The sequence below is a fragment of the Glycine max genome, chromosome 9 (genome assembly GCF_000004515.6).
Source record: "Glycine max cultivar Williams 82 chromosome 9, Glycine_max_v4.0, whole genome shotgun sequence".
In the NCBI taxonomy this organism is placed as follows: domain Eukaryota; kingdom Viridiplantae; phylum Streptophyta; class Magnoliopsida; order Fabales; family Fabaceae; genus Glycine; species Glycine max.
The window spans coordinates 13,730,908-13,875,086 of NC_038245.2; the positions used below are offsets into that span (position 1 = coordinate 13,730,908).

The following is a 144,179-nucleotide window of genomic DNA, read 5'->3' on the forward strand; positions in this document are numbered from 1 at the left end:
GCTACTGTTTGTGTATGATATGCATGGGGAACCGGGCACCATTTCAATATTACTTTGCCTGACCTTTTTAGTGTGAAATTTAGTTTTAGTTTAGATGAACAAGACATTGATGTTTAAAATACTTTGATGTGGATCTCTAGATTATGAGTGTCAACTGATCATGCTAGATAACAGATAGTTTGGAAGATAGAATATGGCCATTTGCTTATACAATTTTTTTTTATATGTTAAAGTAAATTATACTGATATATCTCTTAAGGTTATTAAATATTGCATTGACCTACTACTTTCAAGCCATACATAGCCCCAAATTTTTAATTTTGATGAAACATGTGCCACTCTTGAAACCCTTCAGAGAAGGTGAAAATCTAAGGAACATTTTTATGTTTTGATACCACAGAGGAAGTGACATTTGGAATCCTTAAGGGAGATCTATGTAATTTATTATTCGCATTATCTTTACATGTATAAGGGGAGAAAAGTGAATCCAATGGTTTCAATTTCCAGGTATTGGATCCTTTGAGACAAATGATCAATGGTGTTCCTTTGGAGGATGCTTGCCATCTTACTCAACGATATAGTCGGATGAGACAAGAAGCAGAGGCACAGGTAAGTCAAAGTTTAGAATGGATTAGCAGTTCTGCTCTTGGATCAATGGAAATTGTAAGTCAATCCTTGAGGTAAAAATCACAATTAAGCTTAATTATTAAGTGCTGCTTTTATTTTGCCTTTCTAATTTGATAATTATTATTATTACTATTAAAACTCTGATGAATGAATTAAAATTAACTATGATAATTATAAAGTTTTAACTTTATAAATGTGAGGAGAAATTTTTTAATTTAGCCAAGTATGTTAATTAAAAGGCCTTTCATAAAATTGTTTTAATTCCTCAATTTATATATTGTTTAATGATTGTTTGATATTTATAATTATAAGCAAATATGTTTTTTAAGTACATCCATGCAGTTGAGACAATTAATTATGATTTAGAAACATCGAAGAGATTAAAATGTTGGATAAATAACACACTAATCTCATGAAACAAACACACACATACATAACTGCTCTATCTATTAATTTTAAATATTACTTCTAACTTTAAAGAGATGAAATATGAATATTATGTTTTAAAATATATTATTAAGATTTAAGTACTGGGACTATACTCAAAATCAATAGGAGATGAATTTGGATACTCGCGACCTCAGTAGAAGATGAATTCGTATGCCAATTAATCTACAAGCTTAATGATCCATGCTAATTCATCTTAATCAAATGAGTTCACTTTCATTCTCTTCCATTCTTTCATGTCTCTTTTCATTGTACCAAATAGAAGCTCAAATACTTCATTAAAAAAGAATAGAACCTTAAAAGAGAAATCTAGATAATAATAAAAAAGAGAAATCTAGATGAGCAAGGTAACTGAAAAAGTAACTTGTCGCTTCCCAATGGCCGCCTAATGATCAAAAGGGAATAATTCCTTTTAGAATTTATCAAATGGGAGCAAATTTTGAATTAATATCCAAATAGCATTAAGTTGTAGGTTTTTTTTACAACTTTTGGTTATGAAGTCACAAAAAATTCGATTGTTTTTTTTTATTGAAGTCGTAAAACTTGAACAAACTTTAATTTTTAATTTTTTAATTTTTTATATGAAGTCGTTCTATTTTTTTAATTATTTATTTGAAATCGTAAAATGTTTAAAGACCTCAAAGTTGTGCTATTTTTTTAAAAAAATAAATTAATTTTGAACAAGTATAAATTATTTTTAATTTATACTTGATTTTATTTAACATTTTCTATTTTTTATATTATTTTATTTTATATATTTTTGCTATTAATGTTAAGGATTATCATTTGTTTTGTAAATTAGAAAAAATAATATAAACAAAAGAATTAAATTTAAATACAAAATTAAAACTACTACACATATTTATGTAAGAAAAATATTAACAGTGAAATGATGTCTCATAATGAATTCTTCTAGATATGTATCGTGGTTTTTGATCTTGTATCAATGTATTTAATTTGTATTTTTCATTTTATATAAATTTATTATGTTATTTTTATTTTAATAATTAATTTTATTACTAAATTATTATTTTTGTTAATATTAAAATAATTTTATCAAATAAATTAACTAAAAATATTGTATGAAATTATTAGTTTACTTAATGATAAATGTAAAAACTAATTAAAAATATTTAAAAGAATTTAATAGAACAACTTTGAAGTCATAAAAAATTTTAAAAATTTATATAAAAAATTAAAGTCATTTAGTTTTTACCACTTTACTAAAAAAAATAAAAAAATCAATCTTTTACGATTTAATAACCAAAAGTGATAAAAAAAATCCTAACAATTATTCCTATTTAAATATTATTCAAAATTTATCCGTATTTGATAATTTTTTTTTAAAAAAAATGACCCCTTTTTAGTCTTTATGCCCTTCCCAATAATCTATGGCATAAAGGGTTCTTTGTTGTGCTTTGCTCTCGGACTTTTACCGTTGAGGAGTTTTTTTTAGATTTGTACGCATGGAGTAGTTTTCAAATTATTTTAAAAAAGAAATTAAGTAGTAACAAGTTTTATGACTTAATAAGAAATTATAACATTACTTATTATGTTTTTTTTTTTACTTTTTTTTAATTAAAGTCGTAAGTTTTTTTTTTCTTTCAACGACTTTAAAGTCGTTTTTGTTTTTTTTTTACATGTAAAATTTGTATTTACTTCTATTTTTATTTTTGTTTTGTTTTCAATTTTTTTTTAAAATGTAAATAATTTTATTTATTTAATTATTAAATAAATATTTTTAATTTTACTTGCTGTTAGTTTTATTTAATCTCTTGTATATATTTTTTATATGATTTTATTTAGTATGTGATATATTTTTTAAATACTTTTTTATTTATAATATTTTATATATTTTTTAATATTGTTTTATTTAATATATTTTATATATTTAAAATTTATATAATTTTTAATAGTGTTATTCAATTTGATTTGTTTTGTAAATGAAATAAAAAACTATCATAATGATATTTAATATTTATTTTTAATATTTGTTTTATTTTAAATACTTAAATTTTAAAAAAATAAAATATTAAAATAAATATTAAAATATTTTGTTATTAATATTAACTTACAATTTATGAAATAATATTAATTATTTTGTATAAAAGAATTTATTATTAACAACATTTAATAATTTAGTAATAAAAGTAGTTGTTAAATTAAAAATACTATAATATATTAATATAAAATAAACAATACAACTTAAAGAGAAACATAAAAAGTAAAAACTATATTAACCGTTTACTTTGTATGGATAGTTATTGTCATTATGTTAAATATACAAGATATTACAATGTACAAAATTATATAAATTTTAGATAAAACATTATTCAAAAATTATATAAAATATTTAAAATAAAATGTATTGAAAAAATATATAATATATTAGATAAAACCATATAAAAAATAAATACAAGATATTAAATAAAACTAATAATAAGTAAAATTTAAAATATTTATTTAATAATTAAATAAATAAAATTATTTACAATTTTTTAAAAAACTGAAAATATATTTATATATATATATATTATTTACAATTTTTTAAAAAACTGAAAATATATATATATATGATTTTGAAGTTGTAAATAAAAAATAAAATTGAAATTGTAAAATTTTTTATAACAGTTAAAAAAAATATATTAAACCTGGTACAACTTACCTTTTTTGGAAATAATTTAAAAATTACTCTAGTACAAAAATAAAATAAAAAATAAAAAAACCTTAATGGTAAAACTCCCGCTTTGCTCTACCTACAATTCTTGGATTTTGCTTACTGCTAATCTCGCGCCAATCCCTACGACGCACCTAACATTACCTATTGCCACCCTATTTGCCCTAAACACGACCACCTTGTGCGACCCCTTCCTTATTTTATTATATTATTATTGTTATTATATTTTGTGCAGTACGAAAACAAAGTTAGGATAGTTAGGATTTAGGACTGATTCATTTCTCCTCAAAAGTCCGCATCTTTTTAATTCTAATTTCCCATCAAACAATAAAACCGGTTTTTTGTCACTATTTTTAAAGATATCTTTGCCTATCTCCAAGAGAAAAGAATACCAAGACAACACGTCGGCAGACCGTGTCCTCTCTTGGAACCATATCCTAACACCAAACATTAGTTTAAAAAATGCAACAAATAGCATTATTCTATTGGCATAATAATCAAACAAATAAACCAACAAAAAACAGTCTAATTAGTAATAATATAATTGTATTTCACAAGAATGCGAATTCTGTTGATATAAGAATCTTATTAATAAATATCCTTTAAATATTTCTACAAAACGCTTAATAAACCTTAAAACATATTCAGATAAGTAATAAATTAGACATTCAAGTCATCTAAACATTTCAAAATAATAATAATAATAATAATAATAATAATAATAATAATAATAATAATAATAATAATGTCATTATTAGCTGCTTCGAACATCATTGATCTAGCCTTGTCTTATTACACAAAAATCTCCAATAAGGTGGCACCACAAATCCCTCCACGTTATCACCAATCCCACCCTCCCTCCCTCGATCTTCGTGTCAACACTTCACAAAGTCTTCTCTTATAGAAAAAGAAAAAAGTAATTTTCCTAATCCCTTCCCTTCTTCCTTCACTTCACTATCTCCTCTTCTCCTTTCCTTGGTTTCATCCTTTTATTACTGTCGTAGTGGAAATCTATCACCCTGTGGATCAATTAATTGACGCGAGTTTATGAAATCCAATTAAATGTTCTGAGAACAAACGAAGAACATAAGATAACAGACAGAAAGCGCTTATAAATGGCTTTCCACGAGCATCTACCGCACGAAATCACGTTCCAGCCGTTCGCGGAGGAGCAGCAGCAGCAGCAGTTAGGTCAGAGCCGGGACATGCAGCGGCTCCTGCCACTCTCGGGCGGGGCGCCGACGTGGTTGAACAACAGCAACGCCGCCACGCTCCGCCAGCAGAATTTCCTCCACCTGCAGCCGGAATCCGCCGCGACGGCGGCGCAGCAAAACGACGACGTTCGTGCTATGGATCGGAACCGGACCGAGAGCAACTCTGAAGCGGACGATTTGGCGGAATACAAAGCAGATATTTTAGGTCACCCTCTCTACGACCAGCTCCTATCGGCGCACGTCTCGTGCTTGAGAATCGCCACGCCCGTTGACCAGCTTCCAAGGATCGACGCGCAGCTTCAGCAGTCGCAGCGCGTCGTCGACAAGTACTCCGGCCTCGGAAATGGAAACGGCGTCGTCGATGACAAAGAGCTCGATCAATTCATGGTTTGCACTTGCTTCCTCTCTCACAATCTTCTTATTACGATCATGGTTTTATAAATTGCGTTGTGCAACTGTGATTGCGTGTGGCTGCAACCGAAAGGTATTTTGAATCACTGCAACCGTATCGTGACTGCAATTGCGTGAGACTGCATCGGAAAGATATTTTAAATCACTGTAACCGCATCGCAATTGCAATTACGATTGTATCATTGTATCAATAACATTTTTGAAAGATATTTTTCAATCACTGCAATCGCATGTGACTTAATTATGATATTATCGGTCACATTTTTTTCTTATAATTATTAGTAATATAAAGATTTTTTTCACTAATCACAGCTGCGATCGAAAACGCAATTTAAAACCATGATTATGTTCATTATTTTGTTCAAGTTACAACTTTATCATACATCCTATTATTCTATATCATAATATCAATTATCAACTATATTTATAAACCCTACTCTGATAATTAATGTTTTCTGTTCCAGTACTTTAATTCACTTTGCAAAGGAGTTACATGATTTGATTTAAGGGCCTGCTTGTTTCCTTTCGGTTGTCGTTTTTTTTTTATCTTCTTCTAAACTTTGAAATGTTAATTAAGCTGCTTTTCGTTTGTGTGAATTTCTTATGCTTTGACAAATGTCATTTCATCTACCTCTTTGTGCCTTTGATAAAGAATTATATTAATAATTAATATTGTAATACTATTTTAATCTACCCCTTCTGTTGTATCACATTAATCATGCTATGTTTATTTATTTTTTTCTGATTTCACCTTATCTCTTTATTTATTGTATAATTTTGTATGATTAAATGCTCTTTCTTAAATGGCAAAGGTCAATTCTTTTGTGTCTCAATTTTATTTTTTATAATTTTTCTCTTTTTTCGGCAAAGCCCAGACGACCTTCCTTTCCCGATTTTCCGGAATCTGTTGCATACATTTTGAAAAACAATAAAAGGAAGGGTACTGTTTGTCGATTACGGTATAACAGTTATACAATTGTTGGTTCCAGTGCAAAATTCACGAATTGGACAAAAAAACAAGAGAGAGAGGGAGAGGGAGAGGGTGGGAAAAAAGTAACATTTCTTTTAATTACATGTTGGAGGTTGGTACGGCTTGTGAGTAAATGAATCCATTTGTTCTGGTGTAATGTAGTAATAATGCCATTCAAGGGTGCGTGAATGTGTTACCTTTAATTCAAGGAGTGTTTTTATGAATGAACTGGATGGGTTTAACGGAACACATTAGTCTCCTACAACATGATAAACTCAAGTTTAAAAAGGGGGGTTTGGTTTAATGGGTAAGTTATGATAAACTTTTGATTTTCACAAATAAAAAAAAATTAAATTCCTGTTATGTGAAGTGTTTACATTTAATATTTAACGGTATTTTAAATAAGATTGTCTTTAAATTATGAAAATAAGGAAAACAGAAAAATAAAAAAATTGTGCATTTATGTTTTATCTTCTAGAATATATCTTAATACATATGTCTCACTTGTTCATTCTTTTTAGGATGAAAACTTAATGTGGTGGTTAAGAGTTCTTGAATTCTTGTAGAATACTATGTTGATCATCATTCTCACATACCAACTTGAAGGAGCTCTCGCTTTCTTGCTTTCTTTCCCCCTCGTATACGTTACTTGTTTGGCCAACTACAATAATAATGAATTCATGGGACCTAACTCGCTATTATAGTTGTCCTCCATTGGATAGCAGTTGACGTATCTATTTATTGATTAACGCATAAACCAATCCAGGTTTATTCATTTTCAGCGCTCAATATTCAAACTTGATAATCACTTCAGATAGTAAGAGAGGCTAAGATGATGAAGAGTTTAATATTAAAAAGTTTTCAATAATTTATTAGTGGCCGTGCATTGACCGAGTATCATGACCCACCTTATTAGTTATTAGTACTAATTAACTAGCTTGTTACTAAGTCAATGCAAAAAAAAAAAAAAAATAGATAAAAGAATTATTTGTTGAAGTTTAGCACCTCATGGTTTATCTGTTCAATCATATAACTCCAGTTCCCTTCTTCTGAATGTTGGTTTGGATATTCTTAAAAGGACGGCTAGCAAGGCAATATTTGATCAAATAATTAAAATCCATTGAAAACTATAAAATTAAGAAAACTCATTAAATGAGAGGTGAATTCACTAAAATTGTGTTTTTATTGTTAGAATTTCTCTAATTTTCATGAATTCCCATGATTGAATTTAGTTTTCAGGACAATGGGCTCAATTATTTCACATGATGCTCCTTAATTTACAAGTTTTGCTCTTATTTTCGTTGTAGACGCATTATGTTATACTGCTCTGTGCTTTCAAAGAACAATTGCAACAACATGTCCGTGTTCATGCCATGGAAGCTGTTATGGCTTGTTGGGAGTTGGAACAATCTCTACAAAGCTTGACTGGTAAGTTTCAACTATCACATAAATCTTTGCTTCAAATCCTCCATGTTATATATTGTATTTTATAATTTATTACCCTTATAATTAGTTAATGTTGGGAATATTCAATAAATCATATACAATATCAAATAAGCACCAAAACACATTACGTCAGATTATCAAGAGGTTTTAAGGAATACCTGGATTCATAGAGCTTGATTAACACACAGCGGAATCTGACAGTGGTCACGAACAATTGGTTTAATGACCTTCCTCAACCAAATCACCTTCTCCCTTATGGGACATTCGTTTTCTCTTCAGATAGGGAGAGGAGAAACTGTTTGTTGATTTGGTATATTGGAGACCATAACCATGTCTTATGTTTTAAACCTATTAGGGTTCCTATTATCCCCTAATGGGCCAAACTGATTTCCGTTCATTAAGCCCATATCAATTTTTCTGGCAGTCTAATGGGCTCACTTAAATAGATCACTTTATATTGAACTCATTTAAATGTAAATAACTAATATAAATGTTATAATATAATATGTTGCCCATATTAATTAATTAGGAATTATAAAATTCCTAACAATCTCCCACTCGGGCTTCATATTAACCTTAGACATTTATATCACAAAATTCTTTAGGCGCGTAACCCTATATTATTTACTTTTAGACTCTTTTTATACAATATGGTCCATCTCATATAGTAACAGGAAATCACTGCAGTTTTCATTACAATTTAACTTGACTAAGCCTCAATGATCACCACCGTTACTCATACTCGATGACATAGATCAAATATGGATAAGCGACATGGAAATTACATACAATGTGATCTTAATCATGTCTATTTCCAACTAGTCCAAACTTTATTCTTTATAGAGATCAATCCAAAAAATGCAATACAAATATTGCACACAAACTTATAATGAAATAATAAACTTCAACTTTATTTTTGCCGAAAATCCAAATAATAAAATGTTTGCAAACCGTAAGATATATAACATAAGTAAGACTCCCACTAAACTAAGGTATTATCAGGAATTACACCCACATGAGCGGTGTGCTCGTGAAAAAAAAAACTTTAGTGTCATACCTTTAGTAAGTGGATCAGCTAGCATGGGATGAGTTTCTATATATTCTATGCAAATCTATATTTTCTGGATTCTTTATTTAACAACCAAATACTTTATGTCAACAAACTTTTATTTGGTTGAATCCTTAATAAGACTGCTAAGATATTGTCTCAATAAACACCTGATGACTACTTGATGTTGGCGACAACAGGCAAACCGATTACAATAATTTAGCCATCATAAATTCTAGTATGATGCCTCATAGCAAAATATTAACTCCACCAACATGGTCAAATGTGAATCCTTATGTGAAGTGATTGCTATTAAAACATTCTGAAATAATCGAAGTCAGAATATACAATGATCTCTAAACTTCTAGACTTTCGATATGAAAACACGTAGTTTCTTATTCTCTTCAATTAATGCATAATGCGCTTTACTATTTCTAGTGTTACATACAAATATTACTCATATATCACCTTAGGATTCCCACAAAATAATTTCAAACTCTAAATTTTACATATGCAGATTTGAGATTCGCATAATATGAGTAATTTAAACCATAGTAGTAACAACAACAACAATAAAAGAAGAGAACAACAAACATGCAATGCACAAACAATCTTTATGGTAAATTTCAAGACCCAAACAAGATATCTAGCGCACCATTAATCCTCAATCTTTGGATTGAAAAAGACTAACTGCAAGTGGTACTCTCAATGCATTGATCAAACATTGGTGATAAGTCCCGTCAAACAAAGGTTGTCTTTGGACACTCTATTGCTCACATGGAAAACTTATATGATGATTATTCCGGTCAAATAATGATTGTCTTTGAACATTTCATTATTCACATGAAAAATCACACTATTTATAATCACCACATGTTTACCATTGTAAGCATGTAATTATTCTGTCAAATTGTGTCTTCCTTTGGGCCGAGCACAATTCACATGAATAATTTCATGCAACATCTGTGTAAATTCAATCAAATAAATTTACGCAACAGAGGTTACTTTGGCAACATGTTGTTTCAATCAATTTAACCAAAAATACAAGATAATTTAATACAATAAATGGGAGATCTTAAAATTATACAAATTTTCTTAAAATTACATAATTTATCCAAAAGAATCCTTTAAAGATACTAGAGAAAATGTTTCTTTATAGTCAATGTATTCCTTCTTAGTAAAGCCTTTAGCAACTAGACAAGCCTTATATCTCTCGATATTACCCTTTGAATCCTTCTTGATTTTAAATATCCATTTACAACCAATAGGTTTCACACATTCAGGCAATTCGACTAGATTCCAAAATTCATTGTCATTCATAGACTTCATCTCATCCTTCATGGCATCAATCCAATTTTGAGAGTTAGAACTATGCATAGCTTGACAGAAGTTGATTGGATCATCCTCTGTTAAACCAACACCATCCTTATGTTCTTGGAGAAATATAATATAATAATTTGAGATTGCATTTCTCCTCTCTCTAATGGATCTCCTTAATGACACTTCTTGAGGTTGTTGAGGTTGCCCTAAAGGTATTTGAGGGGGAACCTCATTGTTATCTTGTTTCGAAACAATGTCAATAGTTTGAACATTGTCTTCTATTACTGGAGTTGTGTCTTGAACAGTAATAGGTATGGGGACTTGATCACTGTAAATAACAGGTTCTTCCTCAAAGACAACATTCTTTATGTTCTCTTACTTCCCAAACTCAACTTCCTCAAGAAATTTTACATTTCCCGTCTCGAAAAGAGATCTTAAGGTGGGATTATAAAATTTATAGCCTCGAGAGCGTTCAACATAACCAACAAAATAGCAGCTAATTATTCTTGAGTCCAACTTTCTTTCTTATGACCTATAAGGTCGTGCCTCAACTGGACAACCACAAATGTACAAATGTTTAATGCTTGACCTTTCCAAGAAGTTGTAGGAAAAGGACCACAAATGTCTGTATGCACTAGTTTCAAGACGCCTTTAGCCCTTTTGGCACCTAATTTCCTTATGTTTGTTCGTTTTCCCTTTATGCATTCAATACAGACCTCAAAGTCTGATAAATCCAAAGGGTCAAGAATTTCATCCAACATAAGTCTCTGAATTCTTTGTTTAGAGATATGGCCCAAACGCTTATGCCATAAGGTGGCTGAATTTTCATTCAATTTTTTTATTATTTTGTACCATGTGAACTTATTTGCAGTATTTCATTATAGGAACTAACAACATCAAGAATGTAAAGATTATTAATTAAAGAACCAGAACCAACCATATTTGAATTTTGGTAGAGACTAACTTTATTATTTCCAAATGAACAAGAAAATCCAAATTTGTCCAAACTAGAAATAGAAATCAAATTCCGTCTAAAAGACGGTACAACAAAAGTCTCAAACAAATCCAAATAAAATCCAGTTTTTAAATGTAATCTAAAAGTTCCAATAGCTTCCACTGCAACCTTCTTGCCATCACCCACAAAGATGAATCTTTCATCATCACTTGGTGGTCGGCTCCACAGGCAACCTTGCATAGTCATACTTATGTGAGTAGTAGCACCAGAATCTACCCATCAAGTATCTTTAGGTACAAAAGCCAAATTAACTTCTGAACAAACTAGAGTAAGAAATTTACCTTCCTTCACACGCCATGCGGTCTACTTATGACACTCTTTCTTCATGTGTCCCGACTTCTTGCAGAAGTAACAGGTAAATTCCTCATCCTTATTTTGTTTCTTTTGCTGAGAAGTCCCTTCCACAGCACCCTCAGTCTTCTTCCTTTTCTTATTCTGAAAGGTCGAAGTCAAGTGAGCACTTTCAGTCCTATCTCTTTGCAGCCTATCCTCCTCTTGCACACAGTGAGATATAAGCTCATTGAGGGACCATTTGTCCTTCTGAGTGTTATAGCTCACTTTGAATTGTCCAAAGTGTGTCGGAAGTGAGATCAAAACCAAGTACACGAGCAGGTCTTCACCAAGCTCTAACTTAAGTGACTTGAGTTTTGATGCAAGATTGGACATCTCCATAATGTACTCCCTTATGTTCCCTTTGCCTTTATACTTCATGGAGATGAGTTTAGCCAAAAGGTTACTCGTCTCCGCCTTTTCATTTTTTTTGCAAAGTATTGTTCAATTTCCTCAAGGAATTTCTTTGAACATTGACCCTCAGAAATAGAGCCCTGGAACGTCTCTGGAATATAGCGCTTCATGATCATAAGACACATTCGGTTTGACCGATCCCACTTCTCAATTTTTACCTCATTAGAGGTTTCCGGAGTGGAAATGGGTCATTCTGTCCTCAATGCCAATTCCAAATCCATACAGCCAAGAACAATTTCTACGGCGTCCTTCCAGACCTTAAAATTTGTCCCATTCAACATTGGGATAGAATTTACTTGGACAACATTTGCAGCACTGGTAATATTAACTAAAGAGAGAACAAAAAATAATAACATGTTCACAAATAATCAAAGTCATATAAAGTAAATATATAACAAGACATGCAAATATTACCCATAACAGATCCATCACAAGATACCTAGCACAACATTAATTCTAGTCTTTGGACAGAGAAATTAATTTGTAATTGGTACTCTCAATGCAATGATCAAATATTGACAATTAGTTCTAACAAATAATAGCCTTTCTTTGGACCGACTATTATTCTCATGAAAAAAAAACTTAGTAATTATCACATATTTTATCATCGCAGGTATGTTATTATTTGGCCAAATTATGTCTTCCTTTGGGCCGAGCACAATTCGCATAAATAATTCCATACTAACATCCATGCAATTTAACTAAATTAATTTACGCAATAGAGGTTATTTTAGCAACATAATGGTTCAATCAATTTAATTAAAATTACAGGACACGCAAATAAATGGAAAAGATCTGTAATGGTTAAATTTGCACAAATTTGCACCCAATTGTGATAGCAGTAAATGTTTGAAAAACTACATCATGGTAAACTAATTACGCACCCGAAACAAACATATCACAATACTATCACAAATTTATACCAACCACATGAATAACATAAATTATCAGCTTATCACCGTTTCATAAAAAAAAAATAGTTGGCCAAAAAAAAATTATTCATATAAGACAAAAGACTATTGTCTTATTACTGATTCATATAAACAAAAAATATATATTTATGAAATTGTGTCACATACTAAATGCCAACACCAGAAACGTAGAACCTTTATCCCAAATAGAATAATATGCCAGCAAATGCAACACAAACAAAAAATTGTACAACCCATTAAATCAAATGCAGAGACCTTTTATTAATTCTAAAGAGGAGAAAAACTTAATGGCCATAACACATAAATTTAGGGGTTTTACAATTTTATTGATCAAAATGGTTTCTCCCCAGAATAAAATTAGGGTTCATATAACTAAAAAAGGATCTAGATATAATACATATCAAACAAAACTTTAAATCCCAATAATCTAACAATAATGATGGCTCTGATACCACTTGTTGGGAATATTCAATAAACCATATACAATACCAAAATGAGCACCAAAACACATTACGTCAGATTATCAAGAGGTTTTAAGGAATACCTGGATCCATAGAGCTTGATTAACATGCAGCGGAATCTGACAGTGGTCACGAACAATTGGTTTAATGACCTTCCTCAACCAAATCACCTTCTTCCTTATGGGACCTTCGTTTTCTCTTTAGATGGGGAGAGGAGAAACTGTTTGTTGATTTGGTATATTGGGGATCATAACCATGCCTTATGTTTTAATATTAGGGTTCTCATTATCCCCTAATGGGCCAAACTGATTTCCGTTCATTAAGCCCATATCAATTTTTCTGGCGGTCTAATGGGCTCACTTAAATATATCACTTTATATTGAACTCATTTAAATGTAAATAACTAATATAAATGTTATAATATAATATGCTACCCATATTAATTAATCAGGAATTATAAAATTCTTAACCGTTAATAAAAAAGTTAAGGAGAGGAAATAAAAGTATAATTTGGAGGCTACATAAACCCCGGAGTGGTAACCTTTCCCTCTTTTAAGAACTTAATTTCATCCAAGGGGACGAGATCAGAGATGGGTATATTTTCACTATGAAGACAAAAACATAATGTTACTTGATGCAAAAAAGTTAATTGAGTGAATAAATTAAATCCGAAAAAGAAAGAAAGAAGTCCAGTGAACAAAAATCAAAAGAAAAAAAAAGTCTCATCATATTACAAGAAAAGATAACTATAAATTTTAAAATAATAAATGTTGCTCAAGCTTTTAAGAAAGTTTTAACTGAATCAATAATTATATGGAACTAGTTAAAGTAATGGTTTTAATCATGTTTCAATAGGTATTAGTTAAGTATTATTATTTTAATTTTAATATAATAGGCAATATTAAGTGAAATATATGCATGTTTGAACCTATTTCTGGTTCCAACTAATGTTTAATTAATACTTTGGTAATAAAATGTTTAATACTATTATGACTTATTTTTATAAAAAAGACTGAAAATAATATTATTTTAAAAAATTAATTATTTGTTACTGCGTCACCCAATATTGATTAAACTTATTAAACAAATTCAACGTACTTTATTATATCGTAGGAAATGAGATGTGCTAAAAAGAAAAAAAATATCAAACAATATTCTTCTGATGCTTAACAATATGTAATGTATCTTTCAACATGCTGTCTATGGCTATTGATTAAATTGTTGGAAATGAGGGATGTGAAGTTCTTCAAAAGGACTCAAATTGCGAATCCAAAATATGTTGTTTTTGGGTTTTTTAATAAATAAAAAAAGAAGAAAAAACGTCTCTTTCCAACAAGCTGCTCTGAATTTATGGCTCGTTTGCTCATGTCTAGTTATATTCGATTTGAACCCATTTACTCGATTTTATACCTGTTTTTTGATTTGTAGGCTCGGGTTTCAAGAATTAATAAATCATTCTTATGTTCGATTTCCTGTTGGACTGGTCTGACCAGTTAGTGCAGTCCGATCTTAACAACCCGGTTTTTGGACTAATAATTCTTCACCCTAAAAATATATTACTACTACATTACTTTTACAGTTTTTCACCTTTTATTTGTTTAACGAGAAAAAATATTATGTTTAACGAGAAAAAATATTAAAATGTATATTTTTATGGAGAAGAACATGCATAGCAATGCCTAGCTATATAAGCATTTAACAGGCTTGTTAAACACCATGAAGCGAGAGCTAACAACACCATTCACACCACGAGACAGAATTGGCTCTAATATCATGTTAAAATTTGATCAGACATCTAAAATGTTCCTTTAAAATCCAGTTCATAAAGGAATGACCTACCCAGTTATATAAGCACTTAACAGGCTCGTTAACCATTGGATGTGAGACTCGCAACACGCATCAATCACAAATTACTGTTTAAATCATTTTAAATAATTATTTTAAAAGTTAACAAAATTATTATACATTATTATATACTGTGTAAAATATTTTAAACTAGTATAATCATTTTTCTGTTGAATGAAACCATAGAATTCATTATCTTTCTATCATTATTTGGTAAAGGCTAGGTCATTATGTGCATGCATACAAAATAGAGATTCAAATTAAAATGAAGCTAATTAAATATATGGTGCAATATGAACAGGTGTATCTCCCGGCGAAGGAACGGGTGCAACAATGTCCGACAATGAAGAAGATCAGGCAGAGAGTAATGCAAACTTATACGAAGGAGGCATGGATGGAGCTGATAGTCTCAGCTTTGGTCCTCTTGTTCCCACTGAGACTGAAAGATCTTTGATGGAGCGTGTGAGGCAGGAGCTGAAGCACGAGTTAAAACAGGTAGTTAATTAAAAATATACAAACCTAGTATACGTGACATATTTTTGCAAAAGTTTATTGTATGGTGTGAAATTACGCAGTTTGACTAATTTTTATATGATAGTTATTATTATTTTCTTTTGTAAATTAGAAAATATGATTAGGTGTTATGTAGAAATCGGTTGAAATCATATAATCCTAAAACATTAATTTAATAATTTCTCTATTTTTTTAAGGTAACTTTATTGGCCAAAACTCGTGTGCGTCCTCTCCAAGAGAGAGGCACCGTGCACACCTACTATTTATAAGGTGTTGCATGGCAAGAAAGTAATTGAGACCGTTATATATATTTAAATTTTAATCCATGTCTGATATATTTTTCCATTTTTCCTTTTATTTTTTTTCTTCTGTTTTTTCCTTCTCACTTTCCTTGTTTATCCTTCCTTTTCTCTGTCCCGTTTCTCTTTCACCACTCACCAGCTTCCACCGCACTGGCACACTGCGTCAATGACCCCCAAACCGCGTCGACCCACCGCACGACGTCTATGATGTCTGTAGCATTGTCGCCGAAGGTGCAAACCATTTGTTCATCCTCTCTATCTTCCTCCTTGTAGTTGCAGCATCGGAGCTGGTTGTTTGAGATAGTTATGATTTGTTCTAGATCTGAGCAATGGGTTGTGGTTCGCGATTTTTTCCAAATCTGAAAAAAGGTGTACCCATCATTGCCATGGAAGGGAGAATCGTTGCACTTTGATGTTGTCGTCATTGTCTTCATTCAATGTCGCTAGTGGTTGCAGTGGTGTCACCGTCGTTAGCTCATGTGGCAGTGGTGCGGTGTAGTTGACTGCGATGGTTGTCGTAGTCATGATGTGGTGGTTCATTGATGTCGTGCGGTGGGTCAACGCGGCTTGGTGGGTCGTCATCACAGTGTTGCGCTGGTGCGGTGGTTCCTCCATGCGGGGATGCTAGTGTGTAGAAAGAGAAAGGGAAAAGGATACAGAAGGTACCAAAGGAAGAAAAGAAAGAAAAGCAAAAAAAGAAAAAGGAAAAAGTAAAAAAAAATCAGCCATTGATTAAAATTTTAAGAAATCTAACGATCCTAATTACTTACGCACCGTGCCTCTCTCTATGAGAGGATGCACACAAAACTTGGCCAACTTTATTAGGCGAGTTGTTATATCTCTTCTGACTACCATAGTCTGAATCGATATTTACATAACACGTTTAGATTTTGTGGTTAGAAGAAATAAATGATGAATTTAATTATGAGTTTAATTGTTATATATTGTCAAGTGTAAAAAAAATTATATTATCAATCAAATTATATGTGTGATTTTTAAGATAGTTAGGATAAGATTTAATTTTTTAAAAAATATGATATTTTGTGATTGATTGATGATATAAAATAATCTCTATATTATCAATATATACTAATTAAATTCTTTAATTATATGTCATGATTAAGAGAAACTATGATTACAACTTAATATATAGTTTTAAATTTTTGTTGAGCAGCAATGGGTGACTATCTTACTAGTTGGATTTCTTTACATAATTTCTTGCTCTTGACCAGGGTTACAAGGACAAGATTGTGGATATAAGAGAGGAAATTCTACGAAAGAGAAGAGCCGGGAAGCTACCCGGCGACACAACTTCCCTTTTAAAAGCTTGGTGGCAGTCACATTCTAAATGGCCATATCCAACAGTAAGTTCAGACATTAGCACCTACGATTGCTTTTGTACTTGATGCCACCAAGCTTTGTTCAAATATTAAAAGAAATGTATACAACTTAATTATCATCATGCATATGCGTATTTTAAAAAAGTAGGTGAGAGTATATTGAAAAACTTACATTACTCTATTTGTGTCAAGTCATATGTGGACCATCAATGCTTTCAACTTTATAATTTAAATTTTAGTGCCAATGATGATGAGGAGATAACTGTTATTCAAGTCATATAAACTGAGTGGAACAGAATAAGATTATTGTCCCAAGGTATCCTAACTAAGGAATAAGGATTGACCTACATAATATATGTTGATGTTGCTTCGCATTTGTCTCTTCGATGATTGCTCATACTTTTAGTTCCACTCGTGAATGTTCTTTAGGAAGAGGACAAGGCAAGGTTGGTGCAGGAAACAGGCTTGCAATTAAAGCAGATAAATAACTGGTTCATAAATCAAAGAAAAAGGAATTGGCATACTAATCCTTCGTCTTCTAGTGGCTCCAAAAGCAAACGCAAGAGGTGGGTTTCTAGTTTCTTAGTATATTTTTGGATTAAAGTTAGAAGAGATCAAAGGTACTTTTACTTTCAAATCAATAAAAATTTTCTTCTCATTTTATGTGTTTGAACATGTATTTTTGTATTAGAATTGCAAAAAATACATTTGTAATTTTAAACCCAACATACCCTTAGTCACCTCTATTATTTCCAAATTATGCTTTACAATTGAAACTATTTTAGATGCTGAATGTTACTTTTGGGTGTAGTAGTGGTGCAGGGGAATCAAGTAACCAGAGCTTCATGTGAATGAACACCTGATTTGAACTGAGAAAAACAAATTATATATCTCTATTCTTCATTTTATGCAACAATGATGAGATTCATATATGACCAGAGCTTACAGGGAAAAACATGAAACTGAAATGGTGGAATATGGATGAATAGTAATTTGTGATACCAACATTTACTTGGGGGATTAATTACTTGGTTCAATTACAGAAAAAATCTAGTATTGTTGTATATGAGGCTGCTGAGCTGATACCTGATATAGTTGCAGGCACTATCTATTTGGTTCAATGGGTATCTATGAATGCATGCTGATACGTATATTTGTAATGTATTACTATTATATTATTATTACACTTCAAAGTTTTTTGATAAAAAAAGCAACATAGAGTCCTTCAATTGGGTGCAAATTAACGATCAGTTTTTTTTGTTACACACATAAGTTCCCTATATCTGATATGTGTGGCGATACAGCTCTTGTACTTAATTATAATCCAGTATATTGTTTTTATGATGGTTTGGTTTCATTGAGTTCAATGGGTGGTCGCTCTAGTAATTTTACAAATAAACTTCATATTTAAATGTTGTTAGATAACTTTTTTGAGAAAATAAAAAAAGAATTTTATATTGTCATAAATTAAAATATATGATAAATTTTTTATTTATTATATTAAAAGTTTATATTAACATCGATTATTATTGATTATTATTTTTAATTAGTTAATAATGTAAAAATATTTTTACACTGACATGATTATTGAATTTAAGTTTTTTTTAGTTAATTTAATGATTATGTATTATTAGTCTAAAAAATATTTAGATTGTGAATCAATAAAAATGACTATTATATAACTTTTAAGTAGTTATTTTAAAAGATAATAAATTTTTCATATATAATAGTTGAATAGTTTATGATTTGATGAAAGTATAAAATTACTTGTAATTTTTTTTTTAAACGTTATGTGTAAAACAAATTTCTCTAAACCTGACCAATAGTTTTTGTGTAAAAATAAATTGAAAAATAAACTTGATATTCAAATATAATTGGTTTTGGAAAATTATAAATTTTATTTGAAGAAAAAGATAAAAATATCAGAACAATATTATCTCTTTGTGTATTATGCTTTGTACAGGCAAGTATATAAATACAGTCCTAAAGTAATTATAGTAACTGTACGTAAGAATAATTCTAAGGATCTTAATTACTTCTAAGTAATTGTAGTAACTAAACATAAGAATAATTATAGGATCCTAATTATAAGATAAAAAGTAAATTATGAAACTTTACAAATTATCTCCTTGACTCACACCAATACTTCCCCTCAAGTTGGTGCATAAATATCTCATGAGTCTAACTTGTCTTGTGAGTTATGAAATGCTCCTGCATATACATGTGTCAATACGTCAATTAGTTGTTCCTCGGAGCTTACAAAAGATATATCTACTAACTTAGCTTCCAACTTCTTCTTTATGAAATGTTTGTCCACTTCGACATGTATTGTTCGATCATGTTGAATATGATGATTCACTATTTCTTGTGTAGCTTGATTTCACAATAAAGTATCATTGGACCTTTTGGTTTGAATCCAATCTGTGAGAAGAATTCGAAGCTGCAATAACTCACAAATACCATGTGTCATCCCTCTATACTCCACTTTTGTTGTTGACCAAGCCACTACATTTTGCTTCTTACTTTTCTATGTTACAAGAAAGCTTGCTACAAATGTAAAGTAGTCTGATCTAGAATGCCTATCTGTGATGTTACCAACCCAATATGCATAAGTATATCCCTTGACTTTCATGTGCTCGTGCTTCTTAAACATCAACCTTTTCCCAAGAGCTCCTTTCAATTAACTTAGTATTTGCATCACAACAACCATATGGTCTTTACTCGAAACATGCATAAATTGACTAACCATACTCACATCATAAGCAATTCTAGGACTAGTGAGAGACAAATAAATAAATCTTCCCACTTACCTTCTCCCTGGTGTTCTCCGACTTGAACATTGGCGCCCATTGTGGGATCTTCGGGAAAACTCCTTTTTACGACCACCACATACTAACTAAGAACTCAAAACCACTAGACTAAAGAGTCTACTTGCTTCTTCTTCTTATCCAACCCATTGACCATTTGTTGTGAGTAACCACCATGGTAACTACGAGGAATGGAAACAGGTATGAAGGAAGGGCTTACCACTTTAATGGCAGCGCAACCACGAGCACAACAAATGACAACCCACTCTTTTGACAACTACTCAAAGTCGTAGAAGACTTGCAGAAAAAAGAATATGGCTCAACAAAAACTAAATAAGGAAACTTAGCAAACACACACCAAGGCAGAGACACGACAAAGGAGGTGAAAGAGAGGCATCTAACCACCATGACAGAGGCTCATGAGAGGGAGGAAGCTTTAAGACTGTAACTGGAAGAGCTTCATGATAACTTGGGAAAGGACGAGCTGAGCCGACACGTGTAGCATCCCTGATTTTTTACTTCTCAACGGCTCTTACACTACGACACTTCATACGATGACACTTCATTTAACATCCTTGTTGGTCAGAACACTCCACTGGTTAGAACCCTCTATAGGTAACCCTTTCGAGACCTCGATAATCTATTTCTCCTGCTTCTAGGAACAATGACTATCCCCCACAAACCAACACAAGAATTTTCAGCGTGTTTTATCCCCACTCATATGCTTCCTAGGAAACTTCCTAGAAGGTCATCCATCCCATAACTACTCTAAGTCAAACACGCTTAACTGTAGAGTTCTTATGTAATAGGCTATCGAAAAATAGATGCATCTTGTTGGTATATGTAATACTAATTAATTCCTTTAAGCCATCCTTAGTTTTACAGTCTCATACCTGCATAGCCTCTGGATCCCTCTCATTCTAGTGTGATTCGATCAGGGTGTTACATGCCCACCAGCTTCCGCCTGGTTCATCCTCAAACCACATCGTACTGAGAGAGGTTTACTTTAATACCATTTGTAACATCCCTGACTTTCGACTTCTCGGCGGCTCTCACACTATGTCACTTCATTCGATGACACTTTACTTAATATCCTTGTTGGTCAGAACCCTCATAGGTAGCCCTTTTTGAGACCTCAACAATCTGCTTCTCCTACTTCCAGGAACAATGACTATCCCCACAAACCAATACGAGATTTTTCAGTGTGTTCTATCCTCACTCACGTGCTTCCTAGGAAACTTCCTAGAAGGTCACCTATCCCATACCTACTCCAAGCCAATCACGATTAATTGTAGAATTCTTATGTAATAGGCTACCGAAAAGTAGATGCATCTTATTGGTATAGGTAATACCAATTAATTCTTTTAATTCATCTATAGTTGTACAATCTCATACCTGCACAGCCTCTGAATCCCTTTCATTCTGGTGTGATTCGATCGGGGTGTTACAACACACCATCTGCTTTGACCAACCCTTCTTAGAGGAAATCAACCAAGTGGTGGTTCCACCTTCAACCCCCCCCCCCCCCACACGCACACTGTTGTAACAATAGTTTATGGCAAACCGAAAAAATTACTGGCTAAGTCGCGGACAATGCCGCTTTCTTTAAGACGTTTCGTGTCACTGCCAAAAAATTGTGCAAACAGACTATCAACCACGAAGTCCCCAGGATGAAACAACCCAAATCATTGTATAAGATTCCCACTGCACTGAGGGAACCTTTTCTAGAATTACACCCTCTTGTATGACTTGAAAAGTCACTCTAAAGCCAACCGAAAAATATGACTTGAAAAGTCACTATTATAGCCAACCGAAAATATGACTTAAAAAGTCACTCTTATAGCCAATCGAAAAATATGACTTAAAAAGACACTCTTATAGCCAACCGAAAAATATGACTTAAAAAGTCACTCTTATAACCAACCAAAAATATGACTTTAAAAAGCCACTATTATAGCTAACCGAAATTTTAGAGCGACAGAAAGAAAGAGGGAGAAATTTGCCGGAAATGCATTGGCTGAAATATGGGAGGGAGAAAGAAAAGTTGAGGATATGCTTCTCAACTGGGGCAAGGAAAAATGAAGAAATGAGCTCTCTATATATAGGGAGTGAAACACTATTCAAGTGTTTATCCTGAGCGATGCGGGACTTGAAGTCTTTTTTTTTCTTTCTTTTTTTCAAACTTTCATCCTTTGTTCTAACAATCCCCCACTTGAAATTTGAAAAGAAGATTTTCGAGGATTTCATAAAATTGTGCATAAACAAAGGTGTCATACAACTTGAACCTTTGCATAGTGAGTAAGATTCAGATTTTACTAGAGTGACTCGAAGTCTTGAACTCTATCTCCGACATCAAACCACACACAACCTTTTCATAGGTGTATTCTATAAAGCCTGTGTGTTAAAGGCCATGCATGTCTATCCCGGTATAGTGAACGCTCTAGAAATTTTTGCCCAAAATTTCATATGAAGCGGCCCCCACTTCAACATTCACATAGGTGAGTCTATCAAGAGTACTCCTGTAGCCTAGGTACTCCACTCAACATAGAGTATAGATCTCATTAAGAATTACGAATTTTTTTTCATAACTCATCCTCTTGTTACTTCAGGAATCATGCTGCTTTCACTTATAACGACATGTTCATCTCATATCACTTCATAACTTGTTATTACCCATTGAACCTAGTTCTTGGGATCTCCAGTCATTTAGGTTGGGTTACCATCATGAATGATTATCGCAGTAAGGGCAATAGTCCCATTCTTTTAGAAGTGTTATGGACTTTCTCTCTAGCTAATCCTTTCGTCAAAGGATCTGCTAAATTATCATCAGTGCGTACGTGATCCACTCTAACAACTCCTGTTGAGAGTAATTCTCTAACAGTGCTATGCTTACGACGTATCTGTCGTTTCTTACCATTGTAATAACGGTTCTCAATTTTTGCAATAGCCGCGGTACTATCGCAATAGATCAACACAGCTGGTATCGGTCTTTCCCATAACGGAATCTCTGCAAGTAAGCTTCTCAGCCAACTTGCTTCCTCACTAGTAGTTGCTAGTGCTATCATCTCAGATTCCATAGTGGACTGAGCTAAGATAGTCTGTTTCTTTGACTTCCAAGAAACAGCCCCACCAGCTATGCTAAATATATAGTCGCTGGTTGCTTTGGAATCATCTGAAAAAGTGTTCCAATCTGCATCGCTGTATCCTTCAAGTACAGCGGGAAACCTTTTATAATGTAATCCAAGGTTTATGGTTCTTTTAAGGTACCTCATTACCCTTTTAATAGCGTGCCAATGCTCCATACTAGGTCTGCTGGTAAACCTGCATAATAATCCCACAACATAGGCTATGCCGGGTCTAGTACAATCAGTGGCATACCTAAGGCTGTCAATGATACTTGCGTACTCAGTTTGTTGTATACCTTCACCAGTGTTCTTAAAAAGTTTTACACTTGAATCATATGGTGTACTAGCAGGTTTACAGTCAAAGTAATCATATTTCTTTAAGATCTTCTCAATGTAGTGAGATTGATCCAGAGAAATTCCCTCTTTTGACCTAGTAATCTTAATACCTAGGATTACACTTGCTTCTCCGAGGTCTTTCATATCGAAGTTGTTACACAACAATGATTTCGCATCGTTCACTACATGAATATTTAAACCAAATATGAGAAGGTCATCGACATATACACATATTATAGTGCAAATATTATTTACAGATTTGTAGTAAATGCATTTGTCACTTTCATTCACCTTAAACCCATTCAAGACTATTAAGTTATCAAACTTTTCATGCCACTGCTTAGGTGCTTGTTTTAGACCATACAAAGATTTATCTAACTTGCAGACTTTATCTTCTTGTCCATGAATCACAAACCCTTCAGGTTGCTCCATATAGATTTCCTCTTCGAATCCACCATTTAAAAAAGCAGTTTTAACATCCATTTGGTGTACCACTAGACTGTGAATAGCAACAAGAGATATTAGCACCCGAATAGATGTTATTCTAGTAACTGGTGAAAAGGTGTCAAAGAAATCCACATTCTCTCTTTGTCTAAAACCCTTGGCTACAAGGCGAGCCTTGTATTTATCCACAATACCATCAGGTTTTAGTTTCTTTTTTAAGATCCATTTACAACCAATTGGTTTGCAACCAGGAGGCAAGTCTACTAAATGTCAGGTCTTGTTAGATTCTAAAGAATCCATCTCATCATTAATGGCTTCTTGCCACAAGTCAGCATCCAAAGAAGACAAAGCTTCTTGGAGGTTTGATGGATCCTCCTCTAATGTATAAGCCATATAATCGGGCCCATAATCTTTAGCAATTCTTGCTCTCTTACCTCTTCGAGGCTCTATATTTGGTTCTGGTTGTGCAAGATTTTCACTACTAATAGCAGGAAGATAACTGGATGAAGTACCCCCACTATTCCTTAATTTAAAAGGAAATTTATTTTCATAAAAATCAGCATCATTTGACTCTATGATCACTTTTGCGTTTAGGTCATAAAACCTATACGTTTTGCTATTAATAGCATAACCAATGAACACACATTCATAGGCTCTACTTGCAAGTTTAACCCTCTTAGGGTCTGGGATCCTTACATAGGCCAGACATCCCCAAGTTCTCAAATAAGACAAATTTGGTTGTCTTTTCTTTGATATCTCATAGGGAGATGTCTTGCTTTTTGATTTGGGGATTCTATTTAGCACATAACAAACAGTTAATAAAATTTCACCCCACCAAAAAGTTGTTGCACTAGAACTCAACATAGTAGCTACAACTAATTCTGTAAAAGTTTTGTTCTTTCTTTCAGCTTTACCATTCATTTCAGGTGAATATGGAGCAGTCGTCTCATGTATGATTCCATGCAAATTATAAAACTCATTAAACAAACTGGAATCATACTCTGTGCCTCTATCACTTCTAAGTTTCTTAATTTTCTTATTGAATTGATTTTCAATTTCTGTTACAAATAACTTAAACATGTCAAGCGCTTCACTTTTATTTTTCATAAGATATACATATGTATAATCAGAGCAGTCATCAATAAAAGTGATAAAATATTGTTTTCCATTTCTGGTCAACGTTCCATCAAATTCACATATATCATAATGTATTAAATCCAATGGCTCATATTCTTTAACTACTGATTTATGTGATTTCTTAGTTATTTTAGATTGACTGCAAAAAACACATTTTTCAAAGTGATTTGAAGATAGCTTTGGAATAAAACCTAAGTTACTCATGTTAGATATGCAACGACTATTTATATGACAATGTCTAGAATGCCAGATATTAAAATCACACAGCATGTAAGCAGAAGGAGAAACTTTATTAATATCAAGATTCAATTTGAACATGCCATTAGTGGCGTACCCTTTCCCTACAAATACCCCATTCTTGGTCAAAGTAAATAAATCTGCACCTATGGTCTGAGTAAACCCAGCCTTGTTTAAAAGAAAACCAGAAACCAGATTCTTTCTCATCTCTAGAGTATGCATCACATCTTTAAGAATCAAAGTCTTTCCAGAGGTAAACTTCAGTTCAACATCTCCAGTTCCAGCAATAGTAGTGGTGTGGGAATCACCCAGCAACACTTTCTTATTTTCAACATTCGTGAATGTTTTAAACATAGCACGATCATAGCAGACATGGCAGGAGGCGCCAGTGTCTACCCACCATCCATCTGATCCTCCAATCATATTGATCTCAGTTATCACAACTATGTATGACTCTTGAGCAATTTTCTGTATCTCATGGGATTGAGACTCTACTGATTTATCATCAGTCATTTGATACTTGAGGTAGCGGCTAACAACATACTTTTTAGTCCCAGCTTCCTCAGTATCATACTTCTCTTCCAGAGTTAGCCAAACTAATTTGGCAGACTTATATGGGCTATAATAATCATAGAGATCATCAGCTAACCCATTCAGAATGAAATTCTTGCATAGGTAATCATTTTCATTCCAAAGAGCTAATTCCATAGTCTTTTTATCCTTCACTTCCTTCTCAGCATCTTTAGGCATCACTGGAATATCTGTGTTCAAAACATAGGCAACTTTTCTCATAGAAAACATCATCTTTTGTTGCCAACATTTGAAATGATACCCTTTAAACCTAAAAGGTTTGTTGAGGTCATTGCTGTTTGAGCCAGTAATATCTACGATAGCCATAGCAGAGCCGAAATCGTCTTAAAATTGTTGTAACAATAGTTTATGGCAAACCGAAAAAATTATTGGCTAAGTCGCGGACAATGTCGCTTTCTTTAAGACGTTTCGTGGCACTGCCAAAAAGTTGTGCAAGCAGACTATCAACCACAAAGTCCCCAGGATAAAACAGCCTAGATCACTATATAAGATTCCCACTGCACTGAAGGAACCTTTTCTAGAATTACACCCTCTTGTATGACTTGAAAAGTCACTCTAAAGCCAATCGAAAAATATGACTTGAAAAGTCTTATAGCCAACCGAAAAATATGACTTGAAAAATCACTATTATAGCCAACCAAAAATATGACTTAGAAAGTCACTCTTATAGCCAACCGAAAAATATGAATTAAAAAGTCACTCTTATAGCCAACCAAAAATATGACTTAAAAAGTCACTCTTATAGCCAACCAAAAATATGACTTAAAAAGTCACTCTTATAGCCAACCGAAATTTTAGAGCGACAGAAAGAAAGAGGGAGAAATTTGTCAGAAATGCATCGGCTGAAATATGGGAGGGAGAAAGAAAAGTTGAGGAAATGCTTCTCAACTGGGGCAAGGAAAATTGAAGAAATGAGCTCTCTCAATATAGGGAGTGAAACACTATTCAAGCGTTTATCCTGAGCAATGTGGGACTTGAAGCCTTTTTTTTTCTTTCTTTTTTTCAAACTTTCATCCTTTGTTCTAACACACACACGCACACACACACACACACACACACACACACACACACACACACACACACACACACACACACATAAGTTGGAGTATATAATAAGGACCAGATGAAGTATTATTCTAGGTCTTTCGACTTTTAATCTATCTACGTTATTCTAGATAATCTTATGTTATTATTTGAGAACAATCAATGTTTATATCTCAAAAGATGCACCTTGCTACAACTACTATGATAGGCCTGCTCTTAGTAAAAGGATATGGTTTTTTGCTTAAGGCTTCAAGAAAGCTAAAGAGAGTGGTTTTCTAGCATGGAAAGGATATAAATTTAATGCAAACATTAAATACTCCAACAAACACCTCTTGAGATGCAAGCCTTCAACAAAGAAAATGAGATCGTTTAGAGATAACTAACACTTTTTGAAGATGACCAATAAATATGATAAGTTATGAAGAGATGAAGGCACAAACCAACTCGCTAAAAATTCAAGTCTTGTGTTCTCTTTTCTCAAGCTCCATCTCTCTATATTTGAAAAGTTGTAAAGCTCTCAAAACACCTAGTGTATCCTGAGAGAAAAGACTAAATGCTTCATTTGTACTCCTTCTGTTCCTATTTATACGACCCAAGTTTAAGGTGATGTTTGCTCCTTTTTATAAGACTCAATCTATAATGTTCTTTGCATTAATTATTTTTAGACTAGAAAGACCCCTCATTAAAAGAAGAAAAAATGTATTGACAAACCATTATAAGAGAGAGAAGTATTAATGACAAGGATAGTTTTGGAAAAAATTATAAATTTAAGACAAATTTATTACTATCAACTAAATTAACCACTTTTGTTAATATTGATGAATTAGGTAATTAAGTCTTATATATAGGAACAAAGGGAGTATAATCATCTTTGAGATGTTAAGAACTAGTTAGTGAGCAAACCAACCAACAACAAATCTTCTTATTTGTTTAGAGCCACTAGTGGCTTGGTAGAACAAATAATACTAGGTAAAGTTTAAGCTTGGTGATAAGCTTAGATTGTAAGAGCCAAAAGTGACAGTAAACAATACTTATAACTTTTTTTTAAAGTTACTAAACTTGGTGGGTTGCAAAGAACTGAACATATATAGTCTCAGTGGTAGAAAGAAAACAATATAAAATTGTCTGCATCTTATATTTCTCTATCTTTTATGTTAACAAACCAAGGGTTTTGAAAAATCTATTGATATTGTTTGATCTTGTCTGTTTACGAAAACCACATTATTTGATTTCAAAGCTATATCAAACGATAGCTTTAGTTTACGAAAAAGACTTAGAAAATTTTTAAAATCACAATGCGTCCCCCTTCTTGTGATATTTGCCTTTACACAAGCATAGTTTATAATGACTCAAACTTGACTCTTGGCAATGCCTTCGTAAATATGTCCACTATTTGATTTGCTATCATGCAACACTTAAGTTGGTTTTACTTAGTGAAGTGGATCATTTGCTCATTAAAAGAGGAGTTGAATAGTGACACACAAAGTGACTTGGTCTTTTCAGCATAAACAAAAACTTATTTTTGATTTTTTCTTCTCAAGTTATTGCTTGGAAATCAAAAGTTTGGTTAGGAGCAAGACTTTCTTTCTCAAGTACCTGGATAAAAATGATAATTTAATAAATGATCTCCAATATTATAACAATAAAGTGCTGCTTTTGAAAATAAAATATATTATGAAAAATTTAGATTTCTGTTTTAGTCAAAACCAAATGCCACTTCTGAAGGTTAAAATAGTTTTGTAAAAACCTTTTGATCAAATATCAAAGCTATACTTTTAAAATTAGGTTTTTGTTGGAAAATATGCTAAAGATCACAAACAATACTTTCCTAAGTGTGTATGAGCACTATCCTAAAGGACTTATCCGTGGTATCCCACTCAAGTCTACCAAGATACAAGAACTTCTTAGACGTGCTAAGGCTACAGAACCATCAAGTCACAAAGTAAAAGCCTAGGAACAAAGTAAGGAAAACGAAAAAGAAAGGAGGAGAAGTTGTGTGCTTAGTCTTCATAGAACATTATATATATAGGGATGATTTTGTAACCGTTAGAGACAAAGACATACAAATACTTTAATATGATTAACGTGAATAAAATCAAGTTTTAATTGTAACAAACTATCAAATAAATCTGTAATTAAAAAACGTGTTAATGATTAACAATAAAAGAATTAAAACCATGATCCCAAATTTTTGTAATTGATCGTAATGAAATGTTGACAGATTAAAAACCAATTTTTTTATAAGCATTGAATTTGAAATTCAAAATAATTTTCAAAAAGAAATGAATTAAATCATAGGACGATATATAAATACTTAAGGCAAAGCTATTCTAGGCAATGTGGGACTTGGCCTTTTGGAATACCCTTTCAAAACTAAAAAACACAACAAATTTTTCAAAAACATATTATAAATATGCAACAATTATAAAAGCATGAGAAGCGAGAAGGATACAACACACACATAAATTATATTGATTCGCCCAAACTTGGACTACATTTGGTATCTAAACTTGTAGGATTTTCCACTAAGGACCAAGCTCCCTAACAACCAATGTTATTTCTTTGAAGCCTCCACGGACTCCCTACACATAGTATTCTAAACCTTTGTAGATTCTCCACTCAGTATTCTTCGTTAGCCTCTATAGACTAGTCCACAAATTAGTATTCTAAACCTTTGTAGATTTCACTTAGTACTCTTTAAGTTCCTACAATCTTCTCACCGGTATTCTCTAAGCCTATACAAAAAATATATTAAAGGAGTCTCATCTTGTTGTTCACCCATTTCTCCAAGTATTCTTTAAAATTTTATAACATGACTTTAACTTCAAAATGTCGCCACATATATACTCTTTATTTACTATTGATTATGCATTTTTTCTTTCTTATTTGATGCCTAATAGAATATTATGAATCTAAGTAAGAAGGCACAATCCATATGTTTTTAAGTCATTCACTAAAATTGTTCAATCACTGTTTATGTAACCAATCAATCTAAAGTTGGTCATAGTTTTTATACCATATACTAAATTTTGTTGTGCCTTGTAAGTATCTTTGAACTCTTTTAACTACTACTATTGATTACACTCGAAATTGAATTTGACATAGGTTTTACACAAATCTTAATAAAAGACTTATAACATACCTGGTGTCTAATCTTGTGGTTGTAAGATAATATGCTTTCAATTACTCTTTTGTAACGTGGTGCATTGGTATTTGGAACTCCATTATCTTTTTGCAACTTCTCATTTGTCATGAATGGAAAATTGATTGGCTTAGAATCATTTATCCTAAATTTCTTAAGTGTTTTTTTTGTGTATTTCTTTTGAGAAATACATATTCCTTCATTTTACCGACTCACTATATGGCCCTAAAGTAATTCATCGAGCCATGGTTGGTCATCTCAAATATCTCTAACACGTCTTGAATTCAATCATCATCTTTGTATTGTCTACTATGTAGATGCAGATTAGGGAGACATTAAGATTTGAGAGTATCATGTTAACCTTATGCCTTAATGTATAGTAACTTTTGCTTCTTCTAAATCCTTGATCGACGAAGTACTAATCAATTATAATGTACGATGCCCAAGGAGCTTGCACTTTGTCTTAATTTCATTTTCTTACAAAACATTCTGGTTGCTCGACATAATCTTGTAGTACCTTATCGAGGGAGGTAGACTTGACATCCAACTGAAAAAGATTCCAACCTTTTTGAGTTTCAATATCTATTAAAACTCTTATTGTATCTAGATGAACATTTGGAGCAAATTCATCATTGTAATCAACTCTAGGTCTCATTACAATTATCAAGTTGTATAAATTTATTTTTGATATAACTTATATTTATAAAGTTATACTATTATTAGTTATATAATGATACATAAATGAAATATTTGATATTTTTAATTATTAGTTACCTTACCATTTATTCAATATTTTTCTAAAAAGAATAATATTAAAATTGAAAACCAATCCAATACAAACTATTTAAAATTAGATAGGATCGGATTGAATTCAAATTTTGAACAAAACTGATTAATTAGATTATGAATTAACAAAATTAAAGTGATTGGATCGAATGATTATTTTCTTCAAAACCAATCTAATCCAATCCATGAACACCCAGATATTATTTTCTCAATCAAACTCTTATTTTGAAAAATTGATGTCTTTGAAAATGTTGTCATTCTTGGCCATATTATTGTACCTTAGTACTGGATGAGAATTCGATCTTTTGAAATAACAAAGCAATATGTTCTTCTAGAAGAAAATAAAACTTAAGAAAATTAAAGTAAATGAGTTAACTATTGATTTGTCTATGTTTGTAAATGTTAAAAAAATAATGTAATTAAAAAAAGGTTATTTTTTAAAAGGTTGGCATACGAATGTGGAAATGAGTTAACTATTGATTTTTAACATGCAAGTAAACTAAATTAATGTGCTTATTTTTATCATTTACAAATTTTGTTTGAATAATTATTTGTAAAATTGTTTTTTAATACAAAAATTTAAAATATAAATTTAAGACTATTAAGATTTTAGATTTAAACTATGCATTTAATCTTAATAAAATTTGAAATTTTGCCCTCAATCTTAATATTTCTAAAACGCACACTTGAAATTAATTTTAATATATATATTTCAATTTCAATTTAGAAGATAGTCTTAATAAACATGAATATTTTAAATGGCACAAAAAATCAAAGCATATTGCTTCTCTCGTTGCCAATCAACATAGCACACTTGAATTACATAGTTTGGCCCGATGCTTAGTTTGATTCGGCATCCAGTGTCAAATTTTAGACAATGCTTAGTTTGGCTCGATGCTTGGTGTCAAGTTTGACCCGATGGTAGTTTGACAGCGGACGCTTGTTGTCAAATTTTAGACAATAATTGGTGTCAAGTTTTATTCAACGCTTTGTTCGGTCCAATCACTTTAATTTTGTTCGGGTTGGTGCCCAGTGCTTGACCCATTACTTAGTTCGGGTTGGTGCCCAGTGCCAAGTTTGATCTGATGCTTAGTTTGGCTCGGTGTTTAGTGCTTGGTTCGGTACCCGATGTCGAGTTTGCCCAAGTGCTTAGTTTAATTTATCTTTAACAACTCAAAGCTAGATTTCAACATGTAACATTTTCCTGTTAGCAATTTTGGGTCATACATATATATATCACATAATTGAATGAGTCAGGATTATTATATAATTAGCCAGAATATTAAAGTGGTCTAATCATTATAAAAGTATGGTTAAGGACATATATGTCATGAAAGGATAATTGTGTAGATACCAGTGATATTATAATTTGATTTGATGAGAGACCAAATTATAATTATCAAATTTGGGGTAACTCATGGCAGTTACCAATATAATGGGTTATGGTCCCCATTTGTAGAGAGCAGCTCAATGCTTACGGTTTCTCTTTATCCCGTCACAAAGAGAAAATTCAGAGAAAGAAAAGAATGACTCTCTACAATTAGAAGGTCATAAAACCAATTTTCTGAACAAACTTTCGTCATCATCATTCCATTATGGCTAATCCAAGTATGCTTCCGCATATAGTTTTCATCATGATTTTGAATATGGGAACACAAAGGAGTTCTATTTATCTTTGTACAATACTTTCTCTCTAATGAATAGAAAACATGTGGTTAGGATTGATGATTGTCTGATTGATTGAATGCCTATATTTGGAATTAAATCCCAACATTTGGTATCAGAGCCTCCCATACATTCATGTATGATGTTTGGACAACATACACACATTATGTACAATGTTTTGAGGAAATAAAATAAGATTATCACATTAATGCGGAATGAACAATGATATAAAGGGTGATTGATAACATCAAATTAATATAACAATTGTAACACAGGTAGAGTAACACTACGGTGCAGGCATAATAATTTGATGTGTTAACAAGTTATGCATTTTATGAGTACTATGCACATATTTCATGTGGGATAATAGGTATAAATTTAAATACATTATTTATGTGTTTGTTTTTACTTTTAGAGGCCGTTGCAGTATATTAAAATAATAATCACGTGCTTCTAAAATTTAAAATAAATAAATAAAGTTAAAATAATTTACTCAAGAAACATTTTAATTTTGGATTTGGTGCATCAATGTTCAAAATTCAGTTATGGTATATCATATTAATTATTTAGCATTTAAATGAGCTAATTGAATCAATAAATCACCAAAGTGACCTCTCTTATGTAGATTGTTCATGAGAAATGTTAAATGTTAATGTGTGTGATTATTTATATAAATGGTGATTGGCCCAAAGGAAAGTTATCATTAAACTAAGTTACGTACACACCTGTGATGTTAAACATGTGATAATTATGAGGTTTTGGATGTGAATGATAAGTCACATCAAAAGATGGGTTTGTTATTTGACATGCATTTATTATCAATGTTTAAACATTACAACAAGGATATCACTAGCAATTAATACCACTGCCCAAAGACTTGATATTAATGGTGCACTAGATATCTTGAGATGAGATATATCATTATTTAAATGCATTGATGACTACTATGTGAGCTTATTGTATTTTTGTTTTGATCTTTTCAGTTGTTTCTATATTTCCTAATCTAAACTTCGTTCCAGTTCTTAATGGTGCAAATTTTAAGGATAGGAAAGAGAGCATGCAAATTGTTCTTGACTGCATGGATCTAGACCTTGCATTAAGGATTGAGAAACCCCTTTCTCCTACGGATTCCAGTGAACAGAGGAAACTTCATGAGAAGTGGGATCACTCAAATCGCATGAGTCTTATGATCATTAAGGGTGACATTCTTGAGATCTTTAGGGGCACTGTTTCAGATATATAACTAGTGCCAAAGATTTCCTTGCTGAAATTGAAAAGCGCTTCGCAAAAAGCGATAAGGCAGAAACAAGTACTCTCCTTCATAACTTATTTCCATGAAATATCAAGGTAAAGGAAATGCTAGGGACATTATGGGAATTTCAAATATTGCTTCAAAATTAAGGGCACTAAAGCTTGAGATATCAGAAGACTTGCTTATTCATTTAGTGCTAATTTCTCTACCTTCACAGTTTAGTCAATTTAAGATCTCTTATATAACTGTCAGAAGGCGAAATGGTCTCTTAATGAGCTCATTTCATACTGTGTGCAAGAAGAGGAAATGTTAAAGCAAGAAAGGACTGAAAATGCTCATGTTGTGAGTACCTCTAAAGACAAGGGCAAAAGGAAAAGAACTGAGGAGCCCAAGAATGAAGTTGCTAAGGGTCCAGCACAAAAGAAACAAAATCAAGGTGACAATTGTTTCTTTTGTAGTAAGCCTGGACATGTAAAGAAGAAATGTACCAAATATCATGCTTGGCGTGCAAAGAAGGGTATGTTTCTTACTTTGGTCTGTTCTAAGGTCAATTTAGCTTTAGTACCTAGAAACACTTGGTGGTTAGATTCTGGTGCTACTATTAACATCACTATTTCAATGCAGGGTTGCCTAAGCTACCAGAAGCCAATTGATTCTGAAAGATGGATCTATGTTGGAGATGGTAAATCGGTGGAAGTGGAAGCTATAGGGCACTTTAGATTATTAGTATGTACTGGTTTTTATTTGGATTTGAAAGACACTTTTGTTGTACCGTCATTTAGACGGAATTTGGTTTCAGTTTCTTATTTGGACAAATTGGGTTATTTGTGTTCATTTGGAAATAATGTGTTCAGGTTGTCTTTTAATTCAGATATTGTTGGAACTGATTCACTCTTGGTTAATGATAATCTATATTTACTTGATACTGTAGCTTCCTATTGATGAGGACATGACCAAGAGCAAGGGCAAGGATCCACTTGAAGGACTTGGAGGACCTATGACAAGGGCCAGAGCAAGGAAAGCCAAGGAAGCTCTTCAACAAGTGTTGTCCATACTATTTGAATACAAGCCCAAGTTTCAAGGAGAAAAGTCCAAGGTTGTGATTTGTATCATGGCCCAAATGGAGGAGGACTAAATGACACCACTTTGTCTCAATTTTAGAGTGTTTAGTTTGTCTAAATAATGGCCCAATCCTTGTAAAGTTGGCTGACCAAAAATATGTTTTGGGTTGATCAACTAAAAGGGCTTTAGTTAGGTTTAGTTAAGTTGTAATAAGGGCCCAATTGGCAACCTAGGCATCAGCCTTTTGGGAGACCAAATGGTGGCTGACTTGTTGGCTGTTGGGGGCGACTTTTGGTTGCCACAATTTCAGTTACACACAGCCATTAAGTTTTTTTTAATTCCCTAGGTTAATGGCATTAAGTTATTTTAATTCTAAGTTGGTGGGTCATTACTAAAATCTATTGTAAAGCTTCTATATAAGCTGAACCTTTTTATCAATAAACACAAGTTGAGTTTTATTCAGAAAATTAGAGTTTATCTCTTTTATCTTAGTGAGAGTGATTCTCCTAAATTCTTGAGTGATTCAAGAACACCCTGGCTGTATCAAAGGACTTTCACAACCTTTGTGTGTTGCCCTCGCTGGAAAGAGTGATTCTTTCCTTCCTTTCATCTTCACCCTTGTTCTTTCAAACCACAATTCCAGAAAATCCACCTCCTCTGCCCAGAATTATCTCGTGGCCATAACTCCCATTTTACGCACTCAAATTAAGTGATTCTTGAGCCTAAATTGAATTTCAAAACGAGGCCTTTCACCTCGCTTTGGAATCACCTCATTTGGAGCCCTGTAGCTTCAGCTATTGCCATTTCTATATTTCTGTCCAGCCACCACTTAACCTACGTTTTACCATCCCATTCATCCATTTTATGCCAAGAACCACCTTAATTAGACCCACGAAATTAACCACCTTATTTTCCATCCTTTCCTTAATCAATTTCCGCATTTTCCATCAAGGTTAAATCCTAGACGATCCTAAGTCAGCCCTTGTGCCATGAGGGTTCATATCATTTGGTAATCAGAGCTCCGGTTCTAGGATCAACACTTCCTTTGCTGGAAATATTGGGTAACATCCTTCTTTATTCTCTTTGCCATTTATATTACCTTCTTATTCATATTTTTTTTTTAGGCTGAACCATTGCAAAAGTTAAGCCTTTTGATCTCTTTGATATAAAAAAAAAGAAGAAGAATTTCATATAAGCAAAATTAAAAAAAAAAAATTGGGCTGAATGGTTCATGCTTGAAGAACTTTTAAAAAAAAATCTCTTTAAGGTAATATATTGGTTGCATGAAGGATTGTTACTTGAATTCCTAAATTCTGAATTTTATTTCCTTCATTTGTGCCTAAAAACATTGTTAGCCTTTTTCTTGGTTAACCTTTTCCTTGTCTCTCTAGCCTTACCTTACACATAGTGGTGAATTGTTCTTTGTTGTGGCCATAATCTCTTGAATTGCCTAAGAACTCAAGGGGAATTAGAGTGGTAAAAGGAAAAGAGTGTTTCATTAGAGAAAAGCCATAATTGTGTGATACACTTGAGTGGGTGAGGTATTCAAACAACAACTATAATTGTCTTGTTATGTTTGATTTGTTTGTTTGAGATGTCAGGTACTAATCCTAATGATGGAGTGGGGCTTTCGCAATTCCAAATGCAAGCTTTGATGCAACATTTGGAGAGGTTAATGAAACAACGAGATGATGCGCTCCATGAGAGGTTGGATCAAATGGAGAATAGAGATCACAATGAAGAAGAAAGGAGGAGAAGAGGGAATGATGGTGTTCCTAGACAAAACCGAATTGATGGTATTAAACTCAACATTCCTCCATTAAAGGAAAGAATGATCCGGAGGCCTACTTGGAGTGGGAGATGAAAATAGAGCATGTTTTCTCATGCAACAACTATGAGGAGGACCAGAAGGTGAAGCTTGCCGCCACGGAGTTTTCCGACTATGCTCTTGTGTGGTGGAACAAGCTACAAAAGGAGAGAGCAAGAAATGAAGAGCCAATGGTTGATACATGGACGGAGATGAAAAAGATCATGAGGAAGCGGTATGTGCCGGCTAGTTACTCAAGGGACTTGAAATTCAAGCTCCAAAAACTAACCCAAGGCAACAAGGGGGTTGAGGAGTATTTCAAGGAAATGGATGTGCTCATGATTCAAGCAAATATTGAAGAAGATGAGGAGGTAACTATGGCTCGATTTCTTAATGGTTTGACTAATGATATCCGTGATATTGTTGAGCTGCAGGAGTTTGTTGAAATGGATGATTTGCTTCACAAAGCAATCCAAGTGGAGCAACAATTAAAAAGGAAGGGAGTGGCTAAGAGGAGTTTTACCAACTTTGGTTCTTCTAGTTGGAAAGACAAAGGTAAGAAAGATGGGGCTGCTACTTCTAGTAGTTCCACACCTATCCCATCAAAAACTCGCTTAAAGTCCCAAGAGGAACCCTCTAAAAGGAGTAGAGATGTGAAGTGTTTCAAGTGCCAAGGCCTAGGACACTATGCTTATGAGTGCCCTAACAAAAGGTCCATGGTTCTTAGAGATGGAGAATATATAAGTGAATCTGATGTTGAAGAGGAAGATGAGAGTGAGTACGTAGAGGAAGAGGAGACTCCGGAGGGAGATTTGTTGATGATTAGGCGGTTACTTGGGGGTCAATTGAAGCATGAGGAGGAGAGCCAAAGAGAAAACATCTTTCACACTAGATGTTTAATCAATGGCAAGGTGTGCATGGTGATCATTGATGGAGGTAGTTGCACCAATGTGGCTAGTGCTAGATTAGTGTCAAAGCTAAATTTAGCTACTAAACCACATCCTAGGCCATACAAACTTCAATGGCTTAGTAAGGATGGGGAGGTGCAAGTGAGGCAGCAAGTTGAAGTGGACGTTTCCATTGGGAAATACAATGATAAGGTACTTTGTGATGTTGTTCCTATGGAGGCCAGTCACTTACTTTTGGGGAGACCATGGCAATTTGATAAAAGAGCCAATCATGACGGCTACACCAACAAGATCTCTTTCATGCACCAAGACAAAAAGATTGTGCTCAAGCCATTGAGTCCACAAGAAGTGTGTGAGGATCAAAAGAAAATGAGAGAAAAACTTCTTCAAGAGAAAAGAGAAAAAGAAAAAGTGAGCAAAACACTTGAGAGTGAGAAAAAGAGGGAAACACTTGAGAGAAAAAAGAGTGAACAAAAGAAGAGTGAAACACTTGAAGTGAGGGAGAGCTATTTAGCCACAAAAAGTGAGGTCAAGAGGTTGTTTCATGCTAAACAGTCACTATATATCTTGTTTTGCATAAATCAGATTTTGACCACTAACACTTTTGATGATTTTGAAGTGCCTTCTAGTGTTAAAACTCTTTTGCAGGATTTTCAAGACATGTTTCCACCAAATGTGCCAAGTGGACTACCACCTTTGAGGGGAATTGAGCATCAAATTGATCTCATTCTGGGAGCTTCTTTGCCCAATAGGCCAGCCTATAGAAGTAATCCACAAGAAACCAAAGAGATTCAAAAACAAGTGGATGAACTCATTAGCAAAGGTTGGGTAAGAAATAGTATGAGCCCTTGTGCCATGAGGGTTCATATCATTTGGTATCATGAGAGAGTCAAATATCAAATTGAGAGGAAAAATAAAAGCTATGGTAAACAAGCCAACAAAGGGAGAAAGAAGGTTGTCTTCGAACCCGGAGATTGGGTTTGGGTGCACATGAGAAAAGAAAGGTTTCCGGAACAAAGGAAATCAAAGCTTCAACCAAGGGGAGATGGACCATTTCAAGTGCTTGAAAGAATCAATGACAATGCTTACAAAGTTGAGCTGCCCGGTGAGTATAATGTTAGTTCCACCTTCAATGTCTCTGATTTATCTCTTTTTGATGTAGATGGAGAATCCGATTTGAGGACAAATCCTTCTCAAGAGGGAGAGAATGATGAGGACATGACCAAGAGCAAGGGCAAGGATCCACTTGAAGGACTTGGAGGACCTATGACAAGGGCCAGAGCAAGGAAAGCCAAGGAAGCTCTTCAACAAGTGCTGTCCATACTATTTGAATACAAGCCCAAGTTTCAAGGAGAAAAGTCCAAGGTTGTGAGTTGTATCATGGCCCAAATGGAGGAGGACTAAATGACACCACTTTGTCTCAATTTTAGAGTGTTTAGTTTGTCTAAATAATGGCCCAATCCTTGTAAAGTTGGCTGACCAAAAATATGTTTTGGGTTAATCAACTAAAAGGGCTTTAGTTAGGTTTAGTTAAGTTGTAATAAGGGCCCAATTGGCAACCTAGGCATCAACCTTTTGGGAGACCAAATGGTGGTTGACTTGTTGGCTGTTGGGGGTGACTTTTGGTTGCCACAATTTCAGTTACACATAGCCATTAAGTTTTTTTTTAATTCCCTAGGTTAATGGCATTAAGTTATTTTAATTCTAAGTTAGTGGGTCATTACTAAAATCTGTTGTAAAGCTTCTATATAAGTTGAACCTTTTTATCAATAAACACAAGTTGAGTTTTATTCAAAAAATTAGAGTTTATCTCTTTTATCTTAGTGAGAGTGATTCTACTAAATTCTTGAGTGATTCAAGAACACCCTGGCTGTATCAAAGGACTTTCACAACCTTTGTGTGTTGCCCTCGCTGGAAAGAGTGATTCTTTCCTTCCTTTCATCTTCACCCTTGTTCTTTCAAACCACAATTCCAGAAAATCCACCTCCTCTGCCCAGAATTATCTCGTGGCCATAACTCCCATTTTACGCACTCAAATTAAGTGATTCTTGAGCCTAAATTGAATTTCAAAACGAGACCTTTCACCTCGCTTTGGAATCACCTCATTTGGAGCCCTGTAGCTTCAGTTATTGCCATTTCTATATTTCTGTCCAGCCACCACTTAACCTACGTTTTACCATCCCATTCATCCATTTTATGCCAAGAACCACCTTATTAAGACCCACGAAATTAACCACCTTATTTTCCATCCTTTCCTTAATCAATTTCCGCATTTTCCATCAAGGTTAAATCCTAGACGATCTTAAGTCAGCCCTTGTGCCATGAGGGTTCATATCACCTATGGTGAATCCTTCAATGCAGAATTGCGTGGTACTAAGTGTAAAATTGATAATACAAATTCAGGAGCATTATGGCATAAGCGCTTAGGTCACATTTCTAAGAACAGAATTGAATGACTTTTGTCAAACGGAATCTTGGATTCCATTGATTTCACAAGCTTTGATGTTTGTGTTGAATGCATTAAAGGTAAACAGACCAAAATCAAGAAATTAGGTACATATAGAGCTACATACGTCTTGGAATTGATACATACAAACATTTGTGGGCCATTTCATACACCTTCATGAAATGGTCAACAATATTTTATATCATTCATAGATGATTACTCCAGATATGCATACTTGTTTCTTATACATGTAAAGTCACAATCTTTGGGTGTGTTCAAAACATTTAAAGTTGATGATGAATATTATGGCAGACATGACGGTTCAGGTGAACAACGTCTGGGGCCTTTTGCCAAGTACCTAGAGGAACGTGGAATCGTCCTACAGTACACCATGCCCGGGGTCACCTAGCATGAATGGTGTGGCTAAAAGACAAAACAGAACTCTTAAGGATATGGTAAGAAGCATGATTTGTCATTCTAACTTAACAGAGTCACTCTGGGGAGAGGCACTAATGACTGCAACTTACATTCTAAATAGAGTGCCAACTAAGGCAGCTGCCAAAACACCTTATGAGTTTTGGGTTGGGCAAAAGCCTAGTCTAAAACATTTTCATGTATGGGGATGTCTAGCTGAGGCAAGGCCTTATAAGCCAAATGAAAGGAAATTGGACTCTCGAACAGTGAGCAGCTACTTTATTAGTTATTCTGAAAGATCCAGGGGCTATAAATTTTATGATCCCAAATTAAAGACAATTTTTTAGATGGGAACTGCTACATTCTTTGAGGATATTGAGTTTGGGGGGAAGAATAAGGTTAGAGACTTTGTCTTAGAGGAAGAATTAGTAACAATTCCAGAACTGATTCATACAGTTGCTTTTGATAAAGCAAATTCGAAACCTCTACAAGATATTGTTATTGAATCCCCCACTCAAGATAATTTGGTCGTTCATGAAGAACAAACTCAAGATCCTCAAGAACCTATGCTTTATGAGCAAATACTTTTGCGGAGATCTACAAGAGAAAGGAGAAGTGCTATTCCAGATGATTATGTGGTATTTCTCTAGGAACATGAGGAAAATAATGGTATGATGGAAGATGAACCAGTCAACTTCCATCAAGCCATGCAAGATTCCAACTCAAAAAAGTGGATTGAAGCAATGAATGAGGAGTATAAGTCCATGCAAAACAACAAGGTTTGAGAACTTGTCCCATTACCAAAAGGTGTGAAACCCATTGGTTGCAAATGGATATTTAAGACCAAGCGGGATTCCAAAGGTAATGTGGAGAGGTATAAGGCTCGTCTTGTGGCGAAAGTCTATACCCAATAGGAAGGGATTGACTTTAAAGAGACTTTCTCTCTAGTTTCATTGAAAAACTCTTTTAGGACAATCATGGCTCTTGTTGCACATTATGATTTGGAGCTTCATCAAATGGATGTTAAGACGGTGTTTCTCAATGGCAACATTGATGAGACAATTTATATGGTGCAACCAAAAAGCTTTGTGTCAGGAGACCCAAAGAATATGATTTGCAAACTGACAAAATCCATTTATGGGCTAAAACAGACATCTCGTCAATGGTACCACAAATTTCATCAAGTAATTCTCTCATTTGGTTTCGAGATGAATCTTGTTGATGATTGTGTGTATCACAAATTCAGTGGGAGCAAGTACATTTTCCTGGTCTTATATGTTGATGACATACTGCTTGCCACTAATGATATAGACATGTTGCACGAAACCAAGAGATTTCTATCAAGAAACTTCGAAATGAAAAATCTTGGTGACGTCTCCTTTGTATTAGGAATTCAGATACACCGAGATCGATCTTGGGGTATTCTAGGATTATCACAAAGGAGCTATATCGAAAAGGTACTTAAAAGGTTTGGCATGCAGGAATGTAAATCCGGGGATACTCCAGTTGCTAAGGGAGACAAGTTTAGTCTCAAACAGTGCCCAAAAGAAAATTTGGAAATTCAGGAAATGCAAAAGATTCCCTATGCATCAGCTGTAGGGAGTTTGATGTATGCCCAAGTATGTACGCGTCCGGATATAGCATACATAGTTGGGGTATTAGGCAGATATTTGAACAATCCAGGAATGGATCATTGGAAAGCAGCCAAAAGGGTTATGAGGTATTTGAAGAGAACAAAGTACTATATGCTCACATACAAGAGGTAAGATCAATTGGAGATCACTGGGTATTTTGACTCAGATTTTGTAGTATGCCTAGATAGCTTGAGATCCACTTCAAGTTACATTTTCATGTTAGCCGGTGGTGCGGTTTCTTGGCGCAGTGCCAAGCAAACCCTTACTACTTCATCCACTATGGAGGCAAAATTTGTGGCATGTTTTGAGGCATCAAATTATGGAATATGGCTGAGAAATTTTGTCACGGGGCTGAAAATTATGGAAGGAATTGAAAGACCACTTAAGTTATATTGTGATAACAAATCAACTGTATTGTATTCTAACAACAATAGGAGCTCGACCAAGTCGAAGCATATTGACATCAAGTTCCTAGCTGTTAAGGAAAGGGTGCAGAGTGGACAGATTTCCATAGAACACTTAGGGACAAACTCCATGATAGCAGATCCTCTTACTAAGGGACTTCCACCCAAGGTCTTTCATGAGCATGTTGCTTACATGGGTGTTTTACCGTTCAAGGAATCTTTGGTTTAGTGGGAGTTAGTCACTTTTATGTATTTTGTGTTCTATGTTAGATTTTATGTATGCATACATTGATTTTTGGATATATTTGGTTAAATATATATGGTTTATTATTTAGTTATTACACTTTGTACATTTAGGTTATTAAATGATCTCATTGAGGTAAAGTAGGACCAGCTGAAAATAGACATGTACAGACCACCTTCACGTAATTTTCATGCTACACATTTCATGATGAGTCTATGTCATTTGATTTTGTCAGCATTAGTGATCATTGATGGGTTTAATTGTGGTTGATACAATGAAAACTGCTTTGGTTCTACATGCGGATGTAATCAATGGACAAGATTTTTGGAATATGCTCTGTAATGGCAAATTTTGAGCTCATAAAGTCTAACACATTCATAAGGATTGTATATATATATATATATATATATATATATATATATATATATATATCACATAATTGAATGAGTTAGGGCCATTATATAATTAGTCAAAATATTAAAGTGGTCTAATCAATATAAAAGTATGGCTAAGGGCATATATGATAATTGTATAGATACCAGTGATATTATATAATTTGATGAGGGACCAAATTATAATTATCAAATTTGGGGTAACCGATAGTAGTTACGAATATAAGGGGTTATGATCCCCATTTGTAGAGTGCAGTGCAATGTGCCCGATTTCTCTTTATCCCCGTGAAGAGAAAATTCAGAGAAAGAAAAGAAGGGTTCTTTACAATTGGAATGTCATAAAACTAATTTTCTGATCAACCTTTCGTCATCATCATTCCATTATGGCTAATTCAGGTACGCTTCCGCATATAGTTTTCATCATGATTTTGAGTATGAGAACACAAAGGGGTTCTATTTATCTCCGTATTCTCTCTACATGAATAGAATAGAAAAGCACGTGGTTAGGATTGACGATTGTCTGTTAGAATAAAATTAGGCTGATTGATTGAATCCCTATATTTGGAATTACATCCCAACATTGCCAACATTTCCTCTTTGTGATCAATCTTGACTTGGATATGCTTTGTGAGAACCATCATTTTGGTTTTTATGTTTTACTTGGGTTCCTTTGAGTCACAAGGTACCATACATCAATACTATATTTGGTATTGTTCCCTCCTTTATCTTGTTTATCATTTCCAATAATAATTTTATGGTTCCCACTTGATCTTGAGGATTTGTATAGTCAGACAAAGGTTCTTGATTGAGTTCATGAGAAAATAAATTCACAGGAATTTTTGAATTCATTCTCTGATCTTCGGAGGAGAAATTTTAAATCTACTATCATTGTCTTTTTAAAAAAACATTGATAGAAATAGTGAACATTTTTAAAATTCTTTTGTTTAGTACCCAAACTATGATTTGAAATAAGAATATTTCAAATTTTTTCAACAAATATATTATCCCCTTTGGTTTTTAGCAAAATAATATATTATCCCCTTCGGTAGTTAGCAAAACAATAAAATAAAAATTATCCCCTTAACATGTTTTCTTAATTTTTAGTTAAGGGAAGACTTACCCAGTCGCCAATAGTGGGCTCTAGGAAAAGCCCAAAGAAAATCTCGTGTGGATGGGTTAAATAAAAATAGAGCAAAAGAAGGTATAATATATTATGTGATTTGAAGTCACTGCCTACCTCTCCTCTCTCTTGTATTTCTCCTCAATAATCTCAAAGAAATGTAGAACGAAATATTAATTGATTTTTTTACCATTTTATTAGTGAGAAATATTCATTGATTTTTCTGATGATTAATCTCTAGTGATAGACTTAACCAATTCATTGGTTTAATTCTTAATGATAAATATGTTTTGTGTGTTAAATTTTAGTAAAATGAAATATTAAACACTTTATTTTATATAAAAAAAAGACAGACTCAAGATTCAAAATTAAAGTAGTAGAAAATTGGTTCAGTTAAATTTTTTGGTTTTCGCAATTGATACTATTTTTCTAATTTAGTCATTGTATTAAACAAATACATTTTAGTCTATCACTATTAGAAAATACACTTTCAACATCGGTTATTTAGGACATTCTACATCGGTTTTAAAACCGATGTTGAAAGCACTGATGTTGAATGTATTGTTGTTAACATTAGTTTTTAAAAATCGGTGTTAACATAAAAACTATAACATCGGTTTTGCAAATAATCGATGTTATAAACAAAGAAGTACAACAAAATAAGTGTATGCATGAGGGACGTTGACATCGGTTTTTTGTAAAAATTGATGTTAATGTAACATATTAACATCGGTTGTCAAGAAAACCGATGTTAATATATTACATTAACATCGGTTTTCAGATGAAACCGATGTCGACGTCCCTCATGCATACACTTATTTTGCTATAGTAAGTTATGTATAACATCGGTTTTTTTATAAATAACCGATGTTACGGTGCATGTTGACATCGGTTTTTGTAAATAACCGATGTTGTTTGCTTTATTAACATCGGTTTTTGTTAATAACCGATGTTGCTTTTAAGTTTTTTTTATATAAACTTTATGTTTTTACAATAAACCCAAAATTGTACCTGTAAAATGCAATTTCAGACCCAATTCACAGCAAATAAACATTTTATTCTGCTTTCAAGCAGTTTTAATCACACAATAAACATTGAATAATTGATTTATCATAAACAACGATCAAGAAATGTTCAATGTTCAAATTACATAGGAAATGTAAAAAATGTTAAACCAAAGTAAACTAAGTTAAACTTAATGTCCCTATACCCTAAGTCTGATCTCTAACTCGGAGATAATACTATGCCCACTAGATCCGCAACGCCTTTAATCTCTCTGGCTCCAATGGTCTAGGATCGTTAAAATACTGCATGATGAAATAAATGATAATAAGTTAATAATGTAATACAAATTATAAAAAAATCGAATTTGTTTGAAATAAACGTACCGCTTCCCAATTATTCCTAAAACTTCCTAAAATGATGGTGGACATCCAGTGCATGACATAGTAGCCGCACTTAGTACTTCCTTTTTGTCTATTACACTAAATACATAATGAAATTTGGATATTAATTAAACAATTAGTGTACAGACACATAAGAAATATATACAAGTGGAAGTTTTATGTAAATGACGTACCTTGACGACAATCCACCTAGCATGAGCCTTTGATTTAGGCTGTGGAGCATCATCAAGACCTTTTAAAGCACTGTTCTAGATGAGTAACAATTAAAAACTGGTGTTGTTGAGGTATTTCAATGCAAATGTATTGAAAAGAACACTAACCTGTTAATAATCCCCTTAAGGTAGTTGTCTGGCCTGTTATGCAATGAACAAAACCAGACAACTAGGTGTTCCATGGGCAGGATGACCACCATCTGCCAGTGTCCGCTGCAGTGGAGACGAATATGGGTTAGTATATTAGTAAACATTAATTAACTTCAGTTATTATGTGTGACTTACCCATTTAGGTAGGCTCCAAGATAGACATCACATTTTGAACTCTGCATCCAAGTCTTTATGTAACTTTCAAACTCAAATTGCGATTGCCCAGACCTCTGAATGGACTGTGGCTCGAGGAATCCATACATATAAGAATTCCCCACTCGCAGACATGTTTAAGTGAGATGCCTGTTTATGTTAAGTCAAAGTTAAATATTTATGAATTGAAAGCAATAAAAAGTAATCTAAAATGACTTACAGAATCCATAACTGTAATACTAATATGCTGAGACATTGACCAACGTGTGCGATTTCTGAGAGGTCTTCATGCTTTATGTAGAGCGGGAAGTCTGGATTAAAGACCCCGAACACGGTGGCATCCCATGTAACCTGATAAGGTCTCAAGAAAAGCTCTGGGATGGTCAATGTCATCAGATAAAGCAGATCGTCGACCTCCGGATCGGGCTTTTGAGGTGGTTTTGCTGGAGACACAGCTGCCTGTTCATGAAACAAGGTTAAATGGCGTTATTTGAGGCACGCTGAATGAATTAATTCAAAAAGAAGAAACATATAGTAAGAGTAAAGTACCTACTATGATAAAGACTTGACCAGATGTGTCGGCCAAGCAAGGAAGGTGTGAATTGCCTGCCCCACTAAGGAAACCTCATCAGTGGGTACAGGAACTGGAGCATCTGCATCTGTACCTCCTCCACACCTACCTTTACTTGGCCACCGTGTGCGATTTCGGAGAGGTCTTTGTGCTTTATGTAGAGGGGGAAATCTGGATTAAAGACCCCGAACACGGTGGCATCCCATCTGTCGCAACCTACCCTTCGGCGGGAGGGCGACGCGAGACTCGCGGGATGCGTGTTCCACGAAAGGAATACGCGCGGAGTCGCCACCAACGTTTATTTGAGGAAAACGTCGGAAAAACCGGAAAAGACGCGATCTACGAACTTTTAAGTGAAAGGTTCGGGAGTTGTATTTACGCACGGGGAAGGTATTAGCACCCCACACGTCCGTCCCAAGGGACGGCAGCCTTTAATCGAATGTGCAAACATGACTTTGATTTTTACGTTCCCTTTTATGTCCTTATATCCTTTATACCCTTTTTATATTTTTTCTTTTTTGTGGTCGACAAGGGTGTTTCCCTTTGCTCCTACGTATTCCTCAATTTGGGATGAGAAAATTAGACCTACGTAGTTCTTTCTTATCAAGTGATTCTTTTTTACTTAAGTGGTGATCATTTTAAGGCGTTGGACCTTAAAAATGATCCATTTTACTTAGTGAGAAATTGAAATGACAAACTTCAAAAGCCTATTTTTATGGACGAGCTTGACTAGGCGAGTTGATTTTAGCCTTAGTTTCACTTTAGTTATTAATCAATTCGATTAAGAATGAGAAATCCCAAAGAGAAAACGTCCGATTGATTTTCCGCTTTATTTTGCTAAAAGATGTTTTTTTGGTTATTATATTATTTTTTACCTCTTTTGTTTTTATTTCCAACGTGGTTACGGCACGACCGAACGGTCGGAATTTATTTTAACCGAAGTTGACGGATAATACAATTCAAACGTTTGGTGGAAATTTATTTTATTTTTAAGTTAAGCGAGAAATGACTTAAGTAAAATGGCTTAAGCACGTCAAGAGGGGGTATAAAAGGTAAACAAAACGAGAATAAAAATGCACGAAACACAATGTGGACCACTACGGGCACATAGAATGAATCGAAAAGCTTGGTTCGAGGTACTTACCCGTTGAAGATCGAAGAACGATGAAGAACGAATGAAGAACGTCGAAGAACGGTTGAAACCTTTGCGAAATTCTTCACGGAAAACGTTACGGAAATGTTTCGGGAGTGCCTCGGCTTAGATTTTCTTCACGGAAACAATTTTTGCAAGCAAATTCAAAAGAGAGAGAGGTGCCTAAGGGGCTGAACCCTTTTCTTCTTCACTTCCTCCCTTATTTATAGCAAAATAGGGGAGGTGCTTGCCGCCCAGCTCGCCCAGGCGAGCTCAGCTCGCCCAGGCGAGCCTGGTTGCTTCCTCCAGAAGCAACAGCCTTCTGGAGGAATATTCTGGAGGGCCCAAGTGGGCCTGGGTGCTATTTGCACCCCCATTTTTACTAAGTACACCCCCTCTGCTTTTTTTGGTGATTCTTTTTTCGTAAAGTTACGGAAACTTACGAATTTCGTAACGATACTTGTTTTCTTTCCGTAATGTTACGGAACCTTGCGGATTACATAATCATCCCCTTTTTGACTTACGAAATATTACGGAACCTCACTTAATTATGCAACGATGCTTCCATTTGATTTCCGGTGTGTCACGGAAACTTACGGATTGTGCATCAATATTTTTTGGTTTTCCGGCATGTCCTGGAATTTCACAAATTGCCTAATGATGGGTGCCAAGCACCTCACAAGGACCAAAGAAAGGTCGCATGTCATCAAGCAAAGGTCCCCGGACGAAATTAGGGTATGACACCATCTAACCTTATAAGGCCTCAAGAAAAGCTTTGGGATGGTCAATGTCATCAGATAAAGCGGATCATCGACCTCCGGATCGGGCTTCGGAGGTGGTTTTGCCGGAGACACAGCTACCTGTTCATGAAACAAAGTTAAATAGCCTAATTTAAGGCACACTTAATGAATTAATTTAAAAAGAAGAAACATATAGTAAGGACAATAAGTACCTACTGTGATAAAGACTTGACTAGATGTGTCGGCCAAGCAAGGAAGGTTTGAAGTGCCTGCCCCACTAAGGAAACCTCATCAGTGGGTACAAGAACTGGAGCATCTGCAACTATAACCTCCTCCACACTCACCTTTACTTGGCCAGACAACAAAGGAGTGTTATGAACAACAGTGGATCCCTCATAAACTTTCCCCAGGGCAACCAGGCGGGCAAGATCTACTTCGATGTACAAGCCGCACCTATTTGAGTCACCCGTCTCGGGATCATTTCTTGAGGGATCAACACAACTCCCCTTTGTGCTTACTCGAGCACCTGAGGGACCAACCAAAGGGTCGGGAGGCAGTGCATGTCCCTGAGATTGCATCTGGGACTGAATATGGGACTGCATCTGGCTGAATGATGCCATGAGCTGCCTCGTCACTTTTTCTATGATGGACTCCTCTAGCTGGTCCTTGATTTGTTGGGTCAGCTGTTGCAATTCTTCAGGAGGCAGGGAGGAAGAGCTGCAGGACATCCGTGGAGCCGATCCAAAGTATTGTTTGATGGTCACACCGGCTCCAGCAGCACAGACACGTCCAGGGTGCTCTGAATGTCCAATAACAGCGGTGAGAACATCTTGACGTCCATGGGGGATGAAGGATCCCTATGTCGCCTGCTCCTCAAAGGAATCCTGCACAGAAAACACACAGTTGTACATGGCATTCACAAAATATTGAAATATAATTCTAATGGTTAGTTGAAAATGACTTATGATCTTCTCAACGATTTCCTTTGCGGCCTCAGTCATCATCTCCCCTGTTTTCTTCGTGCGGGCCATCTTCCACTTCATGTGGCATCTGACTGGGGATGGAGGGTCGATGACGCCATCAACGCTTCCTGACTGTGCAGCTTCCTCCAGCTTCTTCTTCATCTTCTCAGCCAGGAGCTTCTGCTCCAAATATTCATAACCCCCACGAGACAAAACATGGGGGGCAGTGTTCTGTTTCTGGATGGCCTGTGCCTTTTTGCGCACATCCTACAAAAATAAAACAATAATCTTTCAAATTGCTAGAATGAAGTATAACAAGTTAATGTTTTTTGAAAAAAAACTTAAATGGCAAGGAACATATCTCCCAAGAAGGGTCTCTGCGAGTCTGGCAAAACTGGGCCCATTATTCCTTGCTTATGTCATATTTCTCACAGACAGTATCGTCCACACCGTCCTGATCGGCTGCAAGGTCCCATTTGCTCGTGAGGTCTGATTTAAACTGCCACCATCTCTCGCCCACAGTCTAAAGTAACTTCCTTTTCGTCCTACTGTCAGAAGCCTCTGGGATTTCAAATTCCGCCTGACAACATCAAATAAGGTTTATTTGTTACAATAATGTATTTTTTGGCTATTAATTAAACAACATCAAATAAGAAAATAAAAATACCTGAATATCCTCCCAAATCAAGTCCTTCTGAGCAGTAGGGACCTCCTTCCAGTTCTGGTAGGTGACGTCCACCTTATCACGCGCCACAATCCCCAAATATGTTCTTAATTTCTTCCTGTGGGGACCGTCGGCCTTTCTAGTAGCAGGATCAACATGGACCACTGGTCTCTTAGCACCAGGTGGTTTAGTAGACAACGATCATAGACGTGAGGCTTTGCGTGTCCGCTTCACGGCAGACGGCGAAGCTGATGCGTCGGAAGGAGGAGGAGGAGGAGAAGGAGGAGGAGGCGAGGCAGCTGGAGAAGCCATGATCCTGTATACATCATGAAAATGTAAATTTCGATTACAGACAAATATCGACATCAACAGTTCTTTATCATCAAAATGTGATCAATGTTTTTAATTTCATAAACTAATTTTGTATAACTATTCTACATAAACAAATAAAATCTCATATATAATAAATCATAGGTTAAATTTCCACTCATTTTAATTGTTTTTCATGGATTCACATGTGAAAATGATTCTGTACGTGCTTTTATTTCCAAATCTGGGCTTCAACTAACCGAAAACTACACACACACACACACACACATATATACACAAGTACTTCCTCTAACACTTTTGAAATTGAATTTTCCCAAAATCCAGTATGTTTGACTCAATTCACATAATGCTATTTTTAGCCAATTAGTGAGCTTCTTCAATTTCTGGAGTTATTTACTAACCTCTTCAATTTCTTTATAAAAAATGAGCTTCTTGTACCTGATTTTGAAAGCTGTGTTAACTACAATGATTTGTGTCCCGTAATTGCCATTGAAATTGACTAGGCTTATTGTTGGATAAAGTGGCCTCAGAATAATTAAGAAGGGGGGTGGGGTTGAATTAATTATTCCTAAACCTTTACTAATTAAAAATTTACTCTTCTAAGGCTTTTAATATATTGTTAAGTAAATGAAGGATAGAAAAGAAACTTAACGAAAAGTAAAAGCGGGAATTAAAATGCACAGCGGAAATAAAAAGAGTAGGGAAGAAGGAGACAAACACACAAGAGTTTTTATACTAGTTCGGCAACAACCCGTGTCTACATCTAGTCCCCAAGCGACCTGCGGTCCTTGAGATTTCTTTTCAACCTTGTAAAAATTCTTTTACAAGCAAAGATCCACAAGGGATGTACCCTTCCTTGTTCTCTTTGAACAACCTAGTGGATGTACCCTCCACTAGAATTGATCCACAAGATATGTACCCTCTCTTGTTCTCAGTCAACAACCCAAGTAGATGTACCCTCTACTTGCACCATGAAGGATGTACCCTCCAATGTGTTGAGACAAAGTTCTCAGGCGGTTAAACCTTTGAAACTTTGTGAATGGGGATACGAAAGAATTCTCAGGCGGTTAGTCCTTTGAAATCTTTTGTATATGGGAAAGGGAAGAATCAAAAGAATTCTCAGACTGTGTCGTTTTGAATTCTTTGACAAGGGAGAAGGGAGACACAAAAGAATTCAGGCGGTTAGTCCTTTGTTCTTTTGGAAAAGGGAGAAGAGAGACACAAAAAGAATTCAGGCGGTTAATCCTTGGTGAATTCCTTTTAGGAAAGGGAGAAGAGAATGATCAAGATGAATAACACAAGTTTTCAAGGTTTGGAAAACCAGAAAACTTTGGAAAGCTTTTGGCAAAAGGAAGAAGAAGAAGAAGTTCAAAGAGACTCAGAAATCAATTGGCAAAAGTTTGTTGTCTAAAGAATGAATTGAAAAAGTTGTGTTGAAAAGCAAATCAAAGCCTTGCTTTTATAGACTCTTCATGTCTGGTCAAGAGAAACATTAGAAGAGTTATAACCTTTAGAAAAACTTAAAAACCATTTGGAAAAGTTATAACTTTTAGAAAAACTTGAAAACTATTGGAAGAGTTACATCTTTTGATTTTGTTCAGAAACTATCACTGGTAATCGATTACCAAATCAGTGTAATCGATTACACAAATCTTTTTTGAGAAAGGATGTGACTCTTTACAATTAAATTTGAATTTCAACGTTCAAACACACTGGTAATCGATTACCAAATCATTGTAATCGATTAAAACATTTTGAAATCAATTGGAACGTTGTAAATTCAGTTGAAAGCTTTTTGAAAACCATTTTGCTACTGGTAATCGATTACAATAATCTGGTAATCGATTACCAGAGAGTAAAAACTCTTTGGTAAAAGGTTTTAAGAAAAATTCATATGCTACTCAGTTTTTGAAAAAACTTTTTCATACTTATCTTGATTGAGTCTTCTCTTGATTCTTGAATCTTGAGTCTTGAATCTTGATCTTGTTTCTTGGAACTTGAAACTTGATTCTTGATTCTTGAAATCAAATTTCCTTTTGAACCTTGAAGTGTTCTTGATTCAATCTTGAACTCATTCTTTGATTCTTGAGATCATCATCTTTGTTATCATGAAGTGTTCTTGACTTTTGAGCTTTTTGTCATCATCTTTGTTATCATCAAAACTCTTTGAATCAATCTTGATTCATCATGAAGCTTGCTTCTACACTTATGCTATACTTGATACTAATATAGGTTGGAATCTTATTTATATGTATATAACAATGTTATACCAAACTCTATATATTCTGTTGTGTTTTGAATAGGTGTGTATGAGAATGATTTTTTTAGACATGTATTGTGATTCTTTAGTTGTTCTTCATTTTTTCTTTCACATAACAGACCGTTCCGAAACGAACATAATTATTTGGAATTTTGTATCTCTCATATTTGATTCCATTTGCCTCAAGTACTAGGGCCTGTGTTTGCTGAAACTAACATAATTGTTTTTGTTTGCTGATATTTTTTTGGAGGCCATTATTGAGACATAATTAATTGAAGCATTTTACAAGGCTATGGTTTATTTTGGTGGTAGTTTTGTTTGAATCAGTGTTCTAATGAAGAAAAGAGATATAAGGGATAGATTGTTTAGAAGGATCTCACATTTTATTTTATAGTTTAATATTTGTGGTATTGGTTAGCTTTGTAGAGGTTTAGAGCTTATCAGTTTAGTAAATTAAGTTGTCTTTATTTTGGAAGGAAGTAGAGGAAGGTTCTTATATTGTGGTAGATTGACTTTGACTAATTGCTTTAGCATTATTTTTAAATTAGAAGGACCTAATTTACCCTCCTATTCATTTTGTCATCTTTTCCACTAACCTTTGTTCTAAGTTATTCTAAAATCTGTTTTGGGGTTCACTTGCTGCTAGCATAGCTTGTGGTGGCACTTTTTTGTTCATTCAGATTATATATTTTTCACGAGTAAACTCATGACCATGTAGTGGCCCTTTTTCAACGGAGTATGTTACAGTATTAAGTTGTTTGTGGAACAACTTAATAAGATGCTGATAACATCGAAAGTTGGTGTTTTGGTTCCTGCCAAACACAGCTAATCAGTTTAATCTTTGGAAGAGACTGTTTATTAAGGTTGGAATGTTTTTTGCATTCTGACTATGTTAATCAAATTAATCCTTACGTGTTACATGGATTACATGAGGAAACATCCCCAGCCGTATGTCTTTGCCCTTAACATGGATGGTAATGCCCTAACCAACCCAGCTATGGCTGTGCTGTAACTTTTGTAATAATTAGTTGTGCTCTCTTTGAAAAAGATGAGAAATATAAGGCAGATAAACATCTTCAAGAAATGTTGTGATATTGTTGTTGGTTATCTATTCAGGATCTGCCTCCTTTAAAGTGTCAAACCCACTTTAGAGGGTAAAGTAAGTAAAACCCGTTTATTAATTAAGACATCATATAAATCCTAGACCCATTAATTTTTGTGGCTCCTATTAGTTGGCTAATATATGACCTGAGCCAGCAACTGGAAACAATGATGGGAGATAGGTTGTTGACTTTTTAAGCTACTTTCTACAATTCTACTTCCCTACTGGAACAACTTATGCTATTTTCTACTTTGTGTGTTTCAACTATTTAAACCAGTCTGTTTCTACAAATCAGAAAAGAAAGCAAAGGAGGAGAGGTTAATATAAGGCTTACAGTTATTTGGGATTTGCTTTTTATAAAATGCTGCCTTTATCATTTTTTTCTCTTTTGCTTTTTAATTTCTAATGTGACAAGTATACTGTACAGGGAGAAGCAAATAAGGGCTGCTGAGGAAAGATTACTGGAGGATGATGTCCCTATAACTGCTGATGAGTTTGAAAAGATGATTAGAAGCTCTCCTAATAGCAGTTTCACCTGGATAAAATATATGGATTTCATGGTTTCTATGGCTGCTGTTGAGAAAGCCCGCTCAATTGCCGAAAGGTATATCTAAACAACTATGATTTCGTGTGTGGATTTAAAAATCATTATGAAATTCAAACTTGACTTTGTTAATGTTGATTTGAATTTGTATAATCCTAAGCTCTTTTTTCAGGAGCCATAAACATAATCCTTTTCTACAGAAAATGTTGGGCAAAAAAGGGTCTTAACAGTTTTCTATTTGTTTATTTTGAGTCAATTATTGGGCTATTAAACATTCAACCTTCATCTATCGGAGAAAGAGTGTGTGCATATAAACATGTAATCTTGTACTAATAATTTACTAAAGTGCAACATTGTCTTCAATTTATGTTCTGGTTTTAATATTTATATGGAATTGGTGATCCCCCCCACGATTTCCTATACAAATATTTGAAAGTAGTAAACAAGTGAAAACAAATATTTTTTTAATTTTTGCTGAACATAAGAAACAAAAACATGAGACAAATTTCAAACCAAACAGGCCTTATTATTTGTACAACTTATGATTTAGCCAAAGCAGCTATCTAAACGATTTGATGGTACATCCTACAAATGACATTGTTTCAACAATTACTTGAAAGGCCTCCTTCATAGATTTGTTACAGAAGACAAAAGTAACTTGAATCAATGTTATAAATTCACCACTACTTTAGTTTTGAATTCTACAACTTGCAGCCACTCTGGAGTCTAAGCTGGATATCCTAAGACCTAGAGTTTGTTCGATAAGGCATGATAACTAAACAGTACATGTTTTCCTAAATCACCTGGAGACAGTATTTGATCTTGGTTGCCTCTGTAAATGGAGTTGTTCTAACACTACCTAATAGTGTGCATCTACAAAATAGTGAGAGAGAGAAGAGTTCAGCTGCAATGCATATAGTGTAGTTTAGTCAAATTCTTTTTAAAAAAATGTTTAATTTTTATAAAAAAAATATAAATCACTCTAATCAATTTTGATAAATGTTCTGTTTTTGTAACTTTTTTTCGTTAAAAATACTATTAATTCTTAAAAACTTCTTTAAGATATAATTCTATAGGCTAAAACTTCCTACACTCCCACAATTAGACTAGATATTGCTAAACATGAGTTTTATTCATTTATTTGTCAAAGGGAAATGGTTCTTTAATTTAAATATAACGTGTGAGTGTAAATAACTGTATATGCAGAAGGTATGCTAAATTTTTCAAATAAGAAATGTGTCTATCTTCATGAATTCATTCTTAATTTACCAATAGAATTTTATTTTATATCTTGAGCATGGACGAATAGACAAATCTAGAACATAATTTATTTCAGGGGATTTCATCCCATGAGTTTGGATGTAGACTGTTTCTTTTTACTCCCCAACTTTCTTAATTTACAGCCCCTGTACATTCTGATTAGGTGATCTCTAATCTGCAACCAAACCATCTCTAGAGATGTCAAGTTAGCATAAGAGTTGAGAAAGATGTCCCTAGAAAGTTCAGCATCAAGAGTCAGAGGCTGATAATAGGAACCAGGACCCATATTTTTCAAAATTGATCAACATTGGACAATGATCTGAAACATAACAACAGAGGCTGTACCAGATACGGGGTTTCACCAAGGCTGTAACAGAGGCTGTACCTTTGGAAATTTTGAAGAAGCAGTTGACAAAGATGCTACAAAGACTGCAGTAACTGATGGAACTGTCCATCCTTTGACAAGGTATGTGATTAACTATGTGAAGTTTTTATTTGAGTAAGTTCATATGTGTTGTATTCTGCTTCAAATTTTCAACCACACCCATGAAGTTATCTCTAGCATTGTAGATTGTTTTCATTGGTGAAAAAGCTGCATCTTTATTTATCCTGGATGTGTAGAATTTTAGGTTTTCTCATTTTTTTTATGGGTACAACTTTATTTATAACTAGTATATACTGGTTTAAGTTTGACAAATTTCCTTATAATATGTCTTCAAATTTCAAATTAACTATCTGTAATTATTCTGGTGCACAACAAGTTAGAGTTACTCATCAGAAATGCATATCATCTCAATTCTCAAGTAACATACAATTTTCCTTAATTCATTTCATCTTCTTCTCTTATAAGTATTTATTGAGAAGTTTATTCAAATTGGCTCTAAATTTCATATAGTTCAGTTCTCTGACATATTATTTTAAAATTAGTAATTTTTATTAGCTTTGCCCACATGGCCAAAACCGAAAAAACTCTAATTACATTCATGTATAATAGTGTTTTACCTGTTAATTTTTTGTGCATATCTATTAGTAGTCTTCCATTATAACCAACCATCTTTTAAATTAAACAATTTCCAGTTTGTACTACAACTTTGAAAAGGATCTGCCGGTGTCATACCTTAATTTTGTCCGGGGATTATTACTTGATGACATGCAACCTTTAATTGGCCGCTTCAAGATACTTGGTACCCTTTTGTTGCACAATATGTAAGTCCCGAGACGCGCCGGAAATCAAAAGGAAACAGGGTTACGCGATCCGTCAAATTCCATAATATGGCGGAAACCAAAAGGAGGTGTTGTTGCGCAATCTGTGAGTTTTCGTAACTTCTTCGAAAGCTAAAAAAGAGTAAATACATGATCCATAAGGATTCGTAACCTTACGGAAAGAAAATAAGTATCGTTACGAAATTCGTAAAGTTTCGTAACGTTATGGAAAAAGAATCACCAAAAAAGGTAAAGGGGGTGCATTTAGTAAAAGGGGGGGTATGATGTGCCATCATTTTCTTCTATTTTCTAAACCCTTTTTGCACCATTTTAATTATTGATTGGTCTTAATTGTCAATTAATTAGGCAGTTTTATTATTTGGGCTCATTTAGCTAATTTGATGTTTTTAATCTAATTTAAGGAATTAATGAAACATTGGGCTTAATCCGGATTTTGGTTGTGGACTTGAAGAGGGCAAATAAAGCAGCGCTTACCTTAGTTAATTTCTAATTAGGAAATTTCGCAATTTTATTTTATGTTGTTCAGTGTTTATTTCGTTTTGGGCCAGAGTATTGTAATAGGGCCCAGTGACTTTGAGTGACTCTTTTTAAATAGCTGCCTTGGGATTCGTGCAGAGCATTCTATGCTGCTATGCTATTTTCATTATTCAGAGCTTTGGTTTTAGGTTTTCACGTTTTTCTGTTCCCTTGTTACAGTTTTCGTTCTTAATGCAAATTTCCGTTTTCTGCTTCTAATTACGAGTTCATTCTTGTTTCTTCTTCTACTTTCATTTACGTTTCTGTTCATTTACGTTCTTGTTCATTTACGTTTCTGCTTCATGTTTCATTTGCGTTTTCTGTTTGAATCCACGAAGGGCTAACTGGTGTATGTGGTGCCTAATCACGTATTGAAAACCCTAAGTTGATTTTCGCTTAGTAAATTGAAATAGGGTTGAATTAAGTGGTTGACTGTTAGGGACGAATTCTCCATAACCCAGGATAAGAGAGTGGCTTCTGAATCAGAGGAAACAACCCGTTTTTAATATTAGTAGTTTCGTATTCCATTTTATTTGTTCTGCTCTTTAATTACCAAACAACCAACCCCCCCCCCCCCCATCGTTACTGTTACTGCAAGTATATTATGAACATTTGGCTTGTCACTGCTCGTTGGGAAACGACCTAGGATCACTTCCTAGTTACTGCATTTTCATGTTTATTTGATTCGGGTACGACCTCGATCAAATTTGGCGCCGTTGCCGGGGAGCAGTGTCCAAAGGTTCATAATAGCTAGCTAGTGTTGTGTGTTTAATCCTTTGGTGTTTTATGTTTAATTGTTAGTATGTGTGTTAGTGTTGTTTAGTGTCCTGGTATTTTGTTTAATGTGTGTTCTGTTTCAGTTTTCCCATTAAGCGTTTCCCCTGTTTCAGTCTTGGGTGTTTTGCTGTGAAGATTGTGCTTGAAAATAGAGTAGTAGTAGAAATCAACTTGCGGAAAAACAGAGTAGTAGTAGAAATCAGCTTGCGGAAAAACAGGGTAGTAGTAGAAATCAATTAGAGACGGATTTTAGCGACCACCCATGCTGAATTATTTGGGATTTTTTGTTTTAGTAGCTAGGGTTGTTATTTTTTGCTGAATTTTTTTGTGGTAACTTCTTTTAATCCATATTTTGTGGGAAAAATAGCTAGAGCCTTTAGTTTGGTCAGATTTGAAAGTTCCAAAAAACTAGCAAATTTTGTGTTTGTCAAAACTTCAAACGGCCATAACTTTTGCTCCGGTTATCAGAATCGCAATTATTATATATGCATTTGGGGTAGAAAAAAATTTCCTACGCCGTGGAAGCCGGCCTAGCCGGCTGAGGTCTCCATCGTCCAAAAAAAGCGATTCTGTCAAAAGTTCTTTATTTTTCAAGTTTTATTCACTTATTTTTCTTAACCTACCAATTTTAGCTTTCATAGTTAGACTTTGAATCTTTGTCTGAAATTTTTTGTGCTATCTTCTCATCATTTTATAAGGTTGCTCACAAAATTTCAAGTCATTTGGATATCATTTGAGGGTAGATGTAGTTCAAACCTACACCTTTATTTACATGACAAGGCAACTAGTTGTGTGCATGCTGAATGTAGTGTATGACTAGAGGCAATCCATCTGACTTACAACCCTTTGATCCTGAGATAGCTAGGACATTTCATAGATTAGTTAGGCATCATTTTATACCTTTTGATGATTCTGAGCATTCCATAACTGGTGAATCTGTGCATTCTGTTATTGGTGATTTTGAACATCCTGATCTTGAGCATTATAATTTTGAGCATTCTGATTCTGAGCATTCTGATTTTGCACATTCTGAGAACATGGCACAACCTCCACCTCGTGAGAGGACTCTAAGGGAAATGGCTGCACCTGATTTCACCTATGAAAGCTTGTGCATCCAATACCCTGATGAGGATGTCCCATATGTTCTTAAAACTGGACTGATTCATTTGCTTCCAAAGTTTCATGGCCTTGCAGGTGAAGACCCGCACAAACATTTGAAAGAATTTCACATTGTCTGCTCCACCATGAAACCCCCAGATGTCCAAGAGGATCACATATTTCTGAAGGCTTTTCCTCATTCATTAGAGGGAGTGGCAAAGGACTGGCTGTATTACCTTGCCCCAAGGTCCATCACGAGCTGGGATGACCTTAAGAGAGTATTCTTAGAAAATTTTTTCCCTGCTTCCAGGACCACAGCCATCAGGAAGGATATCTCAGGTATTAGACAACTCAGTGGAGAGAGCCTGTATGAGTACTGGGAGAGATTTAAGAAACTATGTGCCAGTTGCCCCCACCATCAGATTTCAGAACAACTTCTTCTCCAATATTTTTATGAAGGACTCAGTAATATGGAGAGAAGTATGATAGATGCTGCCAGTGGTGGAGCCCTTGGAGACATGACCCCTGCTGAAGCCAGAAATTTAATTGAGAAGATGGCCTCCAACTCCCAGCAATTTAGCGCCAGAAATGATGCCATAGTCATTAGAGGAGTGCATGAGGTAGCTACAAACCCATCTGCATCATCTGAAACTAAGAAGCTTGAAGGCAAACTGGATGCGTTGGTCAACTTGGTAACCCAGCTGGCCTTGAATCAGAAATCTGTACCTGTCGCAAGGGTTTGTGGTTTGTGCTCCTCTGCTGACCACCATACAAACCTTTGCCCTTCCATGTAGCAACTTGGAGCAATTGAGCAACCTGAAGCTTATGCTGCAAATATTTACAATAGACCTCCTCAACCTCAGCAGCAAAATCAACCACAACAGAGCAATTATGACATTTCCAGAAACAGATACAACCCTGGATGGAGGAATCACCCTAACCTCAGATGGTCCAGCCCTCAGCAACAACAACAGCAGCTTGCTCCTTCCTTCCAAAATGCTGCTGGCCCAAGCAGACCATACATTCCTCCACCAATCCAACAACAGCAACAACCCCAGAAACAACCAACAGTTGAGGCCCCTCCACAACCTTCCCTCGAAGAACTTGTGAGGCAAATGACTATGCAAAACATGCAGTTTCAGCAAGAGACCAGAGCCTCCATTCAGAGCTTAACCAATCAGATGGGACAATTAGTTACCCAATTGAATCAACAACAGTCCCAGAATTCTGACAAGCTGCCTTCTCAAGTTGTCCAAAATCCCAAAAATGTCAGTGCCATTTCATTGAGGTCGGGAAAGCAGTGTCAAGGACCTCAACCCGTAGCACCTTCCTCATCTGCAAATGAACCTGCCAAACTTCACTCTATTCCAGAAAAAGGTGATGACAAAAATCTACCTAACAATTTCTGTGCAGGTGAATCTTCTTCCACAGGTAATTCTGATTTGCAGAAGCAGCACATTCCCCCTCTTCCATTCCCTCCAAGAGCAGTTTCCAACAAAAAAATGGAAGAGGCAGAGAAAGAGATCTTGGAAACGTTTAGAAAAGTAGAGGTAAACATACCTCTGTTGGATGCAATTAAGCAAATTCCAAGATATGCCAAATTCTTGAAGGAGCTGTGCACTAATAAGCGGAAGCTTAAAGGAAGTGAACGAATTAGCATGGGCAGAAATGTCTCCGCATTGATTGGTAAATCTGTTCCTCAAATTCCTGAAAAAGGCAAGGATCCAGGTACATTCAGCATACCTTGTATTATAGGGAATAGTAAGTTTGACAATGCCATGCTAGATTTAGGAGCTTCTGTTAGTGTTATGCCTCTGTCGATTTTTAATTCTCTATCTCTAGGTCCCTTGCAGTCAACTGATGTGGTAATTCATTTAGCTAATAGAAGTGTTGCCTATCCTGTTGGTTTCATAGAAGATGTCTTAGTTAGAGTTGGTGAACTGATTTTCCCTGTTGATTTTTATATCTTGAATATGGAAGATGGATTTTCTCAAGGATCAGTTCCCATCATTCTAGGCAGACCCTTTATGAAAACTGCTAGAACTAAGATAGATGTTTATGCAGGCACACTGTCCATGGAGTTTGGTGATATAACTGTTCATTTTAATATTCTGGATGCTATGAAATACCCATCTGAAGATCTTTCTGTATTTCGTGCTGAAATAATTGACCATGTTGTTGATGAATACATGACTGATCTTTATTCTAATCTGCATGCCTCTCACTCTTCATGCATTGAGTCTGAAATTGTACTTGATCATATGTCTGAATTTGATGCTGAGAGTGAATCTGAGAGTGATATTGATTGCATGCCTGGTGGTGGTGTTTTACCTCTTGAGATTGATTTTATAGAGTCAGATAGGACTAACCATGTTTCAGGAAGTACACATACCTCTGACTTTCTTTATGAGGTAAAGGCTGAGAAACCATCTCCTTCTACCACTGTCCAGCCGACCACACCAGAATTGAAGCCTCTGCCATCAAATTTAAAATACGCTTACTTGGATGATAGCAAGAGTTTTCCAGTGATTATATCTGCCTCCCTTGCTGATGAGCAAGAGGAGAAGTTGTTGTCAGTTCTCAAGAAGCATAAGAAGGCTATAGGCTGGACCCTGGCGGACATTCCTGGTATTAGCCCATCCACATGTATGCATCGAATAAATTTAGAGGATGGAGCTAAACCAGTAAGACAGCCACAGAGAAGACTCAACCCGGTGATTCTTGATGTAGTGAAGAAGGAGATAACCAAGCTTTTGCAAGCTGGAATCATTTATCCTATCTCCGACAGCCAATGGGTGAGTCCCGTCCAGGTAGTCCCGAAAAAGACTGGCCTCACAGTGATCAGAAATGAGAAGGAGGAGCTGATTCCTACTCGGGTGCAGAACAGTTGGAGAGTCTGCATTGACTATAGGAGGCTGAACCAGGTTACCAAAAAGGACCATTTTCCCCTGCCATTCATTGACCAGATGCTTGAACGCCTGGCAGGTAAATCCCACTACTGTTTCCTTGATGGTTTTTCTGGTTATATGCAAATTACTATTGCTCCTGAGGATCAGGAAAAGACCACATTCACCTGCCCCTTCGGCACTTTTGCTTATAGGAGGATGCCTTTCGGCCTGTGCAATGCCCCTGGTACCTTCCAGCGGTGCATGATTAGTATTTTCAGTGATTTTTTAGAAAATTGCATAGAGGTGTTTATGGATGATTTCACTGTATATGGATCCTCTTTTGATGGTTGTTTGAATAGTTTGGAAAAAGTTTTGAATAGATGCATTGAAACTAACCTTGTTCTAAATTTTGAAAAATGTCATTTTATGGTTGAGCAAGGTATAGTTTTAGGCCACATTATTTCCAATAAGGGTATTGAAGTAGATCCTGCAAAAATTTTTGTTATTTCACAATTGCCTTACCCCTCTTGTGTGCGAGAGGTGCGATCTTTTCTTGGTCATGCAGGATTCTACAGGCGCTTTATAAGGGATTTTAGCAAAGTAGCCCTTCCACGATCCAACTTGTTGCAAAAGGAGGTGGAGTTTGACTTTAATGACAGATGCAAAGAGGCTTTTGATTGCCTCAAAAGAGCGTTGACTACCACCCCTATCATCCAGGCACCCGATTGGACAACCCCTTTTGAGCTTATGTGTGATGCATCAAATTATGCATTGGGGGCTGTCCTTGCTCAGAAAATTGATAAATTGCCCAGGGTGATATATTATGCTTCTAGGACTTTAGATGCTGCCCAAGCAAATTATACTACTACTAAGAAAGAGCTTCTAGCCATAGTTTTTGCTCTTGAAAAATTTCGATCTTATTTGCTTGGTACTCGCATTATTGTTTATACTGACCATGCAGCTCTAAAGTACTTGTTGAAGAAGGCTGATTCTAAGCCTAGGTTGATCCGATGGATGCTCTGGCTCCAAGAGTTTGACTTGGAGATCCGTGATAGGAGCGGAGCACAAAATCTAGTTGCTGATCATTTGAGTCGGATCGAACGTGCCTCTGATGCAGATTCACCTATTCGGGATGATTTCCCGGATGATCATTTGTATATATTGTATAGTATTTCTGACTCTCTTTCTACTCCCTGGTTTGCTAACATTGTCAATTATTTAGTTGCCTCTGTTTTTCCTCCCTTAGCATCTAAGGCCCAAAAAGATAAGATTAAAAGTGATGCTAAGCATTTTATTTGGGATGACCCCTACTTGTGGAAATTGTGCAGTGATCAGGTCATTAGACGATGCATTCCAGATCATGAGACTGACTCAGTCCTGCAGTTCTGTCATTCTTCCGCACCGGGAGGTCATCTGGGTGTTCAAAGGACAGCTCGCAAAGTGCTTGATTGTGGTTTTTATTGGCCCACCATCTTTAAAGATGCGTGGAAGATCTGCAGCACTTGTGAGCAGTGTTAGAGAGCAGGAAATACACTTACATGGCGACAACAAATGCCTCAGCAACCGATGCTATTCTGTGAGGTGTTTGATGTCTGGGGTATAGATTTCATGGGTCCTTTTCCTGTCTCTTTTGGTTATGTTTATATTCTCCTTGCAGTTGATTATGTTTCAAAATGGGTGGAAGCCAAGCCCACTAGAACTAATGATGCTAAAGTTGTCGCAGACTTTGTCAGGTCTAATCTGTTTTGCAGGTTTGGAGTACCTAAAGCAATTGTTAGTGATCAAGGAACCCATTTTTGCAACAGGACAATGCATGCCCTGCTTAAAAAGTACGGGGTGGTACACAGGGTATCCACACCATACCACCCCCAGACTAATGGACAGGTAGAAATTTCTAACAGGGAAATCAAGAGAATTCTAGGGAAGATTGTGCAGCCAAGCAGGAAAGATTGGAGTATCAGGCTTGATGATGCTCTTTGGGCACATCGGACTGCCTACAAATCACCCATAGGAATGTCTCCTTATCGGGTTGTCTTTGGAAAGGCATGTCATCTTCCAGTGGAAATTGAGCACAAAGCATACTGGGCAGTGAAGACTTGCAACTTCTCTATGGATCAAGCTGGCGAGGAAAGGAAGTTGCAACTGAGTGAGTTAGATGAAATCCGCCTAGAAGCCTACGAGAATGCCAAGTTCTACAAAGAAAAGACCAAGAAGTTCCATGATAGCATGATAGTTAAAAAAGACTTCGTGGTTGGGCAAAAAGTGTTATTGTATAATTCTAGGCTTGGACTCATGAGTGGTAAGTTGAGGTCTAAGTGGATTGGTCCTTTTGTTGTTACTAATGTTTTTCCTTATGGTACAGTTGAGATCAAAAGCGACTCCACAAACAAGAGCTTCAAGGTCAACGGACATCGACTTAAGCCATTCCTCACGAACCCTTCTTTAGTGGACGTAGTGGTGGAAGAGACTTCCTTACTCCACCCTACTCTTCCTCCACCATGACTTAGGGAGTTTTTCTTTTCCTATCTCCTTCTTTGCTTTTATTACACTTGTCCGATTCTCTTTGATGATTTAATTGTTTTTAATCTGTTAATTGTGCTACATTGAGGACAATGTGTTGTTTAAGTATGGGGGGGGAGTGTTCTTTGGTTTTGCTAGTTTTGTTGGTTTTGTTAATTTGTTAGTTGTGTTAATTTGTTAATGTTGTTAGTTTCGTTGGATTTTCAGTTTAATATTTTGGGTCAATTTCGTGTGCACGTACGACTTTGCATGTTTTTCTTTGAATTATAGGATATGTTCAAGAAATGGGTAATTGTTTTGAAAATAAAAGTTCTTGACATTTTGTGACTTGAAATCCTTGATTCTTCTCTACATGTCATGATAGTTTTGAAAGCTCAATTTGAAAGTGATGATTTTACCTTTGTGAGAATTTGAGCCATCCATCATTATAATCATTTGGTGTGTTTTGCCCCATTGATTGCTTGCACAATAGCCTTGGCTTGATTCTTGTTGATGCATCCTAATTCACATGCATATTTGGAAATGATTAAGGCAATTTTGTTCTTATAAGCTTCTAGCCAAATGGACTTACCTTGAATTAATTCCTTTGATAGCCCTTTTGAGCCTTGTTTCCCTTTCCTTGTTTTGAAGCTCACTACAAGCCTTAAGTGAAAAACCATGATATTACCATATCCTTAAGGAATTTTGGAGCTTTGGAATTGTTTTGGGAATAAGTGTGGGGGGTTTTTGTTTCATTGGACAACTTGTTTTGTTGGCTATGCTTCATGATGTATTTTGGGCCATACTTGATGAACATTGTATATTGGTTAAATGTTGGACATGCTGAATGAAATGTTGTTTCTCAAAGGCTAAAGAGTAAAAAAAAAAAAAAAAATTCGAAAAAAGAAAAAGAAAAGCAATAAAGTTGAGTGAATAAGATCTTAAATGGCACAAGAATGATGAAACTCTTGGTTCTACTCTTCATGTTTAATTTTTATCTTTACTTCTTTTTATTTTCTTATTTTTTTTCTTAATATGCACTTATTCCCCTTTGCTCCTCTATTCCTTTGGGATTTAGCCACTTATTCCATATTTCTCCATACCTTGTCCTTGGCCCCATTACAACCTTAAAAGACCTTTTGATCCTCATGTGCTTGTGTTTATGGGTTGATTGTCAATTTTAGAATCTTGCCAAGTTTATGTGGTGTTTGTTTTCATGGGTGCTTTGAGGGTAAATAGTAGCCTAGACACTTGAGAGATAGAGTGTATATCTTGTGAGGCTTTATCACTTTTCATTCTTGAGCTGATTAACTATTTTTCCATGATTGGGTTGCTTGGATGATTTTCATGAATGTCTTGACTTTTTGGATCTCCTTATGTTAGATGTTACCCATTCCTTTCATTCCTTGATGTTCATTGAGAAATATGTGAATGTTTTTGTTTGTCTCCCTTTGATATACTTGGATTTTGTTCTTTGTTTCATTTTGCCCAGGAGTGCAAAAGGCTAAGTATGGGGGGTTTTGATGTGCCATCATTTTCTTCTATTTTCTAAACCCTTTTTGCACCATTTTAATTATTGATTGGTCTTAATTGTCAATTAATTAGGCAGTTTTATTATTTGGGCTCATTTAGCTAATTTGATGTTTTTAATCTAATTTAAGGAATTAATGAAACATTGGGCTTAATCCGGATTTTGGTTGTGGACTTGAAGAGGGCAAATAAAGCAGCGCTTACCTTAGTTAATTTCTAATTAGGAAATTTCGCAATTTTATTTTATGTTGTTCAGTGTTTATTTCGTTTTGGGCCAGAGTATTGTAATAGGGCCCAGTGACTTTGAGTGACTCTTTTTAAATAGCTGCCTTGGGATTCGTGCAGAGCATTCTATGCTGCTATGCTATTTTCATTATTCAGAGCTTTGGTTTTAGGTTTTCACGTTTTTCTGTTCCCTTGTTACAGTTTTCGTTCTTAATGCAAATTTCCGTTTTCTGCTTCTAATTACGAGTTCATTCTTGTTTCTTCTTCTACTTTCATTTACGTTTCTGTTCATTTACGTTCTTGTTCATTTACGTTTCTGCTTCATGTTTCATTTGCGTTTTCTGTTTGAATCCACGAAGGGCTAACTGGTGTATGTGGTGCCTAATCACGTATTGAAAACCCTAAGTTGATTTTCGCTTAGTAAATTGAAATAGGGTTGGATTAAGTGGTTGACTGTTAGGGACGAATTCTCCATAACCCAGGATAAGAGAGTGGCTTCTGAATCAGAGGAAACAACCCGTTTTTAATATTAGTAGTTTCGTATTCCATTTTATTTGTTCTGCTCTTTAATTACCAAACAACCAAACCCCCCCCCCCCATCGTTACTGTTACTGCAAGTATATTATGAACATTTGGCTTGTCACTGCTAGTTGGGAAACGACCTAGGATCACTTCCTAGTTACTGCATTTTCATGTTTATTTGATTCGGGTACGACCTCGATCAAATTTGGCGCCATTGCCGGGGAGCAGTGTCCAAAGGTTCATAATAGCTAGCTAGTGTTGTGTGTTTAATCCTTTGGTGTTTTATGTTTAATTGTTAGTATTGTGTTAGTATGTGTGTTAGTGTTGTTTAGTGTCCTGGTATTTTGTTTAATGTGTGTTCTGTTTCAGTTTTCCCATTAAGCGTTTCCCCTGTTTCAGTCTTGGGTGTTTTGCTGTGAAGATTGTGCTTGAAAACAGAGTAGTAGTAGAAATCAGCTTGCGGAAAAACATAGTAGTAGTAGAAATCAGCTTGCGGAAAAACAGGGTAGTAGTAGAAATCAATTAGAGACGGATTTTAGCGACCACCCATGCTGAATTATTTGGGATTTTTTGTTTTAGTAGCTAGGGTTGTTATTTTTTGCTGAATTTTTTTGTGGTAACTTCTTTTAATCCATATTTTGTGGGAAAAATAGCTAGAGACCTCTAGAAAATAGCCGTGTGAGTTATGAATTGTTGGGGGTAGTGATTAGAGACCCCTAGATATTGTCCTATAGGGTCCCAAAATAGGGGCAAAGAGCAAACACGCTCCGTGCCATTTTGTTCTCATGCATTTTTTTGGTAAAATAGCACTAGTTTATAGTTTTGCTAGTGATGTTTTGTTTCTTTAGAGTAATATGTAACTTTTTAATACTACGTTGAGGCACCATGATGCCTAAAACGTAGCATTAAAAAAGATGGATCTTTGCGGTCTGGTACGTGTGAATTACCCCTTTGTTTTGTTTTCTTTCCGTTTCATGCATACGCATTGCATAATTCATATCAGAGTCTTGATCCACCCCTTTTTTAGGTAAATGATGGGGACAAATCAAAACGGCAAAATATTTTATCAAGTCAAGGTTAAGGGTCTAGATGTCACTAGCCTCAAGGAATTGGGACGATTAATGGGACCTCTCCAAAGGCAAGCCTTCTGCAAAGTGTATGGGAAGATTCTAGATTTGACCGCAGCGAAAGTATTTACGGAAGCTATCGTATCCCTCGCCCAGTACTATGATCAGCCGTTGAGGTGCTTCACGTTTAGGGACTTCCAAATGGTACCGACTGTTGAAGAGTTTGAGGAGATATTAGGATGCCCTCTTGGGGGAAGAAAACCGTACATGTTCTCCGGGTTTCTTCCCTCCTTGAGTAAGATTGCAGTTGTGGTCGGAGATTCGGCAAAAGAGTTGGATCGCATGAAGCAAACTCAGAACGGCGTAGTAGGCCTGCCGCAGAAGTACTTGGAAGGCAAGGCAAGGGACATGGCAAGCCAAGAGAAGTGGGGCCCGTTTGCAGATACACTAGCTTTGCTGATTTTTGGGGTTGTCCTCTTTCTGAACGTGGACGGTTTGGTGGACTTAGCCGCAATTGATGCTTTCCTTGCATATCACCATAGCAAGGAAAGTCCAGTGGTGGCTATCTTGGCGGATTTATTTGATACCTTTGACCGAAGGTGCGAGAAAAATAGTGCACGGATTGTCTGTTGCTTACCCGCTCTCTGTGTGTGGCTGGTTTCGCACCTATTCAAACAAGACATAAGACATCCGTGTCCACTTCAAAGTTATCGTTCGTGCGTCGAAAAAAAGAAGAGTCGATTGGGACCAACACTTGGCTGGGATAGGAGGCAGCGCAATCAATTGGTTTCCTCGATGGAAGGAAGGCAAGGAGGGAGTTCTTTTCTCGTGTGGGGACTACCTTAATGTTCCGTTGATAGGGACGAGGGGTTGTATTAACTATAATCCCGCACTTGCCATAAGACAGCTAGGGTACCCCATGAGGGGGGCGCCAACAGAAGAAAGTCTCTCGCCTTTCCTTGTGAGGGATTTGGGCGCGCAAAGTCTCAAGGTTATACAAAGAGTCCACAAGGCGTGGAGAAGTCCGTTGAGGAAACACAAGGAGCTTAGAGGCATCCGTAATGGCGTCATCGGTGGTTATCATGGATGGCTAAGAGTTCACACGCGAGGGTTAGATTGGCTCTCTAAGTTGAAAGTTATCGATGAGGAGAACTTCGAAGCTCCGGAGGAAGATGAGGAAGTCCAAGCTCTAAAATTAGAGCTAGGGAAGGCAAGACTCGCCAAAGAAAAATTCAAGTCAGCCGCTACACACATCCGGAAAGAGTGCACTGAGTTACGAGAGGAAAACGCGGCCACTGCAAGAGCCCTTGAACAAGAAACCAAAAGGGCCCGCAAGGAGGAACATGGCCGAGATAAATTCCGAGGAGCTTTGTGGGGTAGCAACAATGAGCTCAAGCTCCGGAGAGAGGAAAGAGACCGGTCACGGGTGCATGGCATGATCTTAAAAGAAGAGTTAGCTGCTTGCGCAAGATCCAAGAGGAGTTTGGCTCAACACTTGGAAGCCACGGAGCAAAGCATGCTAGCTATCATAGGGCAGTACAAGGAAGAGTTGAACCAGTCTGTGACCCATGAACAAAAGCTAGTAGAGGATTTTGCACAAGTGTACGCCAAAAAAGAAGCAAGAGGGAGGGTGATTGATGCATTGCATCAAGAAGCGACTATGTGGATGGATAGGTTCGCCTTGACCTTGAATGGAAGTCAAGACCTCCCGCGACTATTAGCCAAAGCAAAAGCCATCGCCGAAGTGTGTACAGCCCCTGAGGAAATTCATGGGCTAATCAATTACTGTCAACACATGATAGATTTGATGGCCCATATAATTAGAAACCGTTAGGTTTTGTTGTAACACGTTTGTATAATCTTGGCTAGATGAAAGCTTTGTTCTTTTTATAAAACGAGAAGTTCTGAACTCATCATGTTATCTAAAAAACTTTGAGGTGGATCTAAGTGCTCCGATCATTCATTTGCATATTCATGTTTTGGTGGCATACTCACCGTTGTTTGTTTCTTTAGGGAATTCACCATAACTAAGAAAGCACAAAGGCACCCCTATAACACTCGATCCAGAAAAATGGATAATGAAGAGGGCGTGCAAGAGCAGATGAAGGCCGACCTATCGGCCTTAAAAGATCAAATGGCTTCTATCACGGAGCCCATGCTAAAACTCCAGAAAACTCTAGAGGATAATGCCACGGCGACCGCCTCCAATGCAGTTAGGGAAGCGGAACCGGTGCTACAGCCCGCAATAAACTTGGGCCGAGATAGAAACCCAACGGTGTTCGGTCGGAGGTACAGTCCGCAAGCTTACCCTTATGGCTTGCCTCCAGACTTCACTCCCCGTGCCACTCCGAAAGATGTGAGCTAAGCCCCTACCTTCGAGGGGCAACTTCCTCCTTATGCCGATTATCCCCTGCAAGAAGACAACGAAGGAGATGCCCATCTAGGCCCTCTGCTTCCCCTCAAGGATCCAGCCCCCCATGAATTACCCCAACCAAACATAGTCCGCCATGTCCCGTCTTCACCCGCGCCCGTAAAAGAATCCGTTCCCTTCACAGAAGATATGGGAAAGATTGATTCACTTGAAGAAAGGCTAAGAGCGGTAGAGGGCCTCGGCAATTACCCGTTCTCGGATTTAGCGGACCTATGTTTGGTGCTTGACATCGTCATCCCTCCCAAGTTCAAAGTGCCGGATTTTGATAAGTACAAAGGGACGACATGTCCAAAAGGGCATCTTCGGATGTATTACCGAAAGATGGGGGCGTACTCTGCGGACGAAAAGCTGTTGGTACATTTCTTTCAAGACAGCTTGGCCGGAGCAGCAGTGGCATGATATACCAATCTGGAAGCATCTCAGATCCGGTCGTGGAAGGATTTGGCAAATGCCTTTATTAGGCAGTACCAATACAATACGGATATGGCTCCTGATCGGAACCAGCTTCAGAGTATGACCAAGCGAGAACATGAGCCCATTAAAGAATATGCCCAAAAGTGGAGAGATCTCACAGCCCAAGTCGTCCCGCCCATGACGGAGAGGGAGATGATCACAATCATGGTAGATACGTTGCCTACGTTCTACTAAGAAAAGCTGATAGGCTACATGCCAGCTAACTTTGCGGATCTCGTCTTCGCCGGAGAAAGAATTGAATCTGGACTAAGAAAAGGCAAGTTCGAATATGCCTCCAACACGGCCCCCAACAACAACAGAAAAGCCCCAGTGGTGGGCGCGAGGAAAAAGGAAGGAGATACCCACGCGGTCACCTCCGCCCCAACATGGATGAAAGCACCCCAAAATATCCAAAGCTCATACCAGCCTAACCCCCCGAACTTTTCAATCCGAGCCGGGAGTTCCCACCCGACTCAAGTAAAAGGACCACCCGCAGCAGAAAGAGCGCCGGCCCAACACACAGCTCCAGCCACTCCCCGGCCAGTCAATAATACAGCCCCCGGCGCGAGCTATAATAATGCACAGCGCCCACCCCCGAAAGATAACTTCTCTCCTATTCCCATGGCATACTCCGAGTTATGGCCTTCATTATTGGAGAATCATTTGGTGGTACCCGGGAGGGTCTTCCAGCCACCCTACCCCAAGTGGTACGACCCGGGTGCCAAGTGTGTGTACCATAGTGGAGCTCCCGGACACAACATTGACTCCTGCATCCCGTTCAAGTATAAGGTGCAGCACCTAATTAGTGCCGGCTTGCTATCGTTTCAAGAGGAAGGCTCAAATGTTAAAACCAACCCGCTAGCTAGTCATGGAGGGGCTAGCGTAAATGCCATCGAAGAGAATGGGCCATCGCGGGCAAAGAGATTAGGAGAGGTGGCTACTTCTAGACGCTTCATCTACCAATCGCTGCAAGCGGCGTGCATGGTCTCCCGTGGCGGAGACGAAAGGGGCGAATGTTTGTTTCACCTCGGGGAGTCACACGACATGGAAACCTGTCCCGCGGTGGAAGAATTGCTTCAGCGGCTCATGGACTGGGGGCGGCTTGAAGTGTCCAAAGGAGGGAGGGAAGAACCACAGATTTGCATGCAGTCGGAAGAAAAAAAGGTTCCCCTAACCCCCAAGGCCCTAGTAATATGTTTTACTAGGAAAGGGACCGGCTCCACACCCATATACCCCCGGACAGCGCCCAAGCCGACGCCCTTTGCATATCAAAGCAATATGGCCATTCCGTGGAAGTATACCCCTCCCGCGTTCAGGGAGAGAGTTGCAACCGAAGTTGACTCCCTGTCAGCCAAGGTGACCAACATCACCGGCCTTAGTGGCGTAACCCGCAGTGGTCGGGTGTTCGCTTCCCCTCACTCGGTGGAGTTGCCCTCCAAGGGGAAAGCGCCCATGGTCCAAGAGCCCACAGATGTAGCCACCCCCTCGAAAGAAGTGGATTCTCCGGTGGTAAAAGGGGCTGAAAAGAAGGCGGGTCTTCAAGGAAAGACAGTGACTTTGGAAGAGGCTCATGAGTTCCTTCGCCTCATCCAACAAAGCGAGTTTAAGGTAGTCGAGCAACTGAATAAAACTCCAGCAAGGATCTCGTTGCTTGAACTGCTCATAAACTCCGAGCCTCATCGTGCGCTGTTGATAAAAGTCCTCAACGATGCCCATGTAGCCCACGATATCTCAGTGGAGGGTTTTGAAGGCATCGTTAATCATATAGCCACCAATAATTATATCACATTTGCGGAAGAAGAGATTCCCGTTGAGGGGAGAGGACACAACAAGGCTCTACATGTGTCGGTGAGATGTATGGACCATGTCGTTGCGAAGGTACTTATCGACAATGGATCGAGTCTAAATGTGATGCCGAAGACCACCTTGGAATAGCTTCCTTTTAGTGTATCACGTTTAAAACCAAGTTCGATGGTGGTACGAGCCTTTGATGGTACTCTGCGGGAAGTGATGGGAGAAATCGACATTCCCATTCAAATAGGCCCCCACACTTGCAATGTGGTGTTTCAAGTGATGGACATCAATCCCGCCTATAGCTGTCTCTTGGGGAGACCTTGGATTCATGCGCTGGGAGTGGTCCCTTCGACACTTCACCAAAAATTGAAGTTCGCGGTGGGTGGACTTTTAGTGATAGTGTCGGGTGAAGAGGATATGTTGGTGGTATGAGCCTCGGGAATGCCGACGTAGTCAATATTAAGGGAAATCCATATAAATATGGATTGGGGTATGAACCCGGGATGCCGGGGAGGAGGAATGTGCCGTCAAGACTTCGGGCGGATAGAGTATGGCCCGACCGTATTAGCCAGTGTTTCACCAGTGCCGGAATGGTGTCCGAGGAAGAGGTGGCCGCAGTAGGAGGGGAGTTCCCTCAAGACCCGCCAAATTTCATGCAACCATGCCATCCTGATTCCTAAGTGGGGAACTGGCGCGTGATAATCCAGTCAGAGGTCTATACCACTGATTCAATGTAATTAGAGGCTATAGTTTCCTTTCTCTCTTGTTTTTGTGAAACCTACCTTATTAAATAAACAAAGAGATCTTGTTTCATCTGTTCTTGCAGTCCCACCTTTCCTCATATCATTTTGCATGTTTTTGTTTCTTTTGTTTTGATTGGTATAGATATGAGGGTCGATTCTTTGAGGATCCTAACGACGAGGGTTTGACGATCGATTTCGACCGAGATGTAAGCCAAATGATGAATGAAGAAGAGGAAGAGGACGTCCTTTCACCATAGTTGGAGAGGTTGATCGCTCAGGAAGAACGCGAAATGAAGCCTCACCAAGAAGAAACCGAACTGGTAAACTTAGGGACCGGAGAGGAAAAGAAAAAAGTAAAAGTGGGAACTAGTATGACCGCACCTATCCGCCAAGGCTTGATAACCCTTCTTGAAGAATATCAAGACGTCTTTGTATGGTCATACCAAGACATGCCCGGTCTGGACTCCAACATTGTGCAGCATAAGTTACCTTTGAATCCTGGGTCTTCCCCAGTTAAACAAAAGCTACGAAGGATGAGACCTGAGATGTCTTTGAAGATCAAAGAAGAAGTAAGAAAGCAGTTCGATGTAGGTTTCTTAGTTGTGGCGCGATACCCGGAGTGGGTGGCCAACATTGTCCCGGTCCCGAAAAAGGATGGCAAGGTGCGAATGTGTGTAGACTATCGGGACTTAAACTGGGCCGGTCCTAAAGACAATTTTCCTCTGCCCCACATTGATATATTGGTAGATAATACAACTAAGTTCGCCCTTTTCTCGTTTATGGATGGTTTCTCGGGGTATAATCAAATAAAGATGGCACTCGAAGATGTAGAGAAGACCACTTTCGTCACCCTATGAGGGACGTTTTGCTATAAAGTGATGGCCTTCGGGCTCAAAAATGCTGGGGCAACCTATCAGCGTGCCATGGTGGCGTTGTTCCATGACATGATGCATAAGGAAATAGAGGTCTACGTAGATGACATGATTGCCAAATCTCGAACTGAGGACGAACACCTCGTCAATCTACGTAAGCTATTCGGAAGGTTGCGAAAATACCAACTGAAGCTAAACCCAACCAAGTGCACCTTTAGGGTAAAGTCGGGGAAGTTGCTGGGATTTATCGTAAGTCAGAAAGGGATAGAGATAGATCCCGAGAAAGTGAAGGCCATCCTTGAAATGCCGGAACCACACATGGAGAAGCAGGTTCGAGGTTTCTTGGGCAGGTTGAATTATATCGCGAGATTTATCTCGCAACTCACCCCTACATGTGAGCCCATTTTCAAGCTATTACGTAAAAACCAGGCGGTCCTGTGGAACAGCGACTGCCAAGAAGCCTTCAAGAAGATAAAAAAAAGTCTCGCAAACCCCCCGGTGCTCATGCCACCTGTAACTGGAAGACCTCTTTTCCTGTACATGACCATGTTGGACGAGTCTATGGGGTGCGTGTTGGGTCAGCACGATGATTCTGGGAAAAAGGAACAAGCCATTTACTATCTAAGCAAGAAGTTTACCGCATGTGAGATGAATTACTTAATGCTAGAAAGGACGTGTTGTGCTCTGGTATGGGCATCACATCAGCTTAGGCAGTACATGCTCAGCCATACCACGTGGCTTATTTCCAAAATGGATCCTGTGAAATACATCTTTGAGAAACCGGCCCTCACGGGACGAATCGCTAGGTGGCAGGTGATGCAATCCTACCCCGCAAGGGCATTGGATAGAAGACTCCAAGCAGATTGGGCCAGAGATCCAAGGGAAAGCCCTAGGGTTCTCATGATCCTTAGGGTAGATTTCAAGCCCATGGGCAAAGTATGAGCCCGCTTATCTTTGTAAATATTAGAATAGGTTTTTCCTTCGTTTGGGCCTTGTATTTTGACCATTCTAGTATTATAGGGTTTTTGCCTTGTATTTCGAGGAGTCTTTGTAGTAGGGAATTTTTTGTATTTTCATGTATTTTGTTATTGGGGTGAGCTTAGCTATTATAGGGGGTGTGTAGCTAAGCTCTAGCTTCTCATCTCAAGGAGGTGAGCTTAGCTATTAGAGATATGTGTGTAGCTAAGCTCTAGCTTCTTTAGGAATCTTCTTAAGGAAGCTTCTTAAGGAGGTGAGCTTAGTTATGAGAGGGGTGTGTGTAGCTAAGCTCTAGCTTCTCAAGGAAGTTTTCTCAAAGAAGCTTCTCAAGGAAGTTTTCTCAAGAAAGCATCTCAAGGAAGCTACCTAGTCTATAAATAGAAGCATGTGTAACACTTGTTGTAACTTTGATGAATGAGAGTCTTGTGAGACACAACTCAAAGTTCAACTTCTCTCCCTTTTTTTCTTCCTTCAATTTCGTGCTCCCCCCTCTCTCTTTCTCTCCCTCTTTCATTTCCTCCATTGAAGCATCCTCTCCAAGCTTCTTATCCAAGGCTCATCTTGGTGGTGAAGCTCATTCTTCCATGGCTTATTCCTTAGTGGATGGCGCCTCCTCTCACCTCTTCTCCTTTGTCTTCCGCTGCATCTCCATGGTGGAAAATCACCATTAAAGGACCTCATTTGAAGCTCAAAGATCCAGCCTCCATAGAAGCCCCACAAGCAAGGTTCCATCAGCAGGTACTACTATCTGAATTCGATATCGTGTACGTCACCCAAAAGGCGGTAAAGGGAAGCGCCTTGGTAGATTATTTGGCCCAGCAACCCCTCCAGGATTATCGGCCGATGCACCCTGAGTTCCCAGATGAAGATATCATGGCCCTGTTCGAAGAGAAGCGGACGCACGAGGACATAGACAAATGGATTGTTTGCTTCGATGGGGCATCTAATGCTTTGGGCCATGGAGTAGGGGCAGTCCTTGTATCCCCGGATGATCAGTGTATTCCTTTCATGGCTAGGCTAGGTTTTGATTGTACCAACAATATGGCCGAGTACGAAGCATGCACCCTCGGGGTTCAGGAGGCCATTGATTTTGATGTAAAACTACTCAAAGTGTATGGAGACTCAGCTTTGGTGATACGCCAGTTGAAAGGAGAATGGGAAACTAGGGATCCGAAGTTGATACCCTATCAAACTCACATCTTGAGGTTAGCCAAGTTCTTTGACGACATTTCTTTCCACCACATACCTCGGGAAGAGAATCAAATGGCCGATGCATTAGCCACCCTGGCATCCATGTTTCAACTTGCCCCACACGGGGATCTGCCGTACATCGAATTCAGATCTCAGGGCAGGCCAGCGTATTCTTACGCAATAGAGGAAGAGCGGGATGGGAAACCGTGGTACTTCGACATCAAACAATATGTCAAGAACAAAGAATACCCACCAGGGATTTCTAACAATGACAAAAGGACGTTGAGGAGATTGGCTACTGGTTTCTTTGTAAGTGGTACCATCTTGTACAAACGAAACCACGACATGACCCTCCTATGATGCGTAGATGCCAAATAGGCGAACTTCATGATTGAGGAGATCCACGAGGGTTCATTTGGGACACATGCCAATGGGCATGCTATGGCCAGGAAGATCCTTATGGCCGGTTATTACTGGCTCACCATGGAGAGTGATTGCTGCGCCCATGTAACGAAGTGTCATAAATGTCAGGCATACGCGGACAATGTCAATGTTCCGCCACATCCTCTGAATGTTATGTCCGCCCCTTGGCCTTTTTCCATGTGGGGGATAGATGTCATTGGGGCCATCGAACCTAAGGCTTCGAATGGTCACCGCTTCATTCTTGTGGCGATAGACTACTTCACCAAATGGGTCGAAGCAGCTTCTTATACTAATGTCACGAGAAGTGTGGTAGTCAGATTCATCAAGAGGGAGCTGATTTGTCGATACGGACTCCCTAGGAAGATCATCACTGACAATGGCACCAATCTGAACAACAAGATGATGCAGGAAATGTGTGAGGATTTCAAGATCCAGCATCATAACTCCACCCCTTATCGGCCAAAGATGAATGGGGCTGTAGAGGCTGCAAATAAAAATATTAAGAAGATTGTCCAGAAGATGACAGTGTCATACAAAGATTGGCATGAGATGTTGCCTTTCGCCCTGCACGGATATAGAACCTCAGTACGAACTTCTACTGGGGCAACGCTGTATTCCTTGGTTTATGGGATGGAAGCAGTACTCCCATTTGAGGTAGAGATTCCTTCTCAGAGGATAATAGCAGAGTCAGGCCTAGAAGAGTCAGAATGGGCTCAAGCACGCTACGACCAACTCAACCTTATTGAAGGTAAGCATTTAACGGCCATGAGCAATGGGCGTCTGTATCAAAGAAGGATAAAGAACGCGTTTGACAAGAAGGTACGCCCGCGCAAGTTCAACGAGGGGGACCTTGTGCTGAAGAAGATGTCCCACACTGTTAAGGACAATCGAGGCAAGTGGGCCCCGAATTATGAAGGACCTTTCGTGGTGAAAAGAGTTTTTTCTAGGGGTGCTCTGATACTCACCAACATGGATGGCGAGGAGCTACCCTCGCCCGTGAACTCCGATGTCATTAAGCAATACTACGCTTGAAGTCTGGGGCAATTGAGAAGACCGTTGCATGTTCTTTTACTTCTGAGTTTTTGTTCTTCTTGGTTTCCTCCAGGGATTCCCTTTCACTGTATTTGTCTCATTTATTGAAAAGAAGAGGAGATGGGTTAGGCTTCAGTCCTCCCTTTGGTTTTAAACCTTGTGTTAGTTTATAATCACCTGAGCCCTCTTCGCTTGGTTCATGGGGTTCCCTAAACGCTTAAATTAAAACTAAACCTAACCAACCTTCACTAAGAAAATCATTGCATTAAAAAACATTCATGCATGCACGTACACATGCATATCTTGTGGTAACAGGGATAGAATCGTCTTAGGCCACGATCAGAAGTTGAGATAAGTTGACGATAGAAATCAACCAAGGTAAGACGATGACCCGGTCACGCTTGGCCACATATTGTTTGCTCCCTACTTGCAGGTACTTAGGGACGGATGCAAATGGAGGATAGGGTCATGACTGACCGATCGTCGTCCCTTTCCCGGCGCTGGGCAAGCGGAGGACGTCGCTGCAAGGCAGCCCAGTATCCTTTGAATTCACAGTATTTACTACTATTGTTTGTTTTAAATAAGTAATCGACGCCTGATTCTAACTTAAGTAGGTTCGAGTAGGCAGACGCTAACCCGTAAGGGGGGGGGGGGGGGGAGGGGGAGGCAAGTTTAATGTTTCCCAAAAAAAAAGGGGGGGTACAGGTTAGCTCGCCTGGGTGAGCTGAGCTCGCCTGGGCGTGCTGAGCTCGCCTGGGCGAGCAACCCCTATACGAAAATATAAAGGAGTGGAGGGGGAACGTTTTCCTCACCCAAAACTCTTCCCCCTCACTTCAAAAACCCCCAAGCTCATGGGAATTACAAGAACAACAGCCCCCAAGCTTCCATCGTTGAGTTTTTTTTGCTTCTCTTTTCACGCTTTAATTCATTCCCCACAAGTAAGTGCAATTTCCTTTGTTTATTTGGCTCTCCATTGATGTGTTTTGGTCCTTTAATGGCTCATTTTTGTGAAATTCGTGAAGCAATTCACGTCTGAATCCATGCTTGTTTTGTTTATTTGGCTCTCTAGTAAAAGTGAAGAAGCAAAAGGGGAAGAATCTAGTGAAGAGATCTACCCCCAAGAAGAAGTACAACCTTTAATGGTTAAGGAGGAGTGTAAGGAGGTAAGTGTCTCCTCCAAGAGGTTAGCTAAGAAGGAAAGACATTTTGAAATAAAGACAAATATTAAAGAAATTTCCCTTCTTAGACAACCTCCACATTTTCTCCTTTGTAAAAAGACACTTGTTAGCATTGCCACATCTCTTAGGCTTGAGTTTATTCCTCAAGTAAAAGAGTTGTTGGATGAGGGTTTGGTTCGCAAGAGATTAAATCCTTGTGCTTTGTTGGTGCCCAAAATAAGTATTATTAGGCACCAAATCCCTAAAATAGGTGGTGTGATGAATGCTTTGGGTGGTGCAACACTCTTTTGTAAAATCACTCGTGCACCCAACATCTTCATGATTTGTGTACATAGGGACTCATTAGGTAGGTGTGTTCTTATTTTTAGTTTCAATACAAACTTAGGCACTCATATGGGACACCTTAGGTTTGTCATACTTTTTGGTAGGAATAATCAACATGAAAATACAGAAAAAGGTATGTTCTATTGCTTTACTTTTCTTAATTTTTTAAATTGTGATCAGGGGGTTCCCATGAACCCTAAGAGAATAAAGGTCATTCCTGAATGGCCCGCTCCACCAAGTGTAAGAAAAATTTGGGGCTTCCAAGACTTAACAAACTTTTACAAAAGGTTTGCCCCATATTTTTCTATACTTGTAGCACCACTCATTGAGTTGGTGAGGAACCATGTTCCTTCATGGGAAGATGCCCAGGAAATGAGTTTTCAGACCTTACCTTACTTCAACATACTAAACACCACTAATACATATGTTTTTGTTCTTTTTACATGTGTTGAGGAAAAAAGCCCAGAGTTTCAAGAACCTCGGGATTTGAGGTCAAATCCTTTTCAAGGGGGAGGGAATAATGCAATCCTACCCCGCAAGGGCATTGGATAGAAAACTCCAAGTAGATTGGGCCAGAGATGCAAGAGAAGGCCCTAGGGTTCTTATGAGCCTTTGGGTAGATTTCGGGCCCATGGGCTAAGTATGAGCCCACTTATCTTTGTAAATATTAGATTAAGGTTTCATTATTTTTGGGCCTTGTATTTAGGGCTCCATAATGTAGGTAGGGTACCCTAGAAATATAGGATTTTTCAGCCCTTGTATTTTAGGGCACCTAGACTAGTTTTTGTATTAGGGGTAGTTTTGTAATTTCACATGCACTAAGTGGATATTTGATGTGTGTGGTTGGAAATAAATTTAATTGAATTGGTAGAAGCCCAATCCAATTAAATTTTAGAGGGGGAGATGAGCATTTGCTTACTACACCCCATTGCCACATCATATAGTCACACTTTGTGCATGTCTTTCATGCTTTTCATGCCTCATGACACCTAAGCACACTTAGTGGAGAATCTTGGAATTGATCTTGGATTAGTGGGCTGAACCATTACTAAAATTCACTAATCATAATTAGTGAAATTTTGGCTCCAAAGTTTGGCTCCACAAATTCAATTTCAAATTCAAGTGAAATTTGAATTTCCCTCCAATTTTGTGTGACACTTTGGCTATAAATAAAGTTCATGTGTGTGCATTTTTTTCAACTTTGATAATTTGAATATTAAACTTCAGATTTCAAAGCTCATTTAGAGCACAAAATTTCGTGCTCTTCTCTCCCTCTCCCTTCATTCATCTCCTTCTTCCTCCAAGCTCTTATCCATGGCCTCCTATGGTGGTGAGCTTCTTCTAGACTCATCTTCTCCTTTAAGTGGCGTCTCCTCTCTCTCTTCCTTCTCCATTCCGCTGCCATTTATCTTCCAAGAAGCAAAGGAATCCATTGATGAAGAAGATCCTAGGCCTTCAAGCTCCAATGGAGCTTGCATCATACCAATCCAATTAAATTTATTTCCAACCACACACATCAAATATCCACTTAGTGCATATGAAATTACAAAACTACCCCTAATACAAAAACTAGTCTAGGTGCCCTAAAATACAAGGGCTGAAAAATCCTATATTTCTAGGATACTCTACCTACATTATGGAGCCCTAAATACAAGGCCCAAAAATAATGAAACCTTAATCTAATATTTACAAAGATAAGTGGGCTCATACTTAGCCCATGGGCCCGAAATCTACCCTAAGGCTCATAAGAACCCTAGGGCTTCTCTTGCATCTCTGGCCCAATCTACTTGGAGTTTTCTATCCAATGCCCTTGCGGGGTAGGATTGCATCAATGCTATATATTTATGAAGCTGTGTATAGAGGTAAAGATGAAATAGCTACAAATTGGAAGAATCAACAGTCACGATATAACAAAGTGTGGAAGATAATTGATACTCACTGGGATTTGCAATTACATAACAATCTTCATGTTGCTTCATTGTATCTTAATCCCAGCTACGCAATTTCAATTTAGGGGAGGACATAAATTTGCAAATTGAGTGGAAGCATAAGATTGCAAACATGGTTTTAAATTGTGTGTGTCTCTTTATGTATGTGTGTGTATGTGTGTGTGTGACTCTGTGTGTGGGTCTCTTTATGTGTGTGTGTGTGTATGTGTGTTTTTCTATGTGTGTGTGTCTGTGTATTTGTGAATTGGTTCCAGTGGTTATGTGTGTGTGTGTGTGTGTGTCTGTTTGTCTATGTGTGTGTGTTTGTCTATGTGTGTTTGTCTAATGCAGTAGCTGTTGGTGCTCTAGAAAATAAGGATGTAGCATTCCTAGTCGCTCAACTTGGTTCGGATTCACACCAAAGTAACAACAACAACAATAGTGATGGTGATGATAGCTAATTTTATCCTCTCCTACCTTTCAATCACTCCAGACTAAAGGACAAAAGTTGGACAACCAACAAAATGAATAGAGAAATGGGTGCAATAAATAATTAAAAAAGGGTTGACCTTCAACTATGAACAAAGAAGCTATCACTAAAGCAATAAATAATTATAGCCATGCTACACAGACTAACCCACTATTAAAAAGTTGATGGGTTGACCTTCAACTAAGTTTTAAAAAAGGGCAGTTGACCCACCATCCCACCATTGGCCTAGGTTGACCTGTTTTTCCATCTAGAAATCATGCATCACATATAAATGGAAAAGCTGCTTCCCACAAACTAACTACCACTGTTCTTTTTGGCCAAGCAAAGACAAAAACAAAAATTAAAGCTAGTTTCATATCTTTTATTTAATTATTTTAAGAAGAGATTAACTAGGTAGTGGAATTTAATTCAACTGAGACGTTTTTGTTGGTTGGTTTTCTTTGGGCAGATGATATATCCTATTCCTTAAGATTTATAATATGCCTTGACTTAAATATTCATGTACCAAAACAATTCATAATAAAATAAGTGTAACCTACTTTGTGCTCAAATGATGCATACAAAGATTACTTATAATTACATGTTAGAATTACCTTAATTCTCTAGACAGACATTCTATTTTAATGTTCAGTTTTGTCCCCTAAAACCCCATGGAATTGATAATTTTCATGATCACTTTGTGGTTAAGTTTAATTCCTCAAAGTATGTAACTAGGTTCTGTACATGAGTTGATATCCAAGTAACAAAATCATAATACTCGCCATTTCAATTTGTGGGAAGTTTTTTATCCTACAAATCTTTACTATGGTGTCGCAACCTACCCTTCGGCGGGAGGGCGAAGCGAGGCTCATGGGTGCGTCTTCCAAGAAAGGAAAATGTGCGGAGTCGCCACCAACGTTTATTCGAGGAAAATGTCGGAAAAAATCAGAAAAGACGTGGTCTACGAACTTTAAGTGTGAAAGGTTCGGGAGTTGTATTTACGCACGGGGAAGGTATTAGCACCCCATGCGTCCGTCACAAGGGACAACAACTTTTAATCAAGTGTGTAAATATGACTTCAATTTTTATTTTCCTTTTTTTACGTTTTTTATGTATTTTTATGCTTTTTGTATTTTTGTGGTCGACAAGGGTGTTTCCCTTGCTCCTACGTATTCCTCGATTGTGGTAAGGAAATCAGACCTACGTAGTTCTTCGAGAACTAAACGTTGGTTAAGTTGTTTTTATCTTTTTTGCAAGATATATTTTGATTTGAACAAAAGGGCAATTTAAGGTGTTGGACCATTAAACGATCTTTTGACTTTTTGAAAGGAGAGAAAACATTAGGGCATTGGACCCTTAATGATCTCTTGGTTTTTTGAAAGAGGTGACAAAGTTATATCCATATTTGATAAAAGCAAAGAAGACCATTTCAAGGCGTTGGACCTCAAAATGGTTTTTTGGTGATGACAAAAAGCTTGATTTGTGAGTTGATTTTAGCCTTAGTTTCACTTTGGTTATTAGTCAATTCGATTAAGAAAGAAAATCCCAAAGGAAAATGTTCGATTAACCTTTTTTGATTATTTTATTTAAAGATATTTTTTTATTATTATATTATTATTTTGCCTCTTTTTGGTTTTAAACGTGGTTACGACATGAAAGATCGATCGGATTTTATTCTAATAGAGATTAAAAGATATTACAACTCAAATGATCGGTGAGAATTTATTTTATTTTTGATTAGGTGAGAAAATGACTTAAATAAATGATTAAAGCACGTCAAAAGGGGGTACGGAAAGTAAATGAAATAAAAATAAAAGTACGCGAAACAAGTGGGGACCACTAAGGGCACATAGAATGAATTGAAAGGTTCGATTTCGGGAACTTACCGATTGAAGACCGAAGAACGACGAAGAACGAACGAAGAACGATGAAGAACGGTGGAAAATCTTCACGAAAACGTCTTGGAAGCATTACGGAAGCGCCTCAACATAGATTTTCTTCACGGAAACAATTTTTCTCACTAATTTTAAGTGAATCTCATATACCAGGAGGGTTGAACGAATTTGTTCTGCCCTCCTTCCCCTATTTATAGGGGAAAAGAGGGAGGTGGTTGCCGCCCAGCTCGCCCAGGCGAGCTGGGTTGCTTTCACCAGAAGGCACCGCCTTTTGTTGGAACATCTTGGAAGGTCCAAGTGGGCCTGATTGCTATTTGCACACCCTTGTTTACTAAATACACCCCCTTTGCTTTTTTTTGTTGAAGCTTTTTCCGTAACGTTACGGAACTTTGCAAACTACGTAACAATACTTGTTTTCTTTCCGTAATGTTACGAAACTTTACGGACTACGCAAAAATCCCTTCTTTGACTTCTGGAATGTTGCAGAACTTTACGGATTACGCAACAATGCTTCCCTTCGACTTCCAGCATGTCGTGGAACTCCACGGATTGCCTAACGATGAGTGTTAAGTACCTCGAAGCGGTCAAGCGAAGGTCGTATGCTATCAAACAATGGTCCCTGGAAGAAATTAGGGTATGACAGTTGCCCCTCTTTACTTATCTTTTATTGGAGATAAAAGCGAAGTAAAGGTAAGACACTAATTTCGTTCGAATGGAATGTCATTCGGCCGGTCAATATCCCTACCAGCGGAACCTCCGCCATTGCACTCGATCGTCCCTAAATGACAAAAGGCGCAGGAGACGATGTTAGTGTCCTCGTGCTATCATGCATTGAGTCTTACAGATAGCAAAAGAATGTTTGTGCGGAGAAATTACTTGTGTATGCTCGCACGTCACCTGACTTCACGGGTCAGTATGACAGACATTGACTGTGCGGAGAAATTACTTGTGTATCTCCGCACATCACTTGACTTCAGGGTCAGTGTGACATAAATTGACTGTGCGGAGAAATTGCTTGTGTATCTCCGCACGTCACCTGACTTCAGGGTCAGTGTGACAGAAATTGACTGTGCGGAGAAATTACTTATGTATCTCCGCACGTCACCTGACTTCAGGGTCAGTGTGACAGAAATTGACTATGCGGAGAAATTACTTGTGTATCTCCGCATGTCACCTGACTTCAGGGTCAGTGTGACAGAAATTAACTGTGCAGAGAAATTACTTGTGTATCTCCGCACGTCACCTGACTTCAGGGTCAGTGTAGCAGAAATTGGTTGTGCGGAGAAATTACTTGTGTATCTCTACACGTCACCTGACTTCAGGGTTAGTGTGACAGAAATTGACTGTGCGGAGAAATTACTTGTGTATCTCCGCACGTCACCTAACTTCAGGGTCAGTGTGACAGAAATTGACTGTGCGGAGAAATTACTTGTGTATCTCCGCACATCACCTGACTTCAAGGTCAGTGTGACAGAAATTGTGGGGCGGCCGACAAGAGTGAGGCTCTTGCTCCTACGTATCCTCGATTTGTGATGAGGAAGTCAGACCTACGTAGCTCTTGATAACTGTGAGACTAAAAGGTCTCAGTGTTTTTCACTAAAATGCGAGCATGCTTTAGTAAAGAAACAAAGCTTCCAACTGATCAGTGCAACATATATACATTTTTTTGGATGAAAAACAATTTGTCTATTGGGGAAGAAGAGTATGCTGATGAAATATTCTCATAACCATAAACAAGATTTTGGATGTCAGCATTTCGTTTCCAAACAAGCATTTAGAGGAAACGCTGGGTCCAACCAAAAAATAGAAGAAAATCACTCAAAGTGTATCAACCTCACACGGGTAAGTGTTTCATCCTAATTCCAAACCATAGACATGTCATGACTTGATTTTGCAAATCATTTCCTATCAAATCAAAGATTACATACGTGATCATGGATCAATAGGACTTTTTCTTGGGATTTTTTTCTTTGTGGGAATTTTGGCTTTGAGTGTTCTTGGCCTTTTCCTTTTCTGTTTTTTTTTTTAGTGTGAGGCAAACAAGTCACCGACGCACGAGATTTTGGTTGGCAATCAAAGGGAGAGGACCACTTTAGGTCGTGGTTTCCTTTCTTTTCTTGTTTACTAGGTGACAATTCAGTATTGTTCAGATATTGTTTGGCCCAAAGACCTTTCTTCGTATTTCTCTTGTTTTCTTTCGATGTTTGATCGGGAATTTTCTTTCTTTTTTGCTTTCTCCCACTCTTTGATTGGGAATTTCCTTGTTTTTGCTTTTTCCCACTCTTTGATTGGGAATTTTCTTCTTTTGCAAGGATTGACATTCTCAACCTGGGTCAAGATTTATGACAAGTTGGGATTTTGGCTCAAGGCTTGTGGAAAGGCTGGACATGATATATGTCAGGTTTTTGGCCAGCAGTTTGGGGGTAAAGGGGATGTCCCACATTATTTCCATGGTACACATGCAACAATGATGATTAGGAGATTTTATGCAAAACTGGTCATGCATGCACCTATGTGGACACTCAAGCATCGAGTTTTTACGGTCATGTGATGTTAGGGCTCAAGATTCATTTTCTCTATTTAAGTCAACCCAGTGTTTCCAAAATATGTTCTTTTATCAATTCATGCATTCATCTGAGTCTATTTTAGGCGTTCGGGAAAATTTCTCAGCATTCACCCTTCAGGTGTATACACATTTTTTTCTTTTCAAAAACTGGTTATGATCATTGAATTTTTCAAAGAAAAGCTGGAAGTTATCTCTTTTCAAAAGCATGTTGGTTTTTTTAGCTAGACAATTTATTATTATTATTATTATTTTCTTCTTTTTTTCCTTTCTCTCTCTCCCCCCTTTTTTCTTTCTGAAAAGGCCGTGCGGACGAGGGCGTGCACTACCTACTTACGTCTAACCACAAGGTAAATGAAAAACGCACGAAATGTTTAGTCGCAAAAAATGGTGGCAAAATAACTGAGAGCCATAACGCAAAATTTTAGCAAAAACAAAAACAGTAACTGAAAACAGTAATGTTAGTAACAATATAGACAATAACAGAAAATAGTAATGTCAGTAACAAAAGTACGGTGACCTTGGTCACGTGGCTCCACTCCCACCCAAGAAACCGAGCAGGTCAGTCATCTCTTCATCCATATCGGATTCATCTGCCTCACCGGTGGATCTTGCAGGCTCCTCCCCTGCTTGGGCCTCGGGCTAGTCTCCGGGCCATGCGACCTCAACCCCAAACTGCTTCGGAGTAGGGCATCACCCTGCGCCTTCCTAGGTGTGCAGTACTTCTCGATGAAGGCCCGGGTGATCGGCGGTCGGATTACTTTACTGGGGGTGACGGGAACTTCGAATGACTGGCAGAGGCCCGTGATCAGCATTGGAAACCCCAGGGCCTTGTTGGACTTATCTGGGTCTAGAGGGTGCCTGGTAGGCGCCATACCTGCAAACAAATAAATGGCGTCAGCAATCACCTGGGCCAAGTGGACGCTCATCCGTGTCAGGATGGCATACACCAACTGGCACTTAGGTAGAGGGAGATCGGAGTTGTGATCGCTAGGTAAGACATTGTTGAGCAGCAGTGCCATTCATGTCTGGGTCAAAGTGGTCATGTTGGTGCGGATGATCCGCAGCCGCCTCCCTGCGGCGGTCCGGGCGAAATCCTGCCCTAGTGTGCACAATAGCTGGGCAATGGCCTCCTCATCGAACCCATCGGCTCTGTTCCTCCTCTGGCTGAACTCACACTGCTGACCTTCCTCCAAAACTAGCGGGTCTCCCAGGAACTGGCTGAAGGCATCTGCGTCAAAGGGAATCCACTGACCCCTCACCCACGAACGCATGTCTCGCACTCCTTCCTCTGTGGGCCAAGCACTAGCATAGAACTCTAGGACTATCTCAGGGTGAAACTTAGCCATGGGAGTCACCAGCGACATCCATCTTCTGCGAGCTATCTCCTCGTGAAAGTCTGTATACTCATCCTCCCTGAGCTGGACATGCCTCTCTCTGTGGAACGACCATCCTTTGATGGCCTCGAAGCGCTGGTGGTGCTCGGCGCTCCGGAAACGATGACTATCAAACTCGGGGGTGGCACTGGGCCCTTCTGCTGCAACATCTCTTCTAGACCTCTTCATGGAGAGCTTCTTCGGAGCCATTTCCTGCAAAAACGTTTAGAAAGTTAGTTCAAGAAAAAAAAACTTAGTCAAAATGAAAGCGAGATCAAGCCAAACAGCGTACCCTTTTTCCAACGAAGCATGAACATCCATATGAATTTCGAAAGGAATGCTTACATGCTAATGTGCGGGTTCTCCTAGGACATTCATACACTTATACCTATTTTTCTCTCGATGAACGACACTCTACAAGATGCACCTACTTTTTTTGGCAAATAAATTCCTTACGCCATGGGTCAAACTATCCATACATATTTTCCAAGGCATTTTGCTACCTACCTACTTCATTTTTTTGTTATATGTTCACATTTTATTTACATACATGTTCATACATTTGAGAGGCAACTTCATGTTACATATATATTCGCACATATTTACATTCATTTGAAAACAATTTCATGTTGCATCTTCATTGGAAAAGCAATTTTTGTACTACTCGTTCACATTCTTGAAAGGCAATTTCATGTCATATGTTCCCATTTTGAGAAGCATTTTCGTTCCATTTTCAACATATGTGCACATTTGCAAAACATTTAGCTACCTATTCAACATACACATGTACATGGTGAACAACATTTTCACACCATCTAGATACAAAGAAATCATGGTGCAACCCAAACCAAGTGTTGGCCTTAAGGGGACACCTCACCAACATACTCTCACTTTCATACCTTCTTGCATTTCAAAAATCAAAGGCTTGGGCCCCCTAGGCCTATGTCATGTTTTGGCTTTTATCCTAATTTTTGCAAGCTGTCCGCATCCAAAAATGGTAATCATACATACACAAATCCAATCTAAAGGCCATATCTACAAACTTAGGCAAAAATACCATTGAGGCATTTCACCGAGCACTTCGTGGGCGCACTTTTGGGTACCAACAACAAGGGAATGGGGGCAATGTGGCTTGCCCCATCATTTCAGAATACAACCTAGGCCTAAGGCCATCCCCTACAACCCCTCAATTCAAAAAAACAAAGCATAAACTTTCCCCAAATTGTCTCACGGAATTGGTCAAATTATGTACCATTCAAAGTATAAAAGGCATCAATGGAAAGCTAGAAAGCAAAGGGTAGTGCACTTACTTGTATGGAGTGACCAAAGACACTAAAAATGGAAGCAAAAGTGCAAAAATGGTGGCCTAGGGGAGAAAATCTGTAAAACCCGTGGGTGCTGTGTTTTTTGAATGAGGGAGGGGAGTTTTGGGTGGAGAGAAACTCCCCCTCCCCTCATTTTTATGTTTCCAGGTGCAGGGGTGCTCGCCCAGGCAAGCTCAGCTCGCCCAGGCGAGCTAACCCTGTATTATTTTTTTTAAGACACAGGTATGCGCTCTCTATGGGTCGGCGTTCGCTTACTCGAACTCCCTTAGGGTAGATTAGGCATCCGACCATTACCTTAAAGACAAAACAGTAATAATAACTGGGAATTTAAAGGATACTAGGTTGCTTCCCAGCTGCGCCTCCCGCTTGTCTGGAGCTGGGCATGGGACGACGATCCATCGATCATGGGCCTAGCCTCTACTCACGTCCGTCCCTAAGTACCTGAAAGCAGGAAATGACATTGCGCAGCAAACTGTGGCCACGTTACTGTTTACCTCGACCTGTCTCTGTCTTTGGATTTGGCCTGGTATTTGACCATCGTCTAAGACGATTCTGCTCCTGTCATAAGATAACAAATATGCATGTGTATGCGGATGCATGAGCATTTTCAAAATGCAATAATCTTTTAGTGAAAGCTGGTCGGGTTCAGTTTCAGTTAAGCGCTTAGGGCATCCCATGGACTGAGCGAAAAGGCTCAGGTTATCAAATACGGTACATATTTTAACGCACAAAGTGAGGACCAAAACCTCAATCCCACGTTCTTTTCTTTTAGAAGACTGCGATGAGAAAATTTATAGATGACAGGAATCCCTGGGGGAAACCAAGAAGAACACACAAAAATAAAGAACATGCAGCGACTTCCTCAAATGCCCCAGGTCCTTAAGCATTGTATCGCTTGACAACATCGGAGTTCACGGGTGAAGGTAGCTCCTCGCCATCCATATTGGTGAGCACCAGGGCCCCTTCGGAGAAAGCCCTTTTTACAACGAAAGGCCCTTCGTAGTTCGGGGCCCACTTCCCTCTGTGGTCTTTCAGAGCTTGGGAGACTTTCTTTAGCACCAAGTCCCCTTCGCTAAACTGGCGCGTGCGTACCTTCTTGTCAAAAGCGTTCTTCACTCGTTTCTGATATAAACGCCCATGACTCATGGCGGCCAAACGCTTGCCTTCTATGAGATTAAGCTGAACAAAATGTGCTTGGGCCCATTCCGATTCCTTTAATCCGGATTCCGCCAAGATTCTTAATGACGGGACTTCCACCTTAAATGGTAGCACAGCTTCCATTCCATATACCAATGAGAATGGCGTTGCCCCGATTAACGTGTGCACTGAGGTTCGGTAACCGTGTAATGCAAATGGGAGCATTTTATGCCAATCTTTGTATGACACGGTCATCTTCTGGATAATCTTCTTGATATTCTTATTGGCTGCCTCCATGGCTTCGTTCATCTTCGGTCGATAGGGCATGGAATTGTGATGTTGGATCTTAAACTCCTCGCACATCTCCCCCATCATCTTGTTATTCAAGTTGGTGCCATTGTCCGTGATAATCTTCCTCGGCAAACCATATCGGCAGATGATTTCCCTCTTAATGAACCTGACCACCACACTCCTAGTAACGCTAGCATATGGCGCGACTTCTAGACTTGGCAAGGTGTTCCTCCTCGGTTTTAGACTTGGCAATCATGTCGTCTACATAGACCTCGATTTCTCGGTGCATCATATCGTGGAACAAAGCCACCATAGCCCGTTGATAAGTTGCCCTAACGTTCTTGAGTCCAAAGGACATCACCTTATAACAGAATGTCCCCCACAGGGCGACGAAGGTAGTCTTTTCCATATCCTCTGGCGCCATTTTTATCTGATTGTAACCGGAGAACCCATCCATGAAGGAAAACAAAGCGAAATTGGTCATATTATCCACGAGGATATCGATGTGCGGCAGAGGAAAATTGTCCTTGGGGCTGGCTCGATTTAGGTCCCGATAATCTACGCACATTCGCAGCTTCCCATCCTTCTTAGGGATTGGTACAATGCTGGCAACCCATTATGGGTACCGAGCAACAACCAAAAAACCCGCATCAAATTGTTTCTTTACCTCTTCTTTTATTTTCAAGGATGTCTCGGGCTTCATCCTCCTCAGTTTTTGTTTTACCGGGGAACACTCAGGATTTAGAGATAATCTGTATTGTACGATGTCAGAACTCAAACTGGGCATATCTTGGTATGACCAGGCAAAGATGTCTTGGTAGTTCTTTAGCAGGGCCATCAATTCTTCACGGATGGGTGCAGTCATACCCGTGCCTATCTTTACTTCCTTTTTTCCACTGCCGGTTCCTAAGTCTACTAGTTTTGTCTCTTCTTGGTGAGGCCCCATCTCTCAGTCCTCTTGAGCGACTATCTTCTCCAACTCCAGGGGAAGTCCCACATCCTCGTCCTCTTCACTCTCCATCTGACCGGCTTCTTGCTTGAAATCGGTGGTCGGGTCCCAGGTATTAGTACCTTCGAGGGACTCGTCGTCGGATCTGGTGTTTTAAGCGTAAACAAATAAACATGCAAATGAATGAGAATGGGTAGAGGCGCAGGAACAGATGAAGAAAGATCTTTATATTTATGAATTCAAGAACAAAAGACATAATGCCTTAACAAAAGGAAACTCTAAAGCCTAGGCCCAACCATAGAGTTTAAAAGCCACAAAGGGTTACATTATGCTTGTCGCATAAATGCCCGGGCGCTCCTCCACTCGCCAATTTCCTAGTCGGAAACCAGGAGGGCATGATAGTACCAAATCCGACCTACTCGGAGAGTCATCCTCGCATATCGCGATGACTTGGCCTTCGTGTCCTAGACCCGCACCTATAAAGCTCCTACTGATGTAGCAGGGCAGGACCCCTTCGACTTGTTGACCCAACTGCGAACTTTGGCCTCTGCTCTTCCTTTTCGCGACACTTTTCCTTATGTCCGCTTGCATGGGTTTATAGCCTAATCCAAACTTCCCGCGGTTTCCTCTGGTGCTTACCAGGCTGGTTCTGCCGCCGTTGTTCTTGCCTAAACCCATTTCGGGCTCATAGCCATACCCCAACATTACCCGGGCCACCATCATTGTTGTATCGGACAGGCAAGGATGCCCAGAGAGGGAATCTACGGAGGCAATTCTTACTATCTCAAAGGATTGGAAGGCCGTTTCCAATGACTCCTCCGCGGCTTCCACATATGGCATAGAGGACAGGCAACTTACGAAGATGTCCTCCTCCCCCGATACAATGACCAAATGCCCCTCTACTACGAACTTCAGTTTTTGGTGGAGTGTAGAGCGAACGACTTCCACCGAGTGGATCCACGGGCGTCCCAAAAGACAGCTGTAAGCCGGGTTAATATCCATTACTTGGAACGTAACCTGATAGGTATGGGGGCCTATCTGCACAGGGAGGTTGATTTCTCCCCTCACCTCTCGGCGCCTGCCGTTGAAGGCACGAACCACCATGGAACTTGGCCTTAGATGGGAAGCGTTAAACGACAATTTCTCCAATGTGCTTTTGGGTATTACCTTTAAACTGGAACCGTCATCGATGAGTACCTTGGCCACAATGTGGTCCATGCATTTGACTGACACATGCAAAGCCCTATTATGTCCTCTCCCCTCGGTGGGGATTTCTTCTTCAGCGAAGGCGAGATAGTTGTTGGCGGTGATGTTATTGACGAGTCCTCCAAAGCCTTCTACGGAGATGTCTTGGGCTACATGAGCTTCGTTCAAAACCTTCACTAGCAAAGCCCAATAAGGCTCAGAGCTCATGAGCAGTTCCAAGAGAGAGACTCTGGCCGGGGTTTTGTTGAGCTGCTCAATGACCTTGAACTCGCTTTGCTGAATAATGCGGAGGAATTCGTTTGCCTCCTCTAGCGATACTTCTTTCTTGCCACAACCATCCTTTTTCCCCGAAAGACTTTTTACTGGAATATCCTCGCCCGAAGCGGGGATCACTTTGTCACTTTGTTCTTCCGCTACCTTCGCCTTCCCTTTAACGCTTGTGGGTGGTGCTAGAAGATCGGGGGGTGCGAACACGCGACCACTGTGGGTTACGCCGCTCGATCCTGTGATATTGGTTACCTTGGCCGACAACGAGCTGATGTCGGTGGCTTCTTCCTCCCTTTCGCTTGGAGGCGCATACCTCCACAGAACTGCGTGGCTATTTTTGTAGGGGAATGGAACAGGTCTAACTACTGAGGGGTACTGGGGCGTTTGGGGAGCTGTGTCTCTGGTGAAATATATCACCAAGGTTTAGGCTTTCTAAGACCCTCCTCATCTGTGGACTGCATGCATATGTGCGGCTCTTCACCCCCTTATTGTCGATTTCCAAACGGCCTTGGTCTATTACCTGTTGCAACAGGTCTTCTACTGCTAAACATGCTTCCATGTTATGTTGCGCGCCGGGATGCATCAAACAGGAATCTTCCTCGTGCCCATCGGGGGGAATTATGCCCCCCTTTTGTAGGGCCTCGTAGATAAACCTTCTGGGAGTCATCACGTCTCTCAAAGGCTTGAAACTGTGCAGCTTATCCGACTCGATGGCATTAACCGCTTCTATCAAACTTTGGACCTTGCGTTTGAATGCCAAGCACTGTTCAGTTGAGTGGTCCGGGGTTTTCCCATGGTATGCGCAGGTTGCGTCAGGGTTATACCACTTTGGGAAAGGAGGCTGGTAAATCTTTTCGGGAGATATCACAACCATCTGGTTGGCGACGAGGGATGGTAAGAGTTCTTCATACGTCATGGGGATCGGGGTGAAGTCTTGGATTGGCCTTGGAGGAAAGTTCCTTATCACGTTGGAACCGGCGCCAAAGTGGTCGTTGCCAGCTGGGCGAGTCAGGGTTAGAGCTGCAGCTTGGGGGGTCTCCCTCTGTATGGGCGCAGGCGCCCTAGCTTGTATGGGTGCCGAGTTGGACGGGTCCCCGGCGTGAGCTGAGAAGCTTGGGTGATGTTGTGCGTACTGATGGGTACCATGAGAGGTCTGTGGTGGTTTGATCCATGCGGGGGCTGAAGTGATGGCATGGGTATCTCCTTCCATCCTTTTTGCCCCAGTTGCTCTGATCCTCCTAGCGTTGGTATTTGTGGAGGAGACGTAATCGAACTCCCCTCTCTTCAAACCCACTTTGATTCTTTCCCCGATGAATACCAAGTCTGCGAAGCTGGAGGGCAAGTAGCCCACTAATTTCTCGTAGTAAAACACCGGCAAGGTGTCTACCATCATGGTAATCATTTCCCTTTCGACCATGGGAGGGGCCACTTGGGCTGCGAGGTCTCTCCAACACTGAGCGTACTCCTTAAAGAACTCATTTTCCTTTTTAACCATGTTCTGTAGCTGAGTCTGGTCGGGAGCCATATCGGAATTGTACTGATATTGCCTAAGGAAGGCAGTAATCAAATCCTTCCAAGTGCGGATGCAGGAAGCTTCCAGATTAGTGTACCAGACGATCGCAGCTCCAGCCAAGCTATCTTGGAAAAAGTGCATCAACAACTTTTCATCCCTAGAATGTGCTCCCATCTTGCGACAATACATCTTGAGATGGTTCTTAGCAAAGATCTGCCATGTCTGCGAACGGATAGTCGCCAAAGCCTTCAACGACTCTCAATCTCTCTTCGATGGGAGGCTTTGAGGTTCTCTCGTGAGGTTGGGCTGAGGTAGCGTGTTGGGCGCCGGCCCCTCGACGGGGACTGGGGGGTAGAAATCGATGTCTCCTTGGGCATACTCTCTACGATCCTCGTGAACCTCGTCAGACTGTCGAGGAGGCTCCCCTTCAAGGATGGGGGAAGAGACATGATCCGCGTCATCACGCATGACTGGTGGCGTGTAATTAGGTGGTAATCCATAAGGGTAAGCCACTCGGTTGTATCCCAGATGGGGGTTGCTGAGGTGCCCCAGTGTGCTTCTTTCTCGTCCTACCACGTTTGGGAGAGGATGGTGCACGGTAGCTGGGAGAGTTGGGTCTGCTTCGGCAGCCGAACTAACAGCGGCAGCGGTGACCACGTTATTCTCCATAAGTTGCCTCATTCCTAGCATGGCATCCATCATGGAAGCCATTTGTTATTTCAAAGCCGACATGTCGGCTTTCATCTGTTCCTGTATCTCCTCTTGGTCACCCATCGTCCTAGATTTGGATCTGGAGCGATAGGGATGCCTTGGGGCACGTTTAGTTATGGCGTTTTTCCTAAAAAACCAAACGTGAGGAGTACGTAAAGAAAAATGAATGCATGAAGAAATGCATATGGCACAGATGCAATTTGTGAATACGGGAGCCCGGGAAATCGTCCCCTTCTTAGATACACATTTGGGCAGCATGGCGCCCGACGTATGTACTTAAGAAGGTGATACGGACTCTCCATCGGTTTGAAAAAAGTGAGGGGATCAAGACGGAATCCGTGCATGATACATATGCGAAAGGTACAACACGGGGATGTACATAGCACGACAATATCCACAAACAAATATAAGCAAAGGCGTACATGACATTTAGGACTACATGCATGACAGTGTTAAAAATGGCATGCAGCGTGTTTGCTCCGTGCCCCTATTTCAGGGACCTACATGGAAGGAAACTAAAAGGGCTTTTAGTGATAATTTACAAGGTGGTCATATCTCTCTTGATGGTCTCTAGAGGTATCATCCCCTTTGAAGAGCATATTGCGGCAGTAGGGACTACTAGCAACAATATGTTATCAAAGAGAAAAACTCTAGATGAGGGTTCACTGTTATCAAGCAAGTCAAAGACCTAGCATAACCACAGATTCACCTCCACTCCTTATGTTCCCACGAACCTAGGTATAGGGCCCCTTTTCAACTCACCGTGTGTGCAAATAGTGTTGGTGTTTGTGTGCATCAAATGAATAAATATCTACCTCATGCACACATTTAATAAAACACACTAAAAAACATCAAAAGAGTTTATATATACGAGAACATAAGGAAAAAGACAAAGAAAAAGAACAAAAGGGAAGTCATGGTAAGGAAAGCACACTGATTGATTGGCCTAACTCTAAAAAACAAGCATCCCCAGTAGAGTCGCCAACTGTCGCAACCTACCCTTCGGCGGGAGGGCAAAGCGAGGCTCATGGATGCGTCTTCCAAGAAAGGAAAATGCGCGGAGTCTCCACCAACGTTTATTCGAGGAAAACGTCGGAAAAAACCGGAAAAGACGTGGTCTACGAACTTTAAGTGTGAAGTTTCGGGAGTTGTATTTACGCACGGGGAAGGTATTAGCACCCCATGCGTCCGTCACAAGGGACGACAACTTTTAATCAAGTGTGTAAATATGACTTCAATTTTTATTTTCCTTTTTTACATTTTTATGTCTTTTTATGCTTTTTGTATTTTTGTGGTCGACAAGGGTGTTTCCCTTCCTCCTACGTATTCCTCGATTGTGGTAAGGAAATCAGACCTATGTAGTTCTTCGAGAACTAAACGTTGGTTAAGTTGTTTTTATCTTTTTTGCAAGATATATTTTGATTTGAACAAAAGGGCCATTTAAGGCGTTGGACCATTAAACGATCTTTTGACTTTTTTAAAGGAGAGAAAACATTAGGGCATTGGACCCTTAATGATCTCTTGGTTTTTTGAAAGAGGTGACAAAGTTATATCTACGTTTGATAAAAGAAAAGAAGACCATTTCAAGGCGTTGGACCTCAAAATGGTTTTTTGGTGATGACAAAAAGCTTGATTTGTGAGTTGATTTTAGCCTTAGTTTCACTTTGGTTATTAGTCAATTCGATTAAGAAAGAAAATCCCAAAGGAAAATGTCCGATTAATCTTTTTTGATTATTTTATTTAAAGATATTTTTTGATTATTATATTATTATTTTGCCTGTTTTTGGTTTTAAACGTGGTTACGACGTGAAAGATCGGTCAGATTTTATTCTAACAGAGATTAAAAGATATTACAACTCAAATGATCGATGAGAATTTATTTTATTTTTGATTAGGTGAGAAAATGACTTAAATAAATGATTAAAGCACGTCAAAAGGGGGTACGGAAAGCAAATGAAATAAAAAGTTAATACTGCAACACTAACAGGACAAAAAGGAAAGCAATTTAGAAAAGAAGGCCTGCATTAACCAGCCTACAGAACAAAATACAACTAATCAGTTAAGCAAGCATCAATACCAGAGAACAATTCTACAAAAAACAGTCAAAAGCTCCACTCAAGACAACAAAACTAACATGATATTTTATAAATTATTTTCTTGTTCTATTTTCTTTTCCATCAGCATTATTGTTCAGGAGTGTGGTTTGGCAAATAACAACAAAGCCTTATTCCACCAAGCAACCTCGGGTACATGGATTACACGACACCCTTCAGGTCGGTTAAAAACATGTTTGGGTAAAAAAATGATGATTTTGTTATGCGTGGCTTAAAGATGTAAAATTGACAATCATCTCAAAGATACACACAGGCACCTTCTTCTCACTAACTTCCACAGCTATAATTCCTCACCCGTTCTTTGTCTCCCTCTAATTTTGTTGTAATGTACGCCAAACAATAATATACAAAATAGAGAATAACCAAAGCATGAAATCAACCTGAATGTAGCTGAGTATATCAACAGTTGCAACTCTTGATCCACCCTCTTGTTGCCTCAAGATCCACTGATAGAGTTTTTCCTGAAATCAGACACACAACTCACACCTATTAAAACATATTAAGTTCAAACCCTAAACACAAGGACAAAAAAAAAATAATCCAGGCAGAGCTAAATAAGTCATGTTCCTTAGATTGGACAAATGCTACAAGTACTAGGTTCACATTATTGTCTCATCTCTGAGCTGAGGTGGGCTCTAACATAAATATGGGTTATGCACTTATGTCACTGCCTGAGGTGTTGGGAGACAATATCTGGTTCATTAATGCTTCAGCTTTTTTTTTCCATATCCGGTATTTGGGGTTGGTGATAAACATATAGTATTCCAATGGTGGAATGAGCTAAAAAATTAAATATACCAATTCCTGGAATATATATATATATATATATATATATATATATATATATATATATATATATATATATATATATATATATATAGCTGTTTAGTTTGGCTGGAAACAAGTACTTCATTGTCTTGGGGAAGGTGCTGACCGATGGTTCTGTTACTTGAACACAGAGCTCGTATGATAATTTTTCTCTTGCTTTGATATCAGTTCTGTTACAACATAAATGACTCAATACTCGAAGCTGTGACCAAGAAGAGCTTAGTAGTAATGTCAAGTCCAGTATCAGCTGCCCTGTTCTATCATATATACCTCAGTACATGAAGCATGACTCGGATTTTGTCTTCTTTGTGTCAATACCTAGTGGGATAAGGCTTTTGTTCTTGTTGTTCTGTCAATACGTACCATATAATAGAACTTTAGTGATTTATTTATTCAATGGATCAAGTGGGTGGAAGAAGTCTAACATAAAAGTGCATACATCAAGATTTTCAGCTCCTTGATGGGTCTATTGTTTCATTTGTACGCACCTCTTTCTGATTCCTTGTGCTGTTGGGGTGGTATAATGATCTGTTGGGGTGGTATAATGCTGGTTTAATCTCAACCAAAATGTCTTTCCTCAAGTATATGCAGTATTAATGAAATGGTGAGGGTTCTTAAATTTCATATTGTGTTAGAGGTGTTTAGTGCTAGTTTATGAAGTTGATTCATGTTTAGGCATCAGGGTACTTAAATTTCATATTATGTTGATCTTTGCCACGCTATATTTTTCAGAGCTCTTGTAATTTTAACCTAGTATACAAAGAAGGGCTAGCAACTACCAAGTACCGAAAAAAAAGGAGAAAGGCTGGGAGATTATTTAGAGTATTTTATGAAAGAAAATGAATTATCGTAAAATGTTAATTTTTAGTTCTTTCATAGTATATATAAACTTTTTATTGGTTGCATCCTACTTGAAAATGAAAAGGCATCATTACAAACTAACAGTGTAGAAGCAAGAAAAGAGTGAAGGGTACAAGGCTTACCTGTGCTTTTCAAGCTGAGACTGCTTGTGGCTAGTCTTGTGTTGATGCTGGATTGTACTGAACAATAGTGGGTTACACTGCTGCAATACAAACACAGAATACAACTTGTCATGACAAAGACAAAACAACATACATCAATCAGAGCTAATAATCTCAACAATAAAAAACAATTAACATACAATCAGAATTTTTCTTAATTAAGTATTTTTCTAACTTTGCCTTGTCCTCTTGTGAATACAACCACTAAATCAATGGGAATCTCAGCTGAATAAGAAAGAACAGAACTTGCCAATAACTGTATCTATCTACATAGCTTTCAGGTTTCAATTAATAGACAATAAGCAGCAATAGTTAATTTTATAATTCATGAATGCCTGTATTTCTAAGCATATAAAGATGAACTTGTTGAAGTGCATCTATGCATCTTGGTAGCTTTCAGGTTTGAACTGCATCTATGTATCTATGTAGCTTTTAGGTTTCAATTAATAGACAATAAGCAGCAATAACAAGAAGCGAGTAAATAAGTAGCCAATTATTCCTAAAATGGAAATATTTTACCCCAGAATGAGTAGCCAATTATTCCTAAACTGGAAATATTTTACCCCAGAATTTTATGTATTTATTTTTGTAATTTTCTGAATTCTATATTCTGGTTTATGGTTTCTGCATTCAGAATAGACTACCAGTGCCCTGTGTTCTTGGAACAACCCATGCAGCAACTGTAATATTTAGCATTTAAAATTTTTCTTCACAGGGTCAAATATGAAAAATGTTAAGCTAATTAGTTTTATTTTCTTTTATCAACTGGTTAATTATATTTAATTCTGGTTTAGTGTATGGCTTTGGCTCAATGGGATTTGGCAGCCTCGGATTCCTGGATAGAAGGGTATCTGATAAAGTATTGAAACCTAGAATCTTAGATACCTTGACAGGTCACCATGTTTCCCAAATTAGCACTGGCTTGTACCACACTGTGGTCATCACTAGCAGTGGACAGATATTTGGCTTTGGAGACAATGAAAGAGCACAACTTGGTCATGACACTTCACCAAACATGTAATTTTCACACAAGTAAAGCTTTCTAGGTGTTTTAATTTCCCAAATAGGGGTCACAAGGGGTAACATGATGAAAGTAGTCTAACCACTACCCTTTTGTAATTCATTACCTTTAAACCTAAGACATTTACACAACACTAAACCCAAATCTGCATATGCCCAATCATGATATTATAGGGTACATATTAAACAAGACAAATATAATGAACCTAGTGGAATAAGGTTTTGTTGTTGTTGCTATTAGCTAAACACATGTTTAGCAAAGGGTACATATTAATGACACAAGTATCTAAACACATGTTTTAACAAGTTCAAAACACAAATTAACAACCCACGTGTACAATACAAGATCACAATTGCAACTACAAGTTTATAATCATAGTACATTTAAGGAGTCAAATTTGGGCTCTTTGTTCATCAAATCAAATAAATTTGAAACTTGTCATTTTCCCTATGTCATTTAATTATTTTGCTAGACAATATTTTAAGATCATGTAATGTGTATGAACCTTATAACAAGACAAAGGCCTCTAACAGTCTAACCAGGAAAACCAACACTCAGTTCAGTTCGAGTAACACAAACTGGGAAACCCAGCAGAGAACACATGAACAACAAAACACACAAACCAGAAACAGGGGAATCAAAAAACCAAAAGTTCAGTCTAGAAGTCCCACATCCCGAAAATATTGATCAAAGTTACATCATCACCCATCTCAAATTATCAATTACATTGTTGTTTAGCTGAAGTAACACAGCACCATAGGCTACCCAAGGACACACGTCACTTCAGTCTCGTAGTTTTTGAATGAGGCATGAATTTGAAAGGAAAAGGTGAAAGCTAGATGAGAACACAAAGAACACAAAGTTGACCTACGTACCTCGCGGAGAAAGCTTTGAGCTTTGAGCATCGACGACTGTTTCAGCACCCTTGGTCCTTAGCGGAGGAGTGTATGTGGGGTTTTCTTCGAGGAACAGTTCCAAGAGCAGTGTAGGGTTTTCTTCGATAGGGGGTTCTGTGGGTTCGAGCGACCGGTTTCCGACAGTATTGAAAACAATGTGGGTGTCGAGCGAGCGATTTTTCGACAGATTTCAGGTGGGAGGAGAAAGAGAAGAGAGACTGCAAGGTTTTCGAGCGTGCAGGTTGTGAAATTTCAACGTTTTAACTTATAAACATAACAACATCGGTTTTTAAAGGATAACCGATGTTAACTTAATATAGTTAACATCGGTTTCTAGAAAACCGATGTTAACATCAACAAGGTAACATCGGTTTCTTAAAAAACCGATGTTAAGTTCAACTCCTTAACATTGGGTTTGTCAAAATCGATGTTAACTCTATGAAGTTAACATCGGTTTTTCCAAAACCGATGTTAACATATTCATCTTAACATCATGTTAACATCGGTTATTTAAATAACCGATGTTAACATCAAATAGTTAACATCAGTTTTTCTAAAATCGATGTTAAGTAACTCCATTTATTTATAAAAATGCCACCGCGCTTTCGTTAACATCGGTTCTTACAATAACCGATGTTAATTGTCCGATGTAGAAAACCTTTTTTTTATTAGTGTATATAAAAAAAGTTTCCAGATTAACCTTCATTGTTTATCAATATTATAGTGGGCATTATATTTTTTTTTCTTCCAAAGACTAAAAAGAAAACATTATCAAAGTAACAACAATTCAAAAAACGAAAAATTATAAGGACTAAAATAAAGTATAAATTTATGTCACACAGAAATTAAAACGAAAAAACATTACAAGATTAAAGGATTAAATTTCATGTTGCAATGTAAGTAAATGGTAGGATTAAATTTAATGTCAATGTAATGTGTGCAAATAGTAGAAATTGATCGTAACATAGTTGGTCTAAGGGAAATTAAATTTATTATTTTTGAATAACGTATCAGATTTGCATCTTTGAAAAAAAAATGATTGATTAGAAGAAGAAATTCTACTATACATGATTGATTAATTAGGTTTTCCACTAAACACTAAAGATTAATCATCAATAAAATTAGTAAATATTTTGTACTGGTGTTAGAATGATAAAAAAATAATAAAAATTTATTTGATAATGTTTTTCACGTAAGTTACAATATGTTAAATATTTTATATATAAGGATTAAAGTCAGTCTAAGGATAAAATATTTAGTTAATATAAAATATATTCAGATGAACTTCTTTTCTGTAATTAATATATATATATATATATATATATATATATATATATATATATAACAAGACAAACATGATAGTCATATAAGGGTAGAGAAGATATTTCTCTATCTATTTTTTTATTGTTGGTTTTGTTTGGCAGTTTGAGCGATTAAAAGGGTAATTGAATTTGAAAGGCATCTCAAAGGTGTCCAAGTTGATACGGGACATATTTTCTTTAGCCTTTATACCACAAAACCGAATCACGACTTAAGATTCTTCGGCCACTGACAAAGTGTAAAGGAAAAGAAATCAAAGAATGGTTTGTTTTCAACGTCTTCGATTGGAACACGTTTCCTCCTTTGTATACTACATCTCATATCATTCCTGTCTCCATCCAAATCTTCCATTTTGTTTCAAAAAAGAGAATTATTTTAGTCAACATTCGGCCTGAAATTGAATGGGTGGGTCATCATGCTACATGTCCTGTTTCTTTTTCTGTTAAGGAAAATTGAGCAAGAGAAGGAAGAGACTAAAAGCACAATAGTTTGAATAAAAAGAATGATCTTTACAGAACGAATAACTAATGATTCTACAGATGAAAAATACTAAGTGAACACATTTAAGCAATGAAATCTCTTCAGAAGCAAGCACGCACAAATCATTGTTCAGTTTGGCGACGAGTGGAGGGAAAAGGAGCACTGAATCTAGCAGAGAAACTGGGGGGCATGTCATCATCTTCGCTCTGAGCCCCACTATTGAAGTTGAGAGCATAGCTGTGTTCATCATACTGAAACCTGTTCTTCTGCTGCTGCTGCTTCCTTCCATACCCGCTTATCTTTCTGATGAATGTTTTCCACTTGGGACCTGCAATTACTTCTGAAAACTCCTTTATCTTCCTCAATTTATAACTCAGCCTCGAATCACCCTTCTGCTCCACCAGGCCTTTACCTTCTTCACTGCCTCTACGACTACACCAACTCCACCCGAAACCCCGAAAGCATCCATACCCACATCCACTTGGCTCTTGGTGCTCATAGAAATCTTCCTTGTGCTCCACTGCCTCCACCAATGGCCTTCCCTCAGAAGCAGCCATGTTTTCAGAGAATTGACAGGTTGTAAGGGTTGAAGCTGAGGGGATTTTAATTATGTGGATAGCATTTATTGGTGATGATTATAAGAAACAGTGAGAGAGAGAAAGAGATGCAGAGGAGGAAATGTCAAAGAAAATTAAGCTACAGCTGTATTGAACATCTCCAACCAAAAAAATATTAATTGAAAAAGGAAAAAGAATTGTTTGATCTGGAAGCGTCCGATCTGGAGTTTGGCAATGTTTGGCAATTGGCATGTCCATCACTCAAGACAATAATAATACAATTAAATACTAGAAAAAGAAAAGAAATGTGAAAATGATAGTATAATATATGAATTTAATTTCATGTGCCCCACACCTAACGGGAACTAGGGAAGGCTAAAGCCTACCCCAACGGTACTCTGTGTCATGCTCAGCTGTTGGTGGCTCCCACGTATATTCATAGAGTAGCAAAGAAATTCAGTTGTTGGGGGCAGCCACATGTCAAACCAAACCAGTTAGTGGCATGTGTTGAAGAAAAAGGAAATGTCATAGGTCAATACATACAGTAACACACCACCAGAAAGGACCGATAATCACTTGAAAACATGGAAATAACAGTAACCATAACAACAACATTACTGTAAGTGACTCTTTACAATATCCATTTTTACAAACACTAAAAAGAATTAAAAAAATATGAACAACATTTCTTTTCCTTTTCTGTTTAACTAAAACGACATGATATTCACTTTGGTTTTGGTGTAATACATGAATATGCAGCGGTGCTAAAAGGCCCGACAACTATTGACCTTGCGTTACCAACAATTGCAAATCTTTCCTATGGTATAATATTGAACAAAAGGGTTGATCCATTGAATGGATGAAAAAGACAAACCAGATTCAAAACAGGGATTAATCATCCTGCAGTTGTTGGAGCTCATTTCTGAACTTGACTTTGCAGTGCAGCAGGTTGCTGCTGTTGATTTTGTCCTTTGGGAGAGATCTTGGTTGCCATGGAACGTAATCCATTAGCAATCTCAGAGAAGGAAGGTCTTTCTGATGGTTCTGATGACCAGCACCTCTCCATCAGCAATCTCCATTCTGGATCACAAGATTCTGGAACTGGAGGTCGTAATGTGTTGTTTACAATACCACCTGTTTGAAAAAAACCAACATCTCAATAACCAAAAGCTAGTGATTAGTGAATAAAAGGCCCAGTATGGATTATTACCTATGATGGCCCCATAGTGCAAATCAGCATATGGCTCTTCTCCCGTGAGGAGTTCCCACATGACAATACCAAATGAAAGCACGTCAACCTGAATAGACAAATATGAGAAACAGTAGGTCATACAACGAAAAGAATATGAAGGAAGCATCAAAATAAATCAATGTTGTAAACCTCTTGTACCCAAGTTCAATTCCTATCAATAATATAAAAAAAAATTCAATGTTTCAAATAAGTTAAAGCATCAAATAAACCTTCTCTGAAACAAGGCTACTGCTCCCGTTTAGCAGTTCTGGGGCCATCCAAGGTAGAGTTCCTCTAACACCACCAGATATTAAAGTCTGGCACTTCACTTTGGACAGACCCAAGTCACCAACCTGAATTGAAAGTCAGATAGGTCAATAACCAGGATACAAAAAAATGTATGAGCCCATTTGCATTTTTTAACGAGGAAATCACTTTTATTTTGAAAGAAATCACTTCAACAACTTTTAGTGGGCTTTATACTTTTGAACAAAAAAAAAATAGAATCTAAAAAAATTATGATTATTTTTGAGAAGTTACTTTGAATAGATCTCGAAAAAGAAATAACCAACTTTCAATATAAAAAGGGCTTTTTATAATTGTAACAAAACAAACTTTAATTTTTCCGTTATGCAAAATCTCTAACAAAACAAATCTTAAAATTACTTCTGTTTATAACTTCAACAAACAGGCCATATACAAAAATGATCTATGCTAAACGTAGTGCTGTGTCTGTGTGGACCATGAAAGCAAATACCTGACCAGAAAACCAGTACAAAAAAATTCTGGGAAAAAATGGTGTTTCAGAGGTGAAGCTAATTATAAATCATTGTGTAAGCCTGAACCTATGGAAATTGGTGTACTAACTATTCATGCATGGTGTAATGCATGCTTAATGTAAAATGATACAGAAGAACAAGATTTCTAATATGATCACATCAGAATAATATTTCAACCTTGCATATTGGGCGGTGCGGATCCCGGAGATTCACAAGCAAGTTGTCACTTTTCAAGTCAAAGTGAACTATATTTTTTCCATGCAGGTACTCCATACCAAAGGCCACATCCATTGCAATCAAAAGACGCTTGCGCTTGTCAAGATTCCTTATATCATCACATAAATTTCAAACATTTACCATTATGGAAACATTTATATATTAAATTGGAGTAATCTAAACTTATACAAATACACGACCACTACTACCTCCCATTCTTCTGCAAGGCATTTCTTAGAGAACCATTAACCATATACTCAGTTACTGTCGCCACAGAACCTCTGGGGCCATCAAGCACAACACTGTAGAATGCTACCATATTCGGATGATGCAAGTCAGCAAGCTTGATTGCCTCATTCCAAAAATCTGCTCTCTGCTTGATGTATAAACCATGAACAATGTTAGCCAGTTTGTTGGATAGCAAAGAAAGAAGTATGAAATGGAAATCAGAAGCAGTAATGATGAGACACAAACCCGGCGCTCTTGCTCTGAAGTGATGGAATTTTCGGATGGGTCCATGTTCTCCTTCCACTATTTTTTCCCATTGCAGTTTTTTTGGGAATTTATTTTCTGAATCTGGTTTATTTTCTTCCCACGTTCAACCGAGCACAAACGTATCTCTGTCACGTTCATAACAAATTCACGTCCCTATCCTCAAACCCAAGTTCTGATACAAATTGGTTGAGCTCTGTGAAGGACAGACTCTATAAATAAGATGGAGTGTTCTCAATTTTGTATCACCAAGCCTACTTCTCTATTCAGAAAAATACATTATCAGAGTGAGTAAAGGTCTGGAAAAACAAAGTTGCCTTCGGATTCGTGCTTGCACCTCTTCGTGTTTGATCTGCAATGGTTGGAGGTACGCTTGTGCTCATTTTTTTAGCTTCTGCTATTTGATCTGAATATGACATTTAAATTCATTTGCATGTTTAGATCGGTATGTATATATATTTACATTTGGTATCAAAGCCAAAATGCCTCTGCCTTGCTTCTGTTTTGGAATTATATGGAGTAACGCTGTTCTGTTCTGTTTAATATGGAAAGAAAAGTAGAGAAGAAAGATGAACAGTGTAATGATAATTTAGAATAAGGTATAATATGGCACCGTTGGAAGAAATATCACGGAAGTTTGAAAGAGTAATCTTTTATATATTAAAATAAAAAAAGAAAAGAAGATTTTGGATCCTCTCCTTCTACTTTTAACATAAGAGGTCCTAATAAATCTCAATAATTTATTATGTAAAGTGGTGCTTTTCTACGCTAGACTGTCAATGTTTTAAATGAGATTTTGTTGCATCGACGAAAATTTAGAAACTTCAATTGAGTTATGACAGTTTATAAGGCCATTTTTCACCTATAGGAAAAGGCATATTAATTTATTATTTATCTACTTAATCAATATGATTTAAATATGAGTTATTAAGTGCCTTTTAGTGTGTTTGAATTATTTATTAAGATTAATTTTATGTTTATTTTGGTATTTAAACATGCAATATTAAGCTAAATAATTTATGCACATTAAATTTAATGGTCAAGAGCTTATATGTTTCAAATATTGGATAATCGTATGCATATATTATTTATTTACTTTTGAAGTTTTGTTGTATGATTCTATACATGCGAAGTTATCTTGAATATTTTTATGCAATGTTATTCAATTTATTTACATTATTTAGAATATTATGTAAATATTTAACTCTTATTAAGAATTAATGTTAAGTGATTAATATGATTTAATTAATTAAAGAATAGCCACAACATCTTTAATTAATTAGGTTTATATATTAAGTATAAAAAAATCACATTTAAAAAACATTGGTTGTGATTAATCATATTTAATGTGATAAAATATACCCACAAGAATTTTGTTACGTTTGTATGATTAATTAGGATAAAATATTAGGTTATATTTCTTAATTTACCCACAGGAAATGAGAAAAAGGAACATGATTTGATAGTTTTATCATAAGTATGAATCTAATTGAGTAGGACTTTGGCCCATAGGCAAGTTGTATGTCACTAGATTCATGAACTAATATATATTTTACATTGGTAAAACATGATAATTTATTGAGTCTCAAATTATGAATAATGAGAATGTATTCTGGAACTTTGCAGTTAATCAATCGGCAAATATTTCTGATATTAAGTGTGATATTCCCGAATTGAAAGGGGACAATTATAAGGTTTGGAGGGAGAAAATTCTCCTTCGTTTAGGCTGGATGGATATTGACTATGCTATTAGGAAAGACGAACCACCAGGCATTACTGAAACTAGCACTCCAGACGTTGCCGATCTTTATGAAAAGTGGGAGAGATCTAATCGTCTGTCCGTAATGTTCATAAAGACTAATATATCTGCTAGTATCTGTAGTTTTATCGATCAGTATGAAAAAGTCAAGGATCTTTTGAAGGCCATTGATGATCATTTTATTACATCGGATAAGGGGCCTTTGCTAGCACCCTTATAATGTAGTTCTCATCCTTAAAGCTCCAAGGGATAAGGGGTGTACGTGATCACATCATGCGCATGAGGGATATAGTGGCTCAACTAAAAGCCTTGGAGGTTACCATGTCTGATTCTTTCCTAGTACACTATATTTTGTGTACTCTGCCCTTGCAATATGCTCCCTTCAAAATCTCTTATAACACACATAAAGACAAATGGTCAATTAATGAGTTGATGACCATGTGTGTTCAAGAAGAGGAAAGGTTAATTATGGAAGAGGGCGAAAGAGTGAACTTAACCGTTCATGGAAAGAAGAAAGGGGATCAACCCAAAAAACAAGGGCAAGATTCCTGCTCAGCCAGTCATAAAGGAAGAGTCCAAGTGTTTCTTTTGCAAGAAGAAAGGGCACATGAAGAAAGACTGCTTAAAGTTTAAGAGCTAGATGGACAAGAAAGGTACTCCTTTGTTTGTTATGAATCTAATATGGTTAGTATTAATCATAACACATGGTGCATTGATTTTGGTTCTACAGTCCAAGTTTCTAATACCTTGCAGGATACGGAAAACCTAAGGAGGCCAGCGGGAAGTGAGCAGCACATCTATTCAGGAGGCAAGATGAGCTCACATGTTGAGTCCATTGGGATGTGCAATTTGGTTTTAAGCATCAATTTCATTTAATGTTTAGAAAAAACTTTTTGTGTTCCAAGTTTTTCTAAGAATTTGATTTTTGTATTGAGACTTGCGCCATTGGGTTTTTGTTTTAATTTTTCGGATTCTGGTTTTACTTTAATTAATAAATCTAGAATTATTGGTTTTGGTGCATTACTCGATGGTCTTTACTATATTGAATTGCGAAATGATGCTACTTATAATTCTATGCATGTTGCTTTTGGGGTTAAACGATGTGTTGTGAATGAGGAATCCTTTATGTTGTGGCACCGTAGATTAGGACACATCTCTATCAAGAGAATTAAGAGATTGGTAAATGAAGGAGTACTTAATACGTTGGATTTTTCTGATTTCGAGACTTGTGTGGATTGCATTAAGGGTAAGCAAACTAACAAGTCTAAAAAGGGTGCAAAGAGGAGCTCAAACCTATTAGAAATCATACATACATATATTTGTTGTCCAGATACGGATGCAAGTAGTTTGAAATACTTTATCACCTTTGTAGACGATTATTCACGATATATGTATCTCTACTTACTTCGTACTAAGGATGAAGCTTTGGATGCCTTTAAAATTTTAAGGCTAAAGTCGAGAAACAATGTGGAAAGCAAATTAAGATCGTGAGATCTGATCGAGGTGGAGAGTACTATGATAGATACACGGAGAATGGAAAAGCACCTGGTCTGTTTGCAAAGTTTCTTTAGGAACATGGGATTGTTGCCCAGTACATTATGCCTGGTTCTCCGGATCAGAATGGTGTGGCAGAAAAAAGAAACCGAACTTTAATAGACACGGTAAGAAGTATGACAAGTAATAGAAAACTTCCTCAATTCTTATGGATTGAAGCATTAAAGATGACTGTGTATATATTAAACCGAGTTCCAACCAAGGCTTTCTTAAAGACACCTTTCGAGTTATTCAAAGGTTGGAAACCGAGTTTGCGGCATATACGCATTTGGGGATGCCCATCTGAAGTGAGATTTCATAACCCATAAGAGAAGAAACTAGACCCAAGGACTATTAGTGGATATTTCATTGGATATGCTGAAAAGTCCAAAGGGTATAAATTTTATTGTCCATCACATAGCACTAGGATTGTGGAATCAAGAAATGCAATTTTTTTTGAGAATGACTTGATTAGTGGGAGTGATCAATTTCAGGATATTGCTTTTGAAAAGGATCACTATGAAGCTCAACCCTCTAGCTCAAGTGACAGATTGAGTGTCATTCACACCCCTCAAGTACAAACAAGTGTTAGACAACCAATGATTGAAAATCCACAAATTATTGGAAACAATTATACAGATCAAGTTATTGATGAGGAATATCAAGATAATGTTGAACAACCAGTTGAGCAACAAGTTCCTCAAGAAAGTGATGAGGTAACTTTAAGAAGATCTACTAAAGTCAAAAGGTTAGCAATTCCTAGTGATTATGTAGTGTATCTGCAAGAATCAGACTACAACATTGGAGCTACAAATGATCCTAAAATGTTTTCACAGGCCATGAGTTCTAAAGAATCAAACTTGTGGCACAATGCCATAAAATGAAGTCTGGGATCTCGTACAGTTTCCTAGTGGTGTAAAAGCCATTGGATGTAGATGGGTTTTTAAAACCAAGAAAGACTCACAAGGAAACATTAAGAGACATAAGGCAAGACTTTTTGCCAAAGGGTTCACTCAAAGAGAAGGAATTGATTACACAGAGACTTTTTCTCTTGTATCTAAGAAAGATTCCTTCCGAGTAATTATGGCATTAGTAGCTCATTTTGACTTTGAGTTACATCAAATGGATGTGAAAATGACATTCCTTAATGGTCATCTAGAGGAAGAGGTTTACATGAAACAACCTGAAGGATTCTCCTCTACTAAAGGTGAGCACTTAGTTTGCAAGCTTAATAAATCAATCTATGACTTGAAACAAGCCTCCCATCAATGGTATCTGAAGTTTCATGATGTCATCACTTCATTTGGCTTTGAAGAGAACATCATGGATCAATGTATATACCAAAAGATCAGTGGGAGTAAGATTTGCTTTCTTGTGTTATATGTGGATGACATTTTGCTTGCAACTAATGATAAGGGTTTGCTATATGAGGTGAAACAATTTCTCTTGAAGAACTTTGATATGAAGGATATGGGTGAGGCATCTTATGTCATTGGCATTAAGATCCATAGGGAAAGATCTCGAGGCATTTTGGGTTTGTCTCAAGAGACTTATATCAACAAAGTTTTAGAGAGATTTAACATGAAAGATTGTTCACCAAGTATAGCTCCCCTTGTGAAGGGTGACAAACTTGCTTTGAGTCAGTGCCTAAAAAATGATTTTGAGTGGGAACGCATGAAGAATACTCCATATGCTTCAATTGTTGGAAACCTTATTTATGCTCAGATTTGCACCAGACCTGACATTGCATATGCTGTTGGAGTTTTGGGAAGATATCAGAGTAATCCAGGTATTGACCACTAGAAAGCTGCAAAGAAAGTGATGAGATATCTTCAAGGGACAAAGGATTACATGCTCATGTACAGACGAACTGATTGTCTGGAAGTGATTGGCTACTCTGATTCAGACTTTGTTAGTTGCATTGATTCACGAAAATCAACATCTGATTATATTTGTATGTTAGCTAGTGGAGCTGTATCTTGGAGAAGTACCAAGCAAACCTTAACTGCTACTTCCACTATGGAGGCTGAGTTTGTTTCCTGTTTTGAGGCTACCTCACATGGTGTATGGTTGAAGAGTTTCATGTCTGTCCTTAGAGTTGTGGACTCTATTTCCAGGCCATTAAAGTTGTATTGTGACAACTCTGATGCGGTGTTTATGGCTAAAAACAACAAAAGTGGAAGTCGAAGTAAGCACATCGACATCAAGTACTTAGCCATAAGAGAGCGTGTTAAAGAGAAGAAAGTGGTCATTGAACACGTCAACACTGAGTTGATGATTGCTGATCCTTTAACTAATGGCACTCCACCAAAGAATTTTAAGGATCATGTAGTAGGAATGCGACTTGGTTCCATGATGTAATTTTATTGTACGTACATATTTTATTTTCAATGAAACTCTTATTCAGTTAGATATTTTCTCATATGGATTTGTGCACATATTTATTTATTTCGAGCAAAATCATTCGGTTTAGATCTAGAATAAACATATCATTTATTCATTAAGTTGAGAGCTAGTGTTGAGAGACAAGATATATTGTGGTACATGGAATATATTACTCATAATCAGAGGACCTATTGCAATGACTCATATATAATGTTTCTTTTTATGGTTGATGTTGAGTTAAATGGACCAAGTGGGAGAATGAGGGAATTTTCGGATGGGTCCACGTTCTCCTTCCACTGTTTTTTCCTGTTGCAGTTTTTTCGGGAATTTGTTTTCTGACTGTGGTCCATTTTCCTCCCACATTTAACCCTTATCTCTACCGTGTTCAGTAACAAACTCACATCCCTATCCTCAAACCCACGTTCTGATATAAATTGGTTGAGCTCCATGATGGGCAGACTCTATGAATAGGATGGGGTGCTCTCAGTTTTGTATCACCAAACCTACTTCTCTATTCATAAAAATACACAATCTATTCAGAGTGAGTAAGGGTCTAGAAAAACAAAGCTGCCTTCGGGTTCGTGCTTGCACCACTTCGTGTTTGATCTGCAATGGCTGGAGGTACGCTTGTGCTCTTTTTTTTAGCTTGCGTTGTTTGATATGAATATTACATTTAAATTCATTTGCGTGTTTAGATCAATATGTATATATATTTACAGGAAGGCTTTCCAGCAAAACACCTATCATTAATCTGATTCATTGCGACATCAGTGCCCCTCCATTTTCCATGATATACAGTCCCAAAGGTCCTAGAACCAGCTCTGTCAGCTCTTCAAGGTCACAATTTTTTATAACCTAGTCACATGCCACAGTAAGTTTTAGCTAAACTGAGCTAGCAATATAAAACACCAAAGAAGAGGAAACATGCAATAGAAAACATTCAACCTACAAAGCTCCAACATCTGATACTGGAAAGCCAAAATTTTCCTTCTCTGGAAGCTTGCTTTTGAGATCCTACGAGGGAAATATAAAATTGTATTTATAATAATAATAATAATAATAATAATAATACTAAATATAAGAAAATACATCCAAATAGGGATGGCATTGGAACACAAAGTGAGTTTTGCCCTCCCCACAATCCACCTCCTCAAACCCACCTGTGAATCACGCTTCCCTTCCTCACAGAAATGAAAAAAACTGATACCCAACCATGTCCGTTTTGTGTCATCCCATATTTTTGTTTCTTTAAATAAGTCATATATCAAGCACATTTTAGATTGAATAATACAAAAAAATGAATGTTAAGAACTTTATAAGATAGGAAATTTAAGAATAAAATCATATCATAGTTACTATAAAAATGTAAGCTTAAACTTTAACTTGAAAGATAATAATCTGAATATTATTGTAATTTTGTATTTTCAAAGAGTGAATACAAGACTTATTTATAAGCTGCTAGTAACCAAATTAAAGAAAGAAATACAATGGAATAAAATTTGTACAAATCAAATTTGAACTAATTATAGAATAAAATTTGTGCTAATTATGGAATGTATCACAACACTCCCCTCAAGCTGGTGAATGTATATCTATCATTCCCAGCTTGCAAGTACGGTCTTGAAGTTGTTCCATAGGAAGTCCCTTGGTGAACATATCTGCCAACTGAAGCTTTGAAGGGATGTATTCGGCGGCTATAAGACCACTATCCAATTTCTCCTTAATCAAATGTTGATCTATCTCTATGTGCTTTGTTCGATCATATTGAACTGGATTGTGTGCAATGCTGATGGCAGACTTATTATCACAAACCAATCCCATAAGAGCTTCATATTTTATTTTGAGGTCACCAAGTATGATCTTCATCCATGACAACTCACAAACCCCTTGAGCCATAGCTTTGAATTCTACTTCTGCACTTGATCTTGCAACCACATTTTGCTTCTTACTCCTCCATGTTACTAAATTTCCACCCAAGAACATGCAGTTTCCTGTGGTGGAACTCCTACCAACAATTGATCCTACATAGTTAGAATCAATATATACTTTCATGGATAAATTTTCTCTTTTTTAAACAACAATCCTTTTCCTCGAGAAGACTTCAAGTACTAAACGATCCTATTTTTTTCCTGTTAATGTCTCTCTCTTGGATCGTGCTTGAACTGACTAACTACACTAACTGCACTACACTAACTGCATAGGCTATATCAGGCCTGGTGTGGGATAAGTAGATAAGTTTTCCCACAAGTCTCTGGTACTGTGTCGTCTCTACTTTTGGGCTTTCTTCATCATTTCCAATCTTGTGATTTTGCTCTATGGGAGCTCCAATGGTTTTACAGTTCAACTTGCCAGCTTCTTTGAGGAGATCAATTATATATTTTCTCTAAAAAAATGAAGATACCCTACCTAGAGTATGCAACCTCTATATCGAGGAAGTACTTTGGCTTCTCGAGATCATTCATCTCAAATTGGGTAGCCAACCTCTCCCTCAAGGTCTATTTTTTCAAGCTCATCATCCTCTGCAATAATTATATCATCGACATAGACCAAGAGCAAAGTAAGTTTACCATCTTGGGAATGTCTTATAAAGAGAGTGTGGTCACCTTGGCTTTGCTAGTACCCTAAAGATACCATAGCTTGAGTGAACCTACCAAACCAAGCCCAAGGAGACTACTTGAGAGCATATACAGTCTTCTTTAGTATGCAAACTTTATATCCTCCATCAGTGGAACCATATCTAGGTGGAATCTTTATGTATACTTCTTCTTCCAAGCTTCCATGTAAGAATGCATTTTTACATCAAATTGAAGCATCTCCCAACCAAAGTGTGCTGCTAAGGAAATGATGATCTTGACTGTATTCATTTTTGCCACTGGAGCGAATGTCTACTCATAATCAATCCCATAGGTTTGGGTGTATTCCTTTGCAATGAACCTTGCCTTATACCGGTCCAATGTGCCATCAGCCTGATATTTAACTGTATATATCCACCTATAACCCACTTCCTTTTTGTCTTTCGGTCTCTCTACAATCTCCTAAGTCTCGTTCCTTTCCAATGCACCCATTTCTTCATTCATGGCTCGAACCCAATTATCATCTTTTAAGGCTTCTTGTACTGATGTAGGGATTTTGATAGAATCAATAGTTGAAATAAAACTCAAGTGTTGTAGAAAAAGATTTTTAGTAGACACAAATTGGGATATAAGATATTTGGCATAAGATCTTTTTCTTTTTCTTAAGGAAAATGGCAAATCATCAAGGTTAGATTCACAATAGGCATCTAAGGTGTCCTCAAGAGTATGAGTTTTTACCTCCAATTCAGATGATTGAAGTTGTTGGACTAGGTCAAGTTTTTTTCTTCGCTAGTACTGGTTCCCAAAGCGCCTATCCTCCTTATGTTGAACTGGTGATGATGCTGGTTTAGGGTCTTTGTCATCCTCCGTAGGAGTGGAATCCTATAACAAGGAAAAATATGACAACTCGAGGATCTCAGCTTCTAGACTACTCTCCCTCTGAAGCAGAGGACTAGTGAAGAAAAACTATTTTTCATGAAAAGTGACATCCTTGGAAACATAGACACGATGACTTTGAGGGTTGTCATACCCTAATTTCGTCCGGGGACCTTTACTTGATGACATGCGACCTTTGTTTGGTCCTTGTAAGGTGCTTGGGACCCATAATTAGGCAATTTGTGAAATTCCGGGACATGCCGGAAAACAAAAGAAAATATTGATGCACAATCCGTAAGGTTCCGTGACACACCGGAAATCAAATGGAGGCATCGTTGCACAACTAGTGAGGTTCCGTAACATTCCGTAAGTCAAAAAGGGGATGATTATCTAATCCACAAGGTTCCATAACATTACGGAAAGAAAACAAGTATCGTTACGAAATTCGTAAGTTTCCGTAACTTTACGAAAAAAGAATCACCAAAAAAAAGGCAGGGGGTGTACTTAGTAAAAATGGGGGTGCAAATAGTAACGAGGCCCACTTGGGCCCTCCAGAAGATTCCTCCAGAAGGCTGTTGCTTCTAGAGGAAGCAACCCTGCTCGCCTGGGCGAGCTAGGCGGCAACCATCTCCCCTATTTTGCTATAAATAGGGGAGGAAGTGAGAAGGGAAAGGGTTCAGCCCCTTAGGCACTTCTCTCTCTTTCGAATTTGCTTGGAAAAATTGTTTCCGTGAAGAAAATCTAAGCCGAGGCGCTTCCGAAATGTTTTCGTAACGTTTTCCGTGAAGAATTTTGCAAAGGTTTCGACCGTTCTTCGACGTTCTTCATTCGTTCTTCATCGTTCTTCGATCTTCAACGGGTAAGTACCTCGAACCAAGCTTTTCGACTCATTCTATGTACCCGTAGTGGTCCACATTGTGTTTTGTGTATTTCTATTCTTGTTTCATTTACTTTTTTATACCTCCTCTTGACGTGCTTAAGCCATTTTACTTAAGTCATTTCTCGCTTAACCTAAAAATAAAATAAATTTCCACCGATCGTTTGAATTGTATTATCCGTTAACTTCGGTTAAAATGAATTCCGACCGTTCGGTCGTGCCGTAACCACGTTGGAAATAAAAAAAAAGAGGTAAAATAATAATATAATAAAAAAACATCTTTTAGTAAAATAAAGCGGAAAATCAATCGGACGTTTTCTCTTTGGGATTTCACATTCTTAATTGAATTGACTAATAACTAAAGTGAAACTAAGGCGAAAATCAACTCGCCTAGTCAAGCTCGTCCATAAAAATAGGTTTTTGAAGTTTGTCATTTCAATTTCTCACTAAGTAAAATGGATCATTTTCAAGGTCCAAACGCCTTAAAATGATCACCTTTTAAAAAAGAATCACTTGATAAGAAAGAACTACGTAGGTCTGATTTTCTCATCGCAATTGAGGAATACGTAGGAGCAAAGGGAAACACCCTTGTCGACCACAAAAAGAGAAAAATATAAAAAGGGTATAAAGGATATAAAGACATAAAAAGGGAACATAAAAACCAAAGTCACGTTTGCACATTCGATTAAAGGCTGCCGTCCCTTGGGACGGACGTGTGGGGTGCTAATACCTTCCCCGTGCGTAAATACAACTCCCGAACCTTTCACTTAAAAGTTCGTAGATCGCGTCTTTTCCGGTTTTTCCGACGTTTTCCTCAAATAAACGTTGGTGGTGACTCCGCGCGTATTCCTTTCATGGAACACGCATCCCGCGAGTCACGCGTCGCCCTCCCGCCGAAGGGTAGGTTGCGACAGTTGGTGACTCCACTGGGGACTATTTTTAGAGAGTTAGGCCGTTTAATCTTGTGCAAAGTTTTATCATGACTTTCTCCTTTGTTGGTTTCCCTTTATTTTTTATGTTCTTGTGATTATAAACTCTTTGTTGCTTTTAGTGCGTTTTAAAATGTATGCATGAGGTAAATATTTATTCATTTGATGCACACAAACACCAACACTATTTGCACACACTGTGAGTTGAAAAGGGGCCCTATACCCGGGTTCGTGGGAACATAAGGAGTGGAGGTGAATCCGTGATCATGCTAGGTCTCCGACTTGCTTGATTACAGTGAACCCTCATCTAGAGTTTTTCTCTTTGAAAACATATTGTTGCTAGTAGTCCCTACTGCTGCAGTATGTTCTTCGAAGGGGATGATACCTCTAGAAACCATCAAGAGAGATATGACTACCTTGGGGGTTATTACTAAAAGCCTAGTTAGCTCTCTCCCTTATAGGTCCCTTAAATAGGGGCACGGAGCAAACACGCTGCGTGCCATTTTTCACACTGCCATGCATAAGTTTCATATACCCTTTTGCTTATATTCAGTGAGTATTGTCATACTATGTACATTCCCGTGTTGCGCCTTTCGCATATGCATCGCACATGGGTTCTGTCTTGATCCCCTCTGTAAACAAACCAACGAAGGGTCCGTGACACCGTTTTAAATACATACATTGGGGCACTTTGCTACCCCTAGACATTGTATCTAAGAAGGAGACAGTTTCTCGGGCTCCCGTATTCGTAAATTGCATCTGTGTCATATGCATTTCTTCATGCATTCATCCATTCCACCCATGATAGATGTCGGAGTTTCGATTCGCACTAGATTTTATTTCACTTTAGTAAAACATCAAGTCAAAAGCCTTAGCTTAAAAAGAGGTTCTATCAAGTCAAAATCAAGAGCTTAGAGGTCACTAGTTTACGAGAGTTGGGGCAATTAATGGGTCAACTTCAACGGCAAGCCTTCCGCAAAGCCTATGGTAAGATTTGGGACCTAGCTAGGGTAGAAGTCTCCATGGAACCGATTGCATCCCTTTCCCAGTATTATGACCAGCCCCTAAGGTGCTTCACATTTGAGGACTTCCAGCTAGTGCCGACTGTGAAAGAGTTTGAAGAAATCTTGGGATGCCCACTGGGAGGAAGGAAGCCATATCTTTTCTCTGGGTTCTATCCCTCCACGACAAGAGTTGCCAAGGTAGTGAAAATCTCAGCACAAGAGTTGGACCGTGTAAAGCAAAACAGAAATGGAGTAGTCGGAGTACCAAGGAAGTGTTTGGAGGAAAGGGCAAAGGCCTTGGCAAAATCAAGGCGAATGGGCTTCTTTTATTGACATCTTAGCGCTTTTGATCTTTGGAGGTGTCCTCTTTCCAAATATGGAAGGGTTAGTGGACCTAGCAGCGATTGACGCTTTCCTCGCCTTTCATCATGGCAAGGAAAGCCCGGTCGTCGCCATTTTTGGCCATGCATGACACGTTCGACCAGAGGTGTGAAAAGAGCGGCGCAAGAATTGTTTGTTGTACACCGGCTCTCTATGTGTGGCTGGTTTTGCACCTTTTTCTCCAATAAGGTAGGCCCGTCTATCCGCTACAAGGTCACTGCTCGTGCGTCGAAAAAAGAAAGACGAATTGGGACCAACTCTTGGCTAGCATAGAGGGGCGTCTGTTAATTGGTTCCCTCGCTAGAAGGAAGGAAGAATCAGGATTCTATCTTCATGCGAAGGATTTCCAAATGTTCCCTTAATGGGAACAAAGGGTTGTATTAATTATAATCCCATCCTCGCCATAAGACAGCTTGGCTACCCCATGAGAGGAGTGCTATCAGACGAAAGCATCACGCCTTTCATCGCACGGGGTTTCAGTGACCCCAATGCGAGGGTACTCTAAGGAGTTCACAAGGCATGTGATGCGGCGTGAAGAAAGGACAAAGAGCTTAGGGGAAGCAGTAATGGGATCATCGGCGGCTATCATATGTGGCTGAGAGTCCGAACACAAGGATTGGATTGGCTCCCAAATCTAAAGACTGTGAGAGACGATGAGGTTAAAGCTTCGGAAGAAAGTGATGAGGTACAAGCCCTAAAGACAGAGCTTGAAAGAGCCCGGGTAGTCGAAGAGAAGTTCAAGTCCATAGCCATCAAAGTCTGAAAAGAGTATGATGAACTAAGGGACGTCAATATGGCCACCGCTGAAGCCTTGGAACGAGAAACCAAGAAGGCCTGAAAAGAAGAACACGACCAAAGCAAAGTTTTGAGGGGCTTTATAGGGCAGCAATAGTGAGCTCAACCTCCGAAGAGGTGAAAGGAATCATCACGGGTCAAAGGCATGATCTTGAAGGACGAGCTAAAGGCTTGCCTTAGGTCGAAAAGAAATTTGTCCCAACGGCTAAGCGAGACTGAAGGGAATATGTGGGCCATCATCGATGAGTGCAAAGAGAAGCTAAATCTAGTGGCGACTCACGAGCAAAGGCTAGAGGATGAGTACGCCAAGATATCAGCAGAAAGGGAAGCAAGGGAAAGGGTAATTGATTCATTGCACCAAGAGGCAACAATGAGGATGGACCGATTTGCTCTTACTTTGAACAGGAGTCAAGAACTTCCCCGATTGCTAGCCAATGCCAAAGCAATGGCGGACACCTACTCCGCCCCCGAGGAGATCCACGGATTTCTCAGCTATTGTCAGCATATGATAGACTTAATGGACCATATGATTAGAAACCGCTAGGAAGTTTGTATTGTCGCTCAGATCTTGACTAGTTATAACTTTTTGAATAAAATGAGTTTATCCCACGTTTTTACTCCAAAAATCAGTGCGAATCAAGTCACTCCCGCATTTTATCTCTAGCATGCATTGTATGTTGGTCTCGTCCTTTGTCACGGGAAGCCAGAAGGTCCATATCACCTTCTTAATTGTACACATGGGGCACTGCGCCCCCAAATGCGCAAGTAAGAAGAGATAATTTTTCGGGCTCTCGTGTCCGTAAATGCATTCATATCATGCATCGCATAAACATCTCTTCATGGCATCATAATGAACATATCGTTCCTGCATTTGTCTGTTATCATATTACAGCCTCACATTTTGCATGAGTCATGGCATCATCATGCATATACGTTCAACAAACTTTTTGATCTACAAAATTGCATACCATTTGTTTTCATGTTTGCTCATCCTTGCGTTTTCCTCTACAAAACAAAAACACAAAAGGGGAAGCGTGAAACTTCATACTACATTCTTAGTTGCATGTGTTAGGCACCATGAGCCAACCATGTTGGGATCATAAGCCCATTTCTAAAAATAAAAAAAACACACAACAACAAAACAAAATAACTGAACATGGTACCTAATGCATGGTTAACTAAGAAAGGATGTTTCTTCGGGCATCTCAATTTCATTTTCCATGCATAACTTAAAGTATGCCCGAGTCATTCATCCCTATGAGATGTTATTGAAGTATTGGCGATCAGAATTGCCATTCCTTGGATTATAGGGTTGAACCAAGCTCATGCTTTTACAAAAAGGTTCATCAAGTCAAGTTGAAATATGGAAGTAACCGTCTTGCAAAATTGGGGCAAAAGATGAATCGAGTCACATCACTGCTTCGTCTACTGCCAAACATATTTAGGATTGTTGATGTCCTTGTTACTTCCAGTTTCACCTTGACAAAGATATCATGGACCATGTTGAAAATCTAAATTGATTCAACCCCATATCCTGCGTAAAAATTCGCAATACTTCAACTGTACATCATTCGCATACATCCATGCTTTTCATTGGTTGCATTGCTCATTGCATTCTTTCCTTGAAAAATAAAATAAAATATAATAAAATGAACTTAATCATTGTTATAAAAAAGAAAAGGACACGCTTTACGGCGCCCTTACCGAACTCGTGCTAGAGCTAGAGTAATGGGTGAAGCAGAGGAGGTGCAAGAGAAGATGAAGGCCGACATGGAGGCCATGAAAGAGCAAATGGCCACAATGATGGAGGCCATGATGAGCATGAAGAAGATAATGGAAGCCAATGCGGTTATAGTTGCCGCTACTAGCGCTATCGCTAAGGTGAACCCGATGCTCCCATCTGGCCTCAAGCAAATGAATCATCCAACCTCAAATATGGTAGGCAAAAATTTGGGAAGTACGGACGACCCCATGATGTGCAAATTCAAAACGAGCACGCCTTCCCATCATATGGCTTGCCTCCCAACTATACACCACCCAATGTGGCATACACTCTCAATGAAAATCTCAATAAACTCCACACCCATACTCATTAAGAGCCAACAACCTCAATCTAATCATGCACATGTCTCTCGACCCATGGAGGAGACACATGGAATGCCCCACCACAATCTAGCCGACTTCGAGCTTGCCTCGGATATGCCACTGAAGGGCAAGCAGTTGGTGGTATACCCCTGCAAAACACTTTGGAGGGCCCTCAGTGTCACCCACAACCACAACCCTCACATTCCACAGCGGTTAAAAACCCTCATGCTATGGCAGAAATGGGAAAGAGGAAAGGCTCAGGGCCATTGAAGGAGGTAAAGATTATGCCTTTGCTAACCTAGAAGAGTTGTTCCTAGTACCCAATATCATCACCCCTCCCAAGTTCAAGGTGCTGGACTTTGACAAGTACAAGGGGACTACTTGCCCCAATAACCATCCAAAGATGTATTGTCGGAAGATAAGGGCATACGCAAAGATGAGGAATTGCTAATACATTTCTTCCAAGAAAGTCTTACTGGGGTAGCTGTTACCTGGTACACTAACTTGGAACCTTCCCGAGTCCATACTTGGAAGGACCTAATGGTTGCCTTCGTTAGGCAGTATCAGTACTATTCTGATATGGTTTCGGATAGGATGCAACTACAGAACATGTGCAAAAAGGGAGACGATAATCGTGATGGTAGACACATTATCGGTACTCTACTATGAAAAGATGGTGGGCTACGCACCCTCAAAGCTTTGCAGATTTGGTCTTCGCCAGTGAAAGGATCAATGTGGGTCCGAAAAGAGGCAAATTTGATCATCCTACTAGGACGACTGAGAAAACTGGGGCAAATGAAGAGGGTGAGAAAGAGGGAGAAACCCATGCTGTGACTGCCATTCCTATACGGCCAAGTTTCCCACCAACCCAACAATGTCATTACTCAGCCAATAACAAACCTCCTCCTTACCCACCACCCAGTTATCCACAAAGGCCATCCCTAAATCAACCACAAAGCCAGTCTACCGCACTTCCAATGACGAAGACCACCTTTAGCACAAACCAAAAAACACCAACAAAAAGGAATTTTGCAGCGAGAAAGCCTGTAGAATTCACCCCAATTCCAGTGTCCTATGCTGACTTGCTCCCATATCTACTTGATAATTCAATGGTAGCCATAACCCTAGCCAAGGTTCATCAACCTCCATTTCTCCGAGAATACGACTCGAACGCAATGTGTGCTTGTCACGGAGAAGCCCCGGGGCGTTCCATTGAGCATTGTAGGGCTCTGAAGCGTAAGGTGCAAGGTCTAATTGATGCGGGCTGGCTGAAATTTGAGGAGAATTGCGTGTAAATCCTGACATTGACAAGAGATGCCACACATGGGGCAATTTTGAAGGCTGTTGTTAGGTGTCTCTAATGACTCATCAGGATTTCCAAGTTTATGCCATTATTGTAAACCACAGTTACAATGTTAAATGAAATGGATAAAGTTGATATCTTTGTCCCTCATCCTTTCACAAACGCATGTTTGCTTATTCAACTTTCACTGGAATGTGGGTGCAAGCCATTGGTCTGTTTGCTCAAGTGACCTGCGCTCCTGAGTGTTGACTTCTAAGACTGTTCAATCAGAGATTACTCGTCTTGCACGTTGGTGGGGGTGCCGTAAAACAACGAGTAAAGTTCAAAACAAATAAGTTTCAAAATAAAAAAATAAGTTTCAAAATAAAAAAATAAAAAAGGCATTTGATTGACTGTGTTTTCAAGTAAAAATATAGACGTTCATGTGACTTCATTTTATCATTCCAGAAAGTTTGTCTTCTTAGAGAAACGAGTTGTCAAGAATAGGATGTTGGACAAATGGCCTCAGTTACCTTAAGAAAAAGGGGGTTGAATTAAGATACAAAGACTATTCCCCAATTAAACTTTCACTCTCTCTTTTTGGATTAACAATGCACCCTTAACATGAATTACTCAAAAGACAATTCAAAATAAACTTCTTTAAAGCAAAAGATAAATAGCAATAAATAAAAGAAGTTTAAGGGAAGAGAGGAATGAAAACTTGATTTATACTGGTTCGACCACTTCCCGTCCAGTCCTCAAGCAACCCACTTGAGATTTTCCACTCTCTTTGTAAAACTCCTTTTACAAAGTCTGAACTACACAAGGATAACCCTTCCCTTGTGTTCAGGAATCCTCTACAACAAGAGACTCTCGGTCTCTTAATCCCTTTTCAGAAGTAAGAAGAAGAGAAGAAGAAATCTCTCTTGAAAGAGATAGATTGTACAATGAAGACCAATCAAAATTCCTTATTGAATATGCAAGTGGTTGACCAAGGAATCTTTTTGAGAGGATAAGACATTTCAGTTCAGAAAAACTCTTAATCTTTTGAGAGGATAAAACTTTTTGGGCAATGAAAACTCTCTTTAAATTTGTGTTTCCAAGTCACCTTTGATGGCCATTCATAAACCATTTGAATAGATGTGACTCTTGGAAATTATTTTCTGAAAATCTCCTCTGGTAATCGATTACAAGACTTGTGTAATCGATCACAGGCTTTAAAATTTGAATAAACTGTTGGTAATCAATTACCATCCATGTGTAATCGATTACACATTATAAATTTTGAATTCGAATTTCTAGTGACTGTTATAAACATTTTCAGCTGCTGGTAATTGATTACTAGAGAGTAAATCTCAATTTAAAATGATTTAGATAGAATTCTTTGGCCAAACCTTTTGCTTTTTCAATTTGGAAACTTCTTCCTAAGATTCTAGAGATCAACTTGATCATATATCTTGATTTTCTTGGATTCTTGGATTCTTGTCTTGAATAAAACTTGGAAGTACTTGATCCTTTGGCATCATCAAAACATCAAAACATCTTGCTTCTACATAGGAGTCATTTGACTTAATCCATCAAAAAATCCTTCAACTATTTCTCATCCTTGGAAAATTCTTTTTGCAAGAATCAACTGCTTCTTTCATTCTTCCTTACTACGAGGCTATGAAAACAAGACAACGATTGGTACCTCAAAGCCTTACACTGGGGAAATGAGGGGCATCGTGCATGAGCCTCAAGTGAACCTAGGGGCAGATTAGAAGTTCTCACCCAATAGGTTCCCTCCTACAAGGTCATGACAAAAGACAACGATTGGTACCTCAAAGCCTTACACTGGGGCAATGAAGGGCACCGTGCATGAGCCTCAAGTGAACATACGGGCCGATCAAAAGTTCTCACCCGTTGATGTTTTTAAACAAAAAAAGGGGGGGGGGGACAAACCCTAGGATTTCAATGGATTGATTAAACATCAAATGGCTCCATTGCCGTCACTCCAAAATGGTCAAGTGACTAAATCAAAAAGAACATACACTCTGAGGGAATTCCCGGAGAGATTTGCAAAAAGATAGGATGAGGTTGCATGAATTATCACCTTTTTCAAAAGGACAGTCAATCTGTGTTTTCCAAAAAAAAATCAAATCAAAATCAAAATCACAAAATAGGAAAAGAATGTCATGAACATTGTACAACTTTCCATTACATTGCATTGTTTCATATAAAGTCCGCATTTACCCAAATTTCACAACAAAGGTTGCATGCATTTGCATCCCTCAAAATCATGTTAACTACATAGATTTCCTACATCTAAATGTCCAAATCTTTTGGATTTGGGATGACCGATCCTCTCGATGAGTCGATCTCTTGCTTTCTCATAAGGGTGAACCCTTGGGTACTAGTACCCTCACCTTTAGAGGACTACACGTCCTCGCCTTGAGAGGGCTACACGTCCTCGCCAACAGAGGGCTGCATGCCCTCACCTTGAGAGGACTACACGTCCTCGCCAACAGAGGGCTGTACGCCCTCACCTTGAGAGGACTACACGCCCTCACCTCTAGAGGACTACACATCCTCGCCTTGAGAGGGCTGCACGCCCTCACCTTGAGAGGACTACACGTCCTCGCCAACAGAGGGCTGTACGCCCTCACCTTGAGAGGACTACACGCCCTCACCTCCAGAGGACTACACATCCTCGCCTTGAGAGGGCTGCACGCCCTCACCTTTAGAGGGCTACGTGTCCTCATTTTCAGTGTGCTCCACATCCGCAACTTAAGAGAATTTAAGGTCCTCTATCCTTAAATGCTTAACCGAGACTTGCACCCCCGGTTAAGGGACCAGTAGTTTCCTTTTAACGGTTCCTGGGCCACCCCATAATATTGGAGGGCGACCAACTGTGCAAGCACAACTAGAGAGGGAGGCTATCACGCAGCTACTATGCATACCGGGGCAAGATTTCACCCGGGCCGCTGCAAAGAGACGAGTGTGGATCATGCGCACCAACATGACCACTCTTACACAGATATAAATGACGTTGTTACTTAGCAACATTCTGCCCAGTGATCGTAATGTCGATCTCCCCCTGCGGAAGTATCAGTTGGTCTGTGCCGTCCCGACATAGGTAGGTATGCATTATTTCCAACTAATTTCTAATGCCATCTACTATTTGCAGGGATCGCACCCACAAGACACCCAGTGGACCCGGAAAAGTCCAACAGGGCCCTGGGGTTTCCAGCTCTGGTTACGGGCCTCTATCAGTCCTACAGGGTGCTCGTACCCCCCCGGCAAGGTCACGTCATCATAGGTAAGTATGCACATCGCTCAACTGATTTCTGATTTCATCTATTGTTTGCAGGGATCGCGCCTGCAAGACACCCAGTGGACCCGAAGAAGTCCAACAGGGTCTTGGAGTTTTCAAGCTCTAATTACGGGTCTCTGTAAGTTCTACGGAGTACCTGTCACCTCCAGCAAGGTCATCAGGCCCCCTACTAATCGAGCTTTCATCAAGAAGTACTGCGTCTCCAGGCAGGCGCAGGGCGAAACACCACAGCAGCCTGGGGATGGCCGGCAGCGGGCAACAGACGCATCGCCATCACCTCTAGAGTTCACCTCTGCTCATCCACAAAAAGGTTTGAGTATTGCCTACACCACATGGCCGACCAATAGGCGACCAAGTCCAAAGCCAAAGGTAAGCAAAGTACTAGGTCAGTGACCGACAAGTCATAAGGCGTCCAGCTCAAGACGTTAAAGAAGCGCTACTAGGAGGCAACCTAGTAACTTTTAAATTTCTGCTTGCTATTTGATCACCTTTTGTTTCTCAAGTCTTATTGGGACACACCTAGTTGCTGATGATCCTAAGAATTTAAATAAAATAAGCACAAGCTCGAAAGGTAGTCATACCTCACAAAATATATGTATGCGTGTTTAGGTAGTGAAAAATACCTTAGATATGCATGTATGTAATTTAGGTAGCAAACAACTACCTCACAAAATATATATGTATGTTTAGGTAGCAAGATACCTTAGATATGCATGTATGTAGCAAAAAGATACCTCACAAAATATATATATGTATGTTTAGGTAGCAAGATACCTTGGATATGCATGTATATAGCAAAAATACCTCACAAAAATATACACATGTTTAGGTAGCAAAATACCTCATGAAAAAAAAGGAAAAAAAAAACAAACAAGAAAAAGAAATAAACAAATAAAAAAAGGAAAAAAAGAGAAAAAAGAAAAATAAGTTGTCTAGCTGAAAAGCCAACATGCTTTTGAAAAGAGATGACTTCCAACTTTTCTTTGAAGAAAAATTCGCTGATCATAGCTAGTTTTTGGAAAAATGTGTGTACACCTGAAGGGTGAATGCTGTGAAATTTTCCTGAGTACCCAAAATGGACTTGGATGAATGCACAAATGGATAAAAGAACATATTTTGGAAACATTGGGTTGACTAAAATAGAGGAAATGAATCCTGAGCCCTAGCATCACATGACCATAAAAATTTGACACTTGAGTGTCCGCATAGGTGCATGCATGACCAGTTTTGCATAAAATTTCTGAATCATCGTTTTTGCATTTGTGTCATGGAAATAATGTGGGGCATCCCTTTTATCCTTGAGCCAAACCAAACCCTGACATGTATCATGTCTAGCCATTCTACAAGTCTTGAGCCAAAATCCTGACTCACCATAAACCTTGACCCAGGGTGAGAATGTCAATCCTTACCCTCGGAAGCAAAAAAGAAGGAAAGGAAATTTCCAATCAAAGAGAAAGAAAAAAAGAGGAAAGGAAATTTCCAATCAAAGAGAAAGAAAAAAAGAGGAAAGGAAATTCCCAATCAAAGAGTGGGAGAAAGAAAATTCCCAACCAAAGAATGGGAGAAAGTAAAAAAGGAAGGAAAGAAAGTTCCTGATCAAAGAAACTAGAAGAAATGTGCAGAAAGGTCTTTTTGACCAGACAATATCTGAACAATACAGAATTGTCACCAAATGAACAAAAGGAAGGAAAGGAAACCATGACCTAAAAGTGGTCTTCTCCCTTTGATTACCAACCAAAATCCTGTGCGTCGGTGACTTGTTCACCTCGCGTCAAACAAGAACAGAAAAGGAAAAAGCCAAAAAAACTCAAAAGCCGGAAAACCCACCAAAAAAACCCATTTCCAAGGGAAGTCCTATTGATCCATGATCACACATGTAATCTTTGATTTGATAGGAAATAATTCGCAAAGTCAAGTTGTGACATATCTATGGTTCGGAATTAGGATAAAACACTTATCTGTGCGAGATTAATACACTTTGAGTGGATTTCTTCTATTTTTGTCGAACCCAGTGTTTCCTCTAAATGGTCATTTAGAAATGAAATGCTAAACATCCAAAATCTCATTTATGGTTATGAGAAAATTTCATCAGCATACTCTCCTTCCCCGGTAGACGCATTGTTTTTCACTCAAAAAAGCATATGCTGCTCTAATCAGTTGGAATATTTGTCTCTTTGCTAAAGCATGTTTGCATTTTAGTGGAGAAAACACCGAGACTTTTTCAAGTCTCACAAGTTATCCAGAACTACGTAGGTCTGAGTTCCTCATTGGAGGATACGTAGGAGCAAGAGCCTCGCTTTTGTCGACCGCACCACTTTTTGTTACCATGACCCAAGAGCTGGTAGCCCGCGGAGACACCTTACGATTATCCGCACCTCGTCATTCAGTGACCCCAAGTGTGATTGATGAGCAAAGTCCAGTGTGGTCATTTGCACCCTTTCCGGAGATGTCAGCATCTTCCGGTGGAGACTTTTTCAAGTCTCACAAGTTATCTAGAACTACGTAGGTCTGAGTTCCTCCTTGGAGGATACGTAGGAGCAAGAGCCTTGCTTTTGTCGGCCGCCCCACAAGATCTGTCATACTGACCCTGAGGTCATGTGACATGCGGAGACAAAATTTGGTCATTCCGCACCCTTTTGCCATTCAGACACAGTCGTGTCCAATGGCGCGCAGAGACAAAATTTGGTCATTCTGCACCCTTTGTCATCCAAAGGCGGCGGGCCCGATGACATGCGGAGACAAAATTTGGTTATTCCGCACCACTTTGCCATTCAGACACAGTCGTGCCCGATGGCGCGCAGAGACAAAATTTGGTCATTCTGCACCCTTTGTCATCCAGAGGCGGCGGGCCCGATGACATGCGGAGACAAAATTTGGTCATTCCGCACCCCTTTGCCATTCAGACATAGTCGTGTCTGATGGCGCGCAGAGACAAAATTTGGTCATTCTGCACCCTTTGTCATCCAGAGGCGGCGGGCCCGATGACATGCGGAGACAAAATTTGGTCATTCCGCACCCCTTTGCCATTCAGACATAGTCGTGTCTGATGGCGCGCAGAGACAAAATTTGGTCATTCTGCACCCTTTGTCATCCAGAGGCGGCGGGCCCGATGACATGCGGAGACAAAATTTGGTCATTCCGCACCCCTTTGCCATTCAGACACAGTCGTGTCTGATGGCGCGCAGAGACAAAATTTGGTCATTCTGCACCCTTTTTCATCCAGAGGCGGCGGGCCCGATGACATGCGGAGACAAAATTTGGTCATTCCGCACCCCTTTGCCATTCAGACACAGTTGTGTCCGATGGCACGCAGAGACAAATTATGGTCATTCTGCACCCTCTTGTCATCCAGAGGCGGCGGGCCCGATGACATGCGGAGACAAAATTTGGTCATTCCGCACCCCTTTGCCATTCAGACACAGTCGTGTCCGATGGCACGCAGAGACAAATTATGGTCATTCTGCACCCTTTTGTCATCCAGAGGCGGCGGGCCCGATGACATGCGGAGACAAAATTTGGTCATTCTGCACCCCTTTGCCGTTCAGACACAGTTGTGTCCGATGGCACGCAGAGACAAATTATGGTCATTCTGCACCCTTCGTCAATTGCGGCCGACAAGCCCGTTGACACGCGGAGATTTACATCATCTTCCGCACTCACAAGATCTGTCATACTGACTTTTGAGTCACGCTGACGGGCGGAAATACCCTAGTGGTTATCCATATAAACATTCTTTTGCTATCTGTAAGACAGAACGCTTGATAGCAGGCAGAGACTGACACCGTCTTCTGCACCTTTTTCCCCGGGAACAACAAGTCATTTGCATGCGGAAATTTAATGGTCACCCGCGACTCTCGTCAATCGAGAGGAATGAAATTAGTGTCTTATCTTTACTTTCCTTTTATCTCCAATAAAAGGCGAGTAAAGAGGGGCAACTGTCATACCCTAATTTCGTCCGGGGACCTTTGCTTGATGACATGCGACCTTTGTTTGGTCCTTGTAAGGTGCTTGGCACCCATCATTAGGCAATTTGTGAAATGTCGGGACATGCCGGAAAACAAAAGAAAATATTGATGCACAATCCGTAAGGTTCCGTGACACACCGGAAATCAAATGGAGGCATCGTTGCACAACTAGTGAGGTTCCGTAACATTCCGTAAGTCAAAAAGGGGATGATTATGTAATCCACAAGGTTCCGTAACATTACGGAAAGAAAACAAGTATCGTTACGAAATTCGTAAGTTTCCGTAACTTTACGAAAAAAGAATCACCAAAAAAAGGGCAGGGGGGTGTACTTAGTAAAAATGGGGGTGCAAATAGTAACCAGGCCCACTTGGGCCCTCCAGAAGATTCCTCCAGAAGGCTGTTGCTTCTAGAGGAAGCAACCCTGCTCGCCTGGGCGAGCTAGGCGGCAACCATCTTCCCTATTTTGCTATAAATAGGGGAGGAAGTGAGAAGGGAAAGGGTTCAGCCCCTGAGGTCCTTCTCTCTCTTTCGAATTTGCTTGGAAAAATTGTTTCCGTGAAGAAAATCTAAGCCGAGGCGCTTCCGAAACGTTTCCGTAACGTTTTTCGTGAAGATTTTCGCAAAGGTTTCGACCGTTCTTCGACGTTCTTCATTCGTTCTTCATCTTTCTTCGATCTTCAACAGGTAAGTACCTCGAACCAAGCTTTTCGACTCATTCTATGTACCCGTAGTGGTCCACATTGTGTTTTGTGTATTTCTATTCTTGTTTCATTTACTTTTTTATACCCCCTCTTGACGTGCTTAAGCCATTTTACTTAAGTCATTTCTCGCTTAACCTAAAAATAAAATAAATTTTCATCGATCGTTTGAATTGTATTATCCGTTAACTTCGGTTAAAATGAATTCCGACCGTTCGGTCGTGCCGTAACCACGTTGGAAATAAAAAAAAAGAGGTAAAATAATAATATAATAAAAAAAACATCTTTTAGTAAAATAAAGCGGAAAATCAATCGGACGTTTTCTCTTTGGGATTTCACATTCTTAATTGAATTGACTAATAACTAAAGTGAAACTAAGGCTAAAATCAACTCACCTAGTCAAGCTCGTCCATAAAAATAGGTTTTTGAAGTTTGTCATTTCAATTTCTCACTAAGTAAAATGGATCATTTTCAAGGTCCAAACGCCTTAAAATGATCACCTTTTAAAAAAGAATCACTTGATAAGAAAGAACTACGTAGGTCTGATTTTCTCATTGCAATTGAGGAATACATAGGAGCAAAGGGAAACACCCTTGTCGACCACAAAAAGAGAAAAATATAAAAAGGATATAAAGACATAAAAAGGGAACATAAAAACCAAAGTCACGTTTGCACATTCGATTAAAGGCTGCCGTCCCTTGGGATGGACGTGTGGGGTGCTAATACCTTCCCCGTGCGTAAATACAACTCCCTCACCTTTCACTTAAAAGTTCGTAGATCGCGTCTTTTCCGGTTTTTCCGACGTTTTCCTCAAATAAACGTTGGTGGCAACTCCGCGCGTATTCCTTTCATGGAACACGCATCCCGCGAGTCACGCGTCGCCCTCCCGCCGAAGGGTAGGTTGCAACAAGGGTGATAACATTTGTACCCCTTTTTGTTTGAGGCATAACCTATGAAGACACATTTGATAGCCCGAGGATCTAACTTTCCCCAATGAGGACCATGAACATGAACAAAAATAGGATATCCAAAGACACGACTCTGAAGATTGGTCATAAGGGAAATAGAAGGATAGAATGTGGTCATTAGTTGAATAGGACTAACACCATGTAAAACATGAGAGGGTAACATATTTATCAAGTGGCGGTTAAAACAACTTCCCCCCAATAAGACTTAAGGACAGACATTTGGAAAAGTAAAGCTCTAGCAACCTCAAGGAGATGCCAATTTTTCCTTTCTGCAACCCCATTTTGTTGAAGGGTGTCTACACAAGTTCACTCATGAACAACATCATTATCTTTGAGGAAATTGGAAAGGTTTTGATTCACATACTCTCTCCCATTATTAGAACACAATCTTTTAATCAGGCTCCCAAATTGTGTTTGAATTATATGATAGAAGTTTTCAAACAATTGGAAAACTTCTAATTTGTCTTTCATGAGACATATCTAGTTAACCCGAGTGCAGTCATCAATAAAAGAAACAAATCACTTTGCACTAGAAATATTACTGATAGTGCAGGTCCCCATACATCTAAATGAACAAGATAAAAAGGTTTAGAACTTTTACTAGTACAGGGAAGAAACAATGATCGACGGTGTTTAGCAAACTCACAAACATCACAATGAAAAGACTTGAATGACATTTTGTAAACAAAAAAGGAAATAAAGACTTAAGGACACTAAACGGAGGATGACCTAGACACATGTGTTGAAGTCATATTTGGCAGGATGACCAAGGTTCTGAACTTGTCTGATGATTGGAAGTGAGAGCCTTCTGTCTGGTACACTCTTTATTGTCCTCATGCTGCAAGTAGAATAACCCGCCATGCTCTTTAGCTATTCCAATCGTCCTCCCCCTGACAAGATCCTGAAAAACACAATGAGAATGAAAAAATGTCACAACACAGTTTAAGTCCTATGTGATTTTATGAATAGACAAGAGGTTAATAGATAGTTTGGGAACATGGAGCACATTGTTCAAATGAAGGGAAGATTGAAGTTGAATGTTACCGCAACCAATAACGGGGGTATGAGAACCATTAGCAATAGTGATGTGTTGGTTACCAGTTAAAATGATGTAGGATGAAAAATAAGAAGAGTGATGTGTCATATGATCAGTAGCACCAGAGTCTATAATCCAGATATTTTCAATATCAGAAGCATTAAAGGATAGGAAGCTAGAACTCTTACCAACCAGTCATGGTTAGGGAACAAGAGCTAGATGTCTTACTAAGAGAGTCCATAAGGGTCCATAGACGTTCCAATTCTACATCCAAAATCAATTTAATAAAAAAATAATAGTAAGTATTTTGCTTTAAAAATTTGAAACTGCAAAAACTTTCTTAAAAACCAATATAATCATAGGTGGTAATTATTTTTTTTTAAATATTAATATAAATTATAAACGATATTCAATGTTCAATCAAAATGCATAACACAATTCATTTTTTTTTATTTTTGTCTTAACCCTTCGATTCATGAGGGAAAATGAATTTTGACTAATTTGGAGTTCGGTCAGAAGGTAAGTAAAGTCTTACCAATAATCATTTCTATCAAGATTCCAGTAAAATGATTCAACCTTAATTTTATCACATTAACCACTTATGTCCAATCATTTAGTTGCATAACACAATTCCAGTAAAATGCATTACTATCTTGCAATAATTTTCTAACTTGTAATTCAAATCTCTTATATAAGATTTTAAATTAATGTAATTTTTGTACAATCTCTTTGGAAATGAGATTCTTGAAGCTGTAAACCCACATGATTGTATTATATTAATATAACTTTATGTTACATAAAAAAAATATAACTTTATGTTAATTGAAATTGTTAATTTGCTGTATTTATTAATTATAATAAGATAAAAAAGAGACAATTTATCAACCATTTAATTTTATTAGAGATGATTGATGATTTATGCTTTAAATATCTCTTATTTTGTTAACTTTACTTTATTTTTCCCTACAATTTAAAATAGAGACATTTGATGTTGTTTTTTTACTTTAGAAAATTCACAATTTTAGTTTAATCATTAATTTTTTTATGTTTTATTTCTTTTATTTTAGTTTAATTAAACCATAGATATAATATATTCATTTAGGATACCATCAACAAATTATTTAATTAATTAAAATATAAAAAATAAATTATATATAATTCAGATAATTATTAAGGTAATTTATAATTTATAAAATTATATTAACCATATATAATTTAAAATAATTTTCATCACAACTCTTGAATTAATTAAGGTAATTGTGGAATATTTTTAAAAGCAATTATGAAATATATATTTAAAAATGAATTTAATGTCTATGCATTGATAGTGTAAAATAATTTACATAGTGATCAAATGACAAATCACCATTTGAATTAATTTAAGATAATTATTTTAAAAGTTAACAAACTTATCATTCATCATAGGTTATGATTAGATGATTATATAAAAAAATTTACATTGTCAATATATAATCCTTTTGTCTCTTTATGAATAAGTAAACAAAATTCGTTGGAAGTGTAAATAACAAATGATGATATGGAGATTGAGAAGACACTACTAAAAAAAGCACAATCTACATCGGTTATTTTAAACATACTATGTCGGTTATGTGACGTCGTTGTGGCACGTGTCGTAGAAAACTAATGGGTCTACAACAATGGTTAAGCACAACCGTCTTGGAATGTACTTTACATTTTAAGACGGTCCAGACTCGAAGACCGACTTAGAATACACTACATTCTAAGACGGTCGTAGCACGAGACCGACTTAGAATGCACTATTGTCTTAGAAAGTTAGTTTTTTTTTTTTAAAAAGTTGAATCTTTTTAAAGGCCTCTCACTCTCTGGTTTTTTTTCACTCATCATTTCAAGTGTCCTATTTAAGTGGCTATGCTAGCATAAGGTCATGTTTTACAAAATACCAAATTACTTAACAACATATCAAAGTACTTTATTATTAAAAACAAAAAACACAAAACAAACATGTAGGAGACTGTCCTCATTAAATTTCATTCTTGGGTATGATATCCTGTAGGTGAAAATTTGTGGAAGAAAAGGACTAATTTAATTTTCTGCCGTCATCATCCACTGCCGCGAAACTGACTGGAGTACCCACCAAGAGAAGTGCGTTCTCCAGATCGGCCCATCCTTGAAGTTTCACGGCCAATTGTCGTCGGACGCGTTGCCACTCGCCGTTTTTGTCTTTGACGCGTGTAAGCCTCACGCCACTGATAGGCCTTTTTTTCAACGGTGCTACCACAGAACAGGTCACCAGCCCACCCAAGTTTTGTTCCAAGGGTTATTTTTCCCTAAAATAGCCTCCTTTTGCGGCTATTAAGAAACCCTAGCTCGAGAAGGTTACGATTATTGTTATGCATTTTTTTTGTAATTAAAATTGGTGTACACCTTACGAACGGAATAACTGTGAAAGGACAGTTTATAACAAAAATAAAACAAACTAAAAACAAGATGGACACACAAATTTGCATTACTTAGCTTGTATTTGATGTTGATGATGAATATTTTTTCCTTAGAATTCCTCTTCAAAATATGTTGGCAGTCTTCCATGAGCAGTTAGTATCTTCAAAGTGAATGCTTGAGCAAGCAAACCACTACTCACAACTATCTAAAAGCAATTTGTAGAAGCACTGTAAACTGGACAAAAATATATATGGGTGGAGGAGTAATCACATTTGATATAAAGATAATAAATGTGGGATTGTAAATGGAAATAATGAAAATTAATTAAAAATAAATAAAATTTGATTGTCTTCCAAAATAATTACTTATAAAATTACATTAATTGTGAATATATGATTGATAAATTGTTTGGCTGAAAATAGTATTCATTGAGTTTTAAAAACATATAAATATGAATGGTTTATTGTTGTTAAAATATTATTAAAAATATTTCATTTTATTTTTTTTAAAGAAAAAGATTGAATTTTTATTAGAGTGAAATAATATTTTTTTAATTGAATATATATGTATATATAGTTGTTTGTATGTATTTTAATAAATATGGACTAATCTATGATTAAAAATTATTCAACTAAAAGTATTTGAATCAAAAAGGTAATTAGAAAACAGATACGTTTATTATTCGGTCTAAAAGATTTTTCAAATTCATAATTAATTATTTAAAACTCATTAATTACAAATTTGGTTATAGAAATTATAATAAATATAATTATGATTTGGACTTACTCGGTAAATGGATTTGTAAATTTATTATTATAGATTTCTAAGTTGAATTTTAATATTTTTTTTTACTAAGAAATTATCAACAATTAAAAATGACTTTATATCAATTTAAACTATTCATTGTAAATATAAAATATATTTTATCATTTATTATACAAGGTTAAAACTCTAATTTATTAATAAATTATAATTTTTCTTATCAATATAAATAGGGAAAAGTGGAAAGGAAGGACCTAGTAACTGAATTAAACCGGAATGCCATAAGGATTACAGACATGGGTGAAGTAAGCAAGGTCCTTGAACAAAATATTGAGTTTCTAAAGGATGTTACTTACTCTAATCATGCATTGAAAGGTGAACTTGTTGAAGCTAACAAGGCAAAGAAAAGACTGCTGGATAAGATTCTTGATCTAGAAGCTGATTATGATAAAGTAATTGGTGATGTCATTGAGAAGGATGTGGCTTCTGAATTTTCTTTCCAACAGGTTTATTTTCTCAAACATCAAAACACAGAGTTAAAGAAAGTAAACTATATGTTGGAAAATTCATCTTGCAGACTTAAGAATGAGCTGAACCTAAAGGATTCTGAGTTAACCAGAACGCAGAACTTACTTAAGGTTGAGTTATCCAGAAAGGATGATGTAATAAAAGGACTGTTGTATGATCTGAGCTTACTATAGGAATCTGCATCAAACAATAAAGACCAAAAAGATGAAGTTGAAAAAATTATGGCTACAATGGAGGTATTAGAAGTGGAGCTAGTTGTTAAATCAGGTGAACTTGTTGATGTTGTTACAAACTGTCAATTTCTTGAAGCTCAGTTGCAGGACAAATCAGACATAATTAGAGCTCTTGAGTTGGATCTCTCAAAAGAACGTGAGGCTCTAACGTTGCAAGTCAGTGAAAATCAATAACTTAGAACTCATATTGAAGGCGCCTTGGCAACGAGAAAATTGGCTAACAATGAGCTAACAAAAAGAATGGAGATAACAGAGAGCTTAGAAGATGGAATCCTGGAAATGAACAGTGTTTTTAGCCAAATGAATGATTCATTTAAAAATCTGAGTAGTGATCTGGATGATGTCACTAATGAGAGGGATCAGCTTCAGGGTCAGGTAATTTGCCTCAAAAGCAGGCTTGAAAAAGATGAAGCACAAGCTGAAGCTAATGAAGCAATTGCTAAAGAAGCTCAGAAAGTATTACTTTTATCTATTAAAAATGTAACATGTTTTCCTTCCATGACATTATTATTGAATAATCCATGACTCAACATGAAGAACTTTGTTATGTAGTATTTTCAACATAAGACACAAGGAGTTGTATCTTCAATAGTTCTAACTCGTCAATATATATATATATATATATATATATATATATATATATATATATATATATATATATATATATATATATATATATATATTATTTTCTTTTAATGTCAAATAACATAGAAAGCCATATCAATTTGGGATTTGAACTTTGTACAGTTTTGTAGAGATATAAAATTTTGCACATTTCTTAACTCTGGCATCTATACAATTTAGTTAAACTGTGAGAATCAGAATTCTATAGAGAGATTCATGCGCCAAGGAAAGCAAAATATATAGTACAATTATGATTTTGATCAACTTCAATTCAAACCAAAAAGCCTCAAAACCAAACCAAAAAGCCTCATCATGTTCAAACAATTTAAACATTATACAATATCAAACATTATACAATACAAACCAAAAAACCTCAAAACCAAATTTCAAACCAATATCAACTTCATCAAAGAATTAACGCATAATTTGAAACTTATTTCATTACTCAATCGTACTCTACTTCAACCTAAAAGCCTCAAATCTAACCCTAAACCCTAATAAAAACCATTTTTCATAAATTATAACCTATTTTCGATTTTTTAAAATTAAAATAGACTTTTACGGATCAAGTTGATTCGTATGAGTGTTGCGGATCAACTTGGTCCGTACGAGTCTTACGGATCAACTTGATCCATAAGACTCGTATGGATCAACTTGATCTGTATTATCCTTATTTCATCTGTAATCCTACATACTATTACGGATCATCTATATCCTACTTGATCCGTATGCATAACCCTATCACCTACCTCAAATGCAGATCTACTAAATCCCTATGTGGATCAACTTAAACACATTACAAACCAAAAAAGAAGCAGAAACCAAAACCATGGGGAGAATAGGCTTACCTCGACGTCGACGGTGGAGCACAGCCCAATTCACGTCTTCAATGTCGTCAATGCAAAGCTCCAAAGCACAACGCAGAGACAAACGAGGATGAAGAAGAAGACAATGACACAAGAAGAAGCAGAGTGGCCTAAGAAGAGGTCAAGAAGAAGAGTCGCGTGAGAAAAGGAAATAGGGAGGCGCTGGGTGCACAGTCGTGTGAGAGAAGAAGAAGAGAAATCAGGGGCGCTGCACATTTGTTTTAAAAAATTACCAAGGGGGTATTTTTGTCCATTAACATAATATGCTGGGTGCACTAGCAATAATGCTGGGTGCACCTAGCATCAGCCCTTTTCTTACCTCTATCCATTTCCGCAAGGCATTTTATTCCAGCTCATTTAATGTTGCGCCCAAGCTTCAACAAATTCCTGTCTCAATCTCCAATTCATTTCCTTTGATTTTTTTATTAGCTAATTCAAAACTTTTTCACCACGCTTATTTTTTTATGCCTCAACACCTTTTCCTACATCCCACCTACTACCCATCATCCAATCAATTCCCAATGTCTTGTTTCCTCCATACAATCACCACCTCTCATCACCAAATAATCCCCACCACAGACAACAAATACTAACACACTATATGTGTTTCCTTTTCCAACCACCCACAACCTTACTTTTTACACCCCCAACACCAAAACCAACTCACAATTTCACATGCATTGTTCTCCAATAGTGACATTGTTTTTTTTTTTTTTATCAATTCCCACCCATTCCTTCAATTTATGTCCATCAACTTTGATAATTTTCTTTAAAAACTGAAACTTTCCTCCAATTTTTTCTACCAAGTCCAATTTCTTCTAAGGACCTTGAGGTAAGGTCCAAGTGAACCCGACGACAATGATAGGATGGACCTCTCTAGGCCCAAATAAGTGATTTTTAACCTTAAACAACTTTGATATTAGTTTTTATTTTAATTTTTAAAAATACAAGATGATGACAAGTGTAGGGTTGTCATTCATTAGGGTTATTATTTAATGTAATCTTTGCACCCTCTTGAGGGACCAATGAATGAAATCAGAATTTTATCTTATTCTCTTTAGCTTTATTTGTTGCTTTAGTGGTGTTTTCTTAGGAGTAGAGGTAGAGTTGAATTAGCACTCTATCAAACTGATCTTGCTTATGGAATAAAGAAAGTATTGAAAAAAACTAAAAGAAAAAAGGGTGGGGGCTCTTGTGATGATGATGACCTATGGAATGGACATGTCATGGTGACACTGCATCCATTTCCATATTCGACCAATTCGATGTATTCGAAGATCAAATTCATGGAGATAAAGCTTTTTCAAACCTTCCCATACTTAATGAAGATGATGCATGATGATAAGGATGAAGATGTTAAATACCTAGAGAGAGAAAAATAAAAGAGAAAATATAAGTACTTTGTCTAAATTATATAATTAGTTATATATAAATTATGGTTTTCCTTGGGTACATGTTGCCAAATGACCAATATCTTAGTGATAAGTTTATCATCATGCCCTAGAGTAGTTATGGTCTATTAATTTTTAAATGCTGACCACTTTATTTAGGGGATCTAGTTGCAAATTTTTAAAACTTGTAATTATTTTTAATTCTTTTATAATTAATATTTTTTACTTTTTTGTCTCTATTTTGAAATCCCTAGAACATGAGCCTTCATGGACCAGTTATGTTTCCCCTCAATAAGAACCTTAAAATATGCTAGTTGCCTTCATGTTGCGGTTTAGGGTTTCCCGTCATTTGTTTCCAATTTTATTGTTTTCCATCTTGAACATTTAGAAAGAATGGTGGTAGGTAGGGGTGAGTATACAAGCCGATCCGGTTTGTTTAAGGCCCGACCAGTGAAACTTGCGTTTTAAGCGAACCGGGTAAATTCTTTCCGTGAAATAAATAGACTTTTTTTTAGGTCCATATTTGGTTTGCCAAACCCACAGATAAATGGACCGGTCCGCAGGTTCATTTAATAATATATATAAAAATAAAAATATGTTTTTGGTTATTTGGCATAACCATAAGAAAGAGAGAGGCATGACAGCATAGGGAGGCATGACATGCAAGAGAAAGGCACGACGACATAGAAAGGGGTGGTGCACGTGAGCCGAGGAGGAGGAAGTGACCTTGTCGCGCGATGTTTGACCAAGGTAAGGGAAGCATGACGGTGTGCTAGATGGGGTAAGGAGGTCGCATGAGAGTCGAGGAAGAGAAAGTGATGTTGCGAGCCTCGTGGCAATGTGAGGGCCAAGGAAAGAGACACATGACAAAGTGAGGGGTTGGAAATGGAGGCGTTGAAGTCTGAAGTCTCAACTCAAATACTCAATTTGTATAATTTTTATTTTAAAATTAATTTTGTCTTATACAGGCTACCTGTGAGCCCACAGATAAAATTTTTAAGTCCGTGAACATAATGAATCAAGCCCATAATCTGCCTAGTCCACGGGCTTAATGGATTGACCCATAGACTTGAACCTGTATACCCACCCCTAGTGGTAGGAATCTGAAGTGAGTTGTTTAAAATTGGGTGTTTGAATTGAAGTTAGAAGGAATGGTGGTAGCTGCCGCAAGAGGTCGCGAACAAAGATTATTTGGTCGGATAAGCATGTCAAATTTGGGAGAAGAGGTGGCTTAATATATCCCTTTGGCAATCGTCATCAACAACAATGCCAAGATTAGATGTGTTCCTAATAAAAAAAACCCTATTAGCAGAAAATCTTTGATTGAGGCATGGCTTGCATCATTTGTCAATAAATCAAAGTCTACATTTTGAAGGTTTGATATCTTTTCCCCACTTTGTTTTACACTTCGTTTATATATGTAATTAGTAATGTTGAAATTATGGTTTTGACAGTGATACGTGTGGTTCATAGTCCCAGTTATAAGAAAGAAAATTTTTGGGAGAAAAATTTGTAGACACGGTGAATTTAGGAGCAAAATCCTACATGATCGCCACAAAAGGGAAAGGCTTTGAAAAGAAAGCGAAGTCCTCTAAGAAGTGGGTGAGTATTTGAATATGGTTTTGTAATTGAAATTTGTTGTGTTTAATGAATCTGCCTTTTTGAATCATTTGCAAGGTCTGCTGCATTGATGAATGTCCATTATTTTGTTTGTGTTTGATATTTTTAACACCCAATTTTCTTTGGATAATTTATATAATTTGACAAAAAAATTGAGAAAAAAATGAAGGAAAAAATGAAAAAGAATGATGATAAAAAAAGAGAGAAAAATCACAGAGAAAAGAAAAAAAAAGAAAGAGAAAGTTGGGATTTTCTTCCTGCACCGCGAAAACTTCTTTTACACCCAACGCTTTTATTAAAATTCCAAAAGTAACCATGTTAACTTCTTCTTCCTTTTTCTTCTTCATACACCATTCATTGTATTCTTCATACAAAATTCATTTTCATGAGTCGTGGCCAAGCTCCTCCTTCGTTGTTGTGTCTGGTTTGATTGAGGTGCATTGTTACGATGGTTCATTGGCAGTTCGTTGTTGTCGTGGTGGTTGGTGTTGCGGTGTAACAGCGAACATTTTTTTTTCCTGCAACTTCGATCTATTTGGTATTAATAAACATATGGATTGATAATTCGTATGAATCTTACGAATTGACAATCCATATAAAACTTACAGATTAGCAATCCGTATGGCCTATAAATATTTTAAAAAATTATTTTTAAGGTTTTTTTATAAATTTAGTTATATTTTTTATAATATGTTTAATTACTAATTTTCTCCCTATAATTTCATAATTTGTACCTTTTAGTCCTTATAGTTTGAAAGTGATATTTGTAGTCCCTATAATTTACATTTTAATTCTCTTTTAGTCCTTTTTAGTTTAATATTGGTTTTTTTATTCCTTATAATTTGTATTTTAAATATGTTTTAGTCCTTATAGTTTGAAAGTGATATTTTTAATTCTATAATTTATATTTTGATTCCCTTTTAGTCCTTATCATCAAAATATGATTAATATTATGAATTACAATTAACTACAAAAATATTAGGAACTAATTTATAACAAGATAATTTGTAATAAAAAAAGAGTTGATAATTTATAACTAATTTGTAGCATATATATATTGTAACAAGGACTAAAAGGTAATAAAAAGAGTTGATATTTTTTTTTTGTAACAAGGACTGGATGAGGAATTAAACCTTTATAATATTTGTGTAAATATTATAACGTTAACTACTTTATGTTAGTAAAAAAATAATAAAATTGTGTGACAGTATATGTTAAAAAACATATTCATTGATATATCGACATACTTATGTAGAATAGAAGACATAATTTTTTTTAACATGGAAGATTTTTAAAATAAATAGATTTGTTTATAAATAATTAGAATTATGTATGGTGTCGTTAGTTTGTCATTGATTTTTTTTAATGTTTTGTTAAGATGGACGAAAATCAATGAATATATGACAACATAATGTATGAAGAAATTAATATGAATGAAGAAAATGGAGAGGAACCTGGTGTGTTAAAAAATATTAATTATTGATGTGCCATCATTTTCTTCTATTTTCTAAACCCTTTTTACACCATTTTAATTACTGATTGGTCTTAATTGTCAATTAATCAGGCAGTTTTATTATTTGGGCTCATTTAGCTAATTTGATGTTTTTAATCTAATTTCAAGAATTAATGAAACATTGGGCTTAATCCGGATTTTGGTTATGGACTTGAAGAGGGCAAATTAAGCAGCGCTTACCTTAGTTAATTAGGAAATTTCGCAATTTTATTTTATGTTGTTCAGTGTTTATTTCGTTTTGGGCCAGAGTATTGTAATAGGGCCCAGTGACTTTGAGTGACTCTTTTTAAATAGCAGCCTTGGGATTCGTGCAAGGCATTTTGTTATGCTATTCATTATTCAGAGCTTTTGTTTTAGGGTTTTCGTTTTTCTGCTTTGATGCTTCTGAGTTCGTAATGCAATTTTACGTTTTCTGCTTCTAATTACAATTTCGTTCTTGCTTCTTCTTCTACTCTCATTTACGTTTCTGTTCCATTTTACATTTCTGTTCGTTTACGTTTATGTTCATTTACATTTCTGCTTCATGTTTCAATTGCGTTTTCTGTTTGAATCCATGTAAGGCTAGATTTTCTGGTGTTGTTTCCTTTTGAGGACGAAGCCCAACTCTCTTTGAGGTTTCGCTTGTAATGTGGTTTCCTGGCAGTTCTCCCTTCACCAGTATCCCAAATTCGTGAATATTAATCAGTGCACGCTTCGTGTTCGATTAATTGCCTCTGAGCCTAACTTGCGTTCATGCTTAATGGACGAAGGGCTAACTGGTGTATGTGGTGCCTAATCACATATTGAAAACCCTAAGTTGATTTTCGCTTAGTAAATTGAAATAGGGTTGGATTAAGTGGTTGACTGTTATGGACGAATTCTCCATAACCCAGGATAAGAGAATGGCTTCTGAATCAGAGGAAACAACCCGTTTTTAATATTAGTAGTTTCGTATTCCAGTTTACTTGTTCTGCTCTTTAATCACAAAACAAACAAACCCCCCCCAATCGTTACTGTTACTGTTACTGCAAGTATATTATGAACATTTGGTTTGTCACTGCTCGTTGGGAAACGACCTAGGATCACTTCCTAGTTACTGCATTTTCATGTTTATTTGATTCAGGTACGGCCTCGATCAATTATTCTGATGCCTTCAATACTTCTTAGGTATTGATATGATTTTGTATTTTCGTAAAGTAAGTAAATGAATGTTCCTTGAAGACTAAACATGTATTATCCCTTTTGTAGGTGTTTGATACCAGTGATGACGTGTTGCATTGGGCTCACTCTATTGCGTATGATATTGGTTTTGTGGTAGTGATTATGAGGTCAGATACAAATATTGGAAATAAAGGAAGGATTTCATATGTTTTAATTGGTTGTGAAAAGAGTGGAAAATACAGGGCATACAATAAAAATTTAGTACGAACAGTTATTGACAGTAGAAAATGTGGGTGTCCCTTTAAGCTGCTAGCGAAACCAGTGTTGGGAGATGGATGATGAAGTTAATATGTGGGAGTCATAATCATGCATTGGCTAAGTCATTGGTTGAACATTCATATGTTGGTTGATTGACTAAGGATAAGAAGATTATTATTGGTGAAACCAAAAAGTATTTTTCTAACATTGAAGGAGC

At 37.5% G+C, this 144,179-nt stretch overlaps 4 protein-coding genes, 1 long non-coding RNA gene and 1 other non-coding gene across 7 annotated transcripts; 2 read left to right on the plus strand and 4 right to left on the minus strand.

Moving 5' to 3' along the window:
• The first annotated feature begins 4,536 nt into the window (after positions 1-4,536).
• Positions 4,537-18,457, plus strand: LOC100803034 (homeobox protein knotted-1-like LET12). 2 transcript variants are annotated; one of them, XM_003533831.5, is made up of 6 exons: positions 4,537-5,352; positions 7,654-7,774; positions 15,459-15,652; positions 17,205-17,336; positions 17,742-17,878; positions 18,124-18,457. In XM_003533831.5, the coding sequence occupies exons 1-6, from the start codon at positions 4,867-4,869 to the stop codon at positions 18,161-18,163; spliced, it is 1,110 nt and encodes a 369-aa protein (XP_003533879.2). In that variant the 5' UTR covers positions 4,537-4,866; the 3' UTR covers positions 18,164-18,457. The 2 variants fall into 2 exon arrangements, with proteins under 2 accessions (XP_003533879.2, XP_006587139.1); XM_006587076.4 differs by having other exon boundaries at positions 4,579-5,352; positions 18,127-18,457.
• A 35,676-nt stretch (positions 18,458-54,133) lies between these two features.
• On the plus strand, positions 54,134-57,118 carry LOC121172753 (uncharacterized). Its single transcript, XR_005886327.1, has 4 exons — positions 54,134-54,308; positions 54,419-54,595; positions 55,959-56,261; positions 56,873-57,118. It is a non-coding gene; the product is annotated as an uncharacterized lncRNA (long non-coding RNA).
• A 2,609-nt stretch (positions 57,119-59,727) lies between these two features.
• On the minus strand, positions 59,728-59,834 carry LOC112997993 (small nucleolar RNA R71). Its single transcript, XR_003263039.1, has one exon. It is a non-coding gene; the product is annotated as a small nucleolar RNA R71 (small nucleolar RNA).
• A 43,031-nt stretch (positions 59,835-102,865) lies between these two features.
• Positions 102,866-105,098, minus strand: LOC102668365 (uncharacterized). The gene is made up of 3 exons (XM_014762039.3): positions 104,890-105,098; positions 104,639-104,726; positions 102,866-104,562 (listed from the first exon to the last, which is right to left on the minus strand). Exon 3 carries the CDS (start codon positions 103,426-103,428, stop codon positions 102,994-102,996), a length of 435 nt encoding a protein of 144 aa, XP_014617525.2. The 5' UTR covers positions 103,429-104,562; positions 104,639-104,726; positions 104,890-105,098; the 3' UTR covers positions 102,866-102,993.
• Positions 104,345-105,533, minus strand: LOC112997651 (mitogen-activated protein kinase kinase kinase 12). The gene is made up of 5 exons (XM_026123906.1): positions 105,527-105,533; positions 105,349-105,416; positions 104,890-105,012; positions 104,639-104,726; positions 104,345-104,562 (listed from the first exon to the last, which is right to left on the minus strand). The coding sequence occupies exons 1-5, from the start codon at positions 105,531-105,533 to the stop codon at positions 104,345-104,347; spliced, it is 504 nt and encodes a 167-aa protein (XP_025979691.1).
• Positions 105,534-105,595: 62 nt separating this feature from the next.
• On the minus strand, positions 105,596-106,173 carry LOC102662119 (serine/threonine-protein kinase CTR1-like). Its single transcript, XM_041005465.1, has 3 exons — positions 106,129-106,173; positions 105,864-106,027; positions 105,596-105,763 (listed from the first exon to the last, which is right to left on the minus strand). Exons 1-3 carry the CDS (start codon positions 106,171-106,173, stop codon positions 105,598-105,600), a joined length of 375 nt encoding a protein of 124 aa, XP_040861399.1. The 3' UTR covers positions 105,596-105,597.
• Between the last annotated feature and the right edge of the window lie 38,006 nt (positions 106,174-144,179).

Coding starts and splice junctions, on each gene's coding strand:
- LOC100803034 (XM_003533831.5), top strand. CDS start 4,867: ATGGCTTTCCACGAGCATCTACCGCACGAAATCACGTTCCAGCCGTTC. Junction 5,353..7,653: donor AAGAGCTCGATCAATTCATG/GTTTGCACTTGC, acceptor TTTTCGTTGTAG/ACGCATTATGTTATACTGCT. Junction 15,653..17,204: donor TGAAGCACGAGTTAAAACAG/GTAGTTAATTAA, acceptor GCTCTTGACCAG/GGTTACAAGGACAAGATTGT.
- LOC102662119 (XM_041005465.1), bottom strand. CDS start 106,173: ATGGACCCATCCGAAAATTCCATCACTTCAGAGCAAGAGCGCCGG. Junction 106,028..106,128: donor CTTCAGAGCAAGAGCGCCGG/GTTTGTGTCTCA, acceptor TACATCAAGCAG/AGAGCAGATTTTTGGAATGA. Junction 105,764..105,863: donor GCCTTGCAGAAGAATGGGAG/GTAGTAGTGGTC, acceptor TGATGATATAAG/GAATCTTGACAAGCGCAAGC.
- LOC112997651 (XM_026123906.1), bottom strand. Junction 105,013..105,348: donor ATCATTTTTGTATATGGCCT/GTTTGTTGAAGT, acceptor CTTTCAATTCAG/GTTGGTGACTTGGGTCTGTC. Junction 104,563..104,638: donor GCACTATGGGGCCATCATAG/GTAATAATCCAT, acceptor TTTTTCAAACAG/GTGGTATTGTAAACAACACA.
- LOC102668365 (XM_014762039.3), bottom strand. CDS start 103,428: ATGGCTGCTTCTGAGGGAAGGCCATTGGTGGAGGCAGTGGAGCACAAG.